Below are 144,179 nucleotides of genomic sequence, written 5' to 3'. Positions count from 1 at the left end.
GCTTTTTGCAAAGCACTCGCCGTGAACACAATTTGATATGGAGACAAGCGTTTGGTCTGAAATTTCCTACACGAGGCATTTGCTGCAATGTAGTTACGACCCGGTTAAAATAAAAGTGAGGTAAAGTTTCCTGGGACAATATACCTCATCAAGTTAAATGAAACCAATTTTCAGACATTTCAAGTATATTTAAATAATATTTATACTTTTTAAAATTATTAAGAAAATTGGGAAGTGTTTCCCGAATTGTTTTTTTTTTGGGGGGGGGGGTGAATTTATGAAGAATCTGGTGTCATCTCATAACTTTCGATTTATTTTTGTGATTATCAAGGCTGAGTTATTTATTTTCAAAATCCTCCTGTCCCGCCCCCCAGAATATCAAATGGTCGTCCCCTTAGCAATCCTATCACATTTTCTTATTTGTACATTTAAAGGATGCTACATGTCATCTATTTTGGCAATCCTAACATGATATCGGGGTTTGGACAAGATAGTGTCCTTATCCCTTATATAAGTATTTTTTTTACTATGCAGACTATGGTCCACGTTTTCAGTCATTCGGTTATTGAAATTATATCAGATGAATGAAAGACAAGCCACATCAGTCATTCAGCAAACCATGTTGAACTGTATATCAATATATTGACTCATTGGCAATCATACCACATCTTTTTTTATAATTAGTATACACGGAATTGGCATTTTATTCCGACACAGAGCGAGTTTTAAAAAAATCACAAAAATAAAAATGACCTTCAAAAGATAACAACCATGCAGTTTGCATGCCGAAAAGCTTTACAACACTACTAAGATTAGAATATGCATTTTGTAAATAATGTGAAATTGAATATAATTTAATATGTGGAGATGAATACACAATATATAGCCACTTTTTGGTAAAAAATCCTCATGAAATAACAATTACTCTCTTTAAAATGTTTTATAGATATAAGAAAATGCGGTATGAGTGCTAATGAGACAACTCTCCATCCAAGTCAAAATTTATAAAAGTAAACCATTTGTCTTACTGATATTTTTTTTAATTCATGTTTCTCTCAGTCTATTATAGTTTTCAAAATAATAGGCAAACATTAAAAAATTGCAAAAGAAGTAAGGGTAAGGACCGATTTTGTCATCAAACTCCAGGTTATCTGATGAAAGATTGTGGACACTTTTTTAAAAACACTGAAGTGTCTACCTCAGTCAATTCAAATAGTTTATGTAAAAGATTTGAACAGATTCAGTCATTAAAGAAACTCAAATTCAAGCTTAAATATTAAAAATCCAATCAAATATGCCATAATATGTCACTTTTCAGATGTTTTTGTCAAAAATGAAATTGGCCGCATCCGTGTTCACTCTCAACCTTTATATATGTTATGAATTATCATCAAACAAACTACTTCGATATCGCGGGCATTTATCGTTGCAGGATATGTTTTTGTACAAAAAAAATATAACTGGAGAACTTGTGGACAGGACAATTAATTTAGACCTTCGCCTTTTTTCTACAGACCGATATTTTTTGTGTTCTGTTTTTGTTTGTTTGTATAGACTGTGAACATACTGTGAACATACATATATACAGCTTTATCTCTCTATTATAAATATAAATATTATAAATAGCATAAACTAAGATCAACTAATGATGCTAATATCCGATACATCTGCATCGAATTGTCAAAAACAGCCCATATTTATGTAATAGAAATATTCTACTATCCAATAAATAGCTAACAGTTTACATTTTAACAATTTTGTAAAACTGCTATATTTGGGCGCCAAAATAGGGGCTTGCTCTTCTCTTTTGACATTTTTAAAGGGCAATAACTCAATAAAGAAGTCGTCTGAAAACGTTGACGTAAATAGACGAAAAAAGTAGATTTCAATAAACTGTACATTTTTTTACACGTGTCAGATTTTCTCTATTCACACCGGTTTCTAAGATAAAAGACCACGCTGGCATGCTACTTATATATATGTTCTATTTTAGTCATGTCTGCTATGTCGTTTAAGTCTCAAAAGTTGACCTATAGTTAGTTTATTTGTTATTTGGTCTCTTGTGTAGAGTTGTCTCATAGGCAATCATACCACTTCTTTTTTTTATATCATAAAATATTAAAAAAACACAAATACCAAACTCCTAAGAAAATGAAAATGATTTGTAAGTCCATAATGAAATGGCAAAACCAAAAGCTCAAACATCAGTAATTTGTTGAAAAACTTTAATAATAATTATCCTAAGTTTAAATTTTGAGAATGTTGCAATAAGTGGCATATTAGTTTTTTTTCAATATCTGGAGGAAAACACAGATTTGTTTAATGATCAACATCGCAAATGTCCCCGCAAACAGTCATTCCTCAAACTGACTACCAGTTTGTGTGTATAAAGAGAGACAACTACAACAAGACAAAACGTCTTCATATATTTTCTGTATCAACCAACGCATTTTTCGTTGCGGAAATATATAGCGGCCGGTGAAACATATTGACGGAAAAAAAGAACAAACATCTAAGCTTACTTGAACATTCTTTCATCTTTTACGATTTCTTTAATTTCAAAAACGTGAAAAGGTGTTCATTGTTATTGAACTACTGTATATGTTTTTATTGTCGGTTGAACGGCCGAGATTCTAAAACCGAACCATTTGTAGAAAGTTGCCTGACAAATTTCATAATAAGTCCAAGATATCGTATCTTTTTACTATTCTTTTTGTATTTCGATATGATTAATCATGTATGGTTTTGATGACCAATAAGAATACATCCGTGATATACAGGAGGGTTTGAATGGGGTTAAATGATTAAAGAATAATGCCCTTAAAAAATGAAGATTAGAGAAAAAAGGGGTTATTTTTTTTGAAGATTAGAGAAAAAGGGGTGAAAATTAAATGTTTACAGAATAACAGACCCCATCCAGACCCTCATACAGATTAGCAATTTCAGCTTCAACTGTTACATATATACATTAATAACAAAGAGAAACCAGTTTGATGTAGCCGGCAAAAAGCTAAAATGTAGAAGTGACAGATGACAAGAAATAGCATTATAAATAGCAGGACACTAGTAGATGTATTAAACCCCGAGAATACTAAGTTGTATTAAAGTTAGTTAACAAGCTATGAAAGGGGTCAAGTAGAAAACCAAAAAGAAGACTTTGCATAGGAATAAATTATCAACAGAATTTTGTCCTTCTTATTTGATAATCGACTGTCAACAAATAATGCAATATATTGGAGCGAACACAGGCACTTTATTATTAAGGCGAGTAACACAGATTTCAAACGCACAAGGGTTTGGGGACGAATTATTTTGTGGCGAAATAACTTCATATCTAATACTTCCGTTTCCGGTCTTATTTACAAACGTTTTATTTGCAATGCGTTTTTTTTTGTGTTCACTTGAAATAGTATGTCAGACGTTGGGTCATTAGCTGAGGCAGCTAGAAAAAGGAAAGAAAGACTAAAAAATCTGAAGGGCAAGCAAAATACAACAGAATCTGAAGTTGCTGATTCAGAATTATCGGAAAAGTTACCAAAGTACGATGTTTTTACAACCTGCATAATAAATTTTGCAAAAAATAACGAAAACATATTTAATAACATTATTATATAATCATTATACCCTCTCACTCGATTTTTTTTTACTTAATTTAACCAAGGATTTGTATAGTAAATAAATAGTTTATAAATAATATGAGGCAGGCATTACCTGTAAATGGGGACGAAGTCTGTATGAATTATTTTTTTGTAACTTAATTATTTGTCAAAAAAAAAAAGAAACGGAAATACCGTAACGTTTCCGAGTTTGGTTCTGTTGTTAGGGATTTTAGTTGTGACGTTATTTAAATTATGACGTCATATGCAATGTAAACAAAGAAACGCTATCATTAGGTAACGTTTTTTCATATCAAGGAATTATTAAAAATGAAATTGGTATTGCGCGTTTCTTCCTATTTTATACTAGACTGATAAATATATATTTTACTCAAAGTTTCATACAAACGAGACCGGAAAAAGGAAGTATATTGTACATTTCTGCGCAGGTCCGGGATTTCAAAACATGACATAAAAAAAATTGAACGATTTTGAGTTCATTAGTACAATGAAAAATTCGGGAAATTTTCCCGAATTTTTTTTTTTATTGAATTTTCTACTGTTATTGGGGACTTCGTCCCCATACTAATTGTTTTGAGCTGTAGTTTGCATAGTCCAAAAAAATAAAGGGTGGCAGGTACATGTAAATGAAGAGATAAATGAAAAATGAACAAATTGATACCAGATTTGATCCGATTTGGATCTCCTGTAGTTGGTGATCGCAATACCAGTATTGTACACAATACTGGTATAAAAATTTTGTACCAGTATTGTAACTTTAAAAAAAAAAAAAACAACAATACTGGTACATTACTGATATACCAGTATTGTAGTTGTATTGTTGACTGTACTTTAAGGTAAGATGTATAAAGAAAAATTTTAAACAAAATTAGATTATATATTTATCAAATTAACTAGTTTGTCTACATGAATTTTAAGGGTAGTTAAAGTAGTTGATTCATAACCATGGGCAATACAATTTGTAGCAGATATTATCTACTGGTACAAATACTAATACTAGACAAGCACACCAACAGTAAGGAACCATACAGGTGCTATCTGAAAACGCTTGTAATATAGTATTAGCGTAAGAGAAAGTCCACTGAGACTGAATACTAAATATCAATATACAATGTAGGGAGTGTGTGTGTACAATCAATAATGTCATCATCTGATTAACATACAATCATCCACTGTAAAATTGTCATGTCATAATGTTAATTTCATTATGCATATGTATACTTACTTACTTACTTACTGCCCGGTATGCCATCGGCATGTAGGGCAGCAACAAAGGTTCTCCATTTCTGTCTGTCTTTGGCCATATTTTCTACTGTTCCCCATGTTTTGTTCATGGTCTTCAGTTCTCCTTCTACAGTACGTCTCCATGTGTTTTTTGGTCTTCCTCGCTTACGCCTTCCTTCTGGAGTCCAATGTAATGCTGTTCTAGTGATGGAATTACTATCTCTTCTAATCACATGCCCAATCCATTTCCAACGCCTTCTCACTAATATTGTACCCATGCTATCTTAAGCTTGCTGACACTGGTTTAGAAGATCTTCATTGGATATTTTGTTTGGCCAGAAAATGCGCAGGATTCTCCTTAAGCTTTTGGTATGGAAAACTGACAGTTTGTTAAGATCGACTTCTGTCATCCTCCAGCATTCTGATCCGTATAACAGAGTAGATAGTACACAACTCTGGTACAGTTTTAGTTTGGTCTTCTTACTATACTGTGATGATTTCCATACATTGTTAAGTGTTCTAAATATATTCCTGGCTTTGTTCAATCTGTTCATTATGTCATTTCCTGCACCTCCATCGTTTCTTATTGTACTTCCTAGGTATGTAAATGTTTCTGTGATGGGGAGATCTTTTCCATCTACTAGGATAGGAGTTGGGTTATTGATGTTTAGCGTCATGACTTCAGTTTTGGTTTGGCTGATTTTAAGTCCAACTTGACTAGCAAAAGTATTAAGGCGGTTTGTCTTCTCTTGTAAATGGTGGTGGGTATGCGATAAAAGAGCAAGATCATCAGCAAAATCAAGATCCTCCAATGTTGCTGAAAGGTTCCATCTTATTCCTCTTGGAGCATCTTCCGTTGTTTTTCTCATTACCCAGTCAATGACGACATTGAAAAGAATAGCAGACATCACACAGCCTTGTCTAACTCCTGTTTTTACCTCAAACCAGATGTTGCTTTGCCCTACACTGCAAGTGAAATTGTTGTAGAAACTTTTTATGAGCTCAATTATTTCTTTTGGAATTCCATATGATCTGAGTATTCGCCACAAGGTCTTTCTGTTGATACTGTCAAAAGCCTTCTGAAAATCCACAAAGTTGATGTAGAGCTGTCTTTGCCATTCTGTACATTGTTCGATGATGTTACGTAAAGCAAAGATTTGATCGACGCACCCTCTACCTTTACGGAATCCTGCTTGCTCCTCTCTTAGTTGTTTATCAACTGCATCTATTATTCTTTGGATAATAATTTTGGCCATGATCTTACTTGGGATTGACAATAGAGTTATACCTCGCCAGTTGTTACAATCACTTAGAGCTCCTTTCTTGGCTAACTTTATTATTATGCCTTTTGTCCAATCCTCAGGTATAATTTTTCCTTTCCATATTGAAGTAAATAGAGATTGAAGAATTTCAGCTGCAAGTTCTGGGTCGACTTTGAAAAGTTCTGCATTTAGATTGTCCTGCCCTGGTGATTTTCCATTTTTTAATGCTTTTATTGCTGTTATTATTTCCATTCTTTCTGGTAAGTTGGTATTTATTTCCAAATCTTGAAGTGCCTCAATTATAATTGCTTCTTCATCTGGAGCTGGTCTGTTGAGTACTTCTTTAAAGTGTTCTGCCCATCTGGCTTTCTGCTCTTCTTCTGTTGTCAATAGCCTCCCATTTTTTTTCTTTTATATGGACATCATTATTGCTTTGAAATTTACCACAGATTTCTCTTGTTATCTTGTAAATTTTTCCTTGTTCACCCTTTTCAGCTGCTTCTTCTGCTTGTTTAGCAAGGTCTTCCAAGTAAGCTCTTTTGTCTGCTCTAGCCATTCGCTTAACATTTTTGTCTAAAACTCTATAGCTTGCTTTGTGTCTTTCTTGTAGCCTTTCTGATTTTGTGTCCAGTATTTTCTTATTCATATGGCGTCTTTCTTCTATAACCTTCCAAGTACCTGGTGTAATCCATTTCTTCATCTTTTTGTCCTGCTTAAAACCAAGACAGTCCTGGCTAGTTGTTTCGTATATTGTTCTTATTTGATCCCATTTTGTGTTGACTTCTGTTGTTTCTGATGAGACCATGTCAGGATTATCTGTCAAAGCTTGAAACTTATTCTTCAATTGAAGGATGAATGCATTCTTTACTTTATGATCTTGTAGTTTTTCAATATCATAACGTGTAGGAACAAGTGTTTTACGTCCTGTACTTCTCAATTTCATCTTAATATTTGCAGTAACAAGGTGATGGTCACTACCAACATCTGCTCCCCTCTTAACTTTAACATCTAGTAATGAACGTCTCCAAGTACCGTATAAATCGTTAAATAAGCCGCAGGTTTTTTTCTCTGTCTTTGTCCCTGCGTGTTATACTCGGGTGCGTGTTATGTAAGTATTATTTTCTGTTTTCAGGACGACGGTGAAAGAAAAAAAATATCTGGATTTGTTTTCTGGAGACAGTCAGATTGTCAAGTGCTTGCAGTGACTTGATAAATTGTTAATGTTGCATATTTTGTTATGAATAAATAAATATATTAACTAAATCGTTTGTTTTTATTTCATTCAATCATTGTTGGTTTACAGGAAGTCGATAACCATGTGTTTAGTGTTCATTTCGTAAACAAAGAAAGATAACTGTGTCCATACAGGATATTAATTGTGTATTTATCATAAATATGTAGTTGTTAGTTGATTTAATGTGTTTTAATATAAAATTTTCTAATGAAATAATAAAGAAAGTGATTGTGTGTCTTGCCAATATTACAAGTTTCTTTAAATGATGATGGTGATGCATGTGCTTAAATCGACACTTTAAAGTGCTTCATAAACAAAGAGAGATAATCGTGTTTGAGAAGAGGTACCAAACAGGATAAAATACTGAAGAGTAACTGTTTGTCGTTTTATTGTGTTTCAAAACGAAATATCTTTACGAAATATTATTGGATGTTTAACTAAAAAAAAAAGAATACTAATTTTTATAATTTAATCTGTTAAAACATTTATTTATTGCCGTCTTCTTTTAATCCCCCTTGTCATTGCTCATAACACTTTCATTTACAAATAGACAATGACTTGCAAAAAGTAAATTGTTTTGTTTGTTGTATTCATCCAAATTAAAATTGAAAAATGTTTGTTACGTTCAGAACTTCAACTTTTATTTTATAGACAACAATAAAATTCTTAAGATTGATTTAATTAAAAAAAAAAATCTTGACTTTTGGGTGAACAGTTTTCACACGTGGGTACAGGTAAGTAGGTCATAATCAAGGTAAACAATGGCAGTTTTATGGCTTGGGTGACCTTTCATGCATACATTTTTAAGATTAATTTAAATCCTTAATGCCAATTCAAACAATAAACAAGCAATCAATACCATACTAATTTTAATCAAAACAACAAGGTTCAATGGACACCCAAGCTGTCAACACATGGCCATTGTTGACAAAAAACATCAAACGAAACTGGCATAATTAAAACAATGAGAAAAGTATAATTATTTTATTACGATTTTTTATTTTAATATGACACAAATAAATATATTCAAAAATACTCTCAACTTTCTCACCAATCTGAAAATAGAAATGAAACAAATTACGGTGTGAGTTACAAAAGGAGAAAATATTCATGACACTATCAGGTCAGTAGAATAAATATACCTTTTCTTCAGTGTGCGCTTAATATTCAGGTGCGTTTTATGTAAGGACAAAAACAATCTTCCCCCCAAAAAACGGCCGTGCGGCTTATAAAACGATGCGCTTTAAATTCGAAAATATACGGTACCATTTATCATAAGGTGGTCGATCTGGTTCTTATCCCTTCCATTTGGAGAACACCATGTTATCTTATGGATATCTTGATGTGGAAAGAGTGTTCCTCCTACAACCAGGTTGTATGCTGCACACAATTCTACTAGTCTTTCTCCATTATCATTTATAGTACCACATCCATGTTTACCTATTATTCTGTCCATATCAGTGTTGTTGTTTCCCACTTTGGCATTCAAATCACCCATCACCACTAGAAGATCATGACGTGGTACCAATCTCACTTCTGCTTGAAGTTGCTCGTAAAAGGTGTCTTTTGCAGCTTCATCACTGTCATTCGTTGGTGCATAGCATTGTATAAGGGTCATGTTGGTGTGCACTCCTTTCAATTTTGCTGTTATCAATCTACTATTAACAGGTTTCCATTCAATAAGTACCTTCTCAGTGCCTTTCTTAAGGATGATGGCTACTCCTTCAAAATGATGGTTGTCTTCTCTGCCTGAGTAAAGAACTGTTTCACCTGTGTCAGTTTTCATTTTACCAGAGCCTGTCCATCTGCATTCACTAACTCCCAAAATGTGCAAGTTATATCGCCTCATTTCAGATGTGACCTGTGCGAGTTTTCCAGTTTCATACATAGTACGTACATTCCAGAATCCTATTCTGGTTTTTGCTTTAGCGCTCAGCACTTCATTCCTGCCAGTAGCTTCCTTTGCGGCTTTCACCACTGGCAATCATACTATTTACTTGAAGGCCTAATCGCACAGCGGTTGTGTTTGATTCCTTTGTTGCTGTTTCCGTAACTTAAATCTTTTTATAGGATAGGGTTGTTGGCCCTATGCCAAACCCCCTGCTTGGAGGGCCAGGGATTTTTTGTCGAGGTTTCCTTCCTTTAGATAAGTTGCCTACCAGGGCTGACGAACCATTATCTGCCCGTTTTTATATTGGAGTTTCTTTCTCCTAGATAAATTACCTTCCTGAGTTAACGATCTTCATCTAACCGGCTATTTACCCATAGTTGGGGCAAGGTTAATGAGAGTAAGGGCGTGTCCACACGTCGGTGGGCCTACACTCTGCATCTTTAGGGCCCTTGCTGCTCCAAGATCCTCTACAGTTAAGCCTGAGATGCTAGACCCCAGTTACCATGTGCTGTTGCGGGGAGGCACTGTAGAAGTCTTGACAGTGTAGAGGCTATGTACTGGCAGGAGAGGCTTACTCACTCGGCTCTCTCTTCGCTTACATATGTAGGCTAGCCAGCGGCAGCTGCTTTTATGCATATGTATGTGACACCTTTAATAAAAGATTAATATTAATTACCTATAGGTATAGGTATTGTTTATTTAAAAAAAAACACTATACTGGTACAAAATTTTTATACCAGTACCAGTTTTGCGATCACCAACTACAGGAGATCTCCAGATTTATATAATTCCAAGGCCGTTAGTTGGCACCAGAAGCGGCGAAGTAAGGCATCTATTTTGGACGGGCAAATATCCACTTTTTGATATGGGACGAGCTCTGATGTCCCACAGCCCCAGCTTTCCTGGCAAAAGAGCCTTTGGACGTCAGAGTAATCTATAGTTTGCAATGGTACAAGTTCGCAGTGGTATGAGTGTACATTGATACACGTTTTCAATGTTATATGATAACTTTAACTTGTATGACATATTCCCCTCTTGATTGGAAAATTTATAGTTTTATAGCATAAAATAGTCCAATCTTTTCAAAAGCTTCGCTACCCTCGCCCTCTGTAACATGAAATTCTATGAAGAACTACTTCCTGTCAGTGAACCGTTACCATCACTTACACTTATCATTGCATATTCAGTGAGAGGGGTGGTGCATACACTCCTTTTGATTGGAAAATTTATCATTCTTTAGCATAAGATAATCCAAATTGAAATGAAAAACTACAAAGAACGGCTCACCTGGCATCACTATGCCACATTGATTGTAAAATGTATCATTTTTAGCTTAAAACAGTCAATTTTTTTTTTTTAATAACTTTGCTTTAATGGAATCACGTCCCTCTTCTAAAAATTATCCTCACCTTCATGTCATTATAGTTTAATTCAATTTACAGAAGCGTTGTGCTAAAACAACAGACAGTTAATATCTTCAGACAAAAATTTTGACTTTATTTGTAAATGTACTACATGTTCTGATTTGTTAAGTCCTATTAAGATAGGGAAATGAAAATTTTATGTAAAATTACCAAATTGAAGTGCATTTTGATGTCCTCTGTTTTGGAATGTTTTAACTAGTTATTTGTTTATATGACATTGATTGATTGATTGTTGTTTGCCTAACATCCAGTGGCAAATATTTCATGCATATTCAGGATGAGAACAAGTTCACAATAAATACAATATGTAGGTTGTTGTAATAGAGGCCATCTAGTATGATGGTCGGGGTAATTTGGACTACCACTGAAAAATGAGGGTATATTGGATAGGGACAGAAATTTTGCCGTGCAACAGGCCACCTACGGACCCCTCAAAGAGTTGTTGCAAGGGTTCTTAATGTGCAAAGAGCTTGGCACTCTCTTTACACGAGGCATCAGATTTAACGTCCCCCTTCTGACCAGACATGACTGCGAACTTGATACATCCTGCACAGCCAAACGGACGCCCCACTTCAGCAAGCATTTTACTGACGGTCGGGAGAAGACCAAGTGACCATATTTCTATACCCCAGTCTCCCTTTATAAAACAAATTTTAGTCTGAGTCTATGGTGCTAGTGCCAAAAATATGACTTATCTCAGTCTGTCATGGTCCCTTGGTTGTTTATTTTTATTTATCTCAGTCTGTCATGGACCCTTGGTTGTTTATTTTTACACAATAAGTTTTTCAAGGCTAAAAATTACACTTAATAGCCAAAGAATACTTAAGATAATAACTATGGATATGGGAGATAATAATTTAAGGATTACTTCCCTTTGTACAGAATCTGATATACAATGTAATTTCCACATGAATTTCATGTTTTAAAAAGTAATCAATTTAAATAGAAACATGGAAAGATATTTTATGCAATTCTATAAACAGTAAAATAGTTAGTGTGTGTCTAAACAGAAAAACACATTTTCAGTTTTATTATGCTGTCATCATTTCAATTTAACCTAAACAAAAGCATTGAGAAAATGGAGTCACCAATGAACAATTTACTTATTTTTTTACGTTGATAGTCAATTTGTTCATTCTTATTCTCCATAAACTTTAGCCAGACACTTCAGTGTAAATACAATAAGAGCTTCAATTTGAAAATTCATATGGTCAGGGATGGAACATTGAATAATGAATATGCAAGTAATATTGAAAGTTAAAACAATTGCTGAAATATGGTATTCACATGCAATCTTCTCACGATAAATTTCTGTACTTTTATCACGAGTTAAAAACTGTTTTTAACTGATCTATGTTTTCTTTTTTTCAGACCAGTATTTAGAAGCTATAGACCACATGACGAAAACCTGCAGGAATCATTATTGCCAACAACAAAACCTGAAGATGGTAAGAAATTTGATCATTATTTAAAGCAAGGCTGAAATAAATTCAATTTTTATAACTTTATCAGAAGTAATAGCTATACTGTCAACATAGTTATGGTTTTTATTTTAAAAAGTCTTCCTTGGTCACTGGTAATATTTCCAAAAAAAAGTCCTACACAGATAAACATTTGAATTTACTTTTAACATTTATTGCAGTAACTCATTTAGCTCACAAAATCAAGTGACTGTTCTCAGCAAAAATACAGTACATGTATCTACAAATGCTCTCAGAATGCCTGCACTTGTCAACAACAACCCTTTATTTTTTTACAGTGACAGTGAAGGTCAAAGATCAGCTTGACGCTACAAAGATTAAAGATGTTGTTGAGGAAGTGGTATGTATTTATAAGAGAACACCAATCATGTTTTTTTATCTGCAGAAATACACTGAGAAGATAATTTCATTATTTTTTTTCACATTGTTTATTTAAATCTATACTTGAAATGGATTTGGATGATTCTTTTGAACAGGGTTTGAAAAAGATATCCATGCTGTATGATTGTAAAATTATTTTGTGAAGACCAATTGATTTAGATTTTCACTGAGTAAAAATTTCATTCTTTTTAATCCACACATAATTTCTCTTCTTTCTACAGCATAGTAGTTGTTAGATATAGGAAGATGTGGTGTGAGTGCCAATGAGACAACTCTCCATCCAAATAACAATTTAAACAAAGTAAACCATTATAGGTCAATGTACGGCCTTCAACACGGAGCCTTGGCTCACACTGAACAACAAGCTATAAAGGGCCCCAAAATTACTAGTGTAAAACCATTCAAACGGTCTAATCTATATAAAATAAAATTTAAAAAAACGAGAAACGAGAAACACGTATGAATTACATAAACAAACGACCACTACTGTACATCAAATTCCTGACTTAGGACAGGTGCAAACATTTGCAGCGGGATTAAACGTTTTAATGGATCCAAACCTTCTCCCTTTTTCTGAAACAATAGCATAACATCATAACATAGAAAAACACACAATAAAATATCAATTGGCAGGCTTAACTCAATCAAAAAACGTACATTAATACACTATAAACGAATAAATTTGATCTGCGATATGTGGCCATTTTCATTTAAATGTGAATACACAAATAAAATGGTGTGTTATTCATTAGGCTTGTGATAAATAATGTATTATATTCATAAATATATTTTACAGCTCACCCTTTAAAAGTTTGCACATTTAAATGAGAATGGTTAAAATTAAGTTTTGCCAAATACAGACAGTAATCTTTTCCTGGGGTTACAGGTAGAAAATTTTTAGTATTTTTTTTTTCAAAAATTTCTCTTTTAGTTAAAAATATAATTTATATATTATCTATGCAGGATTTGATGAATCTGGCACCTAGGAAACCAGACTGGGATTTGAAAAGAGACATTGCAAAGAAGTTAGAAAAATTGGAGAGAAGAACCCAAAGGGCTATTGCTGAATTGATAAGTAAGTTATTAAAAATGTAGGTTAATGAATTACACAAGATATAGGTATATGTCAATAATACATAAAACTGAAAGATATCTCGAGGTCAACATATGGTCTTCAACAATAGTGTCTATATGATATATCAAGCGACAAATGATTTCAAGTCTTCATCAAGATCCACGATCAACCATTAATACCCAAATGACAATGTTTTCTTGAACTATCCATTACTTCAGTTAAAACATCAAAAGCTTCAAAGTAAGTATCATATAATATTTGACTTTTGCCCTTAATAGATGTAAGAAGATATGATATGAGCATGTTTCAAAAGTACTTTTTTGATTTAAAAATATTCACCAAGTATTAATCAATATTCAAAAGAAACTCTAAAACTTGAAATTTAACAATTGAAAAATTAAATGTATAGATTTATTATCAGAAAACAAGATATTTTAAATCAAGGGCAGATAATTATATTAAATTTGGTAGGACTATTTGTATTTTTTTGGCTTTATAATAAGGCCTGTAACTTTTGCACTTGAGCATGTTGAAAAAATAGGTCTTGGTTTATAGATATTAACCAAGTATTATTCAATATACAAATGTACAAAAGAACCTCTTAAACTTAAAATTCAACAATAAAAGAATTAATGTGATAAAAAAAATTCAGATAATACGAATTAAAATCAAGGGCAGATAATAATATTGAATTTGATAGGACTATTTGTGTTTTTCGAAGACCAGCAATTGACCAGTAATGTAAATCTCTTTACAGGAGACAGATTACAGAACTCAGACCAGGATCTTGCTCTAGTCGTTAATGCAGGGGAAGCTATTGCTAGAACTGAAGAAGATGAAGATGATTGATGACTGATGTGGTGAACAGAAAATTGTGCTTGTTTCTGTACTTCATAAATGAAGAAAATAATAAGATTATTCCAATTTACTGAAAACCGACTGTATCTAAATCAGTTAATGTGTAAATACTGTAAAGATAGACATTTCTTGTGTATGGATGTCTTAAAGATTACTGGAATATAAAGAGGATGAATGACAGTAAATAAAATGTCAAAAAAGTCTTTAGTTTGTGAAGGTTTTTCAATCATACATGAAACGACATTATTTATGTATGTGTCTGTCCCAAGTCAGGAGCCTGTAATTCAGTGGTTGTCGTTTGTTTATGTGTTACATATTTGTTTTTCGTTCATTTTTTTTACATAAATAAGGCTGTTGGTTTTCTCATTTGAATTGTTTTACATTGTCTTATCGGACCTTTTATAGCTGACTATGCGGTATGGGCTTTGCTCATTGTTGAAGGCTGTACGGTGACCTTTAGCTGTTAACGTCTGTTTCATTTTGGTCTTTTGTGGATAGTTGTCTTATTGGCAATCATATCACATCTTCTTTTTTTATATGAAAGGCATATACATGTACTAAGGTGTCATGAATTTTCATTTTTTTATAATTACTTAATATAATAAAGGATTTTACACTGACATGGTATCTAAATCATGTGACCATATTTTCCAAAGGTTACCAAGTTAAATCTCATTCAGTTATCATTAAGTGAAAAGTCAAACACATGGTACCATATTGCTTTCTATAAAAGATATAATGTTCTTCAGCATTTTTAAATCACTTGTCTTATTTACATTTTATACCAAGTCATCTTCATTAAGTATCAGAAATCAATAAAATTGGTGTACATGTATGCTTTTCCTACCAATTTCTTCTCAGCATTTTTTCAGTTCAACCTTGAGTTATCATTTTATTAGCCTTTTCTATAAAGTTTGAGCAAGGGCATTCACATCCTTATGCATCTCACTCACTCATTATGAGTAATAGAATAACTTTATCTGGTATATGGGTCCTTGCTCTGGCAGGTAGGGTTTACCTGACTTCTACCTAATTTCGTTGATCAGTGGTCAAGGTTGAAATAATGTTGTCATCAAGTTCGTATCTCTGATACTATAAGTATTGTAAAGTATATCTCTTGTATTGAATAATTGTTAGGTGTGAATATCTAATAAATGTCAGGTTTTATTTCTACCTTGACCTCATTATCATGGTTTATTGGACACTGTTTAGTTTATGTGGTTTGGTCTAATTCGTAGATATTATAAGTAATAGGGTCCCTACATTTTTATGTATGGAATTATTGGAGGTGTACATGTCTGTCGGGTTTGGTTCAAATGAACTGCAAACAATGAACTGAAACTCATTTTCATAGTTCATTGGTCAATGAAAAGTTTTAGTAATTTTATCAGTTTATCAGATACTTTACGCAACAGGTCAACTTTATTTTGAGTATGGAATGATTGTAGTAAGATGTAAAAATCTATCTGGCAGGGTTTATATGACCTTGACCTCATTTTTATGGTTCATTGGTCAATGTGTAAGATTTTGTGGTTTGATCCGTTTCTCAAGTACATTAGCAATAGGACCACTAAATTTGATTTATGCAATGATTGTAATGTGTACATGTCTGTCTGTAGATAGATTGTAATGTGTACATGTCTGTCTGTAGATAGATTGTAATGTGTACATGTCTGTCTGTAGATAGATTGTAATGTGTACATGTCTGTCTGTAGATAGATTGTAATGTGTACATGTCTGTCTGTAGATAGATTGTAATGTGTACATGTCTGTCTGTAGATAGATTGTAATGTGTACAAGTCTGTCTGTAGATAGATAGAGGAAGATGGGGTGTGAGTGCCAATGACACAACGCTCCATCCAAATAACAATTAATAAAAGTAAACCACTATAGGTCAATATACGGCCTTCAACACAAGTCTTGGCTCACACCGAACATTAAGCTAATAAGGGCCCAAAAAATTACTAGTGTAAAACCATTATGGTTTAACTGGCCATAACCTCATTTTCATAGAACATTGATAAGTTTATGTTTTAATATATGATACTTGTAGTTAAACCTTCATGATCATCTGACAGACCTTTAGAATGAGTTCAATGATAAGTAGAACAGACGAGACATTTCAGTGTGTGCAATCATATTAACTTTTAGTTGAGCGAAACCCAAGACACTAAGGTTGTTATGGGGTGATGCATGGTTTTAAATATTTTATGTATAACTTCATTTTAACCACCATATTTCATTACTGATGATTTTTCAGTCCATACACAGTACTAACAAAATTCAGGTTAAAGACTGAGAGAAAAAGCATTAACCTATATAAGTAAAGAGGGATAGTTAAATCTATTCATTTATGGTTTTACCCCATTACATGCACATGGAGGTTATACATGTCTGGGTTTTTTTTTTCTTTGAAAAAAGGGCTTGGAAATAAGTCATCTTCTTTCTATTTAAAATTCATCAGGTGTAAATAAAGGCAAAGTCATTGTTTGGATCATTGTTGTAGTCAGAGGGGGGAGAGGTGCCCTTTCCCCTATTTATGGGGAAAATTTGGTTGATTATTTAGGGAATCACTGAAACATGACTGAAACAGACACCCATTTGAGACAGTCCGTGCCTCCTCCCCCTTTATGAAAAGAGGTAGGGCCAATTTCAAAAAGTGCAGACAGAATAAAATTTACTATAAAAACAAAAAATAAAAATGCTTTTTGATCAATATATCGATTTACATAAATCATGATATGTTTGATAAATATTTAATTTAACCCTCAAAAAGGATGAAAGTTCAATATACGGAATCTAGGTTGTTTTTAGGTAGTAAAAACGGAATCCCCCAAGAAGGACATTTCAAACCACAAAAAAAAGTTATGTTTTTTGTGACTGTGGCAATTGATACTACCTTTTTCCTCAAAAATGAAATTGGTTTAATGTGTCCTTATATAAAAAAAACAACTTTTTAATGAAAAAAATGTAACATCTCTAAATTGTACAGATATAGCTCCTTAATAAGACCTTGATGACCAAGCATCGCTCTGGCTCAATCAGTAGAGCATAGAACTACAATAAAGATAAAAAAAAAAAAAAAAAGCATAGAACTACAAAAGATTGTTTTTATCATATTTTTTTCGGATGTTTGCTTAATTCATCAAGTCATTCTGGTTCATTTTGACTATATAGTATAAATTATTTTACAAAATGTTTTATTAAAGAAAAAAATACTGTATCGCTTATTGTGTGCAATCCTATGACTGTCCATACTCTTGACTTACTTTCTTTTCATGTGTTTACATTTATAACATATATGCAAGGAACAACTGCCGTCAAACTGAAGTAGGTGCCTGTACATAACAAATAACACGATAATTGATTCTATAGAAATGAATCCCAAATGTTGCGTGTGTAATATACACATAACATAAAAAAGGGCCATTGTATACAAGTTTCAAAACAACACTGACAATTTTTCGAAACCTTTTTGTACGACCGTAGAATTTTTGCGGATTTTACGGTCGTATATTGGTATGACGTTGGCGCCGTCTGAAGACACATTGCTTTTATCGCACTATAACTTTAGTTTAAGTAAATGGAAATCTATGAAATTCAAACACAAGGTTTATGACCATAAAAGGAGGGTTGGGATTGATTTTAGGAGTTTTGGTCCCAACAGTTTAGGAATAATGGGCCCAAAGGGTCCAAAATTAAACTTTGTTTGATTTCATCAAAAATTGAATAATTGGGCTTCTTTGATATGCCAAATCTAACTGTGTATGTAGATTCTTAATTTTTGGTTCCGTTTTCAAATGGGTCTACATTAAGGTCCAAAGGGTCCAAAATTAAACTTAGCTTGATTTTAACAAAAATTGAATTCTTGGGGTTCTTTGATATGCTAAATCTAAACATGTATTTAGATTTTTAATTATAGGCCCAGTTTTTAAGTTGGTCCAAATTGGGGTCCAAAATTAAATTTTGTTTGATTTCAACAAAAATTGAATATATGGGGTTCTTTGGTATATGCTGAATCTAACCATGTAATTAGATTTTTGATATTTGAGCCCGGTTATCAAATTGGTCCACATTGAGGTCTTAAGGGTCCAAAATTGAACTTTATTTGATTTCATAAAAAATTGAATTCTTAGGGTTCTTTGATATGCTGAATCTAACCATGTATTTAGATTTTGGATATTGGACCATAATAGGTAAATGTCCAATTTAAAACTTTTAAGTTTTTAAGTTTAAGTTCTTAGACCACATTCATTTTGTGTCAGAAACCTATGTTGTGTCAACTATTTAATCACAATTCAAATTCAGAGCTGTATCAAGCTTTCGTGCTGTGTCCATACTTGCCCCGACTGTTCAGGGTTCGAACCCTGCGGTCGTATAAAGCTGCGCCCTGCGGAGCATCTGGTTTGAACATGATATCATATAACATGAAACAAATGCAGTCAACAGCACCCAGTTTTGTCGCCAATTCACTAACTGTGTTACTGTAGATACTAGTACTGAAATTTTTACCATCGTCCCTGCACCAGTACCTTAGTCATCAGAAAATAAGACAACACCACAGAACAAATCAATTACGATACAAATCGTGATTGTAACTAAAACATCAAGAAGCTGTTGCATCTGTATCACAACGAAGGGCCGATTTGTTAAAATGCCAGAAAAGGACTTATAACATGTGTTAGTAACACAAGGTGTTCTATGACCAACTGATGCAAGATGTTCTCCGGTTCAAATATATATTATCTCTTCTCTTTTCTAGACGCTAAAACCTTAAAAGACTAGGACAAATACAGATATACATATATTCAGAACGAGAAAAATAACATCCCATTTGAATTTGTTCGATATTATTTAGCTTCTTGACAAGTTACGTGGTATAGTACCTTATGCGCATAAAAGGTGTTAACAATTAAACAAAATCAATATAAGAAAAATCAATAGTCTTGGCCATGTTTTTTTTAGTAATACCTGTTCAGGGTATGAAAATAGATGATATGACGTATTTTCATGTACTATAATTAGCATTTATCGGGCTATTTAAAACGTGATTTGCCTACTTTATCGAATGAAAAGAATCCAGGGGAAAATGGCCATAGCTCTTTCTGCATCTGTCCCACTGGTATATAAGTTTATATATGTGTCCATGTGAAATAAAATAAGGGCCAACAAAAGTATAAAATTGAGAATGGAAATGGGGAATATGTCAAAGAGACAACAACCCGACCACAGTAGAGCACCAATGGGTCTTCAATGCAGCGCGAAACTCCCGCACCCAGAGGGGTCCTTTAGCTGGTCCCTAAAAAATATGTATACTAGTTCAGTGATAATGGACGTCTTACTAAACTCAGGATTATACACAAGAAAGTAAGATTAAAAACCATACAAGACTAACAAAGGCCAGAGGCTCCCGACTTGGAACAGGCACAAAAATGCGGCAGGGTTAAACATGTTTTTTGAGATCTCAACCCTCCCCTTATACCTTTAGCCAATGTAGAAAAAACAAACGCACAACAATACGCACAGTAAAACTTAGTTTAAGAGAAGTCTGAGTCCGATGTCAGAATAGGTAACACAAATGACAATAAAACATTAATATCAAAAGACTACTAACAGTTACTGACATGCCAGCTCCAGACCTGAACTAAACTGATTGAAAAATTATGTCTTCGTTATATGAATATCAAGCCCAATCCCTCCCGTTAGGGATTATAGCTTTTTTTTTCTTCAGAAACATTTATGCAAGATTTGAATATGATGTTATACCTGTTAGCTCCTGAGTTGTTATAAATAATTCTCGGATAAAGCTACACCTAGAACAGACAGAAGGCAATTAAGAAGAAATATATGACACAAAGATTTAACATTTTATTTTGATTTTGATATGGTAAAATACAATACAGTTCATAAAAATGTATATGTCACTTTAGACAACATCTGATTAAAAATTAAACTGAAAGTTGATATGTTTACATTAATTGAAACTGTTTTTTACATATTAAATGGTTTTTTTTTTAAATCAACTGATATATGAGTTACTTTAAAAATATATATATGCAAGTCCCTGTTAGCTTTGAAATATTCCGATATAAAGTAATAAAACGTGGCATATTGCTAATGCGTTCAGTTAATGTTTAACCTAACAGCAGCTTGGTTAAAGTTTTATCAAATTTATATGATTCATTGCCCTATATTACTGATAGCCTCATTCAATCGGCTTTGTTTCAGAAAATGATAACTATACCTGACTTTGATAGGTTTCTTTGGTTAAATATTGATCTGGAATATAGATGTCCTAATTGATTTTGTGTCATTGCATTTGTTTTAGTGTTCAGAAATCTTGACACAACTTAGAATGCCAAAGGGAATTATTTCTGAAATAGAGTCGTCATGAAAAGTCTAGATTCTTAGATGGAAAATCCAAAAGGATTTTTTTTTATATAAAAATTAGAATAATATTAAATGTCATTCCTATACAAAACGATGCTCATGGGGTTTAAACGTTACCAGTGTATACTTTTGATTATTTATGATTAACTAGTAAATATTTTCAAAACATAGTTTTGATTTAACTTGTGACCAGAATGAAAAAAACATCACAACCAACAAGGAGATAAAAACATTTAAACCTAACATTTAACAAACAAATTATATTTATGTAAACTGTTACAATACACATTTAATACCTGCAAGTACTGCATGCAGTGGTGAACATTATACAGAGTATGTTTCATTTCCCCGGGCCTTTCTATTACTATAAGAAACCGACAAATTAATTAATGGTGTACTTAGTGAGACAGCAACCAAACAATAATATAAAACTAAAATGACTAAGAGGTGCAGTTTTTCAACACACTTTTCTTTGTAGGCTTATTTCAAATTAATGTATGAAACAAACAAACAGTGACTATTTCAATCTTGAACCAGGAAAATACTGTAAAAAGATTTACATACTTTGAATTCACAACTAACATAAAAAAATGTAGTCAAAAGTTAAACACCAGAAAGTTTACAGTAGAAAAAATGGTAATACTAAATAAGTAAGGTCCACCACGGAATATACCATCTGCTGCCGTATTTGTAATATTGTAGGTAAGGTGAACAGGTAAGATGTCAGATGATAATGGTATGCTATTACATTTGTTGTTAGCATTACAGCAGATGTAACAATCTATGTCAGAAAAAGGATCGCAATGGTTGTCACAATACCCATGTTCTAATACACATCTCCTTATCACGCTTGAAAGGTAATGGTTGTCTGACTCAGTCCTGAACTTTACTTTTGTCTGTAAAAAACAAACATAATTGAGCTACAGAAACATAGCAAACCGCTAAAAGCACATTTTATGAAAACTAAAACAAATATGTCATGAAATCAGTCGAGCTAAAGCAATATTTTCCCACTAAATGACTTTTATTTGGTATATTGACATTCTATACATATTATCAAAACATTATTATTTTTAAGCTAGATATAAAAGTCATAATTTCTTGTGATAATTTAATATCATTTCTGATCGTTTGTAGAACCTGGCATATAAAAAAATGTATATCTGTTGTAAACCACAGATCTTTTGGTTGACAATACACATAATAAGTTGATATTAATATTAGCTTGTTAAGTTATTTGGGGGAGACAACTGCTGTATGTCATCATATTCATAAAATAAATCCTTCCAAAATTAATAGCAAGAGGGTAAATCTGAATACTAGTAACATTTTGTTTAGGGGAATCGATGAAAAGATAGACATTTATATTTTAATGTAATATTATGTGACCCAGTCGAGTAAACCCAAGTATTTGTACAAGTGCATTTTTGATTCGCTGCTTCTTTAAGCACACATATTCAATGGTCGTTTACGAAAAAGAGGCTGAGCAAAAACGGCTCGGAGTCAGAAATGTTATCATTTAGTGTGATATGTCTTCATGTGGATTGCCCATGTTTACGCCATGAACTAATCCGTCTTCCTGTGGATTGCCCACGTTTACGCCATGAACTAATCCGTCTTCCTGTGGATTGCCCACGTTTACGTCATGAACTAATCCTAAAACACATGACTTCGTGGGACATCATTCTCTGTTTGTTTTTTTGTTTGTTTTTTGTGTGATATTTTATTTATTTTAACATCCATTTGCTATTTTTCATTTTCTATTTGCTGAGTTTTACTTTGATTCAATACGTGCCACTAAAATATATTTGAAGAAGAATGCGAAATTCGATATGTTAAAGTATTACCTTGTGAATTTACACGTTAAAATTGGATTCAGTGTGTCGGTCTACAACAATTTCTAACGTCAAATGCTTATAAAAGGTTAATAAGTATAATCATATTATATAGAAAACACTGAACTATAGTCGACTAGTATATTTTCTGGGGCAACATTTACTAAAAGAATATAGAAAAAAGTATAACAAAAATACCGAACTACAAGATTGAGAAGTCCATAAATAATGCCAATAAAACCAAGGGAATGGATAAAAAACAGATCACATACTTTTGGTACATGCATTTTCGGACGAAAATAGTGTGTGAACCTGGTTATGAGCTAGCTTAACCTCCCACTTGTATGACAGTTATACATAGTGCCGTTATATTGACAAAAAATGGGTGAGTTACCCAAATAGATAATATGTTAATTTGACAGTAATTAGGATCCAGCGGCCAAAAACTTATTGACCCAATGTCAGACGTACAAAACAACTGACTTTTAAAAAAATTCAAACAAACATACAAAAAAATTAACAAAGATGCAAATAAAAAAGTTGTTGTAGTTGATAGAATATTTGAAAAAAAAGTGCTAATTTCGAAACCATCTCATAATCTTGAGAAGCATTGTGCCTTGTACAGACGAACATCATTGTATCATTTGTTCTGTTTTAATTAAGATATTGTAGGAAAATAACATTTTTAAGCAGTTGGTCCTTAATGAACACTTATATATGGTCTATCAGTGGCGGGTCCAGAACTTTTCCTAAGGGGGGCCGCTCCAGTCATGCTTCAATGATTCCCTATATAATCAACCAAATTTTTCCCACGAAAGGGGGGGGGGGCGGGCCCCCAGGCCCCCCTGGATCCGCCTATGTCTATATCAATGTAAATTGTTTATTTTACAGCTACTCTTGAGCATGCATACTCTAGATTTACGATTTTAAAACGGATTTGTTTACCTCACAAATGAAGTTTTCGTTACCATCTGTTTGTTCACATAGTGTAGTGTTTTCTCTGAATGGCGCAGATACACATCCAGCTTCTGTTGTCTCTCCTGCAGTCCATTCACAGGATATGCATTCTAGTCCTGATGACACTCCTGAAAGATGGATTGCAGATCAGCTTTTAATGTATCATTCTATTTTACTTTTGTAATAATAGTGCAGTACAAGTGCATGGTGGACACTCTTCTGTAAAAAATCCATTTTTCTTAACGATTGGATATGTCAGAGTGGGCATTCATATTTACCCATAGACAAACAATCTTCCATGTAGAGTTACCGGTCCTTGCCGGAAGTGTTGCAAAACATTCTTTGAGACATTCTTCCGCATGCTTTGACACTATATGCATAAATATTATCAATGATTTGTTTACTTACATATATATATATCTAACGACAAAACATTTTCATATTATTAATTAATGTTCTAAACAAAAATATTTGTATTTATTGAATAGATGTATTTATAACAACGATAAGGGATGCTACTTTGCACTCGTTGATATCCGCGTATTTAGTATGTATAAATAGATCGGTTACAAACCCAAAACGAATATCTAGGCGATAGTAATACACCAGAATGCCATCACGGTCATTCGCTGTAAAAAAAAACATGCATGGCCCTCTTTTAATATACATTGAACTATACTAAACCAAAGCTGTATTTATAAAGGATCGTATAGTTATAAAGGCTAAATTAATAATAAATTTATGAATTGATGTGCATACATTTGCAAGTCAAGTTAAGCGATGCTGAAGCGATGGTTTTCATGATTTACATGCAGACAGCTTACGTGGATGTCTGTCTGTATTATTTTTAAAGGCGTTTCAATGCAAATGAAATTAACAATATTTTACCGTTAGTGTGACATCCATTATTAATGAAAGCCTTATCGATTTTCTATCGCTCCTGGTTGACACCTAATACCGATACATGAGTATGCTTAGGCGGATACAGTCCAACAAAGGAGTGATATTGGGGGAAGCATAATGTTAACGGGGAACATATTCATTAATTTTAATGAAACCTTTATATACTTTTTTCGATACAAATAAAATAGCGCAAGCAGAAAACAAGCTCAGGACCAATTACGATTCCATTTCAGACAAACAATCGTTATATGAAAACCTCCAAGTAATGATTTGAAGCTTTTCTGTAATATTAACAATCGCATATCAATATATATCTATTCATTTGTTTGTTGTTTAAAAAAATATATATGTAGTGTTTTTGGTTTTCTTGCAGAAGTGACCTAAATGCAAACAGCTTTGAAAATCTTTATTCTCTCCGCCATTAGATAAAGGAATATTTTTTCTGAAGGATCGATAATGCACTAATGACCATGCAGAGAAGATAAATCACAAAAAAATATCCTTACCGAATAAAAATGTGACTATTGATAAAATTGTCCCTGAGTATAACAATAATAATTCCATTTCAGAATTCTACATATCAAAGGTCATATTGCATTTTAAAGCTCTGCTATGTTGCTGTTTTCGAAACCGTTTGCTACTGTTAAGGGAATACATCGATTACGACAAAAAGAAGCGTTCCGAAGTATTTTGCGGGAAAGGAAGAGGTAATCATGCCTGCAGATGGACTTTCTATACTTCATTTCACATTTCTTGTGGCCAAGCGCTTAACGTTAAATTTGGTTTGCAATGGTCGTGGTCGTTAACACTTTATATTTAAAAGTCTATTGAATGCACATTTCATGAAAAATATTTTTTTGTCAGATCTTTACATGAGGGTAGGCATAAGGTTTAGTGGATAAAAGAAACTGGAAAAATAGGGGAAGAAAAATTTGGGCAAAATATAAAAATATAAAATCGTAAAAAAAGTATGTCTAAAAGATTATCAATACTATTATCATTGTACTGTGCAGATGGTTACAGGTAATAATTACAGAAATAAATGATTAACAGAAAAACGAAATCATGCACGTAGAAAGATCATAAAGTGGATCAAAGTTCATGTTAAAGAAAGGCTCATGAGAATTTAGTAGTTTTGTTTAATGATTAGAGAGAAAAAACAGATAGAACAGTGAAATTATTTTTTAAAGCTTTCTAAATCCATACCCTGTAACATACACTTATTAAGCTAATATTGCATGGGGTTTCTGGTGATCTCATATGAGGTTTTTTTTCTAGTTAACATACCTTTGGTCTTATAACACATCAAGCCCTTTCAACTGATTTTTAACCGTTTTTTTAAGGCAAATGTCAGTTATTGATATGGTGATGTACGGTTGACGGCCGGGTGTCTGTCAAACACTATCTGTGCAATAACTTGAAAACGATTTTACAAACTCTTTTCAAATTAGGATATTTGTTATTTCCTGTGACTATTTCGATTTTCACTATTTTAGCTTTTATCGTTGTTGGGTTGTAGACCCTTTAGTAGCAAAAAGTGATACTTAATTTGATTTTGGCCTTTCTATTTCTGAACCCTATATTTTTTTTACTTGTTCGACATTTGCAAAAAATATTCTCATATGCAGGAAAATCCGGTCTACTGTCAATCTGACACCCTCTTGTTACAGTTTTTACATCTGATGTGCTGTTATACCGCTGTCCAAAGTAAGAAGAGGGTTGGGTGCCCGCAAACATGTTGAAACCCGCCACATTCTGTAAGTGCTCATCCCAAGTCAGAAGTTTACAATTCAGTAATTGTCGTTCGTTGTTGTATATTATATTTGTTTTGTACACGTAAACTCATGTCATTTGTTCCTCGTTGAATTGATTAATATCTTGTTGGAGTCTTTAAAGGTTGCTATTCTGTCACGTGGATTTTGGTAACTGTTGAAGGCCGTAAGTTGACCTATAGATGCTAACATCTACGTCATTTGAATATATCGGCGACTCTGTGGATAGTTAACTTGAAAATTCTAGAAAATAGCAAATATAGGTTATTTGTAGTACATGTTTGGTCGTATAATATAGAAATACGCGAAAATAATTAATAGGAAGAAAGGAAGGAGGACTTAAAAAATTTTCATTCCCCAAGTACCTGTATGTCATTTATTGATGATAATATGTTTTGTCGTTTTAGAAATCAGAATCGAGATTGTGCCAATGTTCAAATGCGCCTTCGCACTCTCAGTCTGCACGAGTCTGATCACGCATAGTATACTATGGTTGGTCACATAGAAATAAAGGCTCGACCATATAGCTTCATTTCTATCAGAAATTTAAAGAATACAAATTGATACCGTATTTATTATACACACATTTCGATCTTTACCAAAACGATCGTAATAAAGCTGTCTTACGGATTATTTATTTTGTTGTCTACTAATTGCATTGGATAAGTTACCGGGTTTATCATCAGCTCAGCAGGTACTGACATGGTTTATAACAAACCTATAGCTAGATATCTATATTTTTTTCCTCCCGAAGAGGTACTGTGGAATAGAAATATGGTTACCGTCTTCCGACCGACAGTAAAACCCTTGCCAAAGTGGGGGTCCGTTTGGCTGTATATATATGGGATTTTCAAGTACGGTCAGAAAGAGTCGTGTAGAGAGAGTGTCACGCTTACTGCACGTTAAGAACCCTTGCAACGGCTCTTTAAAAGGTCCGTAGGTTCCAGTTGCAATACAAAATATCTGTCCATATCTAATAAATATACAATGTGCAGTTGTACTCTCATTTTTAAAGGCATTCTATATACATATTTACTTCCCAACATCATCATCCCGAACGTCTTCAATTACAGGACGTGCCCATTGTAATCACGGTGGGTATGGTTGTCCTGCGAGAGAACGTTCTGTGCTGGTGATTTGGTCCTGTCAGGTGCTGGTGGGTCCTGATTCTGTGCTGGTGGGTTTGTTTACATTGTATCAGAACGGCAATAAAACGACTGTTTTGTTGCTTAATTTTTCTCTGATGCGTCATAAGTACCATGCAAAGTACATTACAACAATATTATATTGCAAAAGTCGTGCAAGTTCGTTAAACGGAATTGTCCTGACGCTGTGCTGGTGATAAGAAAAACGGTCCTGGTTCTGTGCTCCTATGTCCTGGTTCTGTGCCTTTATATTTTAGTTAAAAGTGGCATATATTCAAGATCATTGGTGCTGTACTGTTATTGGCTAATTAACTGTTGTCTGCTTTCTTGAAATTGACATTGTTGTGAATCTGTTTAATGTTATTATGAGAGAAAAAATACCCCTATATTTTTATTTTTTTTTAAATTAACTGTAATCTTATTTATTGGCCTGTTAATGGAACCCTTAAGCTTCTTGCACCCTTTTAAGATAAGAAAATATGTTTGCGATTTTCGGGAATACGATCATTTTGAAGATCACCAAAATACGTTGTAAATTATACAATACTTATATAAAGTAGATGATGTGGTATGTTTGTTGTCAATGGACAAATTTCCATAAGAAACCAAAGGAAGTATGTGTTAACAACCATACGTCATCGTACGACCTTCAACAATAACCCATAGAATAAAAATGTAAAAGGTTTTACATAAAAATGGAGAGCAAAAATATAGAACAAAGGACTTTCTGAGCGTTTGAATCATATGTCTTTATCAGCTTAAAACACATTTGTTTGTGAACAATTTAGTGCTGACTATAAGAATGACAATAGTATTGCGGGTTTGTTTGTTTGGTTGTTTTTTTTTTTGGGGGGATGGGGATAAGTTAGAGAGAGATCATAGTGAAAGTTTTAAGCTTGGCATAGTTTCTCGTAAGATTTAAAAGTTGTATTTTAAAAGAGAAAACAATGTATCTTATTAGCTATTAAGAATCACTTGCTGTATCTGTAAGATTTTTTCAACATAATTTTTTTGTCTGAACGGTTATCAGGTATATTTTTTCGAAAGTTCGATAGAACACTAAAAAAAATTCACTATTTTATGAAAGGGCAGACTAGAATATGTCGGAGAATGAAGACGAGATAACCTTTGTACAGAGATTTTTGTTACGTTTAGCATGGGATCAACACAAGGGTACATTATCCTTGAAGATCTATTTAAAAGTATTTGAAACTACCGTTTGCTTTGTTAATTGTGCCTTCAATTTCAATAATCTCCTAGCTTCATACTACCAATTGAGTATAAAACAAGTATACAAGTTTAAAAAAGAAATTCTTAGATTAAACACCTACATTTAACTTTAAAAGGTCATAACAGTTTAAAACAATACAAATCTACACACACAAAAAACTGGCTTAATTTCAACTGGTTATCAACTCGCTATAAGATCATATATAAGCTCACCTGTGTCGAGGGGTCGTGTGAGGTTCATGTATTGTCTTGGCGTCCGCAATTACAAAAAGATCTTTTCTGAAATTACTTGACCAAATGTTACCAAATGATTTTTCAAGAGTGAATCTAGGAAAAACAATATTCATCAACAAACATGACCACTGTCTGTTAAAATGTATTCGAGTTTTTAGTTACAGCCGATTCCATTGAGTATGTAGGCAAAGGTAATATCTTTGGTTAGCTTGCTTGTTAGCTAAACCGTGAAGTCATTGTTAGGTAAGGTATACTACCCTCCTTTCGAAGTAGCCTGGTCCTACAGACAGAAAGATGTGTCATTTGTCGGACTAGTCTACTCTTAAAGTAGGGTAGTTTACATAATCTAACAATGACTTTTCTGTTCAGCAAGCAAGATAACCACAGATATTCCCTTTGTCTACACACTCATTGAAATCGGCTTTATTATTGCAAAAGTTCAAGCAATTAGGGCAAAACTTACCGAGTAAAAAAAAATCAAAAGGCCAATGTCTATCTACCTTGCACATTTCAGAAAATTCAGATCAGATAACGAAACTCGGTCCAGCAACATTTATAAGCAATTTACGATTTTGACCCCCACAGTTTCCATTCACCACAAATATTCTCGTTACAACGAATCATTTTAAATACAAAAATACCAGTTGCAACCTTTTGTTTATCTATTAATATATGTATACGGATAAAGTTATGAAAGGCAGCAGGGTCACCAGGGTGAGGAGTCCATGTCATCTGAAATAAATGCTAAGCATAGATCTAGAAAGCTATAGATAATCATGACATTAAAAAAACTCTCTTCTTTTCGACTTTTTTCGAACAAATTGACACATAAAATGAATTATATAGTATTGTGGAATTTTTAACTTGTGTTCAATTCATTGGCTACACCTTTTACTAGGATAACAATCCTGTCAAGTATGAGCTGGGAAAAATATTTTAGAAAAGAAGATGGAAATGTGAAAGTTTCCGTGCGTCAGGTGCAACAGCATACGAACAGCTAACATGCCTGGTCAGGGTGGAAGCTAAAAAGTCCACGAAAATTTGATTTAACACCTTTATTCGTTCCAACAAAGTTATTGAGATTTTGTTGAGGATTTAACCATCTACGACAACAAGAATCTTTTTTTAGAATTTACAGCTCTTCTGTAAATATATGCAAAGCAAACCATTGATCAATTTGCTTGCTATGATTGTTTGGATGTTTGTAAACGACAGGTAAGTAGTCTGTTTACTATATACTAGAATTTGTTTGGACAATAAACATTAACTATAATTCCTGTCAGTTTGTATTTGTCCAATCAAATCCCAGAATGTATTGAAACTCCGCCTACCTCAAAACATCCAAGCAAACATAGCAAGCAAGTCAATCAAAGTTTTTTTTTATAGAAGAGCTGTACTATATAATGCAAAGAAGCGTTTAAGTCTTTCGCCAAAAATACTATCAATTTCTTTTTGTCCTATGTAAACTTCCGTACCATTTCCCTCCATTCATGATCATTAAATTGAACTGTAAAATATTTCTTGGTACCTTCTTAATTCCTTTATAAGTCTTATGTATACATAATTATGACAATAACTGTTGTGAGCACAAGATTTACTGCACACTTTTAAAGTTCTGCTTCTGAACTTAAGTTTTGAGACTTTTTTAATCGACACGATTGGAATTTTTGTATATGAGAACATGGTTTATCTATTAGTTGAAAATGCGGCTTTGAACTAGCTTTCAGTACCTGCGAGCATTCGTTGTTCAATAATGTGTGTCTTTGTGTTATTATTTTATGTGATAAATTGTTGTGTTGGTACACCACTGTAACAATGAAGGAGGAAATGAGGAGGGTTGGTTGGGTGGAACTGGGGAGGGGTATGCGGAGCGCTAACAAACATGTCTATGCGGCATGGGCTTTGATCATTGTTGAAACATCAATGTAAGGGGCATTTAATATCTTAATAAAACTATTCTTATTTTAGATACTATATATTGTTATCTGATATTGGACGAAAGATGTTGCCCTTTTATGTAATTATGTAATACAAGTTACGATCATTTGAAAACACATATTAAACAGCCAAATGGATGCACAAGAGCTAAAATAGGAGTCAAAGATCCTATTGACAACAATTATCTGCCCAATTTTATTGATTTTGTAACATTTGTTACAAATATGACCAACTTTTTATCCAAAATCACCAGCACCGTATCAGGACCCACCAGCACAATGACAGGACCCACCAGCACAGTATCAGGACATGAATAAATTGAGAAAATGCTAAATTTTAATAAATTGCAATGTTTTTTCACAAAATAGTTTTGCCGTGTGGATTGCGGTATGGAAAGCGGACTCTATGAACATTTTTGTTTTATTTTTTCAGTTCTAGATTTTCTGAAAATGAGCACTTTTGTGTAACGCTTACTGAAACAGTTTAGAGGGTCAACTTTTTAATGGTTTACATATGAACCCATAAGAAACAAAATTGAAAAATCTCAACTGTTTTCTTCCATTTTTTATGAGTGAAAACGTCAAAAATCATCATTTTCGTCTTTGTTTACATTTTTTCATTGATCACCAGCACCTGTCAGGACCGAATCACCAGCACAGAACGTTCTCTCGCAGGACAACCATACCCACCGTGGTAATTCTCGTCTTGAACATGTATAGCGTATTTGTGAAAGCATCTAACAATCACTGAATCATTTAACATTGTCCGTTCACCGTGGCATGGCTTCATAGACCAACTTTCATATTTTAAAATCAGAGAAGCTACTCAAGTTTCAGGTTTCAAAGAACAAGATGAACAGTCACAATTAAAAATACTATACAGGGGTACTTACAAAATAGCAATAAATCGATCTGATTGCAAATAATTTCAGTCGCAAAAAAAAAAGATATAAACCCGAAAACAGTAGTCCGTTATTCACTGGGGAAAAACACGATCATTACAACCGGACAACGTGTATCTACCGTGCACGTGGTAGTAATTAACAGAATACTTTTAAGACCATAGATGTATAAACAGTTCGTATAATTAATATCCATGTTTAGACTAATCACAATTTTGGAAAATTTGACAAGTAAGGGGAAATTAAAAAACAGTGAAATCCCGAGGTCCCGAATTTAAAGAAATTTAAATCCCGACATCCCGAAATTCGAAAAAAGAGTTTCCAGATCACGAAAAGATAAATCCCGAAATCACGAGCTTAATAAAAAAAACACCCGATCCCGACGTCCCGAAAAAGGTCCTGCCCCCTCACAAGTCACAATAAAGATCAATAAACAGTAAACGAAAGTAACCATGTGTCACCTGAGGGTAAGAGAATTTATACCCCCCTTTTTTTGCAATGCCTTTCGAAACTCCCATCTGCAAATAACGTATCTTAAAAGCAAATAAGTTTTTTTAATTGAATTTTACCTATTAAATGTTGGAGGTATCTATCTCATAATTCATAATTCATGGGCGGATCCAGCTATTTTAAAAAAGGGGGTTCCCAACCCAGGATAAAAAAAATCGTAAGGGTTCCGAGGAACCCAGTGTCTCGCCTACTTTTGCCGTACTTTCGCAGGCTCAACAAAAATGAGGGGAAAAAATCAATAAAAATATTTCTCTTGGTAATATCGTTGATTATAAAAAGCTTCTGTCAAAGTTTGATAAAAATCCAGGGTAGTTTATGAATCTAATAAATGTTTTAAAAAAAAGGCCAAGGAGGCTATTTTGCAGGAGCCGGTCAGTAAATAGCCCCTAAGAGGCTCCGGCAAAATAGCCACTGCCTTTCAGAAAAATAACTGCAGACTGTATGTAATGTTAACTGGAAGAAGTCCATTTATAGGTAAAATACAGATACACGGGTACCAAATTTTAACAAAATTTCCTTTTTATAGATACTAGCTTTTGGTCATAAACAAGTTCTGTCCATGCAAGTTTGGTACAAATTAAAAATATAAGAAAGTTATTAAAATTTTAAAAACTTTAACCACAGAGTGAATTTGTTGTTTCCTGGCAGAAAGACTAAGTCCAGTTAAAAGTAAAATACGGAAAAATTGGAATTTTATTTTTACAAAATTTACTTCTGGATACTATCTTATGATCATAAACAAGCTAATGTCCAAGTGTGGTAGAAGTATAGTTAAAGAAAGTTATTAAAATTTCAAAAACTTTAACCACAGATTGAATATTCAGTGTGGACGACGACGACGCCGACGGAATGTAGGATCGCTATGTCTCGCTTTTTCGACTGAAGGCTCGACAAAAAGGGGGGTTCCCAACCAAGGTAGTCCAAATAACTACAACCAAGGATAAAAAAGGGGGGTTCCAACCTTATGTCGGATTTTTCTCCATTCAAATGCATTGATGGTCGTTCCAAAATTATTAATTATAATTATTATTATTAACTTTACATATAAATTTTAAGACAATAATTGTTTAACAGCAGGAGAAAGTCAGAATTTCACACATTGAAATTTTGCTCACAAACCATGCAACCAATCAAAATGTGCTGTATGACCCGGAAGTACTTCTCCACATGACACGTCGTACCAAAATATGAACCAGAGTGTTGTACCGATAGATAATGAGGACCACGAGATAACAGAAAGTAAACAGGAAGAACACGTGGAACCCATGGCATCCAACAGAAACAAATTGATATTTTGTGCTCTTGGAACATTTGTCTGTTACTTTTACTACGGAATTTTGCAGGAATCAATGTAAGAAACTAAATTTACACGTAAGACACGGGACATGTCAAACTTGACATGTAATTATTCATAGCCACAGGTATACAAGACGACATTGTTCAGTTGTTAGTATGTATAATGTATACATACTGAATTTAATAACCTTGGTGTATTCAGTATGTATGTTAGCTGCGGAACCATAGCTCTTAGGTCCTTATGTTATTTTTTTGACTATTTGCGGACCATATAGATCCGCAAATAGTCAAAAAATAACATTAGGACCTAAGACCTACTTTTCCGCAGCTATACAGTGTGTATGTATGTATGAATTCGTACACATATTAAAAAATCTAATCGTGAACCTGTGTTTATGACGTTACATGTATGTTATCATTGCATACAATCATTTGTTTATAAAGAATAATAATTATAATTGGCACAATATTTACTACAATGTATGTTTCAAAAGAGGTTTCATCCTATCATGATTACAAAAAATTCCCCCATTTCCCCCATTATTGATGGTCTGTTGTACTATACAAGACAGTGGTAGATCCAGAACTTTTCATTAAAGCCTTAAAAAAGGGGGGGAGTCTGACTGACCTTAGGGGGCCTCTTCAGTCATGCTTCAGTGATTCCCTATATAATCTACCAAATTTTTTTCCTCGGAAAAGGGGGGGACGGGCATGCTGGATCTGTATGCAAGATCTGCTGGCAGTAGTATTAGATAATGGTTTCATGATTAAGCGTAAAATAAGTTAAATATGTCATTGATGTTTTGTTTCCTGAAACATATGGAGACATGGAGATCTATAGAAAATTCTGCACAAATGTATATGTTAAGTTTTAGATATAGTTTAAGGACTTTTTATAAATAAGGGGATGTTGGAAACATGCAAACGAGACAGTTAAGATACCAAACATAAAAAAAAAAACCAAAAGACATCTGGAGGTCAACATTTAATAGAAGACATACATGTAGTCTACAATATGTACATGTCAAGATTTTTAAAATTCTCCTCATTTAGCAGTTTGAAGAAGATATCATGAATAGATATTATTACTATTATCCAGTATCAATTTACATAGCCTGATGATGGTAAATTTAAAGGCTTCCCCAGCAGATTTGCCTGAGTGCATACTATGAATTTTTATTGTACCTAAAATTGAGATAAGAAAAGCTTCTTTTGGCCTATTTAAATGAGAATTATAAAAGAATATACATTTTAATTAATAAGATCCTTCAAAATGTTTGTTAGATATAAATCATTATAGTCATCATTTGCAAAACAAAACTTTGTTGAAAGAATTATAAAACGATCTACATTGTATTCTTCAATCTTTGTTCATGTTGTTTATTTTGAAAGGTTTCTACATATATGTATAAAACTATTATCAGTCAAGACTCAGCTTTTTACCTTGATCTAGTTTTCTTGTTTGAATTGTATTACATTTGTCATTTAGGGGCCTTTATAGACGGGGTGACTACATGTAATATGTAATACAGGCTTTGCTCATTGTTGTAACCTGTACTGTGGCGTATAGTTGTTAATAGACTATTTACAAATTACTGACTTTTGACCCGGGATTATATAATTTGACGACTGGTTACCTTGGACATCATGGTACTCTGTCAAGTAAGAGCAACCAAAATAAGTAAAATCAAACATATAATAGATGTAATTTGAGGGGAAAGTTTACTGTTTTCCGATGATTTTGTAGTGAAAAAAAATGGTATGCAGGTAATTTTGCCCCAAAATTGTACAGATTGAAAGCTTTGTTTTACTTCTTTAGCTTGCTCTTACCTGATAGGTACCATGATGTCCAATGTAACCATTTGACAAATTATATAATCCAGAGTCAAAAGTTGGTAATATGAAAAAAGTCTATTTCTATGTCATTTGGTCTCTTGTGATGAGTTTGGCAATCATACCACATTTTATGCCCCACCTACAATAGTAGAGGGGCAATTGTAGGGGGCATTATGTTTTCTGGTCTGTGGGTCGTTCGTTCATCCGTCAGTTCGTCCTTGTTTCAGGTTAAAGTTTTTGGTCAAGGTAGTTTTTGATGAAGTTGAAGTCCAATCAACTTGAAACTTAGTACATACATGTATGTTCCCTATTATATGATCTTTCTAATTTTTATGCCTAATTAGAGTTTTTACCCCAATTTCAGGGTCCATTGAACATAGAAAATGATAGTGCGAGTGGGGCATCCGTGTACTTGGGACACATTCTTGTTTTTAATTGGAATACACTTTTAAAAGATACAAACAGTTGATAATTATTTGCAATACACTTACTAATAAAAGGTTTTAATTATATGGTTTTAGAAAATGTTTGGATTCATACGTCTTTTTTACAACTTTTACATTTAAGATTGTTAATTAGAAGTGGAAACTTCACAATTATTTTTGGTGCATCTGTTTTAAATTCAGCTGATCATTTATTTTTTGTCAAAATCAAATTGTGTGACAAGTACAAGGTAAACATGGTTATAAAAAGCAGAAAGTTGTCATGACAATGACTGAGAACCCCAAAAGATAAACAAGATAGACAACCTCTAATCATTTGATACATATGATCTCTCACCATTTTTTTACGCAAATGATGAAGACCGCCAGCCCTCAAAATTTTGAATCCTAATAAAAAACTTTTTTTAGTGGTACATGTACAAGATATCAATGTAACATCTTTGTACCATGTACCTGGGAGGCTTTAGTTTTTGGAAAATGATGCATTCAGCCGCATGTTTCCGATACCATTGACCAGAATGGAAGTTGATTATGCCTCCGCCTATGGCACTTGGTTTCATATTTACTATTTTACATACAGTCATACTAACTGGAATCTGCTTGTATTATACTACACTAGAACAAAGTGTTGTAGTCGAGCAGGAACCAGTTTACATACTTTATTTTAAAAATCTTGACATGTCCATATTTTTTATTATCAATGGTATTTTGAGCTATCCCTTTGTTAGATTTTTTGTATTTATCGAGCTTTTACTTTAATGCACATGTCTTACAATTGTAAATAACTGGTATATATCAATAGATCCGTTTTGTTATGGTGTTGGACTTTTTAAACTTCAATGATCAGCAATCGCTAGACAAAATAGTTCTCCTAAATAATGTCAGCCTTTCTTACTATTTCAACTTAACAACCATTGAAAGGGTATTAATCGAAATCATCTTGATATCCATTGGATATATATATATATATATACTGGTCTTTATCCAGATTTACGAAGTTTTTAATATCGGAAATTAGTAATACGGTTATACCCACGCAGTGCGTAGGATTCGTCTGATGACACATGGTCCCCTGTCCTTCTTATTACCAAAGAGATTGCAGTGTACCAACACGATGTTGTTAAGATACTCGTAAATCTATTTTTATAACTTTATTGATTATGTGAAGTAAAACTAAAACATTGTAAGAACATTAAATATATATATTTAATCGGGGGAAAACCTGATAGTCTTTTCGTTTTACAAACAACTGCCTTCGTTATAAGAAAATATAATGTGTCTGTCCACTTTCTACTGGTTATAAGACAGATCGAAGTACCGGAAATTTTGCGACTGGTTTACGTTTCTGTTTCACTTTCTTAGGATAAATGTATAATTGTCGATCTCGATAGTTAAGACTTTGTACACATTAATTTGACGATCTTTTCTGCATTACTTGTCAATCTTAACTTCAAATATGTTCAAATTTCAAATAACATAGAAAGGATGTTATATTTCTTCAAGTCCGGTCAGGCTAGCGATAATTAAAATTTACTAGTCCGAGCTGATAATTACTAGTTTAGGGCATCGGGCTAGTGGTTAACATCGCAGACTGGGACTCAATATTTGTTTGCAAAGTTACAGCATCAGAATCTGTAACTGTATCTGTATGACATGTGAATAAATTGTCAATACGATACTGACTTAATACAAAGATTTTGAGAGAGCACTGCCGATTTATTGGCGTGGCGTGAGAACAGATTTGAAGCACTCTACGCTTGATGCGTGCACAACAGAGTCGTCTAGCTGATTCCAAGCGACCACTGTCTTACAAAGAATGAGTTTGAATATTGTATCGTTTTTTACTTGGTGGAATGTCTATACACTCACAGTTAGAATTATTCTTCACCATAAATACTAACTTTGGCTTCAACGCCTTGTTCGTCCTTGTCTTTAGATCTTGTTGTAGTTCAAGTTTGGCAAACATTTTGGAGACGTATCTTCGTCTTTTGACTTCCATGACTTCTAATCTCTGATGATATATTTTGCTGCTTGACTTGTATCCTTTCAAGCTTATTTTATTTTTGTTACCGGGCAGGGGTCCGATACTATGGCTCCATATTAACTTATAAGATCCATTCCTAAAGTTCTAGTTCATTGTTCTAATCTGACACAAATTTCAATAACTGATAAAAAAATAAAATTGTTAAAAATTCAATAAGAATGCAACTAATGGGGTATAAGAGCTTATTACAACAGGCTCTTCATAATAATTTTGTTTGAAAAGGATACTAGTAGTTAATATTCTTGATTTAGAAAAATGTAGTTGCAAGAAAAAAAAACATTACTTAGAATACTTTAGATTATTCAGGTAGTCTTTATATTATTTATATTACAAAAGAACAGCCAGTAGTATAGTCATTGGATATTGTAGATCATTTAAATCGTCTTGACTTATTTATTAATACAAAAGAACAGCTAGTAGTTATTGGATACTGCAGATCATTCAGGTAGTCTTGACCTATTCATTTGTTCTAAAAAAACAGTCAGCTGTCATCTTCATTTCACACACACACATATACAAATATCAATTATATGCTTACAAGACATGTTGCAATGTTAAACTGATTACAGTATGTGAAAATCAAGACTTGCAAAAAAGATATCCCAATATTAGATACAGTGGCATCATTTTTCCTCAGAGCTTTCAGCTCTTTGATTAAGCATTGTCAAAAAAATAGTATATAACTATATTTTCATACATTCCATTTCATTTTAGCACAAAAGGAAAATATGGTGAAGGAGAAAAGAATGAAAAGTTTACATACACTTTGGCTTTGGTTTTTGTACAGTGTGTAATAAATGCCATTGCTGCAAAGACTAGTAAGTAGATGCAGGTTTTATATAATTTGTCTTGTACGTTTATTAGATAAGAAACAATGTTACTGTGATAGTTCATCGACTGTACCACTAGTCTCTCAGCACTGAGGTTGTGAGTTTTAACCCAGAATGGGGAAGGTGTGATACACATTCAACTCAAATTGTAATTAACTAAGATTGACTGTTTTTCTGTCGGATTGCTGTGATTTTCTCAGAGGATTCAGGCTTCTTCTAACAAATCCTCTTCCAGTTTTTATTGTTGAAAGAAGCCTTATCATGAATCCTATGTGAGAATCATAACACTTCGACAGAAAAACAGACAATCCTAGCCAATTACAATTTTAGTTGAATTTGAACTGCACCTTCAGCCTTTTAAACCATCAGTGTTGAAAGTGGTGTTAAAACACTATAAGAAAAAATTCTATTCTAAGGAATGTTTATGATTATTGACCAAATCATCACTAAACAGATCAGGATGTTCGGGAAAAAAAAACATTGAGCATATTGAGTACATAAATATTTTCATGATAACAAGTACGTGTATAGAAGGGAGTAGAAATGACATATGGTATACATATATACATATATATATATATGAGTAACACTTAGTTTCTATCTTTAGACAAAACAGAATGTTTATCATGTTTTTATCTGAAGACAAAAAACATTTATTTATCTAAAGATTCTGTTATTAAACATTGAAATCTACATTGATAAGATGTCTGTCTGTTCTTTTTATAGTTTTATCAACATGGCACAAAGAAGAAGACCAGACACCAGTAAAAATGAATCTGTTTTGTTCCCTGTCCTACTTGGGAGCTATGTTGGCAAGTAACCAGGCTCTTCAACATGTCAGTTACCCAACACAGGTATGGTATTCAAATGAAGTTTACACAGCTGTCTTTTGTTACATGTGATTTTTAGGACCTCAATTTTGCAATGCAACCAAGCTCTGCAACATGTCAGTTACATAAAAAAAAGTTTTAATTATGTTATGTGTTTCTTGCTCGATTTTCATTGCTGTTTCCCTGTTAAAAAGTCTAAATTTGTTGATATTGGTCAGTACGGGTTGGAAATTAAAATTTCAAGTGGTAAAAAGAAATCATGAAAAAATAAATTTTTAAAAATTACTGATATGATGAAGTACAGTAAATGCCAATGATAAATTTATTTTCAACTACAACTAACAAAGACTATATATAGCATTTGCAAGCTTTATATATCATGGATCTCCATGGCCTGTTTAACGATGGCGCCCCGCCATCGTTCAAATGTCTTGCGCCATCGTCAAATGACTCGCGCCATCGTCAAATGACTCGCTCCATCGTTAAATTGTCTTGCGCCATCGTTAAATTGTCTTCCGCCATCGTTCAAAACTTTATCGTTTTTTGTAGCCCGACGCCATTTTTTTTATCAATTATAATCAAATGCATGTAATTGCATAACCCTTAGGCTTTTTATGTTATAATCCAATACAGTTCTAACGCCCGAGGATATCCGGATTAAGATCGCTAATCACTTGTACCTGAGCTTGTACAGGTAGATCAACAAACCTGACAGGAGAATACTATCTGAGGATAGACGATCCATTTGTCGAATTAATCAACTAAGTTTCAGCAAATGATTATGATAATTTAGATTAAATAAATAAATTAATATACCAGTTACAAAGAAAACAGTTTAACAAGTTGAACACGTGCTTTATTTTGACTTACGCAATCAGCATCCCCCTTTTTTAAGAAGTACAAAATAAGACGCAAAACAGTTAATATTATTTCATCGCAAATAACTCGAGTACTGCTGTAATGATAATTTAGAATTACTTTAAAAGTTTAAAAGTAAAAACTTAAATATTTCCTGTAAAGAAATATCGTATCGTAATTCCGAATTCATTTCGTATATTACAATCAAATTGATACATCCGCGTTTCCGGTTTCTTTTCAGACTCGAAAGATGCATGTTGCACAGCATCAATTTGCCAGATAAAATCATAAAAAAACTTTTCAGTTGTCAACGTTTGCTTTACAAATCTCTTTAACCTTTTACATAACCCGTACGCATCGTTTTGTTGTTGCTGCAAATCAGCCATACCAGTAATGGGTTCTGAATTTGACAGTGTCCATGAAAAATAAGCTCCACATCATATGATTTTTAACCCCCATAACAATTACCAAAAATACAAAAAATCTACATGGGGACCTTCATGACAGCTTTTGGTCATTCTCGACTAAGGGGGGACCATGAAGACTTGGCATTTGAATGATTAAAAACGTCAATAAATGAAAATATTGATAATTCTATAATGAAAATTCAAATAAATATAATTTAAATAAGCAATGAATTAGCATGTTCACCATTCCTTGTATGGAGGGATAAAATACTTCCGATCGCGCTACACTGTAAAGCATAGACACGGTTTGTAATGGTGAAAGTTCCTCCATCGTTCAATTTTCATCCATGGAGATCCCTGATATATTGCAAATGATTGTTTTTATCCACAAGAAGAAAGTTACGTATACATAAATTAGACAACAACCCAAAACACAAATAGCAAAAGGACTTTTAGAGGTCAATATATAGTCCATTTCCAACAGAGCTGCTTTTGCTGATTTGGAGAGGAATGTCATGTGACAAAGAACATATCTTTGAAAATACTTTTAACGTACATGTATCATCACTAACATACTGTTGACAATGATTGACATTTCCAGAATCGAAATGTTAGAATAGAATGACGGAGAGAAAAAAACAATGAATTGTACATGTATACTAAAGATTACTCCAAGTATATCAGTCAATCATTATGATTTTTTAACTCACAAAGGAATAGACATCTTTTTGGGTTTTAAATAAATTTAGAAGTCTTAATTAGAAGCATCACAGTAGTAAATATTCTTTTTTTGGATAGGGATAAATTGGGATTTTATGTTGGATGGATTATTACAAAAATTTCATGTCTATATAGATATTGAAAATTCGTTTTGTGTTTTGTGTTTTGTGTTTAAAAAGATTCATTTAATCTTTTAGGTACTTGGAAAATCAGCTAAACCTATACCAGTGTTAATTCTTGGTATATTGCTGGCCAGGAAGAGGTATCCAGCATTGAAATTTCTATATGTACTTCTCATAGTTATTGGTGTAGCAATGTTTTTATATAAAGATCAGAATGCATCTGGAAAGCCCGCTGTTTTATTTGGAATTGGCGAAATGCTTTTAGTAAGTACAAGTGAAGCAATAAAATCTATTGATTCCGGATTAGGAGGACAATTCCTTCTACTGATATGTCATAAACATTGATGAGTTAGCCACCCATCAACACAATCAAATTACACGTGTAGAAATGGCATTGAGAGGTATACTTTCAGGTGTTGTGCAGTTTCACTTTAAAAATTTACCTTGTTTCTAGCTTTGAAACCTTTTAAACTATGCATATAATTTTCTTTTACTCATGTAACTATTTACAGATTATTGAAAAAAGATTAAATGAAAACCAAACTTTTTAAGAATAAGAGCAAATTTAGCAATTTTACATGTAGAATTATAAAGGTGGTTCATCTTTACATTTTTAACCGGATTTTTGTGACAAAAATGTCAGTTATTGATTTTGGGATGTACGGCGGGTCACTGGGCGGGCGGCAGCCAAATGTTGTCCTTGCATTTACTCATAAACTGTTCAACCAAAGCTTTTTAAATTTAAATATGTTGTTACTGACAACAAAACAGATGTCAAGTTTAAGAATGACAATTTTGACTTTTATGGTTCTGGAGTTATGGTTCTTGAAAGATTGAAAAATGGCAATTCCAGTCCTGTCCATGTATTTACTCATATACTGTTCAACCAAAGCTTTTAAAATTTTAATATGTTGTTACTAAAGACAAAAGGGAGGTCAAGTTCAATAATGACAATTTTGACTTTTACCGTTCATGAGTTATGGTTCTTGAAAGATTTAAAAATGGTGTTTCTAGTTGTGTCCGTGTATTTACTCATGAACTGTTCAACCAAAGCTTTTAAATTTCAAATATGTTGTTACTGATGACAAAATTGAGGTCAAGTTCAATAATGGCGATTTTTTACTTTTTCTATTCAGGAGTTACAGTTCTTGAAAGATTGAAAAATTGTGTTACCAGTCATGTCGTTGCATTTACTCATGAACCATTCAACCAAAGCTTTTCATATTTTAATATGTTGTTACTGATGACAAAATGGAGGTCAAGTTTGATATTGATGATTTTCAATTTAACCGTGCATCAGTTATGGTCTTTGTGATATTGAAAAATGCCAGGACACAAATAAATATTAATAAATCCGGTTTGCTGTTGCTCTGACAGCCTCTTGTAAATTAATAAATTAAAAGCCCTGAAAATAGAGTAGATTGCATGATTTTTCTTAAGAAATGTATTTCAACATACTTGAAGATATATAACTATTCTAAAATGTATTAATTTTATATAAATGTTATGATGATATTTTATTAGAAGTCTGTTTGTTTTTGTTACAGCTTCTCTCTTTGACATTAGATGGAGTTACAGGAGCTTTACAAGAAAACATGAGGTCTAAACATAAAACTGGTCCATACACTATGATGTTCCAAATTAATTTGTGGTCAGTGGCATGGCTGTGTATAGGTGAGTTTTGTTTTTAATAAAATTCAATAATTCTCCCTGTACATTGAATTAAACCCAACAAACACGTTTGCTTTAAGAAATTGGGAAATTTAGAAGTATGTGCAAATAACCAATTGTACTGTGCCCTTCATCTGTTACTATACATAATAATTATATTTTTTGATATGGTCCAAAAGATTCATATGAGTTGATAGTTTAGTATGGTTAAAAAGTGATTATTAGATCATTGAATAATCAATTTATTGATCATGATATTTGATCAATAATTTGATAAAGATAAATATATTTGGAATATAAACTGATAATTTGCTATTGCTCTCTTTTTATTTAATTACTTGATTTTGGTTTTTTTAGGTTTGATATTTACAGGAGAAGGTCTGTCATTTCTAGGTTTTGTTGAAAGGCATCCAGGAGTAATTTTTAAGATGTTAACTTTTAGTTGTGCCAGTGCTTTAGGCCAGGTAAGTTGAATGACTTAGATGGTATGTTCCTATATCATATTTCCATGGTACTAAATAATATTTGTAGGGTTGTCTACGGTAGATTCAGCAATTCTTTGAATTATACCACTATCTATACTGGGAGTATATACTTGATAATCAATGTCTATTTGTCAGCCAATACTGTTGATCAATTTGCATATACAACTCTTGGTTGTGTCACATGACATTATTCAGATGCCATGACAAATTCAAATAATCATTTGTGTCATCTCTTGTGGAAATAAGAAGATGTGGTATGATTGCTAATGAGACAACTCTCCACAAGAGACCAAATGACACAGAAATAAACAACTATAAGTCACTTTACAGCCTTCAATAATGAACAAAACTCATATGGCATTGTCTACTATAAAAATTGACAGAATTCATCCAAATTTATATACATGTATATACAGTTGTGCACCTGCAAATTATTATTTGTGATAAGTAATGTTAGGAGTTCATTCTGAAACATGGACTTTGGCATTTCTGCCTTGTTGGCGACACACATCGTCCTTGAAAAGACTCACAATTTTTTTAAACCAACAGAGATTTCTTTATATTTGATATGATATGAAAAATTCTTTTCAGTTGTTATAAGGATCATGTCTGTCCATTTTTTCACTTACCCACGATGCTGGTATATTTATGCCCCACCTAAGATAGTAGAGGGGCATTATGTTTTCTGGTCTGTGCATCCCTTCGTTCATCAGTCCTTCCGTCTGTTCATTCGTTCGTCCGTCTGTACAAACTGTATTAGAGAGTGTATCTTTGATTTAAATATTTACTGTCCGAAGCTATACATATCTATTGACATCAGTCATGGAGATATATGATATATCATTTTTATGCCCCACCTATTATAGAAGAGGGGCATTATGTTTTCTGGTCTGTGTGTCCGTTTGTTTTTCTGTCTGTCCTGCTTTAGGTTAAAGTTTTTGGTCAAGGTAGTTTTTGATGAAGTTGAAGTTTAATCAACTTCAAACTTAGTACACATGTTCCCTATGATATTATCTTTCTAATTTTAATGCCAAATTAGATTTTTACCCCAATTTCACGGTCCACTGAACATAGTAATTGATAGTGCGAGTGGGGCATCCGTGTACTGTGGACACATTTTTGTTTTAAAATGTTTCTGTTATTATTTTTTTTTCAGATGTTCATCTTCATGACAGTGACATCATTTGGACCATTAACATGTTCTATCATAACTACAACACGTAAATTCTTTACAATTCTTGCATCAGTTATATTTTTCCAAAACCCTATGAACAATAGACAGTGGCTTGGAACTGCTATGGTGTTTACAGGACTTGGTTTAGACAGTGCCTATGGAAAGGAAAAGAAGGAAAAGAAAGACAAAAGATAATGATCGTTAATGTAGATTTTTATTTGTATATTATGTTTGCTGATGGTTACAATTTCTGTTAAATGTTTGCTGGTGTATTTTATTCATTTGCAGTTTTTAGAGGATTAGAATAGAAACTGAGTCCACCCGGAATTATTTTTTTTTACATTTAGCAAATGTGATTTATATAGAGATAATGAAGTAAATAGTTAAATGAAATGATATTTCAAATGCAGTAAATAATCACAAATTTTTGACAGATTTCACAGATTTCTTTAAAGAGGGACATTTCAGTATAATTGAATTAATAAGTTTAATGTTCAATTTAATACAAAAGTTTAAGCTGCATTGGTAGAAACATATGATGAATTGATGAACTTATTCTGGATAGAAAAAAAATAATTTTGTGTCCACTTTGAATCTTTAATATAAGTTTCTGTAAAAGGATCCGCAAAGTGGAAAGGGATTAATATAAGTTGTAATAACTTGTTTCAAAATCCATTATAAATGAAAAAGTTTAAACTAAACTGTAAAAGGATAGATAATAATCATTTTCAGTGTTCTTGTGAAATTTGTTTTTCTTGATTATTTTACAACAGCAGTTTTTACAACAAGCTAATTTGTACCACTTAGTAATAAAATTAAGGACCAATATTGAAGAAATGGCATTAAATGAACAAAACCAAGAGCTCAGACATCTTTACCATATGAAAATTTGATAGCAGGGATGGATAAGGTTTTCAGAATAGAAAATATTGTCCTAAAAATGAAAGACTACTGAAATATGGACTCCTGTTCAGATCCTCATTAAGTATTGAGCAATGTTAAAATGAAATATTATAACCTCAATACCATATAGTTTTGAAGACGTTGTTGACTATTTAATGTCATTTTGCTTTTCTGCATTGTTGGGAAGCTTTGAAGTTTCTCATTGATGTATACCTTACATCTTTCATATTTCTGTAATTGTCTGAAATATATTGATTGATGTAAGACTGTTATGTTATTGGGTTGACATTTAACATCCAAGATATACAAAAAAACCACCATAGCATGGCTTCATTAAAATCAATATTGTTTATTAAAAATTTAAATTTGCCTCAATTTTGCCAAAACAATGGTGCAACTACACAATTAACATTCAGTAAGTCATATTTTTTTTTATTACATTTATAATATTTTTCATTGATTATTATCATATTTGGTAAATGTTTCTAGTACAAGAAGTGCTTTACTATCTTTTTCATGATTTATCTCTTAATAAGCAAGTATATTTATCTTTGAAATAACCTCAGAAGTGTTTATAGTTTCTTTCTCATTCTCATTACAATTATAAAGTAATATAGGTCAAACTAGAAACACACATATCTAATTAAATTGTTTAAATTAAAGGAATTAATTAATTTTAACAGTAATTTGTGAAATGGTCAAAATTGAATTACTATAATTATTGTAATCAACCATACATGTATATAATGTTTTTGTGTAAACGCTGAATGCAGATAATATAAGTTTGAAACAATATGATTTTAAATTTTCTAAATCCTTTTGCAAATGAATCTGACAAGAAGAACTATACATTGATGTATTTCTTGCTGTGAAATAAACACTTTGTATGATATTTTTTTAATACTCCGGCTTAAGTTTTAGCCAATAAAATATTTATTAAAATCTGATTTAACATTAAAAATTACATTTTCAATAATGACTTTATTGATAGATAATTATAATACATATTCATATTTTGTAAAATTTGCAAAAGAATAACAGTGTTCATGGCTTTTCTTGCAAATGGTAGCTTGCTTACTTTAAGGTCTTTGTTAATTTTTAATTATTTAACTTTCTGTTAAAAGCATTGTGATTGATGTTCATTATACTATGTTGAATCAGTGAACACAACATTCTGAAAGATCCTCTAATGTACAATTGTATAACAAAATGATTGTAAGTATTTAGTCAGTATAATCTGTCCATTATAGAGAAAATAACCAACCATTTATCACATAATACATGATAGGAAAATGAAAAAAATCAAATGATTGGTTTAATAGATTAAATTAATACTTGTCATAAATGCTTTGCATGTCACATACGTTTCTATTATTCGGTCAGAAGACAGTGGTTAGAGATTAGTTTTATAGTTATTGTTATTTGAGTCATTCCAGTGGTTTAATATAGACAACTGTGTGAAATCATTGAAATATCTTTACATTTTATGAATTTGCAGCAGCATCATTTACTGCATAAAGGAATCAAATTAAATGATATAATGTGTGAAACTCCACATTGCAAGGCCCTCATTGGTAATCTAAGTCGTTAAAACCACTCTCAGTGATAAAAAATGGAATCCTATATCTAAATTAATTTATCTTTTTAATTAAACAAAGATATGAACAAATGAATATGGAGAAAAGAAATTAGGATACATTAAAAATAAATGTTAGGAATTAGCATTATTTTTCTTTGTTTATTTTAAGAATAACCGTTATTAATTGTAGTCCTTAAAATTGTGAGAAAGTTTTTGTTGTTTAAAATGGAAAAAAAACTAAACTTTATATAATGCTTGCTATTCATAACAAGAGTACAAATCTTGACTTTACTTTTTGTTTGTATAGGTTCTGATACAAACCTAGATTGAGGTATATAGGTTCTCATACAAACCTAGATTGAGGTATATTCAAAAATTCTGTATGATTTGTCTGTGATTAGATACCAAAGAATCAAAATCTCTCACAATCTTAAGTCAGCTTATGTTTTAGCCAAATATTAAATATTAGAATTCTTTTTGAGTTGACCATTTATATGAGGAAGAATCTCCCATCTAATCAATTTTATAGATACATTTACAAGGCATATTTTATATTATAGGGATTCATTAATTTTATCAGCCATTAATTTTCAGGCACATATCTTAGATTTGATGTCAGGAGTACGCTTAAGAATAAGAGGACCTTATTTTGACACCATTGGCTGTTTCTTTTTTGCAGATGTGGCCCTGTCTTAATCCACACCTGCTTGTTCTGCCAAATGCATTCATATAAACTACCAATTTTTTTCAAATGTGATATAATCTGCATTAATATACATGTAATTGTACATGGACATTATTTTGAATAGTAACATATCTATACTGACTGCCATTTGTTGTACATGTATAATTTCATTATGAATTTTTGTACAGTCTCCAAAAGTTACAAAATGTCTAACATAAAAGATTTTTTGAACTTATGTTTAGTAGTGTTAAAAGTAAAAAGAATGGTATCTTTGTGTAGGTAATATTGTACTGTTGATAAATATTTTTTAATCTTCTAATCACCTTTATTCCAATGAAATGGTATAACTAGTTTGAAGCAATCAAACTAGAATTGATTCATAGTATCTTGTAGTTATGTGATGTTTTATTTATTTTGCAACTGTTATGTTATGGAGATATGTCTTGACAAATTGAAAGGGAATAAATATTTTTTTGTAAGTTTTGTGTTTTTATTTTAACTTGTAAAAAAACCTGGTTTATATTGAAACTCCTGTCAGACACAATTGACAAGATCACTTGCGCACAATAATTGAAAAGCAGAAAATAAAGAATGAGTAAAATTTTATATGAACTCAATGGTGAAATTATCATTGTGCTGAGGTCTATGTCTGTTGAGTGAACATTTTTCTTATTGAGTCTCCTAGTCCCTATTTTCTTTTGAAGAATAGACAAGTGCTGCAGAATGCATCAACATTATTGGTTGTCCACCTTTAATGAAAATGCCTACCAAAATACATCTAGCACTTGGATTTTAACAGAACATGAATTTGTCTATGTTGTTCATAAGTGTTTCTTGTTTTTTTCCCCCTATTCCAATAGTACTACACTATGGTAGTCATTTTTGGGACCCTTTATAGCTTGCTGTGCGGTGCGAATCCAAGACTCCCTGTTGACCATACTTTGACCTATTATGGTTTACTTTTACAAATTTTGACTTGGATGGAGAGTTGTCTCATTGGCACTCATACCACATCTTCTTATGTCTAATTAATACAGAACACATCCTGACTTAGTCGCTGGAGTTAACATTTATGAAAAGGAGTAGGTTCAGTAAGACCCCTTTTTGGCCCCTAATTATAGCAGTTTTACAAAATTGTTAAAATGTAAACTTTTAGTTATTTATTGGAAAGTAGAATGCTTCTTCTAAATAAATATGGGCAGTTTTTGACAATACAGTGCACACATATTAGGTACTAGCATCATTAAGTCATGCTAAATTACTGAAATCTTCACAATTTTAGCATTTTAGTTAAATTTTAGACAGTTTCTGTCTTAAATGAAAGTGGCCACATTTGTGTTCATTCTTAATATTGAAATGTAAGTTGTATTTGATGATAATACATAACATATATAAAGGTTGAGGATGAATACGGATGCGGCCACTTTAATTTTTGACAAAAAACATCTGAAAAGTGACATTTTTTGGCATTTTTGATAGAATTTTCATATTTTAGCTAGAATCGGAGCGTTTTTAATGAGTAAATCAGTTAAAGTCTTTCACATAAACTAATTGAATCAACTGAAATAGACACTTAAGTGTTTAATAAGTGTCTAAAATCTTTCGTCAGATGAGTTTGAAATTTGAGGCCAAAATTGGCCCTTACCGGACCTACTATGTTTACTTTTACTTGAACAATGTGTGACTTGGATTGAGAGATATCTCATTAGCACTCATACCACATCTTCTTATATCTATTTAAATTGTGTATTAAATCAAGCATACTTTCAATAAGTTTCTGTGGTCACTTTTTCGTTTTAATTCTTTAGTCTTCTTGAAACCACAAATGCAGTGATCAGTTTCATTTTTGTTTCGCATGCAACAAAAGTCACAGAAAGGGAGACATGGTGATTACAATATGACAGCATCAATGATGTTAACTATGTCGTAAAAGCTTTAGATTGCTTTGTTCTTATTTTCATGGTTCAGCAGCTGCTTAAAAAAAGTTTGGGTCATGTAAATTTACCAGTTATAAGAGGAAAAGGATTACTATATTTGGTACTAGCATATGGGGTTCTTGCAAGGTTTTCATGTCTGTCAGATGCTTTGTAATCATCAGTCTCTTAGCGCACATTAACATTTGTCTTTAAACTTTGTTGCATTGTCTTTATTTTCAAGGTCAGCAACTGCTTGGAAATTTTTTTTTTGGTCATGTGAATTTATCTTTTATAAGAGTAAGAGGTCACTATATTTCGTAATAGTATATGGGTTCCTTGCAAGGTCTACATGTCTGTCAGACAGTATCCACCTGATGTTGACCTCATCTCAAGGATTAGTGATGAAGGCTAGGTTTACGTGGTCAAGTCCATACCTCAGATACTATATGCAGAATTTCAACAAAATGTGTTGTATGGAGTGATTGTAATATGTACAAGTCTGACACGGAACTCCTCTTCATGGTTCATAAGTCAATGAAGAATTTACCTGGTTATTGTTTTCGAGTTATTTGGTGTATCGAATGATTGGGTTTTTTCTAAAATTTAAACACCAGAAGCTACAATTTTCCAATGCAGCATCGTAAATCGACAGTGGTCCACTGAACTGTCCTTAGCAAACAAATTATCCTCCTTTACAAAAGGTGTATCTACATCGGTATTTTATTATCTCATTGTCAATCATAAGAAAGATTCCTATGTTTATCAAATAGGAGATTGAGGTTTTGGATACATCAAGTATACCATTCATTATGTGACATGCGAAGTGAAATTAAATGATTAAAATTCCAAAATTTAAAACCATATTGTAGCAAACGATCTCCAAATACTTAGGTTCAATTGTCCATGACAATTATGCTTTTCTGTTTTTCTATCCTTGTTCATCAAATGAAACGTGTCCAATATTTTTTACATTTACTTTGCACAATTAAGTTGTTGATGGACATTTTTTCGATTTATTTTGTCTCTAGAGAGCATACAAACTATAGAAACGTCACGCCTACAGCTATTTACTTCCTCTAGACAGAGAGATAAACCGCATTCTCTTAAACGAATTTCATACTTGTAACTGAAAATTTAAACTGAAACAAGTCAAGTCACATTTGATTTGATTTGAATTAGTTTATCGAAAACATTTTGGGATGCAAAGCATTGAATGTTTTATTGAAAAATATCTTAACAGAATGGAAATCAAGTCATCATAGATACCAGGATTAAAATTTTATATTTGCGCCAGACGCGCGTTTTGTTTACAGAGGACTCACGAGTGATGCTCGAAAATGTTAAAAGCCCAAAAAAGTACGAAGTTGAAGAGCTTTAAGGACCGAAATCTTTTTCAGATGTGAAATATTCAGGTGAACGGAAATATAATTTAGTGGATTATATAATTGTTACTTGGATTATAGATTTCAAATTAATTTAACCTCTGATCATTTAAACCACAATTGAAATTAAGGTGAGGGATTACGTGTATTATACTTAAATCCTGATTAATGTGAAATGAACAACAATGGATTCCAAATAAAGGTAATAATCATAAATATTTTGATTTTATTGTTTTCTTTAGGAAAATATAATATTGTATATACCTTATGGTACTAACTGAGACTGTTTCATGTTTGCTTATACTTTATTTGTCACGATATTTTACAATTGTCAGCAATGGAGCATATCGACATTGCTATTGTTTTCATCTAGAATACACTTATATAGATATGTTTCTTTAGAAACGGCGACTGTACGCTGTTAACTGTTATTCTGGGTACTGGCGTTGTTTGTCATCTTAATAACGTGTTATAGTACTCTTTCATTTGTCTTTATGAATAGTACTTTTTATGTTCTTTTGGTGGTACCCATTTGACGTGGCTCTTTACTTATACATCCCGTCATTCTTAATGATATTCGTTCATCATCCGTTTTATCCGTTATACGTCCGGTAGAAGTCCGTTTCTCATCCGTTCAACATCCGTTTTATCCGTTAAACGTCCGGTAGGAGTCCGTTGGTGAATTTATCTTCCAGACCTCCAACGGATGTATAACGGACACGTAACGGATACAAAACGGAAACGAAACGGAAGAGTACCGTACAAAACGTACGCCAAACGGACGTTCAACGGACATTTTATCCGTTGGACGTCCGTTCAAAGTTTTGAACATGCTCAAAATTTTCCACCGGACAGAACGGACGCCGACAGATAAAACGTACGCTTAACGGACATGCAACGGATATGGACGGACGTCTAACGGATAAGAACGGACGTCTAACGGACATGAACGGATTGAAAAAACGTTATCCGTTAGGCATCCGTTCGTGCTTTCCGGTAAGGTGTGACCGAGGCTTTAGATAATAACTCAACGTTGACTGCTGTACCTGTATTTTTGACTTGTTGACACTTTTGACATTTTTCAAGACTTTTTGTTTTGTTCACACATCGTTGTCAATATAATAGAATTTTATACGACTGGCATACAAGTGAAACGTTTAGCTGGTTATAAAACCTGGTTTAATTAACCATTTTCTACATAAGAAGATGCCTGTCACAAGTATATATGGAATATGACAGTTTTGTCCATTAGTTTGATGTGTTTGAGCTTTTGATTTTGACATTTGATTAAGGACTTTCCGTTTTGAGTTTTCCTCGGAGTATAATATTTTTGTAATTTTACTTTTTATGTCATGATAATATTGTATTATATTATAATCGACTTTGATTTAAGCGACTACAGGACAATGCAGACTTTTAACAATGACTGTATATCATAATAAAGGCCCCGAAATGTCAATATCTGAAGAAATTCAAGCAAAAAGCAAAACAACGGTCTGATTTGTTTCAAAACAATATACACATAACAAATATGACAGAATGCAACCATCTACAATCACTGAAATACAGGCTACTGAATTGGAAGAGCAACACGTGTTATGCGGTTGAGATTACATGTATGTGCGCTCTCAACGGACCCCTTCAACTGAGATAGTAGTATTACAGTAAAATATAGGAACAAACTATAAAAATCAGTTGATAATGGCTTTACTGATCGGATTGACATGAACAAACAATAAAAAGCATAAGAACAAAAGATAAACACTACCAATCTGAACGTATTCGCAGTTTAACTTACTGAAAGTTATGGTTCAACGCTAAAAATAACAGTGTTATTGTTTAACAGATGGACTCTAAACATGGGATGTACATCAACAAAAGAAATAGACGATTCTCAGATATGGATGAATATACACTCCCAATTACCATCACAAACTACAAGGAGCGGAGAAAATGCAGCAGATAGATTAAAACAGTCGAATATAGTTGGTGTAAAAGCTAAAAGGAGTAAAACCTATTTTGAACCATGTTTGTTATATGTAAATGAACCAGGCCATAAAAACTATCACTTGAATGACCTAGGTTTGTACGAACAGAATATCGAGTTTACCACACGAACAAAAACGTCTAAGCACCAAAAGCGCCCTAAATGTTCTGGATTATGGCTTGATGACTCTTTTGATGAAACAGAACTGTTTTTTAACGATGAAGTTAAGCTGCTCAGGCCAAAGGTAATTATTTACTTGATCATAATATCAATAATATGCCCTTTGTTCATTAATTAAGGTACAGCCACATTGAATTGTTAACTTACTGAAAACAAACTTATTTTCGCTAGTTTCGCTAGTAGAAACATAACGCGAATTTAAATCGTCGCAAATATGTAAAACTTTGATCTTTTCTTGTCACACTTCTTCAAATGAATTAGAAAAGCGCGAATTTAAATAACCGCGAAGTGGACTAGCAAGGATAAAACGAGAAATAAAGTATCCGCGAAAATAAATTGGTTAACAGTATCTCCATTACATATATCAAATCGTAATAATTTAAAATGCCTTTTCACGCATCTTTCACTACACTAAAAAGATTGGGAAACAACACCATTGACCCCCACCCGTAATAACAAGGATGAACTGGGGCTCTGCAGAGGAGTACACAGTTACTTATCAGTTTTTAAAAAGCGGAACAATATCAGTCTTCGTCGGTGAAACAGAAATTCATAACGGTCAATCAACTCGTGATGGCGTACATACAATTTTCGAAGGGATGACTTTAACTTTACTATTTGGAACCTTTGGTGTAAGATGCAACTCACGTGATACAAATTCTGGATGTGAACTCTTACGCTAAATGTATTTACAAACTTAAGCAAGTTAAGGTGTTTATTCGTTGGATCAGTATTTTCGTGTAATCGGGAAAATTATAGAGCATAGTATATTGTATGCTACTGACGTATCTAGAAGTCTTTCTTTTTTTTATATCATTGAGTTACGGTCTCATTGAGATATTCCCAACTGTTTTATTATTGTTAACAAACCCTCTGTTTGATTGATTGTTTTTGAAAGTGTAAATACAATTGCTTTTTATTCAAGAGTTAATCATTTTTTTTTTGTGCACCTTTCAAGGAAATAAATCATTTTTAAATCAATCAATTCTTGTGTTTCTTCCTCGTTTCAAGGTAAAACTATGCGAGGCAGATTATATTCTCATCCATTAAAATAAACTGCGTAAAGATTTCGAATTTGAAAATAATAGACAATTGATTGGTTGTTGATTGCCTAATAAGATTTATAGGTTTCATAACGAGTGAGAATTAGATATCAAGCGATATCTAATTCTCACAAGTTGTTAAACCTATTTCTCTTATGGCAAAAAGTTGTATGTGCGTGGCCTATTTGTTGCGAGTTGTATTGCTACGGCCGTTTTTCTTTGCAACGCGTACTTGTTTACTTATGACAGATATTTATAATTTTTTAAAGTAAAATTTACCAAAATCGTCTAGGGATCATCAAATTAACGTAATTTTGATATCACTTTTTCATATCACACTTCGTACGGTGTGATACGAAAAATATATATTCACGTGGGAGTTAGATAACAGGCCCCAACCATAAGAGAAAAATAGGTTTAACAACTTGTGAGAATGAGATATCGCTTGATATCAACTCTCGTTATTTAATTTCAATAATAATAAACTCGCCATAGGCTCGTTTATTATTATTGAAATTAAATAACTCCAGTTGATATCAATCGATATCTAATTCTCACTCGTTATGAAAACTATAACTATTTGCATACTAAGTCAAATATATGCCTCAAAAATGAAATATGATTATTCTTTTTTCAGGAAATTCACCCTCAAGCGTGTATTCTCGTTGATTTAACAGAAGAAAGAAATGGTGATACAATTGATACAGATTGCAATAATTTCATGGTCAATGTTTTATTATTAGCAACAGATTCCTATTTATTACAAAGGGTAAGTTAATGTAACATCTTCAACATCATCATCATGAAAATAAGTCTCCGTTTGTCGAAAAAAAGTTACCAAGTATATTACAGAATGTGTATTGCAATCGCATTCCAACGACGTATCAATTGTGAATTAACGATTTCTTATATACGTTCTGTTTCTTTTCCAACATTTCTTCAGAGCAATAAGAATCACACCAATTTTCTGAGAACATACACAAATAAACAGCAGTCTTTTCTACGATGACAACTATCGATATCAAAATTTGAATGTGTATGATTGTGTAACAAAACCAACCATGTCAATTTCAGCATGCATGTTAAGTCTGAAGCGTAGGACAACTCGTACACTCCTGTTTCAAATTGAACAATGTTTTGTTATATGTTTTTACTGTTGAAATTAGTTGTTATGTTAAAATAGATAGTTATTCACTTTGAGCGATGTATTATTGTTGACCATTCGAGATTCTTTTTTTCCGAACACATCTTCAGCTGATTACTGTACATCGTATTACTACTCTGGCCTCAAGGGATTTCAAATCAAAAATAAATGCGAAACATGTGTTTTTGTGTCTTTCAAAACACAAATAATATACAGAATTAATTGCAGGATAAAGACAATAACTGTTTAGTGTCTTTAAATATCAGCTGTATTTGTACTCGGCTCGAAACAGGTGTAATAACTCGCTAAAAGCTCGCATACACCTTGTTCCTAGCCTCGTACAAATACAGCTGATATTTAAAGACACTAAACAGTTATTGTATATAGATATGAACAACACAAATCCTACTACAACGAGTATGCGTAGAGTTGCGCCGGATGAATTATTTAAGAACTAGTTTTTTATGCACATCAACCCATATTATATTTAACCAAAATTTACCCACGGAAAATAAATATTAAAACTCTACAGCTTTGATTAATTGATTTGTTTTTGTTGTACTGCCATTTTTTTCTATGCAGGTACTCCCTGATGACTACTCGAACACAAAGCAATACGATGGTATATTCCACTGTCGATTTAGAAGATTTGGAATCTGGGAAGATGTGTACATTGATGACAGACTTCCTATTGGTGAGGACGGATTGATATATGGAAGTTCGTCGAAGGAATATAATGAAATGTGGATTCCATTGTTAGCAAAGGCATATGCAAAGTAATTATCTAATAATTCATTTCAATTTAATTTCAAAATCTTTATACAAAAAGGGAATGGTTAGAATGCCGAGAAGAAAAGGCTTTTAGAGTATAGGTTTATTTCTTCCTTTCATCGTAGTCCTCGTAAGAATTGAAAAAATGAAAGTCATAAAAAAGAAACAAACAACAGGAATTTTGGATCCTCAATGCTCTTCAACTTTGTACTTCTTTGGCTTCATAACTATTTTGATATGAGCGTCACTGATGAGTCTTATGTAGACGAAACGCGCATCTGGCGTACTAAATTATAATCCTGGTACCTTTGATAACTTTTCAATAAATTATGTTTTTTTCACACTTTGCTGTCAATATAATGAAATAATATGCGACTCTCATGCAAGTGAGAGGTTTAGTGAGGTATAAACCAGGTTTGATTTTCCATTTTGGACCAACCGAAATCCCTATATCAAGTCAGCAATATGACGGTTGCTTTTCATTAGTTTGATGTGTTTGTGCTTTTGATTTTTCCATTTGATAAGGGACTTTCTGTTTTTAAATGGAGTTCGGTATTTATGTTATTTCTCTATTCACAAAAAAAAAAATATTATACACAAAACTAAGGACAGTGAACTCCACCAATCCGAAAGGGAAGAGTGTGTTTGTTTCACGTTTTGCGAATAGAACAATAGGTGATATATCTTGAACAAAAACAGGTAGACAGAATTGTGAGTATCACAATAGAACATGATCACCTGTCTTACAGGCATGCACGATGGTTACATGTGTTCTTTCAAAGAGGTGACCTAAGCTATAACATTTACCGTTTGGTACAGAAGCTATGGTAAACTTTTAACAGTTGTAATGTAATTCTATCTCTTATAGATTCGAAGGGACTTATGAAGCAATAAGAAGACGGAGGTTTCTTGAAGTTTTTAGAACATTAACCGGTGGTACTGGAATAGATATAAAGTTATCCGATAGGAAGTTTGACCCGGTTCATATTGTTAGCAAGATCGACCTTGCTCTGCAACAAGGATCATGGGTAGTGTGCTCTATTTCAGTAAGTATCTGATCAGAACATTCATTTTATGATATTTACCTGTCCATGACACAAATGTAAACTTTTAATAACAATTAGTAAAGAACATATAATTTTTTACCTATTTCAATTTTAAAGATCTTGTTTTTTGTTTTGAGACGTGAAGTGTGAAAAACAGTACAACCATTATTTAAAATATCTTCGTATACATATTTCCCAATACTAAACAGACAAACTGAATGTCTGATAAAAAGTGAAAAAAATTAAAAATAAGGCAATATTTGCGAATTTTTTTTTCTCGTTAGTTCTTATCAGCGTAATATTTCTGCTTGTGGACAAAGTACCATCTTCAACACGGAGCCTTAGCTCAAACCAAACTGTTTCATTTTGATATAGGAACAAGAGAAACGCAATTGTAAACATCAATCGAGCGTAACGAATGACAATTGAAAAGCGATATAATACTGTTTATATGTAATCAATTAAAATCAAGCCTCTTGGTGATTTTAGTTTAAACAACTATATGTTTAAAAATATAAGATTTGACCCTTATTGAGATAGTTCCAAATGTTTTAATTGGACATTCTACATCCATTTAACGTGATGGTTTTTCAATTACTAGTATTACACTGATTTATATTTTTGAGGATCTACTTAGGTGATCTAAGGTAAAATTAAATAAATCAAGAATTCAAAATTGATACTTTATTAAGCTAGAAGAGCATTAGTTAAGGTTAAAAAAGGAGCTAAAATATAGATAGGTGATGGAGCTCCTTTTCGAGTTATTTGATTTATAAAATATGGCGGGAAAAGGCTGACTCGGACTTTGACCGGATATATGCATTGCTCTTTGCATTTGCTCATTAATGAAGGCCGTACGGTGACCCATAGTTGTTAATGTCTGTGTCATTTTGGTCTTTTGTGGATAGTTGTCTTATTGGCAATCATACCACATCTTCTTTTTTATATTGGTATTAATTGAGTCTCAAATCAAAAGAAAGAAAATCAAGAATCTGCTTAAATGTTGCTATTCAGTGTTATGTTAAAAGATACATAGGTGTTATTTGGTAAAATATTTTACCTTGTATTGTATGGAAAAACACAAAGGAGTCCGAACATTTGACACTTATTCCAAAACCTTACCTAGGTACATCCTTAAAATTAATACTCTTTTATAGTGTCGATGCTTTGTAAATTGATGACTATACTTTCTGATTTGCAGGAAAGTTCTAATGGCGAATTTGGCCTGATTTATGGCCAGGTTTTGATTATAAAAGCTATCTTAAAGGTAAGTTTGACTGCAAAATTCGTGGTTTTATATGAAGTCTCATACTCATGCTGATAAGTCATGTGCTCGTTATTCATCTGATTCTTTAAAAAGATATTTCTATTATGGTACTATAAGTTTAAAGACCCTCTAATACTCATTTAATACTAGTACTTGTAGGTACTAGTACTTGTAATAAGTGTTTATCAAAGCTTAATTTCACTTCACATAATTAATCAATGATTAAGACAACGCGTCGCAAATCATAATGTTTTACTTGTAGGTTGAAACAAAACGAGGAAAGGAAGTCATGTTGGTGAGAATGAGAAATCCAATTAGAGACAATGAATGGACAGGTCCATGGAGTGAACGGTAACATGCTTAACATGCTCAAGTTGATATTGTAAAACTTGATTAGAATACAAATGTCATGTACGGAAAAGGTTCACACTGCATGATCTCCTACCTACAAGATTTCAACTGGCTTAAAAATAACTTCAATGTTCCATCGCCAATTGCAAATGCATTGTAACCATGCGTGAAAGGTCAAATTAGTAGGTAAATTATAAATACTGCAAAAACTTCAGACTTCGAGAATACTGGAACAATATACGTAATAACGATAAACCAATAATAATGTGTTAACACGAACAATACGAACCGATCGACCATTGTAGGAGAAATATGCATAAGATGACACAACCAAACAAGTACATTATCTTTCCCGTTCGAAAGCAGTACGTTGCATTTTCAGGAATGGACTGTTTTATATATTAAAATGTGATTCGTCTTTTACTTTTAAGTGATAAGTGTCACTTTATTAATCGCATCTTTGCATTCATCTATCAGGGTTGTTTCGGTTTTGAATTTTTAGCGTAAAAAGTTTCTGATAAATCGTTTAAATAATCGACATATTGAACAATAGTTTATCTAAGTTGAGTCTACAAATGAACAATATATATTTACAGAAGCAGTGAATGGGGAACTGCTGTATGCAACCAGAACCCATTGTTGTCAGATCGTGAACTGTGTATGTCAGTCGATAGTCTGATAAAGTATATGAACTGTATAACTATATGTAATTTGATACCAGAGCAGGATAAACTTGGTACAGAAGAAAGGTCAAGTAATTATCATATCACAATTTGTTTATTTAGTACAAAGTAGTCAAACGTTGGATATAGTTATCAAACGTACCAGGCTTATAACTTTATACCCCAGACATACGTTTCTTCTACATAAGACTCATCAGTGACGCTCATATCAAAATAGTTATAAAGCCAAAGAAATACAAAGTTGAAGAGCATTGAGCACGCAAAATTCCAAAAAATTATGACAAATACGGCTAAGGTAATCTATGCCTGGGATAAAAAAATCCTTAGTATTTCGAAAAATTCATAATTTTGTAAACAGGAAATTTATAAAAATGACCATATATGAATCGTGTTCTTTATCATTCTTCTTGTGTTCTTGTACTAATGACTTATGATATAGACACACTGAGAAGGCAGCACGCGCACCCGCAAAGTGGAAAGGGATTAATATAAGTTGCAAAACTTGTTTCCCAATCCACTATAAATAAATATGTTTAAACTAACCTTGAGGTTCGTGTTGCTTAATTTTTAGTTTTCTTTGTTGTGTCAAATGTACTATTGTTTGTCTATTTGGCTTTTTAACTTTTAGCCATGGCGTTGTCAGTTTATTTTCGATTTATGAGTTTGACTGTACCTTTGGTATCTTTCGTCCCTCTTTTTGAATTCCAGCCTTCAATATCATAAAAAATATGCAACTCCATAAAAACTAATCAGAGATACCAGAGTTATGAGTGCGTTTTTCGCACTCGCGTTTCTCCTATATTAGACTCACCAGCGGAGCCAGGCGATAGGCAAAAAGATTGTAGAGATTTAAATACTGAAAATTGCACAAAATGACTAAAACAGTCTATACTTGGTGATAGGAAAACCTCAGTGTTTCGGATAAAAACATGTACATACAGTAAATATGACAGACGATCAACACTTAAATGATATGTCATGTCAATACAAATCCTTATACCACTAGTAGTAGTATCGACCAAATTGTTGAACAAAAACCAATCAAAGACACCAGGCTTATAATTTTAAACGCCAGACGGGAATTTTGTCTACATAACACTCATCAGTTGATACAACTTTCATTGACCAAAAAATTAAAGAATCATATCTGAGGTCGATAAATGAACTACACATGGAGAAGTAAATACATGTATATCAAATTTCATACTGGGTCTGACAGTGTTTAGATACTTTTTGGATTATAAAAAAACTTACCGAAACAGCTTTCCATAGGAATTTTAACTCGACAACACTGTTTTCACTAGTAATTTTAAATTATGTTTGCACAAAGTAAGATGTCATACATTTATGTTTTATATAATTTATAAAACAGATTACACAACAAAAATGTATAGCGAATGGAAAGGCAGCATGGCAGCTGGACTGGACTATCTAAAGAATCCAAAATATTTAATCAACATTTCTGACAAAGGTATACTAATTTAGTATTATTCTGACAGGGGTTATTAAGAAGGATTTTGATAAAAGTAAGTTAGTAACTTAATAAAGTTTGAATCAACTAATAAGGGCGCTACATCGACCAAAACCAATTATAGAAGTGGGAGATACGAAATCAATCTCTTAGTGAGGAAAATATCAAAAATTCATAAGTCACACCTTGCACTTCATTATGTAAAATATACTAAGGTATGAGGAAAACAACAAAAAAACAATGGACACCAGGCAATAATCTGGAATATTCTTTTATTTAAGACACAGTTTAGTGTGTTGCGATAATATATGTGAAACAAGAAATATATATGGCGTAATTTTAGGAATAGAAGACGATGGAAAAGTCCGAGTTGTGATAATTCTCGAACAAATAACACATCAAACATCAATGGAATTAGTTGCTATAAAGACAAAGTTGTACAAGGTACACACAGAGTGCAAACATGGAATGATTATAGAAGATATAACAGAAGAAGGCATATGTTCAAAAAGGATATCTGTGACATTGAGTATACGAGTGGTTCCTGGGGAGTACTTAATTGTGCCTCACACAGACAGGGAGGAATTTGAAAAAGATTTCATGATTGCTATGTATACACCAACACCGTTAAAAGGAGTAAGGTAAATATTTAACTTAGTCAGTCAAAAGTTTTGCTTGTTGATTGAAAGTAATTTTTTTTGTCAAATGTCCAAAATATCTCTTTTTGTCATTTTACAGGTTTGAAATGAAATTTCAAATTGTAGTTGTCTGTGAAAATTTTAACAATAGTGACATGAACGTCACTGATTTTTAAGTACCCACTTTTTGATTAATGCCTTTGTATGACAGACTTATTATTCGGTGGTACTATAAGTCGGGTATCAGTAGTTCATTACATACATGGCATTATGACACACATACTGAAAGCTGTATGCAATTTTTAAAGATGTTTATTCTATATACATATATATTTTAGAAAACTGAATTCTGTTTTGAGTATGTTTGTCTAAAGTAGATTAGTTTACAACTTCACATAAATTTATAATTCATGTTAATGTACAACCTAGTTAGAAGTTGGTGATCAATAACATTAACGGTACCAATTTTCCTGCACCAGATGCGCATTTCGACAATACATGTCTCCTCAGTGATGCTCGTGGCCAAAATATTTGAAATCCAAAGCTTATATAAAAGATGAAGAGCTATAAACCAAAAGGTCCAAAAAGTATAGCCAAATCCGTGAAAGGAATCAGAGCTTTGCATGAGGGAGATACATTCCTTAATTTATAATAATTTCTAACAAAACACGTCTATTTTCATTACAATATAGAAAAAAGAACTTCACAAACAGTCAATTTAAGCATAAAATAATGATTTCAGTGCTCAGTCCAGAAACAGATTAAGACGAATATGAGTTATTGCGAACTATAATCCACATGCTTTGTTTTTGAACAAATTGATACTAGTATTGCAAGTCTCTTCTGGTTATTTAGATGAATAAATAATAATAATAGAATAAGATGAGTTATAATATATACAGTGATAATTATACACCAAGCACAATTTAACATCCAGATATCTTAGCTAATTGAAGTAGCCATAGCATCTATACGAATAAATAAGTGTCGATCTCATGTATGCATACTTCTTTGCTCTGAATTTCGGATAGAACCATTCATGCTATGGCATACAGGAATTCGCATGAATTAACACATATTACTTTTATTTCAAAAGATTGGATTTTGATGTTGGCTTTTTCATTTCTTTAGATTCATTGATGAAAGAAACCCTATCTTAGTTTCAAGACAAGGTACTACAGTAAAATTAAAAGGCGCAACCGCAGAATGTAAACTTGGTACGGCTCTATACTCTAATGTAATGTTATATCTTTGTTTTCCGTTTACAAGTGTTGACTCGTATATAATAACTTGTGACATGTAACAATAAATGATTAGCTTTACAAAAATAATTTGAAATTTGAAAAAGGATAAGGGCATAACAAATGTTTCAACGTTTTGATTTTGAATACGAATAAACTCGTCATAGATACAAGGATTGAAATTTTATATATGCACCAGTCTACAAAAGACTCAACAGTAACGCGAAAATAAAAAAAACCGTTAAACAGGACAAAAAAAGTACGAAGTTGAAAAGCATTGAGGACCAAAATTTCCTAAAAGTTTTGCCAAATAAAGCTAAGGCAATCTATTCCTGAGATAGAAAAGCCTTAGTTTTTCTAAATTTTAAAGTTTTGTAAACAGTTAATTTATAATTATGATCATATCAATGATAATTCATGTTAACACAAAAAATGCTGACTACTGGGCTGGTGATACCCTCGGAAAATAAAAACTTCACCAGCAGTGGCATCGACCCAGCGATTGTAAATAAACTCATCATAGATACAAGGATGGAATTTTTATATTTGCGCCAGACGGATATCTCTGCAACTTTTTTTATTTTTCAGACAGTGTGAACTATTCTTGGGGCGAATGGGATTTACATCAAGGCTATCTACATGGCGAAGAGTTCGAGAAAAATCCACAGTTTGAAATAAAAGTTCCAAATGAAGGTTTTTGAATTTTGAAATGAAATATGAACCTATTTTGTTTTATTATAACCAATATATTTGAAATACTTTTTAGCCAACTGTATTTATGTCGCATTACATAACTTGTGATTCTGACTAGTTCTGAATCTATAATCTAAGAAACAGAAACAAACGACATAATAAAAAAATAATTATAAAATTAAATAAAGGCAACAGTAGTATAACGGTGTTCAACATCAATTAATCAATCAATTGAGAAAAAAACAAATCCGGGTCACAATCCAAAACCAAGAGAACACATCAACTATACAGAAAAACCAAGAAACAACATGAACAACGAAGTGCAACAAAAACGAACGCCAACACATAGAAACAAACTATACAAAAAAACTGCCATATTCCTGACTTTGTACATGACACTTTTATACAAAATGGTAAAATGAACCTGGTTTAATAGCATGCCAAACCTCCCGCTTTCAGGCAATGTTAAAACATATCGCTAAAACAATACGTGACAGAAATACAGCACAAGTTCATCACTTGGTACTGACATGAGTACAAAAATAGAAGTTATTCTTAAAGATATTACATATTGAGAAAACGTTATTTTTCAAATAAATAGTGCATTTAGTTAATTAATATATATGTTTTGTTGTGTTTCTTGAATAAAATTTAATTCATGTAAACTTGTTATATCTATCAGTATATATATATGTTATGAAAACATATAATACACAACATAAACATCTATTTTTTAAAGATAGTTATTGGTAGCATGGTGAAACATTGTTGTTCTGGTAACATGGTAGATGTATATGTGTATTACCAATAGTATCCTTTCCTACATGTCCGTGTGTTTCCTATAATTTTGACGGTTATTTTGACTAATTACAGCGCCTTCCTGCGTGGTCAGATTTCAGTTACTAAAAGATAGTTTCCAAGAAGATGCATGCATTGGCTTTAGGCTTTTTAAGGTATGTGACATAAAAGCTATTTTTTAGCTTTAAACTTTGAAATGTCTCCAAAGACTTATAATCTTTAGATCCTAATTGAAAATGATCAGATAGATAGTTAAGACAATGTCTGTCAATATTTTTATAACTGCAAAAATATATATTTCACAGATGACCAGTTACAGGAAAATGCCTCTTACCAAGTCTTGGATCGATGCAATATGGGATGACCCTGTCAAATGTCACGATGGGTCAATAGAAGGTTGGCATTGGGACTATATTGCACCAACTTATACATTGGCGCCAGGGACTTATATTGCTATAGCATGGGCTGACAAACCAAACTACAAGTGTTCGTTCTGCTTGGTTGTTAGGGTGTCATTTCCGATCGAAGTAACGTAAGTTATTCCTCATCATCAAAGTTGTAACTGGGTTAAGACATTTCATTTGCATTACAAAAATAACCAAAGCTCAAATATATCATTCCAAAGTTAATAGTACCTGCAAATTATTGTCGTTTACTAAATTATTTGTCATTCGTTGGGTTCTATGCTTGTCAGCTTCACTATTGTTTCCTGATTGTCCTCGGAGTATTTACTTTTTAAACTTAAGGTAGATGGAGTGTTTAAATTATAATCCATAGAATTTTTTAATAATTTGTCAAAATGTAGTTTATATTTCGGTGTTGACATGAATATCAATAATGTGGTCACTTTTTTTTTTTTATAAATTTTCTGTTTACAAAACTTTGAATTTTTCGAAAAACTAAGGATTTTTTTATCCCAGGCATAGATTACCTTAGCTGTGTTTGGCACAACTTTTTGGAATTTTGGATCCTCAATGCTCTTCAACTTTGTACTTGTTTGGTTATTAAATATTTTGATATGAGCTTCACTGATGAGTCTTATGTAGACGAAACGTGCGTCTGGCGTACTAAATTGTAATCCTGGTACCTTTGATAATTATTTACACCACTGGGTCGATGCCACTGCTGGTGGACGTTTCGTCCCCGAGGGTATCACCAGCCCAGTAGTCAACATTTCGGTGTTGACATGAATATCAATAATGTGGTCATTTTTTTTTTTTATAAATTTGCTGTTTACAAAACTTTGAATTTTTCGAAAAACTAAGGATTTTCTTATCCCAGGCATAGATTACCTTAGCTGTATTTGGCACAACTTTTTGGAATTTTGGATCCTCAATGCTCTTCAACTTTGTACTTGTTTGGCTTTATAAATGTTTTGATATGATCATCACTGATGAGTCTTATGTAGACGAAACGTGCGTCTGGCGTACTAAATTGTAATCCTTGTACCTTTGATAATTAATTATATCCTGCTTGTTTAAAAACATTAATAAAAAGAAGGGGTCACGGGACTTATTTTCACACGCAAAATTGTCAGATTGTGTATAGATTATGCATGAAAACCCTAACTTTCAGCCATAAAACGAAAACCACACCATAGAATTTTGAGATAAAATATGAGTAGATAGCTACAATATTATGCTTTTAGATAAGAAAAAGAAAAAAGGGGGTCACCGGACTCGTTTTCTTGCTACATAATAAAATGGGTAAATTCCTAACACATTCTATTGTAAAAGTAATACTATCTGAATTATCTACCCTTGCATTTGAGTTGCCTCCCCTTATTTGGCAAAGTTGGAAAAAGTTGACCCAAACAAAAGTATTCGTTTTTTTTTTTGTAAAATACAACCATAAATATGATAAAACATGGCATTTTCTATATAATAATGAAAATTCTTACACATGAATTACCTACTTATCTCAAAATTTGCACATTTCATCAAATATATAACCCTTGTTTTTTGGTATTTCAAAATCCAAGATGGAGGAAGACACCCTATCTACCTTAACAAGAACTTGTTCACATAAAATGAATGAGAAACATATCAAAAATTAGAAAGGGAATAAATACGATGAAAGTGTGTGTCGTTTTGAAATACGGTACTCAATTTTTTAATAGTTCATACGATATTTTCAAGCACTTACTCATACAGTTAAACAAGAGTGCACACGCTGAAATGTCTCGCCTTCTATACTAATCTTTGATATTATGTTGATAGTCCCAAGTATAAAGCTTTATTGCAACTGTCACATAAACTTAACATTAACCAAGATAACTAAACAAAGACCAATGAACCTTGAAAATGAGGTCAAGGTCAGATGAACCATGCCAGGCAGACATGTACAGCTTACAATGCTCCTATACAACATATATAGTTGACCTATTACTTATAGTTTCAGAAAATAGACCAAAACACAAAAACTTAACACTGTGCAATGAACCGTAAAAATGAGGTCAAGGTCAAATAAAACCTGCGCGACTGACATAAAGATCATAAAATATTTCCATACACCAAATATAGTTGACCTATGGCATATAGTATTAGATAAAAAGACCAAAACTCAAAAACTTAACCATAAAAATGAGGTCAAGGTCACATGACATATGCCCGCAAGACATGTACACCTTACAATCATTCCATACAACAAATATAGTAGACCTATTGCATATAGTATGAGAAAAACAGACCAAAACACAAAAATTTAACTAAAACCACTGAACCATGAAAATGAGGTCAAGGTCAGATGCCACCTGCCAGTTGGACATGTGCACCTTACAGTCCTTCCATACACCGAATATACTAGCCCTTATTGCTTATAGTATCTGAGATATGGACTTGACCACCAAAACTTAACCTTGTTCACTGATCCATGAAATGAGGTCGAGGTCAAGTGAAAACTGTCTGACAGACATGAGGACCTTGCAAGGTACGCACATATCAAATATAGTTATCCTATTACTTATAATAAGAGAGAATTCAACATCACAAAAAATCTGAACTTTTTTTTCAAGTGGTCACTGAACCATGAAAATGAGGTCAAGGACATTGGACATGTTACTGACGAAAACTTCGTAACATGAGGCATCTATATACAAAGTATGAAGCATCCAGGTCTTCTACCTTCTAAAATATAAAGTTTTTAAGAAGGAAGCTAACGCCGCCGCCGCCAGATCACTATCCCTATGTCGAGCTTTCTGCAACAAAAGTTGCAGGCTCGACAAAAACGATACTTTCTTACACTGTTATATTTATATTTTTGTAGATGTTATAATGGTGGTAATTCTACATGAACAAGTATTCAACATCGGAAGATCTATATCAAGAATTGAAAACGTTTTGGAAAAAGCCTGTGGTTGAAATCAGGAATATGTAAAAAAAAAAACAAAAAAAACACTACTCCAAATATTGACACTGCCTTTCACTCGTAGTATGATGCAAAGGTAGTATGATGCAAAGAAGTTTTAAATATGTAAGAACATCATCAAATGCCATGCATAGTGTGAAAGGTTTTGTTTTGACTTGAATGTTTAAACGCGTTGTCTGATCTCAACAGATCTAGTTTCCTCCTTGTTGTTATTTTTGCAAATATCTCTCAAATGATATCCCCTGGATTTCCATTTTTTGGAGCCAATGCTACTGATGGCAAAAAATAATAAAAATAATAGGTAGCTTATCCTCGCTGGACTTCCAAAATGTCGTATATGACTTTTTTTGGCTAAAAATACTTTTTGACACCAATGGTCTTGGCGGGAGAAAATCTTTGGTATTACAAAATAGCATAAAGTTAGACCAATCTAAACGTTTGAAATAAGACCTATTACAAAATTGCCAATGTCAGTTGTTTTTAAAGTTTGCTTCCAAAATGTTGTATGAAAACTTGAAAATCGTTGTATAATGGCTTTGGGAATACAATAATTGTACACTTCTTTATTTCTGTGAAAATAATTAAAGTTCTAGGATAAACCAGAAATGTCCAAGTTTTTATTTCACCGCTATTTACAAAAATGTCCAAGTTCACATACGACATTTTGGAAGCATGCATTTTGTCAAAACTTTCAAAGCCATACCAAAAAAAAAAAAAAAAAAATAGCAAATTAACCTTATTTTAAAGTCTCTTTTATATGATCAGAAATTTCAAGGTTTATATTAGGTTTATTTCCCTTTGAGACATTCAAAGGAACATCAAACCAAAAATAAAATGAAAGCAAGAGATTTACAATATATCTAGAATATTTGAACAGTAATTAAACAAATTTGATAATACTTTTCTTGAAAGTATAATCTATTCGGAATCGAAATCTTGTTGTTGATCTTGTATTAACCATTTTTTCGTGCAAAATGCATTGTATGCACGTTGTAATGTACAGACGACTTTTAAACGTAACGTACTTTCTTTATATGAAATAAAATGAGTTGTTATTGATTTTTCTGTGTTTATTGAATATCATAGCAACAATTTTGTACAAAATGTATAAATGAACATAATATGACATAAAACGACTGAAAAACATACAAAATATATCCCTGAAAACGATAAAGCTATATTTGACAAAACCTGTCGGAATTTTGGGTTTTAATGCTCTTTACTTCATTGCTTCATAACTTCATTTGGCCATAATTTTTAATTTTATCGTCCCTGATGCGTCTTTTGTATACGAAACGCGCGATTATACAATTATAAAACTGGTATCATTGATGATTTTTCTTTTTTTAAAACACTGAAAACAATTTACTAAACAGAAAAACAAAGATTAACTTGGGTACTGCGGAAAGGTATAGGCACCCGCCATGATGCCCATTCGTTTATCTCGCATTCAGTCATGTTTAATGTTGGAAAAAGATGATGAGACTGGTGTGACTTTTAAAAGATATAAGTGGTCATCAACAACACATGTATACAATGATCATTCAAATCATGAAGGCTTCCGAAAATGTTTGCAGGGATGACTTCAATTAAACAAACTTGGAACCATTGATGCAATAGCTGTCAGGTAGGCTGCTCAACTCTGTCAAGACAATGAAGATAGGAAAAAATAATAAATAAAAATTAAAATCACAAAAATACAGAACTCAGAGTAAAATCAAATCGGAAATTCCATAATCACACGGCAAAATCAAATGACAAAACACAACAAAAACGAATGGACAAGAACTGTCATATTCCTGACTTGGTACAGGCATTTTCAAATGTAGAAAATGGTGGATTAAACCTGGTTTTAAAGCGACAAATCTCTCACTTTGATGACAGCCTCATCAAATTCCGTTATATTTACAATGATGCGTGAAATAAAAACACACATAATAAATAAAATAGTCAAAATATGGGCACAGTCGTCATCATCGTGTAACAATTTTAAAAGGAACAATTTAACAGAACACAAACAAGATCTATCTACAAACACATTCATTGGTTCGCGTGTCTGACGTCAGAAAATTTTATACGTCACATAAATTTGTCATTCAATGTATATACAAACAATTTAAAAATTTCACATGGGCAATGTTAGCATACAGGGTTAAAAAACCAAAGCAGCCTTGAAATATCGCATCAAAGGTGACCAAGTCAGGGATATGCCAGTTGTTCTATTGTTTGGTTTATTTGAGCATTTCGTTTTGTCGGGTTTTTTTTACTCCCATCTTTTGAATTTACCTAGCTGGAAATGGAAGATCGAAAAGGGAAAATTGTAAACATCTCTTTTGTCAAATTTTGTTTTGTTCACACATCGTTGTCGATATAATGGAATTTTATGCAACTGTCATACAAGTCAGAGGTTTATCTAGCTATAAAACCAGATTTTATCCACCATTTTCTACATAGAAAAATGCCCTCACCAAGTTAAGAATATGACAATTGTTGTCCCTTTGTTTGGTGTGTTTGAACTTTTTAATTTGCCATTTGATTAGGGACTTTCCTTTTTTAATTTTCCTCGGAGTTCAATTTTTGTGATTTTACTTTTATCTCAAGCAACTCATATTGTCAATTTCTACATGCAAGTCTTAATTTGAGACATATTTAATTGCATCCATTGTATCATTTATGTCAAGTGCATTGGGGTAGATGCAGTCATAGACTAGTTTTGAACTATTCAGTGGAAGGACATCATCTTTAAAGCAGAAAATGAAGTTAGAGGATAATACCAGGTTCTGTTTATTCTTCTTGAGAGGCTAATGTATGAAGTTCACACGAATAAAGGACTACCAAGTCGGCAATCAGAGATGGTATTGCATTCGATTTGAAATAATATATGACAAATCTTCAAAGTTAAGAACTTCCGACTATAAATATCACCTAACAAATTCAACAGTAGAACCCACAAATTGGTTGATTGTAGCACTAAAATCTCTACTGACATTTGAATTGAGATACATTTTAACATGGATTACAAGTCAACCTGAAACCCTCTCTGTCATGTTGCAGTTGACACATAGTATTTGATTTGACAGATATGCTCATTCTAACATGCATACGATCTGTGCAGTTTCGGAGACTACCTGAAATGCTATGGGTTTCATTTACATTGCATATACCTGATAAAGGCTATCATAAGCTACATGACAGTCAAAAATGTAAAATATTTTCTTTTTGATTTAATTTTTTTTTAAACCGAAATATATTGAAATAATAATTAAAAATAATAATTAGCAATCATTTTAGTAAAATATGTTCAAAACAAGAATGTGTCCAAAGTACACGGATGCCCCACTCGCACTATCCTTTTCCATGTTCCATGGACCGTGAAATTGGGTAATTATCTAATTTGGCATTAAAATTAGAAAGATCATATCATAAGCAACAAGTGTACTAAGTTTCAAGTTGATTGGACTTCAGCTTCATCAAAAACTACCTTGACCAAAAACTTTAACCTGAAACTCCAACTTTCATTTTCTATGTTCAGTGGACCGTGAAATTGGGGTCAAAAGTCTAATTTGGCTTAAAAATTAGAAAGATCATCTCATAAGCAACAAGTGTACTAAGTTTCAAGTTGATTGGACTTCAGCTTCATCAAAAACTACCTTGACCAAAAACTTTAACCTGGACGGACGAACGGAACCACAGACGGACGGACGGACGAACGGAGCCACAGACCAGAAAACATAATGCCCCTCTACTATCGTAGGTGGGGCATAATAAGGTGGACCTTTTATAGCTTTGCTGACTGTTAAAGGCTTTACGGTGGCCTATAGTTGTTAATTTCAGTGTCATTTGGTCTCATGACATTTGCAATCATACCACATTTTCTTTTTATATAAAAAAAACCAAGAAAGCTCGTCGATGATGTATTATGGCTTGGAAGTCAATGTTTCAACATCATGTGATTCACATTACCCCTGATCTGGAGATGTGTTACACCGTGCATATGAATACTGAAACGAGGGCGTTTAGGGTAAATCTATGGTTAAAACATTGTTTAAAAAAATTGTGAAAAATCGTTATTATATGATTGCAAGTCTGTCTTTTTATTTTTTTTATCCCTATGTCTACACCTGGTGGTTATAATATTGGTAGTTTTAATTTTGTATCTCAAGATTAAATTTCTTTTGGATATTCGTTTTAGTATGGTATGACAGTTGATAACATGCAATCAAAACAAATACTCTTAGTGAAAAATAAAATTGCTTAATAAATATTTCACATATTTTATTAAAACAAAATGCATTTTATTGACATTCTTTCTTTATAAAAACTATGCAGTGCCAATATCACATATTCTGCAAGAAAATAAACATTGATAAGACACTCCTTTAAAAAGATATAATACTGCTCTCTGTTACAATAACTGCATAAAACAATCCGTAAATGGAAGCATATATTTATTTCATTAGAGGCAACCCCAAAATGTTTTTAAAAAAATAATGTATGCATTATATACTTTTAATATGCATTTGTATATCATGGCACTTTTGTTGATTTTATGAGATTCACAGAATTTTAACAAAAACATAATCAAATCATATGGCATTTCAAGATACTGGTAATCAGCAAATAGGTAAACTACATGTTTGAAGAGAAGAAACAAAACATGTCCATGGATTTCGTCTTGCACAGCTGTGTTGAAGATCATTTTCACTATGCAAAAACTTTGTCAGAGTAATTAGTGAGTTGTAAACATTTATAGTGTGTCTGGTCAGCTTACACACAACACATAGTAAATAGTGAGCAGTCACTAAAACAAGCATAATTATATATGGAAAAAAGTGTTGAATTTAAATAGAACACCGTTAATGATGCGATTGTTGTTCACCACACTAAATGTGAATCAGCTTGGTATGTTCTGTAGTCTTCCAATTTAAATCGGATATTTCTGTTTCATTTCCTGCAAAGATGTGAACACTATATAAGCTACAATCTCAAAAATAATTCAACTCTGCTTTAAAAAACATTATACATATTTTTATCTTTTATCATATGATGGGTAATTTATCTAGCTAAGCCTAGTTATGTGACATTGTTACCATGCCAAAAGCAGATTTAGGGCATAAAGGTGATTACTTCATGAGATGTTCATGTTTAAGATCACAGTACCCAAATTGTGCATGAGGGTAGGGGCACAGATTTAGCAAAATTAGTTTTCCTAGAGACTAAACAATTTGTATTTTTATGACTTGACACTATGGAAAAGAGGGACGAAAGATACCAGAGAGACAATCAAACTCATAAATCGAAAATAAACTGACAACGTCATGGCTAAATGAAAAGGACAAAGAGACAAACAATAGTACACATGACACAACATAGAAAACTAAAGAATAAACAACACTTTCTTTCATAAAAAGTAGTGAGCATGGACTATTTTATTATCAAATTGTTCTAAATATTTGGAGAAATAAAACAAAACATCAGTTATTTCATTTTTAGGGATGTGAATCTAAGTATGAATGCAATTTGAATATTCCTCATTACAGAGTCATGGATCATTTAGAGGTTGGTTCAAACCCATTTTTCTATCATTCAATATGGATTAAAAATAAAGTTGGTGGAACTGTAAAATTAAAAAGGATATATCCACAAAATAAACAAATAATTGAAACTTTTCACCAGATCATACATTAATGTAGGTGAACAGTCAACACTGGTGTAACTTGAGCACACTAACAGTAACTTAATACACAAAAAGGATGAAATAATCAGTTGCATAATTTTTTTTTTATTGTGCTTGACTTAATTACTATATTATATGGCACTTGTTTATATTAAATTTAAACTCCTTATATATTCTAATTACTTCAAATATATTTAAATCCTGTGGATTCATTTATTTTCATGGGTATTAATTTTCATGGTTTAAGGAAAATCTGCATATTATATTCTTGGATATTCAATTTCATGGTTTTTGGCAAAGTTGGCATTCCTTCAGTTAGAAAATTGGTAATTCGTTGAACATTTCAATTCATGGTTCTCCTGTACCCATGAAATCCCTGAAAATTGGTTTCCAACGAATATTAATGAATCCACAGTAATTTTTGTGACTTTCGCTAATGAAAAATATCATAAATATAAATCAATGCAAAAATTTAAAACTTGGATTTTTCTTTATCTAACTACGTAAAATGAATTTGAAAATCACGAAATTAAATCGCTGTGAATTAGGCTAAGTGAGCATATTTGTAAAAATAAGTTAATAACAGTATCAAATATTTCCTTGACAGATGTCAATAGAGTTTTTAAGCTTCTACAGTGTCAGTAAACATAACAAATAAAAACACAGTTTCTAATACATTTTGTAAAATACATTTAAAATTCTTTCTGTCTATGTAAAGTCAAAAACATATCCAAACCAAATAATATAAAAAAGAAGATGTGGTATGATTGCCAATGAGACAACTATCCACAAAAGACCAAAATGACACAGAAATTAACAACTATAGGTCACTGTACAGCCTTTAACAATGAGCAAAGCCCACACCGCATAGTCAGCTATAAAAGGCCCCAATAAGACAATGTAAAACAATTCAAACGAGAAAACTAACGGCCTTATTTATGTACAAAAAAATGAATGAAAAACAAATATGTACATTTGGAACATTAAACGACAACCACTGAATTACAGGCTCCTGACTTGGGACAGGCACATACATAAATAATGTGGCGGGGTTAAACATGTTAGCGGGATCCCAACCCTCCCCCTAACCTGGGACAGTGGTATAACAGTATAACATAAGAACGAACTATTTAAATCAGTTGAAAAAGGCTTAACTCATCAGAAGGACAAAAATGCAAGTGAAGACTGTAAACAATTCTTATCTCCTTATATTTCATAAACACAAAAACTGACCAGTTACTTAAACAAGCAAAGTACATGTACCAGCATATTTTGAATTTGTAAATTACACATTTCGTGTGGCCGTCTGTTGTTCACCACACTAAATGTGGATCAGCTTGGTACTTCCTGTAGTCTTCCATTTTGAAATAGGATATTTCTGTTTCATTTCCTGTAAATAAACGAAAACAATAAATAAAGAAGAATCTTCAATGATAAAAGATTGTCCACAGCCAATATTATGTGAAAGATACATTTACTGGAACTATTATCTTTAATTAATTATTACACAACAATATACATGTACAGTGAGAGCTATGAATCAAAGAGCTTGTGAGCACTGAAATGTTAATATAAAAAAGAAGATGTGGTATGATTGCCAATGAGACAACTGTCCACAAGAGACCAAAATGACACAGATATTAACAACTATAGGTCACCGTACAGCCTTCAACAATGAGCAAAGCCCATACTGCATAGTAGAAAAGGCCCCAATAAGACAATGTAAAACAATTCAAACGAGAAAACTAACGGCCTTATTTATATAAAAAAATGAACAAAAAAACAAATATGTAACACATAAACAAACGACAACCACTGAATTACAGGCTCCTGACTTGGGACAGGCACATACATAAATAATGTGGCGGGGTTAAACATGTTAGCGGGATCCCAACCCCCCACTAACCTGGGACAGTGGTATAACAGAACAACATAACAACGAACTATAAAAATTAGTTGAAAAAGGCTTAACTTGTCATGGACAAAAATACAAGTGGACGTGGCCGGGTACTTGTACATTCAGACAAAAAAAGACACTAGGAAAAGATCTGAGAGTACTCGCAGTTATCTGACTGCTAGTTCAAAGCCACTAACAACTAATTAAACAAATCATGCATCTAAGACTTAAGATTGTTTCAATTTTGCAATTTGCAAATTAAAATTAAAGATTGAATTGTATTTAGCAAGTAACCATATAATTAATGCAAATGATTTTCTAAAATAAAAGTAATGGCGAAATAACAATGATGAACACTAAGTATCAGTAAATGAAATGATAACTTAAAGATATACAATCAAGGAGATGCATGTAGATAGAATTAAACTACAATGATCTTACCAACACCAGCCTCCACCAATGTGACTCCATCTTCTAAAATCAACTGATCATTTGCTATGTCAATAACGGGATCATTACTCTGAAAATATTATCAAATAGAGAGTTAGAATTCTAAAATGCATCACCTAACCAATAAACATATAGTTGAATGCAATCTTTTACAACAAAAAAAGTCTTGTAAATATAATTTTAAAGGTTTCTGAAGAATGAAATAGAGATCAAATCTTATTGATAGCTATCAGACAAGCTTATTTATAATTCTTACAGAATATTAAATCCATATTACAAAGTTGCTGATCTAACATGTAGCATAATCATTGATTAAGAATGACTAAATCCCAAAATTGTGCATTTATATACGACTAATACATATAAAAAAATGGCCAAAACTACAAATCATAAATAATGTTAGATGGACATTGAAACATCTTGTCAAACATACGATGAGCGACGTACACAGGCAAGAAAAATATTGCTTACATTGATTCCAAACATCTAGTTGTTTAAAAATAGTCTTACAGAATTTTTTTAAGGATTCATCCAAAATTGGTAATCTGATGATTCTAATCTTTAGAGGTTAGAAAATAAGGTTGATGTCTTTATTTGGTTATACCTTGCTAACATAGAAAGGGGTGATAAGTAGAATATGATGTAAACATTTATTAATAAATAAAAAAGAAGCCTTATTTACACAATTTATGATCAGACAATAAAATAAATATTTTAAAGATAGCAACAAAAGACAACCTCTGAATTACAGGGTCCAGACTTGGGTAAAACATATTGAATGTAACATTTTCTGACACTTTTTTTATAACAATTAGTAAGCTTACCTTAGCTCCATGAGCCTTATGGCTGATCTTCAGTGTATCTGTAAATAAAACAAGTTTATAAGTACAACAAATAAATCAAGCTCATTAAACATAACAATGAAAATATAATGTTAATGACCATGTACTACACATTTCATGTCTTCATATTTACACATAAATATAGCATGTAGTATTTTATGAAAAAGTTTCAACATTGGATGAATGTTTTGCAAAGAAGAATTACACTTGTATGCATGAAATAGGGAAGGGGAGCCCTGAAATACATTGTGGTAAATGATGAATTTAATAAAGATATTTTATACCTTTACATATTATTATCATGATTACATGTATCACTTTCAGGTAAAAGAAGTTATAAATATACAAATAAGGAGATATGATATGATTCTGGGAATAAAGTTTTATCTTCTTTATATATGAATAAAGCAGCTGTACAATGTATGGTAGATGAAAACCAAACAGATGAAAATAATAAGCTAGAACAAATATGCATGTAGAAGGTGAAAATTCATTTCTTAACAATTGTACGAAATATTTTTTTACCTTCATAAGTTTAATATGAACCTGATATTCTTATCCTGTGTCATCAAATTTGTTTTGTAGAAGTATCAAAATGATAGAAGTTAGTATGAACTATTACTTAAATTTCAATAAAAAAAATTAATGCAAATATTCACACATGATACATTGTATCCCATTACCCATGTAACTGTCATACTGAAAAATACAGAAAGTTTACCTCATTATCCCAATGATTAAATAAAACATGTGGTCAGATATATACTGCAGTAGATACATGTATATGGCAAAACCATTTAACAAAACTGTCATACTATCAGTAAAAATGGGTGAATAACTCACACATTTATGAATTCTTCCAGGCACCTTGCAAATGAACAGGATGGGTTGATAAAGGATTTATAAATGAGTTAATACATATGTACATGTAGCTAATTTACTGTATGTTTGAATGGTGTATCTAAGTTTTTAGTGCAAAGCCTTTTATTGGGATATTAATTGTGGATGCCTTTTAAATTTTCGGAGAAACACAACAGGAAGAAAATAGGCAGTCAACGATTGTCACTTTGGTTGCTCTTAAACTGCAGGGAACCAAAGTAACAACAAAAAGAAGCATTAGTAAATTAGAGTGAAAGCTGTGCCCTGTGAACATTTTCTATATGGAATACTGCTTTTATCTATAGTGTATAATATCATACTAAAAAATATTATTTTGACATGAGTATAATTATATTTCCATAATTAATAGTGGGTTTCATGCTGCACAATCTTTTGTTTTCTTTGTAGTGTTATGGTTTGTGAACTTTTTCTTCTTTAGTAGTGTTTTGCATTTTGACATGGCAATGGTAGCATTGCTATTTTTACTTTGACTTTTACATGTATCTACCACTTCTTTTGTTTTTCTATGTTTGAAGCAGTATTGTCTATATTGTGAAAACAATAAACTAACCATAGCTATACTTCTTAAAAGGTGGTGGAATTCCTTGCATTGACACCAGATCTAAAAAAACACAAAGTAATAACATTTGAAATCAGTGCATTTAAGTCATATGATCCAACAAATAAAAGTACTGTAAATATGTTTTGAATGGCTAACTTTTTCTATCAAACATGTGTTCATGGACTTTCTTTAAAATGAAAACTCTGTGTCTATTTAAAATCTTCAGAAATGTACTGAATGTATTGAATTAATGTCTTTCCTTACTCTAATTCACCAATACAGCTGCACTGTATGCAATGTCAGACCTAAACCACAAGATTTCTATATATAGTTATCAAAGGTACAAGGATTGTAATTTAGTACGCCAGACACGCATTTCGTCTACATAAGACTCATCAGTGACGCTCATATCAAAATGTTTATAAAGCCAAACAAGTACAAAGTTGAAGAGCATTGAGGATCCAAAATTCCAAAAAGTTGTGCCAAATACGGCTGAGGTAATCTATGCCTGGGATAAGAAAATCCTTAGTTTTTCATAAAATTCAAACTTTTGTAACAGGAAATTTATTAAAATGACCACATTATTGATATTCATGTCAACACTGAAGTGTTGACTACTGGGCTGGTGATACCCTCAGGGACGAAACGTCCACCAGCAGTGGCATCGACATGTATTATATTTCCAAAATCATACAAAAACATATAAAAACATATAAACCTTTTATTGTTTGGTTCAGAAAAAAAGCTCATGGCCCTTAAACTTCTGTTCATTTAAAAAAAAAAAAAACTTAAATATTATTCATGGTCACAAAGCTTATAAATTCATAATGTACAGTACATATTCTTGGCCAAATAACATTAACTTATCAAATTTGGGCAAAACAAAAAAATTGTTATTTTACTTTTTGAAACATCCATCTTCAACATTGTGTGATTGAAGACGACTTGTCAGTGAGTGTGTATTCAGGTCTCTTTGCAAAAGATTTTATGTAAACTACATGTACATGTTGATTGGAATAGTACCAATATTTTTATTGGTTTTTAATTTAATATCACAGATCAAGATTGATTAACAGGTTAAATCTTCTGATCAGGAAAGAAATTAATACCATATATATGGTATTCTTTTATACAAAATTTTCAAACAAAATACTCACATTAGTTTTTTTACCATCTATTTAGTGAATGTTTTTTTTCTAGAAATTGTCTTTTATGCGATTTTCTTGCAACAGTAAAAGATCTTTTTTTTTTATATCATTTAATAAGATTCATTTAACTGCATGAATGTTATATTTCATATCCCTCTAACATGTATTTTCAAAGGAAACCAACAATTTGTTTTAAAAACGTCTTGAAAGGGGGTTGCAGATAAGATAATAATGGGCAAAAAAAGTAGCTGGACAGAATAAAGAGTTAATGAAATAAAAAATATTTCAGGTGTTTTAGGACAATTATGATGTAGATCAAATTTTCTGAAACTTGGTTGAACGATAATAACTCGTCAGACTCAGTTGAACTTTTGAATTACCAGAAACCATTCAGGAAAGATAGGGGTCCCATGAAAAGTGGGGGAGGGGTAATAGTATATGTTAAAGAAAATATTCTTTCGAAGAGACGTGATGATTTGGAAGTGCCCGGTGTTGAGGTTATATGGATTCAGCTAAAAATAAATAACAAAAATGTATTGTATGGAACCTTCTATGTGCCACCTAAAAGTAATAATGAAATATGGACAAAAATTGAAAGTTCAATTGAGTCTGCCGTAAATGATGTGAAATGTGACCGAATTATTGTAACGGGAGATTTTAACGATAATTTGCTAAATGGTGCTAATTCCAAAACACATAATATTTGTACAAATTACAGTTTAGAGCAACTTATTGAAGATTCAACTCATTTTACGGAACAGTCGTCGTCACTAATTGACTTAATTATAACTGATAATTCCGATTTTGTACCGTATTGTGGAGTCGGGCCACCACTTTTAGACCAAATAAGATATCATTGTCCAGTAATGGGATTTATTAATGCACAAAAACCTGCTTGTTTGTCTTTTAAAAGAAAAATATGGTTATATAAGCAAGGTGATTTTGATGAATATAGACGCATATTGACCAAAACCAACTGGGATAGAATATTTGCTCTAAATGATGTTGATAAGATTAATTCAGAAATTTCAAATGGTATCCTTGATGCAGCTGAAATTTCCATACCCAATAGAATTGTAACTATTCGGAAAACTGACCCTTCTTGGTTAAATAACGATTTAAGAAAACTCATAAAAGAAAGAAAAACCGTTTACACTCAAAAGCTAAGCGGTTTAACCGACCCGTCGATTGGAATAAATTTAGACAAAATAGAAATAAAGTGACCACTTCAATAAGACAAGCTCGTGAACAATATCAAAATAATCTTATACAAAAATTGTCAAATAGTAACTTATCAGCAAGAACTTGGTGGAAAACTTGTAACCAAATTTCTGGTATTAAACCTACTCACTCGGGTATTCCTCCCCTGCTTAAGGATGATAACTTAATATTTAATGATATTGAAAAAGCGAATGAATTTAATAACTTTTTTGCGTTGCAGACAAACATTGATGATACCGAGGCTGTTATTCCTGACTTAACCGTTCCAGACTATACACTAAGTGACATTACACTTAAAGATAGTGAGGTCGAAGATGTTCTAAAGATTTTAAACCCAAATAAGGCCTCGGGTCCAGACTTGATAAGTCCAATATTATTAAAAGAGGCTGTATCACAGCTAAAATTCCCTCTTTGTAAACTATTTAATTTATCTTTATCTAAAGCCATATTTCCGGCAGATTGGAAAAAAGCACATGTAACTCCTGTTTTTAAGAGTAACAATTGTAATGAGGTAAAAAATTACAGACCTATCTCGTTGTTAAGTATATTATCAAAGTGCATGGAGCGATGTGTCTATAAACATGTACACATATTTCTAATTGAAAATATGATAATCACCCCTAATCAATCGGGTTTTACAAAAGGCGACTCTGCCATAAATCAACTTATTGATATTTCTAACTACTTTGGTAAGGCTTTAGATAACGGAAAAGAGATTTTTTTGTGACATCAGCAAAGCTTTTGATCGGGTTTGGCATAAAGGGCTATTATCAAAACTTAAACAATATGGAATTTCTGGAAATTTACTAAATTGGTTTTGTGATTATCTATCTGAGAGAAGTCAACGGGTGGTCTTAAATGGAAGCAATTCAACATGGAGACAGATAAATGCAGGTGTCCCACAGGGCTCAATTTTTGGTCCGCTACTTTTTCTTATCTTTATTAATGATATAGTAACTGATATTAAAGCTACTATCAAATTATTTGCAGACGATACTAGTATTTATTTGACAGTAGACACCCCTGAAAATACTGCTGAAATTCTTAATGGAGATCTGAATAAAATCCATATGTGGTCCTCTAAGTGGCTTGTAAACTTTAATTCACAAAAAAAAGAAACCATGATTGTTTCAAGAAAATCAATAAAATCAAGTCATCCGATCTTAAAAATGAATGACACTGATCTTCAAGAAGTTTCTACTCATAAACATTTAGGATCATTTTTTCAAATAATGGATTATGGAATATTCATATTGAATATATAGTTAAGCGTGCATATAATAGGTTAAATATCCTTAGAAAGATGCGTTTTATACTGAATAGGTTCATTTTAGAAAAAATGTATTTTTCATATATTCGACCAATATTAGAGTACGGGGATACGAGGATAATGAAACACAATACTTGATTAATAAAGTGGAAAATGTTCAAATTGAAGCTATGAGAATTGTAACAGGTGGGAATAAATTAACTTCGATACAGAAGCTTTATGAGGAAACGGGTTGGGAAACACTTTCAGAAAGAAGGGAAAAACACAAGCTCACTATGTTTTATAAAATGGTAAATAAGGAAACTCCAGATTATTTACAAAACTTGGTACCAAATCAAACAGTTGATTTACATAACCATTTTACTTGTCAGACTCAAAATACTTCGGAAATTCGTACAAGAACTAATCTTTACTCCGATTATTTCCTTCCTTTGTCTATTAAATTGTGGAATAAGTTACCAGACCAAACCAGAAATTCTACGTCTTTAAGCATTTTTAAAAGTCGTATAAAAAACCCAAATAATAAATGCCCTAATTTTTACTACACTGGTACAAGAATGAGTCAAGTATTACATGCCAGGTTAAGGATGAATAGTAGTTCTCTAAATGAACATTTGTTCAAACGAAATCTAGTAGATTCTTCGAACTGCTCGTGTGGTTTGATTGAGTCTACAGCTCATTTGTTATTGCATTGTAAAAAAATATGATGAATTGCGTAATGACATTATTTTCTCAATTAATTATCCAGTCACACTAAATACAAATTTACTTTTATTTGGATCACAAGCCCTAAATTTAGACCAAAATAAAGATATTTTTGAAAAATTACAAAAATTCTTACTAAAGTGCAAGAGATTTACAAGAGAAATTGTTAATCACTATTTTCACTAAGTTGCATTTCATCTAATCATGTGTATATTATTTCAGTGTAGTTTTTCTTTTTTTTTTTTTTTTTAACTTTTTTTTTCTCTTCTTTTGTTGTATTTATTTTCATTATTTTAAAATTAAGTTTTTTTTGTCTGCTTTCTTTTTCAGTTATATAGTTATTTATTATTCTTGTTCCATATCATTGTAATATTGCATGCTATTTTTATGTAATAGTTAACTGGAGTTGGTATTTCACGGAAACGGATTAATATAAGTTAAATATAGCTTGTTTCCAAATCCTGTTATTATTGTGTATTTTGTATGATTATATATTTGTATTGATGATGAATAAATATGTTTAAACTAAGAATAAAAAACAGAGTGTAATGGTAAAAAAAATCAAAGCGCTGTAAGCGCTGAAGGCAGTTAACCAAAAACCAAGGCAAACGTAATTATGAAAACTGTGGCAATGTTGCTTCAACATTAAACATTCATATATTTTACATTTATGTTTATCTAATGAATTAATTATTAAGGCAAATAATTTATATGTTATCAAGGTTTAACCAGATGCTCCGCAGGGCGCAGCTTTAAACGACCGCAGAGGTTGAACCCTGAACGGTTGGGGCAAGTATGGACACAACTTTCAAGCTGGATTCAGCTCTAAATTTGGACTGTGATTAAAAAGTTGACACAGCATAGGTTTCTGACACAGAATGAATGTGGTCTAATGAACTTAAAATGTTTGTTTTGTCTTTGAGCAATTCACTATGCTGTTGAATATTAATCCTCTCAAAAAAATTGAAGAAATAGCAATAACTACTCATTTAAATACATCATAAAATATTAAAATGTAAAAAAAGTGCTTGTTATCACTGAATGGTAAAGATTGTTTTAATTTATCAGTTGGTAGTAAAAGTAAAAATATACATTGTATATTGTATAAAACAATGATTTAAGTTGATTCAACTACTATTCTGGACAAAGAAAGATAACTCCAATCAATTGAAAATTTCTTGCTATTGCACAATATTGTGCAATTAGATATTTCTTGCTATTGCGCAATACTGTGCAATTGAAAACATTTGCTATTGCACAATACTGTGCAATTGAAGATTTCTTGCTATTGCTCAATACTGTGTAATTGAAAATTTCTTGCTATTGCACAATACTGTGAAATTGAAGATTTCTTGCTATTGCTGAATACTCTGCAATTGAAAATTTCTTGCTATTGCACAATACTTAATATAATAATTTTGGATCCTGATTTGGACCAACTTGAAAACTGGGCCCATAATAAAAAATCTAAGTACATGTTTAGACTCAGCATATCAAAGAAGCCCAAGAATTCAATTTTTGTTAAAATCAAGCTAAGTTTAATTTTGGACCCTTTGGACCTTTATGTTGACCAATTTGAAAACGAGACCAAAAATTAAAAATCTAATACACAGTTAGAATCGGCATATCAAAGAAACCCAATTATTCAATTTTTGATGAAATCAAACAAAGTTTAATTTTGGACCCCGATTTGGACCAACTTGAAAACTGGGCCAATAATCAAAAATCTAAGTACATTTTTAGATTCAGCATATCAAAGAACCCCAAGGATTCAATTTTTGTCAAAATCAAACAAAGTTTAATTTTGGACCCTTTGGACCTTAATGTAGACCAATTTGTAAACGGGACCAAAAATTAAGAATCTACATACACAGTTAGATTCGGCATATCAAAGAACCCCAATTATTCAATTTTTGATGAAATCAAACAAAGTTTAATTTTGGACCCTTTGGGCCCCTTATTCCTAAACTGTTGGGACCAAAACTCCCAAAATCAATCCCAACCTTCCTTTTATGGTCATAAACCTTGTGTTTAAATTTCATAGATTTCTATTTACTTATACTAAAGTTATGGTGCAAAAACCAAAAAAAAAAGGCTTATTTGGGCCCCTTTTTGGCCCCTAATTTCTAAACTGTTCGGACCTCAACTCCCAAAATCAATCCTAACCTTCCTTTTGTGGTCATAAACCTTGTGTTTAAATTTCATTGATTTCTATTTACTAATACTAAAGTTATTGTGCGAAAACCAAGAATAATGCTTATTTGGGCCCTTTTTTGGCCCTTAATTCCTAAACTGTAGGAACCGAAACTCCCAAAATCAATCCCAACCTTCCTTTTGTGGTCATAAACCTTGTGTCAAAATTTCATAAATTTCCATTTACTTAAACTAAAGTTATAGTGCGAAAACCAAGAAAATGCTTATTTGGGCCCTTTTTGGCCCCTAATTCCTCAAATGTTGGGATCAAAACTCCCAAAACCAATCCCAACCTTCCTTTTGTGGTCATAAACCTTGTGTTAAAATTTCATAGATTTCTATTTACTTTTACTAAAGTTAGAGTGCGAAAACTAAAAGTATTCGGACGACGACGACGCAGGACGACGCCGGACGACGCCAACGTGATAGCAATATACGACGAAAAATTAAAATTTTTGCGGTCGTATAAAAAGCAATGCACATATCAATGTATATATTTTTATGGTGAGTCTGCAGTGGTACACAATGATTGCATTTGTTCTAGTTAGTAGTTAACGTTGGTTTTAGTTGACTGTTAGTTAGTACAAGTTGACTTAGTATGAACATGTAATAGTATGAATGGACTGGTTTCCCTGGAAAGAAAACTAAGTTTGTGTTTCATAGTACAAAAGTTATGAGACACAAATCAGACAAATGTTCACTACTACAGGGATCAAAGGTGAGGTCTGACTGACCTGCCCATAGTAAATGTAAATGATTTGTTATATATTGTCCTATACATGAATATATATGGTTTAGGGGTGGGGATCTCAACAGTTTTCAAGTTCTCAAACAGAAAGGGGTAGGGTGACCCCAGGGACTTCCCCTATATTTCATTTCAAAAATTCGTTATATTGTCCCATACATGAATATATATGGTTTAGGGTTGGTGATCTCATCAGTTTCCAAGTTCTCAAACAGGAGGGGGTAGGGTGACCCTAGGGACTCCCACTACATTTCATTTCATTAGTTATATTGACCCATATACATGAATATATATTGTTTAGGGATGGGGATCTCAAATGTTTCCAAGTTCTCCAACAGTAAGGGTGGGGTGACCAGAGGAACTCCCCCTATATTTCATTTGAATTGGTATATTGTCCCATACATAAATATATATTGTTTAGGGGTGGGGATCTCAATTGTTTCCAAGTTCTCCAACAGGAGGGGTGGGGTGACCACAGGGACTCCCCCTATATTTCATTTGATTTGGTATATTGTCCCATACATGAGTATATATGGTTTAGGGGTGAGGATCTTGACCATTTCCAAGTTCTCTAACAGGAGGGTGTACGGTGACCACAGGGACTCCCCTTTTATTTCATTTGAATTGTTATATTGTCCCATACATGAATATAAATTGTACATGTTTAAGGGGTGGGGATCTCAATGGTTTTCAAATTTTAACAGGAGGGGGTGGGGTGACCAAAAGGACTTCCCCTATATTTTAATTGATTTGTTATATTGTCCCATATACGAATATATGTGGCTTAGAGTTGGGGATCTCCACCGTTTTAGAATTCTCAAATAGGAGGGATGGAGTGACCCCCAGCAACTCCCCTATCATTGCCTATGTTTCATTTGATTTTTTATATTGTCACAAACATAAATGTATAAGGTTAAGGGGTGGGGATCTGGATTGTTTCCAAGTTCTCTAACAGGAGGGGTGGGGTGACCACAGGGACTCCCCTATATTTCATTTGATTTGGTATATTGTCCCATACATGAGTATATATGGTTTAGGGGTGAGGATCTTGACCATTTCCAAGTTCTCTAACAGGAGGGTGTACGGTGACCACAGGGACTCCCCTTTTATTTCATTTGAATTGTTATATTGTCCCATACATGAATATAAATTGTATATGTTTAAGGGGTGGGGATCTCAACGGTTTTCAAATTTTAACAGGAGGGGGTGGGGTGACCAAAAGGACTCCCCCTATATTTTAATTGATTTGTTATACATGTATTGTCCCATATACGAATATATCATGTATATGTGGATTAGAGGTGGGGATCTCCACCGTTTTAAAATTCTCAAATAGGAGGGATGGAGTGACCCCCAGCAACTTCCCTATCATTGCCTATGTTTCATTTTATTTTTTATATTGTCACAAACATAAATGTATAAGGTTAAGGGGTGGGGATCTGGACCGTTTCCAAGTTCTCAAACAGAATGTAGGGACTCCCCCTATATTTAATTTGATTTATTATATGGCCCCATACTTGAATATATGGTTAAGGGGTGGGGATCTCGACCGCTCAAAGTTCCCAAACAGGAGGGGTTGGGTTGACCCCAGGATCTCCCCCTATATTTCATTTGATTAGTTATATTGTCCCATACTTGAATATATATGGTTTATATTGTCCCATACTTGAATATACATGTATATGGTTTAGGGGTGGGGATCCCAACCATTTCAAAGTTCCCAAAGAGGAGGGGTTGGGGTGACCCCAGAAACCCCTATATTTCATTTGATTAGTTATATAGTCCCATACATGAACGTATATGGTTGAGGTGGGGATCTCATCAGTTTTAAAGTTATCAAACAGGAGGGGGTAGAGTGGCCCAAAGGACGCCACCTTTATATCAGATGATCGCTTACATTCAGGTATTATATAATATAGTTGTAGTATTTGTGAAAATAAAGTAAGAAACTTCCATCTACTTTAACTAACCCTTCAAAATTGAGAAAAAAATACCCTTTCAAAATTTCAGTAATATGTTTACACTTTAAAAGCATCTTACATGCATTATCAAAATTTATCACTGATAAAGAAAATTTATATTGTGACCAGGAACATATATATTGTTAGATATACTGTTCTGTCTGTTCCCAGTTGTCACATTGTATTGGATTTTGACATTAAAATTTGTCAAAAAAGTAATTTTGAGTTTCTGTATAAAATATTCTCTGCTTTTTCTTTCTTTTACATCTTTTGGTTTTCAATTCTAGTGTTTACATGTATATTCATTTACCATGCATAGATGTATTTTGTTACCTGCCTGGATTTTTTTTGTAGTTGATCCCCAAAACCTGGAATTACCCTTATCCGCTTCCGGAATCGGACGCGATATTGTAATTGATGGCATCCATTGTCCTTGTTTTCAATGTTGTTTTTGTCAGTCAGATACGGTTTTACTCGAATTTACACACTATCTGTCGGCGAATTTCTGTATAAAGCTAGCGATTGAACAAAATGAACATCACTGTCATGACTCATGAATAATAATGATGAAAATAAGTTTTGAGATCGTTTATTTGGAGACTTTGGTGAAAAGGTTTGCAAAGTTATTTTTCAGAATACAGAATTATTTTCTTTCCATAATAGAAGGTCTGTCGGGCGTAGCTAAGTCGAAAGAGGAAGGACGCAGACCTCGGACCACTGCTAATTTGAACCCCTGCCTGCAAATTGAAAAGATACAAAATTTTCGTCTTCTAATTTGAAATTGACGCCAACAGCATGAACAGTTGAACTTATATAATAGACTACTGATGTAGTTGTACTACGTATTGATGACAAACAATATTCCTACGACTTTTGCCATTTGGGAGATCTAAACTACTTGTCTTTATAGATTTTTGGTGATTAAATATTTCATACAATTATTCTTAGACATCTTAGCCAAAAGCACAGACATTAATAAACTACATAAGGATTCCTAATGAGCACTACTTCCTATGTGCAACTACAAAACTTTTGGGTGATTCGACGACCATTTAAGGTTTTTCTGGTCATTTTTTTTGTAATCCAGAATTAAAAGTATTAACATGATTAAAAAAGTGTTCAATTAGTTATAACATAGTAACCAGCTAGATAATAACAACAGCACATATTTCAGCATTTATTGGGAAAGACACAAATCTAGGGTGCTCGCATAATGCAGCTTAACTGCATAAAAATATAGAATTATAAAACCAATGATGACCCCACACCACAACTATTTTGTCCTTACAACTCGCCACACTTAACTTTTTTTTTGTTTTTTAATCTTACTGATTTACCTTTATCAGAGCTCCAGATAAGAATTCACAAATTGGGGTTTTTACCCACCATTTTTTTATGTAATTGGGTGATAAAGATTTTTAATTGCATTATCAATTTCAGTTCACCCTCAAGCAAATATCAAATTGGGTTTTTAACCACAATGCTCCTTTATGTATTGGGTTTTTTCATCAACACAATATTGAATATTCAGGCATGTTATATTCACATTATATCTTCCATCTTAAATATGTGCTAGCTGTTTTATTTAGTTTATTCACTGACGAGCAATTGTACATTTTATTTATGTCCCGTTTTAAACGTTCTTCCAGTTTTTTATTTTCTCACAACTTATATAAACTGCAGCTGGTGTCACTAGTTGGACAGTAACTAATTACCTTTCTAGATCCCATATGATCACCCTACAGTTTAGTTGGGGTAGGCGTGGGCCGGCTAAGTGTTTAGATTTTTATGTGAAATTTGGGTGCTGTGAGAAAGTTTTGCCAGTATTTTCACCTATATGCATGATATGCAAGTCCCACTTTATAAAAAAAAATAATAAGTAGTTCCCAGATTTGAGATATACCTTTCACTTTTTCCAACTGATTTTGTTTTTGACGTAACCCCGTGTTTATCTTTCTAGCAATATTTTCGTTAAGGTACGCAAACATGCACGTGCGTTTGATGGATGCTTCATAAAAACACTCGGCTACCTGAGTTTTGTTATTATCATAACTTTCCCTAAGCTACCAAAAAGAAGATGAAAACATGCGGACATTTACTTTCGTTATAAATCATTGTATGTTATGATAAGTCCGGAGCAATTCGAAAAAACATGACAACATGAAACACGCTAATTGGATAAATGCCGAGAAGATCGAAATGTTTTCATATTCAAGTGTACCTGTTGAGCAACGGAAAATTCCAACAGGGACCCATTTCAGCTACTTGATGCAGCCTAAGGGCTCTATTTTATGAACGATAGGACATTTCCAATTTTAAAATATTATAAAATAGATTTACGCTACGACTGTAATCAGATAGGGTAATAACGCAAACGATAGAGAATAAAAGCATTAAGAACTCATAGTTTTGGCATATAATTGGGTTTTCCTTTGAATTAATTGGGTTATTGAACCCTGCAATGGGCAATTGCATTGGGTTTTTAATCATTTTTATTGCGTGATCACGCAACTACGCAGCTTATCTGGAGCTCTGCCTTTATTCAATGGAATTAAACTCATTTTCATATGTGGGGCAAAAAGGAGAAAATTAAATGGATTTAACCTTTTTACATAAGTGGGGCCAGTTGGTTAACAAAAGTATGGCAAATTGGTAAAAATAGGGGTGGGTTGGTGGAAAAGTAGGACAATATTTGACAGTGGCACTATTTGTTTTGCTTCCCTTTATACAATGAGGGAGGCTTGTGGCACCTTAACTAAGACACATTTCAATCTACAATATTAGTAACCTTTTTTGATTGCTTCTTTGAATGAATTGACAGTTTGAGTAAAATCTACATCATGAAGAACAATATGTTTGATGTTCCTGTGTTCAAAAGATCTAACCAAGCGAACAGTTATTGTTCCTGATGACATTAGCAGTGAAATAAATCAGTTTGTGTCCAATGTAAACAAATCAACGCTAGTCGGAGTTTTCGTAAACATACACAAAAAACAACTGGTTGAAAACGTGCTTATATTCTAGATGTAATGTCAACTCTTAATCTTTTGTGTGTTTGTAAAGGGGAGTTTTTCCTTTGAAGTTGAAACATTTGAATAACGTTGATGCAACCTAAGAAAATATTGAGCAATACACGCAGACAAACAGCAATAACACTGGTAAAAGGTTATAAAAACAGCGAAAGAAGATATATAGTAAGAATTGGAATCAAAATATGACATATATCATTTAAAATTACTTCTTACACCAATCAAAGCTGAACAGGGACTTACAGTTACACAGTTTTAAAATGAAAATTATGCTTGAAAAAGGACTAAGGAGTTCAAACTAAGATTAAGAAAGTTGATATTAAATTAAAACTAAAATATGCATATGAATTTAGTACATAATGTGTTGTGTTTAGTCATTTAACTGGTAATTAGAGACGTTTGGCCACAACACACGGTCACAACACACAGTCACAACTCAGAATAATAATACTTAGGAGATGTGAGGCGAAAAAAACAACACCAGATGTGTTTTAGGCGTAATACCACCTAATCGTAGTAAGTCACATCCAGTACCATGAATGAACAAATGACGCTGTCAATATCTGATTTAAAACCTGGAATAACCGAATAACACTTTAATTGTAATTTTAGTGCATATTTGTGACTTTTAAACATTGAGTCAGGATACACTATTAAAAAAGGCAGGACCAAATACACAGCTACTTTTGCATAGGTACTATTTCTGTACTAAAAATATGTAGTACTGGAAATTTAATTTTAATATTTAGTACTATTTCTTTACTTTAAAATTATTGTAATATTTAAGTACTTGATTTGTACTAAATATTTTGGTACAAAAATAATACAATATTCTATGTTTGAAAATTATAATTTTAAGAGATTTGGAATAGAAAAACTTTCAAAATGCTGCAAATGTAACGGTAGTAACCAAAAATCTGTAGTGCCTAAATTTCAAGTACAAATTAAGTACTGTAAAATACAGGTACCTAAATATTTCAATAATTTTAAAGTAAAAAAATAGTACTGAATATTAAAAGTAAATTTCCAGTACTACAGATTTTAAGTACACAAATAGTACCTATGCAGAAGTAGCTGTGTAGAGGAAAACATAAACAGGCAGGACAGATTACGAATGAAAAAATGCAGGACACAAATTTAACCCCCCTCCCCCTAAATAACAAATGGTAGCTCCTTTAATGAAAAGTTTCATGTATCTTCACAAATGCCATATATATTTCCTGAAAAAAGATACAAAGTTAAAAATGAAAAATAACTTTAGTTTTGTTTCATTAGTTAACATTTGGAATTGAACATATTCATTATCTATCAAGGTGATCAAAGTTGGTGAAAAGCTGTAAAATTAATCATGCAGTGTTACAATCCATCAAATTGACAAAACTGTTAGAAAATATAACATGTGCAAATGTTTAATACACGATAATTTTTGAAGTTTGGATATAAAATAATTTATGACATATATATATGCATGGTTTCCAATAAAGCTGTTCTTTGATAATTTATTAAAGGAAAGAAAAAAGAAAGGAATAAATAAGATGAATGTTACCAGCATTTTAAACATTGGGAAACATATACAGTCATGACAGTATAATAGATATTCCAATAAATTCAATAAATCAGTTTCTTTAATTCTTTGTCAATATATCCATTTCTGCACCCATTGAATAAAAAAATTTAATCAACGTGTGGTTTGTTTGATCTCAGCTCTTCAATGGTTAAAATCCGATTATGACGTCGAATTTTCTTGTTTTCCTCTGAATTTCCTATTGTGACGGCATGAAAAAAGGCGACCATGTCTGATGACGTCACATAGAAAGAACACATCTTTTTGCAGATCAGTCGCAAAGAAGGAATAAGTTTGCATGCATATTGTTAGAAAATCATTAGAGAAACAGATTCCACCACCACATCTCGTGTAATACGATATTTATCCATTCTCGACAGTTAAATTTTAAATATTTAAAACGCTCAGCGAGCCTCGCGTTTTAAATTTGAAAATTTAACTGTCTCGAATGGATAAATATCGTATCGCACTCGAATCCAGTGGTAGAATCTATATATACCACCTAACTCACCATGCTCGTTTTAAATAATAAAGAAAACTTAAGGGGGTACCCTCTTGCCTTTTTTTCGTCATTTAGAAAACATGTTGTAAAAGGGCTATTGTCACAGATGATTTAAAATTTTATATGCAAGTGTATAAAATGTATAACTGAAAATCAGAAAATATAGGTGAACATAAAAAGTTATATTTCAATAGTATATTAATCACATAAAATTGATGAAAAACTTTACAGTACTTGATTTTATTTCATAAAATTGTTTGCAGTACATAATTTCTAAAATTTACTAGAAGTTTGTTTTAATATGAGATTAAGAATTAGGTTTAACTTCTTTTTTGAAGAGCATCTACAATTGTTTATTATTTTAGAACATAAGGGTTACTACATTGTATATATAACAATGATTAAATGCATTATCATGATTTATTGCAGATAGCTAAAATGGCAGACGGATACAAATCTTATGGAGAAGATTACTCTCAATATTTTTATTACAATCAACAGTATCCTCCACAATTCTTTTATCAATATGACCCTCAGAATTACAATCAAGGGGTAGATAATTCACAAAATTTTTACCAAGGGGGAAGTAATCCACAACCTTATTATTATCAAGAAAATCAGCAGAACTACTACAGTCAGGAACCTGAGGGAAGAGAAAATCCCCATACTCATGGTTTGAATGAAAGACCAGGTAATCCTCAGAATAGTAGAGGCAGGGGAGGCTCTAGAGGAAAGTTCCCAGGCTCAAGAGGAAGGGGTAAACAACAATCAAATGCAGATGAAAGACATCCACCAAGACCCCATTTTCAGGAACCAATATCAGGAAATAAAGAAAGAACTGATTTAAATGATTCTAAGGAAAATTTTCCTAATAGTTATAGAAATAAAAACTATTCAGAGAACACTAGAAGTAGGGGAAGGGGACGGGGACAGCAATATAATAGTCGGCAGTTTCATAGACATAATACAGATAGAGAGGGGAATACAGATAACTATGATAGAAATCAATATTACAAGGGGGATCGAAGGAGAGGGGACAGATATTTAATGGAAGATGATAGAGGTGGTTCAAATCAATCAAAACAATCTGAGGCTAGGAATGAATATGTAAGGGAAGGTTATACACAACAAAGAAATGAAGAAAGCTCAAAGAAAGACACAGGTATTGTTTATGATAAATCAAGAAACAGTAATGACAATTCAAATGGTCGACAAAGGACTAATGAGAGAAGAGAGGGTAACTGGAAGGATAAAAATAGACAGTATTCAGGAGGAGGGAGGTCCTCACCTCATCTTGTTGAAATGGATAAAAATAGACAGTATTCGGGAGGTGGGAAGTCCTCACCTCGTCTTGTTGAAATGAATAAAAATAGACAGTATTCGGGAGGTGGTAAGTCCTCACCTCGTCTTGTTGAAATGGATAGTAAAGCCAGTTTTTCACGGAGAAACAATCCACAACAAAGCCACCTTACTGATGATAGATATCAAGAGGACAGTGGCACAGAGAAAAAGTATAAGTTTCCACCAGCAGATAAAAAGTTCATTACTAAAAAACAGATGATAAAAAAGGTCTTAGCTGGAAAAGTGGACGAAACACAAAGAGGTACAAATGTTTTAAAATACGAATGTAATTGCCAGACACAAAAATAACAATGATAAATAACACATCAACCAAAAATTTACTTGATAAATGTGAAAAGTTGCTTCTCACAAACAAATTGACCTCATTCTCAACATGTTAGCACAAAAAACATTGAAAATATAGTTTATGTATAAATCCATCACACTTTGGCATCATATACATATGTAGCTATCAACAAGAGAGTGTCATAATGCATCATGCAACTTCAGAGGAATAAAAAAAAGCAATTCAGTGTCAAACCATCACACTTCAGCTTACCATCATGGTTCAGTCTTACATAAATATATTTATGCATCCACACCATAAAGAAATGTTGGTATTTAAAGAATACGGATATCTTGAAGTAATAAAAATTAATGCTACTTTATTATGATGTAAAATTTTGTAATTCAAGAATCTTCTACGGAGTTCAGTATTTTTGTGTTTTTACTTTCTACTTTCATTTTAGAATAAGTGATACTCTAATTATGATCCAAAAAGAAATAATTTTATACTTGGGTCTTTCAATTTTTATATCTGACTGATAAGAACTTTCAATCTTGTTTTCAGGTTTACTTATAGAGCAGTTAACATTAGGATCTTATGAGTGTATGGTTTGTTGTGAGACAGTAAAATGTCATCATGCAGTGTGGAATTGTCCTGGATGCTTTCATGCCTTTCATCTTATATGTATTAAAAAATGGGCCAGGTCTCCAGCAGCTCTAATGGAAGGTTTGTGATTACATTTGAATTGTTACTCTATTTCAAAGAAAGTTCGAAGATATCACAAATTGTCACAGGTCAGCAGTATATATCTTTTCTAAAGAATTGCTGAAATTATGAATTCCTCACTATAGATAAAAATGCTTAATTCTAATTTTAATAGTAACTTGAAGAATGGAAGAAGACATTTAACATTTTAATAGATATAAGAAGGTGTGGTATGAGAGCCAATGAGACAACTCTCCATCCAAGTCACAATTAAGTTTGCAAATATTCTATAATAGTTATTGGAGAAAAATTCATAACATTTGGTGTGATTATATAACTTTCAGAGATATATGATTTGTAGGTGAAGGATCAGGATGGCGATGTCCAGCTTGTCAGAAGGTTACAGATAAATTTCCAAACCAGTACATATGTTTCTGTGGTAAGGTGTATTTAGATTCTCTTTGTTTTCTTTTTAAACATTGTTTCCCCTTAAAATCTAAAATAATTGAAAATTTCCATGACTGTAAATACAGAAAGTTATTGCTTGCAACTTTAGTAGAAATGAATCTAGTTTGTTTCCCTCTGAATTCCTGTTGAATATTAATGAATTACAGTAGTTTATAAGTAATGGATGGAATATTTTCACTGATAATCTTCATGTTTGTTCAATTTCAAACTTTTTTTGGCCTTTTTAACTTTTTTGATTTGAGTGTCACTGATGAGTCTTGTAGACAAAACAAACTTTGCATATATATAATGGGATCTGTTATTAGTCTATTTTAAACCATGTTCATAACTTGTAAAACATAGAATTGTTTTTCAGGTAAAATAAGAGATCCTCAATGGGATCGCATGGAGACACCTCATAGTTGTGGACAAGTTTGTGGGAAGAGTAGGGGAGATAACTGCTCACATCAGTGTAACATGTAAATACTTTCAAATTGTCATCTCATAAAGTAATTTTCCAATCAACATGGTCAGGCTTAGTGAATGTATAATAATGAGAGTTTGTTTAAAGACCGATGTTACTTGTAGACTAGTGATGAATGTATATAGACGACACACATAATTTCTATAGATTTATGCTTATTTTTCAAGCATATTATAATGTTATAATATTTTGTTATCTTTTTATCTGGTAAGCATAATATAAAATATGATTGAACTGGCCATATTAAATTATTTGTGGGCTGTTTAATTGGGAATACGCTATGTATAAACATTTATACATGTATCTGTTGTAGTTTATGCCACCCAGGACCATGTCCACCATGTAATGCTGTGGTAAATAGAAATTGTGCATGTGGTAAAGAGAGGTTAGTTTTACAACATTAACTCCTACTGTTAAATGAAAATGCCTTTAATGAGAACCTTTATATTTTAAACATAGGTATTAGTAATTTTAATGTAATTATTTAATATCAATGGTTTCTGATGGGATGACAATAAGCGTAAAATTCACTTTCTGTCTGTCTGTTACTAAGAGCAGCCGACATTTTGAATTTCAGTGGAATAGAGTCATCTTATAACTAATATTTTTAGGTGGACTTCAAGAAAGATCCCTTGAAATTGAGTTTCAACTTCTTTGATGCTGTCCACATGAATATAAATTCTAATTTAAGCATAGTTCTATTTTTATTGAGCTTGCAATATTCATGTCGCAAAGCTAGACATAGCTATCCTATATTTCATTGTCGTCTGTGTCACCAAGAGGTTACGTCTGCTCAAGTATTTTTTAGACATCAATAACTTTGTCAAACCTTCTTGATCTGATGAAATTTTGACCAAGACTTTTTCTTGACCGGAAGAGCAAAATAATGCAAATATGCTTTTTTTTTGAATTTTTCTATATTTAACTGATAAAATAACTTAATTTATGTTTCAGTTATCATTGTTTTTACTAACTGTGCTATGATAATAAAATTTTTTGTTTTTTTTCAGTAAATCTGTGAAATGCAGTATAACTGATACGATGAAATGTGATACTATTTGTGGTAGAGTGTTAAACTGTGGAAAACATTTCTGTAAAGCTTCCTGTCATGGGGGGTCTTGTGAACCATGTGAAGAAATTATTGTAAAAGGTTATTATTGTTATGTTTCTGTCAACTCAGTGACATGTTTGATTTCTATTGTTTTCAATGAAAATAATTTTGTGCACATGTGTAAAGATTAGAAACTTAATTGATTTTTTTTTCATCTTGAGCAAGGACAGGTATATGTAATAACAAATCAAGTAAATATATACACTACATAGAGTAACACTAAACTTTAACGTTTAATGCCAAACTTGTTTTTTTTATATATAAACCCACTATTTCTTTAAACTTTAGAATAGTGCTACAGCTAATTATAAATTAAAGGTTGTGTCTTTTCAGATCTTTTGTAGATTTTCATTCTTATTTCAAACATTAAGATGTGAAAAGTATGATAGAAAATGCCCCTGCAGTAAAAAATCATTATTGTTTGGTGTAGTTTAGTACAAAACTTCAATAGTACCAGAAGTAAAAATTAATTATGTTTCATCTTCTGTCCTTCAGAATGTTATGGATCACATGAGAAGATGGAAGTTACATGTGGCTGTGTTGAATCATTCAGTAAATCTTATAGTTGTGGGAATCCTTGCAAAAAGTGAGTGACTATTGTATTAACCAAAAAATTATCAATATTTTTCTTTTTTTCTTTATAGTAAAGAAGCAGAAAAACATGATGTGATATCTTTTGATATGGTATAGTGTGTGATGTAGAATGGAAAAACATTTAGCTCCCATATGGTATATTAAATTGTGTATAAACATTATGGAGGAGGTGAAATTGGTAGTAAAGTCAATTGAAATCATGATTTAATCCACAAGTCTTTTTTTGTATGCTTTTACTTTTTCTACGTATCTACCATATCAAAATAAATTAATAGAGAACTTGTAACATGTATATAAAAAATTTCACAAGCTTGATGATCTATTTAAAACTAAAGAGGTTGTATCATTACAGGTTATTAGAATGTGGTCACCACGAATGTGATATGGTATGTCATGCTGGGGACTGTAAAACCTGTGAAACGTTACCTGAGGTGGTCACCAGTTGTCCTTGTGGTGCTACACCCCTCACTGACCTGTCTACAGAAATCAGGACATCATGTACTGATCCTATACCAACTTGTGGTCAGATCTGTAATAAACCCTTGGGTTGTGGATCACCAGGTAATGTTAACATTAATGGTACTATGTTTCCTTATTGTTAATGCGTTTTTTTAATTTATTTGATAACAAATACCAAATAGTGCACAATTCTTGAATCTTTTAAAAGAGAATTGTATTGAACGTCTGTATGAAAGAAGATCTGTCAATTTTAAAAATGTCTAATCTTTTTGCTGTGTGGCATTTTAACCCTAAAATTGTATACACTATGCAAACATTTCATTATCCATTTAAATACTTTGTGCAAGACCTATACTTTTTAGCTCACCTGGCCCGAAGGGCCAAGTGAGCTTTTCTCATCACTTGGCGTCCGGCGTCCGTCGTCGTCGTCGTCGTCCGTCGTCCGTCGTCGTCCGTCGTCGTCCGTCGTCGTTAACTTTTACAAAAATCTTCTCCTCTGAAACTACTGGGCCAAATCAAACCAAACTTGGCCACAATCATCATTGGGGTATCTAGTTTTAAAAATGTGTGGCGTGACCCGGTCAACCAACCAAGATGGCCGCCACGGCTAAAAATAGAACATAGGGGTAAAATGCAGTTTTTGGCTTATAACTCAAAAACCAAAGCATTTAGAGCAAATCTGACATGGGGTAAAAATGTTTATCAGGTCAAGATCTATCTGCCCTGAAATTTTCAGATGAATCAGTCAATCGGTTGTTGGGTTGCTGCCCCTGAATTGGTAATTTTGAGGAAATTTTGCTGTTTTTGGTTATTATCTTGAATATTATTATAGATAGAGATAAATTGTAAACAGCAATAATGTTCAGCAAAGTAAGATCTACAAATAAGTCAACATGACCAAAATGGTCAGTTGACCCGTTTAGGAGTTATTGCCCTTTATAGTCAATTTTTAACCATTTTTCGTTAATTAAAGTAATCTTTTACAAAAATCTTCTCCTCTGAAACTACTGGGCCAAATTAATCCAAACTTGGCCACAATCATCTTTGGGGTATCTAGTTTAAAAAATGTGTGGCGTGACCTGGTCAACCAACCAAGATGGCCGCCACGGCTAAAAATAGAACAAAGGGGTAAAATGCAGTTTTTGGCTTATAACTCAAAAACCAAAGCATTTTGAGGAAATCTGACATGGGATAAAATTGTTTATCAGGTCAAGATGTATCTGCCCTGAAATTTTCAGATGAATCTGTCAATCGGTTGTTGGGTTGCTGCCCCTGAATTGGTAATTTTGAGGAAATTTTGCTGTTTTTGGTTATTATCTTGAATATTATTATAGATAGAGATAAACTGTAAACAGCAATAATGTTCAACAAAGTAAGATCTACAAATAAGTCAACATGACCAAAATGGTCAGTTGACCCGTTTAGGAGTTATTGCCCTTTATAGTCAATTTTTAACCATTTTTCGTAAATTAAAATTATCTTTTACAAAAATCTTCTCCTCTGAAACTACTGGGCCAAATTAATCCAAACTTGGCCACAATCGTCTTTGGGGTATCTAGTTTAAAAAATGTGTGGCGTGACCTGGTCAACCAACCAAGATGGCCGCCACCGCTAAAAATAGAACATAGGGGTAAAATGCAGTTTTTGGCTTATAACTCAAAAACCAAAGCATTTTGAGGAAATCTGACATGGGATAAAAATGTTTATCAGGTCAAGATCTATCTGCCCTGAAATTTTCAGATGAATCGGTCAATCGGTTGTTGGGTTGCTGCCCCTGAATTGGTAATTTTGAGGAAATTTTGCTGTTTTTGGTTATTATCTTGAATATTATTATAGATAGAGATAAACTGTAAACAGCAATAATGTTCAGCAAAGTAAGATCTACAAATAAGTCAACATGACCAAAATGGTCAGTTGACCCCTTTAGGAGTTATTGCCCTTTATAGTCAATCTTTAACCATTTTTCATAAATCTAAGTAATCTTTTACAAAATCTCCACTGAAACTACTAGGCCACAATCATCTTTGGGGTATCTAGTTTGAAAAATGTGTCCGATGACCTGGCCATTCAACCAAGATGGCCGCCACGGCTAAAAATAGAACATAGGGGTAAAATGCAGTTTTTGGCTTATAACTATGAAACCAAAGCATCTAGAGCAAATCTGACAAGGAGTTAAATTGTTAATCAAGTCAATATCTATCTGCCCTGAATTATTCAGATGAATTGGACAACTGGTTGTTGGGTTGCTGCCCTCCAATTGGTAATTTTTAAAGAAATTTTGCCGTTTTTGGTTATCTTGAATACTATTATAGATAGCGATAAACTGTCAACAGCAATAATGTTCAGCAAAGTAAGATCTACAAATAAGTCAACATGACCTAAATGGTTGTATTGTAATAAACGACTAAAACTCAATACTTTGCGTTGTGTTACTTTTATGCTCAAAATCTATATCGAAGGCGCCCATACAAAGGTACAAAGTAACGTCATCAAAATAAGACGTAAATACGGGAAACATAACGTTAACGTTTGCATAATATTCTCAACATACTGGGGGGCTGCAAAAGTATATCTTTGCATAAAATTCAAATATTTCTTTAAATGTCCATATATGAAACGAAAAAATATGATGGGCAATTACTGTCTCTTGAAATCACTATGATAAAATTGAAAATTAACAGTCTCTATAACGATTTTCAAATCGAACACAAAATTAAATGAATTTGTATAAGTTTTAAGATGTTTTTCGCATTGGCACTGTTCTTCTGGTATCAACTTCATTCGTCTCATCTGCTGTATTTGGTAGGTCCTCTTTGTTGATCTCTAGCGGATAAAGTTTGACGATCTGGGAAAATTGCTTTTTTCCACCGAGTTCGTGGTTTTTCGTCATAAACTTGTACAATATCTCCGACACGGATGTTGATTCTGTTGTCCATTCTATTTTCATGAAACTCTATAACGTGATCAGTTCTCTGTTTTGTAATAACATTTATTGGTAAGGTCTCATGGTCATGTTTCCATGGCAACTTCGGTACGTATCTATTTTCATGAAATTCTACTGATGATTTTCGGTACATATTTTCATCTTCATGTTTTGTGTCGACTTCTCCTAGTGACCAGACAACAGGTAACCAAGTTTAGACTTAACAGCTGTCGGACCTATTCCTCTAATAACGGTATCCTCTACAAAATCCCAGTAAAAATCAGCTCCTATCAGTAAAGATATTCTAAAATTGTTGTCGTTTGTGATCGGGTGCGCTAATCTTAATCCTTTTAAATGTTTGCAATCTCGGGTTTTATTTGCACTATAATTTGTGATCGGATTTGCTATAGTTGGAACTACTAAAACTTCAATGGGTATTTTCTCTCCTTCTATTGGCTCAACGTATATAATTGCTTTCGGTAAGTGTTGGACTCTAGTGCTTGTATTTCCAAATGTAGAAAGATTGATCAATTCGGTACCTTCTGCCTTTATGTCTAGTTTTGAAGCTAATTCCTCGGTCACGAAAGAACGCTGTGCTCCTTCATCGAACAATATATTCGTGTTCATTCCTTGATGTTCACTCCAAACGGGTGCTACGGCGGTTTTCAATAATATGCTAGAACGGGATTGCATCGTGGACGAATGAAAACTTGTGGCAGTGGCAACACTTTCATTGTTGACTACGGCGTTAACTGACGTATCATATCTACTTACATTAGCGGTTTTATCAAAGTACGATCTGTCGGTATTTTGGGTACATATACTAGTATGGTGATTCTTGTTACAGAATCTGCAACGAAATTGAGATCTACATTCACATGCGCGGTGCGATCCCAAGCAATTAAAGCATAAGTGCTTGTGTTTAATAATTGTTATCCGGTGTTTATAATCTGGAACCTTCAAGCATTTTGCGGGGTCGTGCATATCGTTGCAATAAATACAAGGTTTCTGACGAATGTTTGTGCTTTGGCGGTAATCTAATCTATCTTGTGTTCGCGGGTAATCTCTCGTATCGGCGCTTGTCAATAATGACGCTATAGACGGTAAATTTGCATTTACTTCTTCGGTTTCAAATCTATCTTGTATTTGCGTGTAGTCTCTATTATTGGCGATAGTAAAAAATGACGCTGTAGACGGTAAGGTGTCAATAAATACATCGGTGCGTTTCTCTCCGGCTTCTAAAATTGTGATTTCTTTCAATATCCCATATCTTAATCCTTTTAATTCCCAATTATCGGTCCCGTTTTCTCTGGCTAAGTTTTGTCTTACAGCTGACGGTAGCTTATTCAAGATGATTGGGATGAGCAGTGCGCCATATGAATCTCCCGATCTGCCTAACGATTCTAGGCCTCTTATATATGCTTCTTGTTTGTCGTAATAATTACGGAGGCTAATAAGGTTGTATTGTGGTGCGGGAAGGTCTAACAGGGCTTGCATGTAGGCATTCGTGATTTTGTGTGGCTGACCAAAACGTTCTTTTAACAATTTTATAGCTTCCGTATAATTATTATTTGTGAGCGGTAGTCCATCAATACATCGAGCGGCTTCATTACCAAGTTGCGATTTCAAATATGTGAATTTCTGTATGTCGGTAAGTGTGGGATTATAGTGTACAGATGATTCGAACGAGTCCCAAAAAGTTTGCCACATGAGTGTTTCTCCTGTAAATGTAGGTAAGGTGAGTTTCGGAAGTTGGTGATTTTGCGTAACGTTGGGCGGAACATGGTACATTTGTTGTTGAACAGAGCTATACGTATTTTCTACTGAACTATGCTGATTTGTATTTTCCGTTGATTGATTACTCAGATTAGGTAAGGTGGTAATATTTGAAGTTGGTGAATTTGAGTATTTTTTACGTATGTGTCTAATTTTAGTATTCAGAAAGAATTTATACTCATCTGTCTGTAGTATTTCATCTTCAACATCCTCATCCTTTGTTAAATTAAGAATTTCTTCATCCAAAGCACTAATAATCTTCTGTTTTTGCGAAAGTGTTTCTAATAATTCTGTACTTTCTTCTATCTGCAAATCCTGCTCTTCTTCCGTTTTTCTCAAAAGTCTTGTTACAGCACTTTTATGGCCTGCTCTCACCGCTTTCAGTTTACTTTCCATGGCGTCACGGCACCAAAATGTATTGTAATAAACGACTAAAACTCAATACTTTGCGTTGTGTTACTTTTATGCTCAAAATCTATATAGAAGGCGCCCATACAAAGGTACAAAGTAACGTCATCAAAATAAGACGTAAATACGGGAAACATAACGTTAACGTTTGCATAATATTCTCAACAATGGTCAATTGACCCCTTAAGGAGTTATTGCCCTTTATAGTCAATTTTTAACAATTTTCATTAATTTGGTAAATTTATGTAAATTTTTACCAAATATAGTTCTCTGTTACTAATGGGCAAAGTTCATTATAGATATAATTGTAAGAAGCAAAATCGTTCAGTAAAGTAAGAACTTCAAACACATCACCATCACCAAAATACAATTTTGTCATGAATCCATTTGTGTCCTTTGTTTAATATGCACATAGACCAAGGTGAGCGACACAGGCTCTTTAGAGCCTCTAGTTATGGAGTATGAACACTGGCCAAGATTATATCAAAATATGATTTTATATCTTCTATGGCAAACTGCAAACAAAAAACAAGGCAAGATTAACCCAACATATTGTTTGAGATTTAATATTTTAAAGTAACACAACCATTGATAGCATTGCTGATATGATTGAAAATGTGAGATGAGTTTTCCTGCATTAAAAAAAAACCCTCCACAGCCTGAATGATTCTTTGTTTACATTATGTTTTTATGTTGTTGTTGTAGAGAATATACACAAATGTCAAGAAAAATGCCATGAAGGGCCCTGTGGTCCATGTGATGATGTAACCACTATCAGATGTCGTTGTGATTCTAAAGATAAAGACTTCCCATGTAAGGAGGTGCACCAATTTACAGAGGATAACCCATTTACTTGTGAAAGGCGCTGTAATAAGAAAAGATCATGTGGCAGACATAAATGTGGACAGTTATGTTGTGTAGTAAGATATCATTACTTTGTAAAATGTGTTAAGATGTCCAGAAAGTTATTATTCTTACAATTTAATTCTTATTTACGATTTACTGGTGGATTATGGTTAATATTTCTTTTATTAGTAGTAGTTACAGTTTCAGGGGAGATAATGAATGTTCAACATCCCATTGTTTCTAGTTTTGTTTATGATTTTGTTATAACATAATATTATCACTGGACTGCAAATCTTAAAAATAAATAATTGTGCTAAAATTACCAATGGAAATGTTCTTGTTTATGCCCTCCCCGTAGCAGAGGGGGCATTAAGTTTCAAAATTGGTTTCCGTTCTGTAACTTAAGTTTGCCTCAACCAAATGTTATGGAACTTATACACAATGCTTATTACCACAAAACACAGATCAACTTTGAATTTGGTGGCGTCACTTTGACCATTCTAGAGTAATGGCCCTTTATAAATGGAAAAATTACAAATTTTTTAGTTACTGCTCTCTACTTAAGTGTGCCTTAACCAAATGTTATAAAACTTATACACAGTGCTTTTTACCACAAAATACAGATAAGTTGAATGTTGGTGGTGTCACTTTAATCATTATCGAACTATGTCTCTTTATAAGTGAAAAAAATTGCAGAATTTTAGTTTCTCTTCTGTAACTTAAGTTTGTCACAACCAAACATTATGAGACTAATACGCAATACTTATTACTACAAAACTCAGATATCGTTCTTGAGTAATGTCCCTTTATTATGTTTTATCGGTAATTTGTACAATTTTCCTTTGATGTGTACTCGCTAATGTCAGTATCAGTGGACTGGTCGTGATATGAAAATTATTGGGTAAGTTCGCAAATGACATGCGCTAATGAAACGCGTAAGGATCTACTTTCCCCTTTCATTCCCAAAATTGTGCGTAATTTTTTTTGCAGAACGCAAGAGATTTTTGGCGAATGAAACACTTGACATTGTTTGAAATTTTCACAAAGTCCATTTAGCCTTTTTGAACAATTGTTGTGAAAATGTGAACAGAAAATGCATGAACAACCCCATAGACTTTTAAAACAAATGCGTTATATGAAGTACAACTACCATATCGTCCATGCTGAGTTTTTATTCATACAATACCAATACCAATACATAGCCTTGTGCTGTTCCAAGTAGTTTTCTTTTTCTGTTTTCTGAGAAGTATTTGTTTAACCTGTTCAGTCACTATAAAGTGTTACAATTCATATTTAAACGCAACACATAAATAGTGACCAAAAAGGTACCGCTATCACATGAGAGAAGCTAGAAAGAAAGAAAAAAAGAAATTTACGCAATTTCGACATTTTTGTGGGACCATCATATATAATTTTAAAAGATGTGGTCAATATGACTCATGGACTGATATTCATAGAACAAAAAAGTGAACCGTGATATTTATATGCAGATCTATGGATAAATTTTAAAAAGGGGGATAACTGGGGGCACCAAACTATAAAAGTCTGCTTTGACCAGAATTGTAGCCTTTATAAGGGGTGAACTGTGACCCGGTTCGCCTACCCCTAAATTCGCTTCTGAAATATTAAAGGCCTTCGCAGGGCCTTCAAACTCCAAGTTTCATATTTCTGGTCCGTGTTGAAAATAAATGAAAATGACTTTGAAAAAGCAAAATTATATAAAGCTAAAAGTTTAGTGACGTCTATTAAAATGTTTGAAATAATTATGAAGTCAACAGGAAATGAGCTAGTCCAAATAATTATGACGTCTGGCAAGGCTATTTTAATTTTTTCTGGGGCGCCTTCCTACGTCTGGCAAGGCTATTTCAATTTTTTTTGCTGGGACTCCTACCTACGTAGGAAGGCGTGATTAAAACCCGTTACACAATAAGTTGTTTTCCGTATTTGTCATCATTCCGTAAAATGCATCATCTCATAGAAAAATGGAAAATGGACTTGTCCAAACATGGAAGACGACAAGTTAAAGTACTAAATAAAAACAAATCATTCAGAATTTTCTTGTTTCATAGAAAATTTAAAAAACATCGTCCATTTGGATATGAAAAACGGGAATGCATGACAACTGATGAACCCGATATCCTTGTTTATCCAGTGGACAAGTCTATTACGTTTTTATACGACCGCAAAAATTGAAAATCTTTTGGTCGTATATTGGTATCACGTTGGCGTCGTCGTCGTCCGAAGACATAAATTGGTTTTCGCTCTCTTACTTTAGTAAACGTAACCAGAGGCTCCGCAGGGCGCAGCTTTATATGACCGCAGAGGTTGAACCCTGAACGGTTGGGGCAAGTATGGACACAACATTCAAGCTGGATTCAGCTCTAAATTTGGATTGTGATTAAATAGTTGACACAGCATAGGTTTCTGACACAGAATGAATGTGGTCTAATGAACTTAAAATACTTTTTTTTCCTTTAAGCAATTCACTATGCTGTTGAATATTAATCCTCTCAAAAAAATGTTTCTTTTTATTTATGAAATCTGAAATGAGAAAAATTTAACCCCCCCCCCCCCATTTTTTTTTCACATCCCCCTTTCCCTTTTTCCAAAACTGATCTCAATTCAAATTTCTAATGGAGTTTGCAACAATAACTATTCATTTAAATACATCAATTGAAAAATTCTTGCTATTGCACAATATTGTGCAATTAGATATTTCTTGCTATTGCGCAATACTGTGCAATTGAAAATATTTGCTATTGCACAATACTGTGCAATTGAAGATTTCTTGCTATTGCGCAATACTGTGCAATTGAAAATTTCTTGCTATTGCACAATACTGTGCAATTGAAGATTTCTTGCTATTGCTGAATACTGTGCAATTGAAAATTTCTTGCTATTGCACAATACTTAATATAATAATTTTGGATCCTGAATTGAACCAACTTGAAAACTGGGCCCATAATCAAAAATCTAAGTACATGTTAAGATTCAGCATATCAAAAAAGCTCAAGAATTCAATTTTTGTTAAAATCAAACTTAGTTTAATTTTGGACCCTTTGGACTTTAATGTAAACCAATTTGAAAACGGGACTAAAAATTAAGAATCTACATACACAGTAAGATTTGGCATATCAAAGAACCCCAATTATTCAATTTTTGATGAAATCAAACAAAGTTTAATTTGGACCCTATTTGGACCAACTTGAAAACTGGGCCGATAATCAAAAATCTAAGTACATTTTTAGATTCAGCATATCAAAGAACCCCAAGGATTCAATTTTTGTCAAAATCAAACTAAGTTTAATTTTGGACCCTTTGGACCTTAATGTAGACCAATTTGAAAACGGGACCAAAAATTAAGAATCTACATACACAGTTAGATTCGGCATATCAAAGAACCTCAATTATTCAATTTTTGACCCTTTGGGCCCCTTATTCCTATAAGCATTTTCTTGGTTTTTGCACAATAACTTAAGTAAATAGAAATCTATGAAATTTTGACACAAGGTTTATGACCACAAAAGGAAGGTTGGGGTTTTGGTTCTAACAGTTTAGGAATTAGGGGCCAAAAAATGGCCCAATTAAGCATTATTCTTGGTTTTCGCACAATAACTTTAGTTTAAGTAAATAGAAATCAATGAAATTTAAACACAAGGTTTATGACCACAAAAGGAAGGTTGGTATTGATTTTGGGAGTTGAGGTCTGAACAGTTTAGGAATTAGGGGCCAAAAAGGGGCCCAAGTAAGCATTATTCTTGGTTTTCGCACCATAACTTTAGTTTAAGTAAATAGAAATCTATGAAATTTTAACATAAGGTCTATGACCACAAAAGGAAGGTTGAAATTGATTTTGGGAGTTTTAGTCCCAACAGTTTAGGAATAAGGGGCCAAAACAGGTCCCAAATAGGCATTTTTTTTGGTTTTTGCACAAGAACTTTAGTATAAATTAATAGAAATCTATGAAATTTTAACACAAGGTTTATGACCACAAAAGGAAGGTATGGATTGATTTTGGGAGTTTTGGTCCCAATAAATTAGGGGCCAAAGGGTCCAAAATTAAAACTTTGTTTGATTTCATCAAAAATTGAATATATGGGGTTCTTCAATATGCTGAATCTAACCATGTATTTCGATTTTTAATTTTTGGGCCCAGTTATCAAATTGGTCCACATTGAGGTCAAAAGGGTCTAAAATTGAACATTATTTGATTTCATCAAAAATTGAATTCTTGGGGTTCTATGATATGCTGAATCTAACCATGTATTTAGATTTTTGATATTGGACCATAATAGGTAAATGTCCAAGTTAAAATTTTTAAGTTTTAAAGTTTAAGTTCTTAGACCACATTCATTCTGTGTCAGAAACCTATGTTGTGTCAACTTTTTAATCACAATCCAAATTCAGAGCTGTATCAAGCTTAAATGATGTGTCCACACATACACCAACTGTTCAGGGTTTGACCTCTGCGGTCGTATAAGGTTGCGCCCTGTGGAGCATCTAGTTGACTGGTGTGTTTAAACTTATTTTCGTACAACTTTTTTGCAATATTTTCTTTATCAGTTTTTGTGCTTGAGGATCATTATCCACAAAGTTTCCTGAAATTGATTAAGAGCTATGCGGATCTTTTTTTTTCCCCTCGTTTTTGAAATGACGATTTAATTTCATTGTTATCAGTTGACACAACCCCCCTTTTTCCATGGGAAATTATTAGACGATGTCATGAGATGTTTATGACAGTTGAGCAATACTATTTCATTGACCAAAATTTAAGAAATGATGACAAAATAGCATACCAAACATTTTGATTTTGGCACATTTTTCTTCCTGAAAAGTTTTTTTTTTTCTTTTTTTTTCCGACCGACCGACCCGATTTTTTCATAGGTAAAATCTGTAAACCAACAAATTAAAAAGCCCTGGCCTAATTAATTTATTCTAATCTTTTTTACAGAATGAAGAACATTTTTGTATTCTACAATGTGGCAGGAAATTGAGCTGTGAGCTTCATAAATGTGATGAGCCTTGTCATCGTGGGAACTGTCCTCCATGTCTAATGACAAGTAAGATGAAATAAGCCATTGCTCAGAGATCAACTAATGTTTAAACGCTCTAGTATTTTGCTGACTGCTTAAAAAGTTCAGGAATATAGGAATCACTTGAAATTGACAGATTATTTTGTTTGTTGTTTTGTACTTGGATTCAACAGTTCAAAATAATGACATGTTCAGGGATCTCCATGGATGAAAATTGAAAGATGGAGGAACTTTCACCATCACAAACCATGACTACGCCGTACAGTGTAGCGCGATCGAAAGTATTTCATCCCTCCATAAAAGGAATGGTGAACATGCTAATTCATTGCTTATTGAAATTATATTTATTTGAATTTTCATTGGGCCACTTTTTTTTTTTTGTTGGTTTACGGATCCGCCGACCCTGTTTTTCACGATTTTAAAATAAAAATAAAAACAATTTTGAAGATTTTTTTTAATTCCGCCGACCCTTTTCTGTTTGAAGAAGTACAAATAAAAATAAAAACATGATAAAAAGATCGGTCTTTCTTCTTCCAGTCGGTATACCCTCGGAGTGGATTCGAAAATCCCGTGCCGTTTCATTATGATCTAATGTGGTGAAAAGGAACCAGTTGAAAGGCGGTTCCCTGTTCAGTCAACGTTTCATCATGATCCAATGCGGTGAAATGGAACCAGTTGAAAATGGAGGACAAGATACGATTTTACAATACTTACTTAGATTTACACATTAATTGTTGGAGATTTTCGGTGAATCTAGCGGTTGAACAAAATGAACATCGCAGTCATGAATAATAAAAATGAAAATTATTTTTGAGATCGTTTGGGAATTTTGGTTTAAAAGGTCGGACCACCGCTAATTTGAACCCCTGTTTCAGACAGTCAGTGAGGTTGATGGCGGGTCAACTTTGGTTCAAGTGTTGATCAGAAAGTCTGAAACCCGTCGAAAGGGGCTGTTTTAGTTCCATTACACATATGAGGTACTAGTCCAAATAATTATGACGTCTGGCAAGGCTTCCTGGCATCCTAGATTTGTTTTTAAGTAGCCTTGCCAGACATCACTAAAGGGAAGGATCTTTTAACTTGCTGCCAGGGATGGGTGTCTGATTAATTGGCCTTATTATATAAATACCTAAGTACCATCCCACGGTACCCATTAAGATTTAATGGAACAGATATGGGATATGGTGAACAAGATCCCAACACAAAATCAGAACATGTATTACTGTCATAGAATGCCTGACAATTAAAATTACTTTGACATTTATAAAAAGGGACAATCACAGGACACTTTGAGATATAAGCTAATACTTACCAGTGTAAAATAGCATAAAAAGCCTAAAAAGGACATCCTTTCATGTACCACATATGAAGGCATATGACATGCAGAGCACATAAGGTATTTCCTCAATAAGATTGTATTGTGTTATGACGAATTTTGTCACTCCCTGATCTAAATTTAATAAATAAATACACAGAACAAAGAGAAATGCAATTGGGAAAAGACACTTCCCTTTCATCAGGGACATATATATATATCTGCTTTCATCAATCTACATTGACATTGGACTCCTTGTAACACATTTAATTTAAATTAAAACACTTTAACAGCAAGAATTAATACCAACAGTAAACAGTAAAAAACAAAAAAAACAAAGGAAAAGTTCTTTTATTGCTATTCTTTATTGCTAAGTCACAGTGAGGTTATCCACACAGAGCAAAAAATCTCACCTCACTGCAAGTTTAAGATGGTCCCTAGCACTGGTTTTGAGCAGAATTCTTTGCAAACTTGGATAGTGTTAAAAGGAAATAAGTATGACTGGTTAAGAAATCTATTTGAATGAAATGAATTTGCCTTAATGCTACAATTAATATATCCATAGACTCAACCAAATTTATGAACCAAAATATTTCTCTTGAAAAGTTTTGTTCAAGAGTAAGCAATGTTACAATAAATGTTCTGATATTTAAAACAAAATGTTTAATTATTTACAAAGTAGTTAATGGAAATGCCATGTATCATAATTTTAATAGATTTAGATTTTTGGTTTTATTTAAAGGCTATGATGAGTTGACCTGTCATTGTGGTTCTGAAGTGATGCTACCTCCTATACCTTGTGGAACCAAACCACCAGAATGTAGAAATCTGTGTTCACGACAACATGACTGTGATCATACAGGTATAATGTATTTTTACTTAACAAACATCAAAACAGAAGACTGTTATAGGTATAGTACTATTAGGCTGAATGCTACAAATTAAAGGTGTATCATTGACTTGGCTATATAGATATAGGAAGATGTGGTGTGAGTGCCAATGAGACAACTCTCCATCCAAATTACAATTTAAAAATAGTAAACCAATATAGGTCAATGTATGACCTTCAAGGCTCACACCGAACAACAAGTATAAAGGGTCCCAAAATTACTAATGTAAAACTATTCAAATGTGAAAACCAACGGTCTAATCTATATAAAATAAAAAAAAACGAGAAACGAGAAACATGTATAAATTACATAAACTAACGACAACTATTGTAAATCAGATTCCTGACTTAGGATACTGTGGATTCATTTATTTTCGTGGGTATCAATTTTCGTGGATAGAGAAAAAAAGACGTTTCGTGGTATACGTAAATTCGTGGATTGCTGATTACAACACCAAAAAATTAGATACGTAATTCGTGGATTTTCTTTTGATTTAGGAGATCAAATAACCTCCTTGGTTTGATCAATAATAAAACAAAACAAAAAAGAAGGAATTCATTGAATTGTCAAAATCCTCGCTTGGTCATTCTAGGTTAAAGTTCTCATTGATAACTCCGATTACAATAATGGACAGAGACAACTAATTAATTGTTTGTTTTACAATTTATAAATTCTTGTCTGAATTCTATAAGGCATTCAAAACTTTATGATTGAAAGCTCATTTCCCTAATCACGATATAATAAACAGTGATAAAAGTATAAGGTGTGAAAATAAATGTTCCTGTCATAAACAATATTACCTACGGGCAATATCTCCGTACTTAATCCTATTGATTTTTAATCACTGGTAAATCAAACTATGACACGGTAATTAACAACTTGCAGTTTTAATCAATTTTAAAAAGTAAATTATCACTGATATTCGATAGATTTATTATAGATTTAATCAAATACTTGTATCTTCTTTCAATAAAAAACATGTGTTATGTTACAATGTTTATCGCTAGTCAACACTATACTAGAACTGCCTAACATAACCGGAAATAAACATCCGACTCCATACACATTTCTCGGAATTATTCTTCGTTGAATTCTTAAATTCCTGGTTTGCTGTGACCCACGAAACCCACGAAAATTGGTATACCACGAATAAAAATGAATCCACAGTAGGTGCAAACATTTGCAGCGGGATTAAACATTTTAATGGATCCAAACCTTCTCCCTTTTTCTGAAACAATAGCATAACATCACAACATATATTATCTTTGATCTTTTATTGGTTTTTTTTTTTATTCACAGATTTTTCTTTAATGGATTTAGAGTTTACTATTGATAACATATCAAGTAAATGTACATGTGATTGTATTCAACTTTATTTAATTTTACAAGAATATATCTTCTGCAAAATATATGAAAATATATTCACTGAAAAGAGTACAGTTACACTATTAGGAGCTAGTTAAATTAATATCTTTAATCTCACTCTATATCGGCCCTGTGGAGAATTGATAGTCACATCATATTGGTATATTTTAATTAACCAATCTGATTTTGATCAAACTTGACATGTAGAATTTTGAACATTTTCTTTCTAGAATAATATGTATTATACAAAAATTATATTTCAACCAAACCTGATATCAGGAAAAGTTATGGTGAACTCTCTTTTGATATTTGTAAATTTCACTGTATTGTCAAGTTATTATTGAATGTCAATTGTCGCTTTCATATGGCTTTACATATTTATTTGTAAATGCTTTTAATTTTTCCCCACATGTGTGTTGTCATATATACGAAGGAAAAAAATATGAGTTTATTTAAAGAAGCAACAACTTGCAAAGACTCAATCCTTTGAATCGTGTTATTAACTTTCAGTATATCATTACTGTCACAGTGACGAGAACTGTCCACCATGTACTGTGTTAACTGAGAAGAGGTGTATGGGTAATCATGAGGTTAGTATAATTAGTAATCAGTACATACTGGGGATTCATTTTAATATGTTCAAGGGGTACACATTTTGGGTATGAGGTAAAATTGTATTTGATGGACATTTGTTTAAATTATTTTTTTTCCAAAATTCTGCATACAAATCTATAAAAAAAAAATTGCACTGTCCTATAACTTATAACAGTGATAACTTTTAACCATAAAAATTATAGAAATTGAAATTTTGTACCCCACAAAAAATAATGAAGCATCAGAATTATCATAAACTTCATGAATAATCTTTACCAGTTATACCACAGATAATGTAAATAAAGGCAACAGTAGTATACCGATGTTTGAAATTCATAAATCGATTGAGAAAAAAACAAATCCAGATTACAACTAAAACTGAGGGAAACACATCAAATATAAGATGGAGAACTACTACACAACAGAAACACAACATTAAAATGGTACACACACACAGAAACGAAGTAAAATATAACAATGGCCATATTCCTGACTTGGTACAGGACATTTTAAGAAAAAAATGGTGGGTTGAACCTGGTTTTGTGGCATTCCAAACCTCCCGCTTTTATGGCAATGTTAAATATAGCATTAAAATGACAACATTACATGACAGGACTACAATACAAATAGATGGGAGAACATATATGACAGAGAAACATACAAATAATAGCTAATAGAATGTACCAAATTTTAAATTAGATTAAATTAAGAAAGATGTTTTAAAAAACATATCACTTAACGTCCTAACATTGGCAGATCATGTATGCTGCAAGTGAAATAATATGATAGTCAGATCTTATTTTAATTCTCTCAATTAAATTACAATATATTTGTCATTTTCAGCTGAGAAAGAACATTCCTTGTCATCAAACTAATGTATCATGTGGTTTACCATGCAACAAGGTGTTACCATGCCAACAACACAAATGTATGAAAACTTGTCATGCTGTAAGTTATATTTAAATGATGGTAGTTGCAGCTTTGGTTGCATGCCTGGAATTTTTATACGACCGCAAATTTTGAAAAAATTTTCGTCGTATATTGCTATCACGTTGGCGTCGTCGTCGTCGTCGTCGTCGTCGTCGTCCGGCGTCCGAATACTTTTAGTTTTTGCACTCTAACTTTAGTAAAAGTGAATAGAAATCTATGAAATTTTAACACAAGGTTTATGACCATAAAAGGAAGGTTGGTATTGATTTTGGGAGTTTTGGTCCCAACATTTTAGGAATAAGGGGCCAAAAAGGGCCCAAATAAGCATTTTCTTGGTTTTCGCACCATAACTTTAGTTTAAGTTAATAGAAATCTATGAAATTTTGACACAAGGTTTATGACCACAAAAGAAAGATTGGGATTGATTTTGGGAGTTTTGGTTTCAATAGTTTAGGAATAAGGGGCCAATAAAGGGCCCAAATAAGCATTTTTCTTGGTTTTTGCACAATAACCTTAGGTTAAGTAAATAGAAATCTATGAAATTTAAACACAATGTTTATGACCACAAAAGGAAGGTTGGTATTGATTTTGGGAGTTTAGGACCCAACAGTTTAGGAATTAGGGGCCAAAAAGGGACCCAAATAAGCATTTTTCTTGGTTTTCGCACTATAATGTTAGTATAAGTAAATACAAATCTATGAAATTTAAACACAAGGCTTATGACCATAAAAGGAAGGTTGGTATTAATTTTGGGAGTTTTGGTCCCAACAATTTAGGAAAAAGGGGCCCAAAGGGTCCAAAATTAAACTTTCATCAAAATTGAATAATTGGGGTTCTTTGATATGCCGAATCTAACTGTATATGTAGATTCTCAACTTTTGGTCCCGTTTTCAAATTGGTGTACATTAAGGTCCAAAGGGTCCAAAATTAAACTTTGTTTGATTTCATCAAAAATTGAATCCTTGGGGTTCTTTGATATGCCAAATCTAACTGTGTATGTAGATTCTTCATTTTTGGTCCTGTTTTCAAATTTCAAATTCTACATTAAAGTCCAAAGGGTCCAAAATTAAACTAAGTTTGATTTTAACAAAAATTGAATTCTTGGGCCTCTTTGATATGCTGAATCTAAACATGTACTTGGATTTTTGATTATGGGCCCAGTTTTCAAGTTGGTCCAAATCAGGATCTAAAATTATTATATTAAGTATTGTGCAATAGCAAGTCTTTTCAATTGCACAGTATTGTGCAATGGCAAGAAATATCTAATTGCACAATATTGTGAAATAGCAATTTTTTTTTTAATTAGAGTTATCTTTCTTTGTCCAGAATAGTAAGCAAGAAATATCCTATTGCACAATATTGTGCAATAGCAAGAATTTTTTTTAATTGGAGTTATCTTTCTTTGTCCAGAATCAACTTAAATCTTTGTTATATACAAATACAATGTATATACACTTTTTACTACCAACTGATAAATTTAAATAATCTTTACCATTCAGTGATAACAAGCAGTTTTTTTACATCTTAATATTTTATGATGTATTTAAATGAGTAGTTATTGTTGCAAACTCCATTTGAAATTTGAATTGATATCAGTTTTGAAAAAGGGAAACGGGGATGTGAAAAAAAAGGGGGGGGGGGGGGGTTAAATTTTTCTCATTTCAGATTTCATAAATAAAAAGAAAATTTCTTCAAACATTTTTTTGAGAGGATTAATATTCAACAGCATAGTGATTTGCTCAAAGGCAAAAAAACCTTTTAAGTTCATTAGACCACATTCATTCTGTGTCAGAAACCTATGCTGTGTCAACTATTTAATTTTAGATTTAAAAAGTTTGAAGAAGAAATCTTTAATTGATTTGTAAAATCTTGGCATTTGTTTTGTGTAAAAAAAACCCATGTAATGTCAAAAATTTGATCACAATCCAAATTCAGAGCTGTATCATGCTTGAATGTTTTGTCCATACTTGCCCCAACTGTTCAGGGTTCGACCTCTGCGGTCGTATAAAGCTGCGCCCTGCGGAGCACCTGGTTTTTATATAAAAATATACAGACATATATAAAAATATTTCCCTATTGGTTCTTTTCAACATGAGATAACCATATTAACCATATCTCAGATTAGCATAGAGATGCAAATAAAGGTCTATTAATTTTGAGGAATTATAACTTTACTTGTGTATTTATCAGATTATTACTATGTATGGACTTAGTAGATATGTGACAATAACTGTGGGATGTGTTCAGTCTTATCATTATATGTCATTATTATTGTGACCCTGGACATATTACATGTACTTCAATAAGATATTGCCACTGAAAAAATTACATTAATCAAGCAGTACTCAATCAATTGAATATGTTTCATTACTATTATTTTACAATTTTATGGGCATATGATACAGTTAAAGGGGAGGTAATGAAGTTGCTAACGTAAAAGTTATTTTTGCTACGTCAAACTGTGACACATCAGGAAAAGATGCATTTTCCGACTGATTTTTATCAATCAAACTGATTTCACTTGAAAACAAGATCATGGACCCCTCTTTTTCAAAATGACATTCGGTTTGATTACGTATGAAGATTATTTGTACCAATTTTCATGAAAAAGTCAATAATGCATTTTTTTTCTTCAAATTTGATAAATAAACAGCAAAAAGTGACTTTTTTTTCTTCATTTATGAACATTTGATAAATTTGAGTCATTTCTAAACTAAACAATTCATAAATTTATTGGATAGTTATATAAAACAGAAATTACAAATACAGCTTGTGTTTATCTTTTAAAACAAAAAAGTTATGCATTTCTGTTTGAAAGAAAAAAACGTCCACATATCCAAATTTTGAGAAAATATCTGAAATTTCGACCTCATTTTACTTAAAAAGTAGCATATGAAGGTATAAAATTCATTACATATTTGATTTAATCGGGCAGAAAATAACTTATTTGCAAATTTTCATCAAAATTTCATTATGGGATCAAAACTATATTGTATGCCCTTAATTGACTTTATTGTCAGTTTTGCTACTGATAGTAATTTTGATTTATTTCTGGGTACTACAGCTTTCTCAACCAATGAATTCTTGCTGCCATGATTTGGCCAAGAGTTCTGAACGTTGTGTTAAACATAAACAATCAACAAATAAATCAGTATTTTCAACATTGTCATATAGTTTGATTGCCATTCATTTTTATAAGCAGGCTTCATGGTTTCAATCTGAAGCCTATTGAATAATGTATTGTTGTTTTGTTACTCTTCCATTGATGTTAACCCACATTTAAATTTATATAATTTGTTGACTTTTGTCCATAGGATGATTGTCAGAAGGAAGGAGATAGTTGTATCCAGCCCTGTAGGATAAAAAGGAAAGACTGTAACCATATTTGTGGAGTTCCCTGTCATTTTGGATCACCTTGTCCACAAACTGCTTGTAAAGCTGAAGTAAGTCATTATTATATTTAAGTAATATTAATTAAAATGATAGTTACTGCTGAAAGATTAAGAAAAATCACTGAATCATTTAAATTTTAATAGCCGCTGTGCAACACTTCAAATTATGCATTGACATATAATGACAATGTGCATATTCTATAAATTTAGAAATCTATGCGATTTTGTCATTTTAGACCAAAATATGATTATATTTTTTGTTATACTGAATAAAATCCTGCTTCATTTATTAAAAAAAAAATCCAAAATTCAATTTCAAATTATTGCGACTTCAATCCTATTACATTTTTGGCAATAATAAAAACATTGCAATAATTTACGACTTTACAGTATATCTTCTATGATTGTAGGTTTTACTGATGTGTAAATGTGGAAATAAAGAAGCTAAAGTGCCTTGTTTATCTGGAGCTGCTCATGATACAGCTGAATATCAAAAGTTTGTATTATTTCTTTGTCAAATTTATTGACATTTATTTATTTTATAAAAAAAACCAAATAGGACAGACAACAAGAAGGCTAATTTGTATTAAGTGATTGCTCATTAACAAGTACTGGGACAGGGTCATGGTTGAACTAGATATTCTGTTGCAAAGATATACAAACTATAACTTTGAACTGAATTTTACCCATTACAAATCCTAGATTTATTACATGTTTTTTTTTTACCTACCTTAACATTTATGTATTTTGCCAAAAGTAAGTTCATCAGAAGTATTTAACTTAGTTATTGTTTGTTGTATTATTACAAGTAGAGGGGTATAAAGTGTTACCCTTGTCTGTCTGTACATCCTAAAACTAATATACTATAACTTTAGTTTGCCCCAACCAAATGTTATGAAACTTATACACAATGCTTATAACCACAAAACATAGATCAAGTGCAAATTTGGGTGGCATCAACTTAAATGTTTTTGAGTTATGTCCCTTTTATAATGTTATCTGGAAGCAGGTGCATCACCTCTAAACTTATGTCTATAATTTTATAACATTAAGCTCTAATTATGAATGCAAATATGTGTAATTTTATGCTTTCGTTATAATTTCCAGATTAACTGTGCAGAGTTTAGCTGGTTCCCTGCATTCAGGACAACCAGTAGATATATCACAACTGGGAAAGAAAAAACTGAAACGACAGTAAGTAATAGGTGAAGATGAGGGAAAGCTAAATGTAAATGAAAGATGATGTAGCTGTAACATCTTCCAAGTTCTCTTAAGTCTTCCTCATATTGTAGAAATGACATTGTTTAAATGACATTGTTTAATCATTTAAATATTAAAGAGGGGCAAAAGATACCAGAGGGACATTCAAACTCATAGATAAAAAATAAACTGACAACGTCATGGCTACAGAAGAAAAAGACAAACAGACAAACAACAGTACAATATAATTATGGCGCTATTTTATGTAGGTTTTTATTCTTTAAAATTGGTCTGAGTGATTTTGTAATATTATAAGATAATCTGCATCACTAAGGCATGCACAATTTGTTAAAAAAAAATAAAATAATTAAGGCTATATACCTTATCTCCATTCAGCCTACTGTATTTCAAGAAATAAATCCTCTCAACATTTTTTTTATTACTAATACTTTTAATAAAAAATGTATTTACATATAAAGGTTTCCTAGTAATTGATTGTTGATATATAGATATAACTATATATATATATATATATATTTTAAGGTTAGAATGTGATGCTGAATGTGCAGTAATGGAGAGAAATCGTAGAATGGCGTTGGCTCTAGAAATCAGAAATCCTGACATCGCTGCCAAACTTGGTAATCCTACATATACAGACTTCTTAAAGGATTATGCAAAGTAAGAAATGTTATCTTTCTAAAATGAAGTCAATAAATCCATGACCTTAATTTAATTATATGGAAAACAAATAATAATCAGATAAGATATAGTATGTATCCATAAGGGTTTTACATCATTATTTGTATTCGGTACTTGTTTTGTGGAATTTGATATTGAGATAAAAAGATATTAACTATTAACACTTTGTTATTAGTAACCCCACAAATATGTTTCATTGAAAGATCAAACACTGTTCTGAATTTGTCTCTAGTTAAGAATTTGTTATCAGATTTGTTCGGTATAGACTTTAGTTATAACTCTATTTATATTTATTTTTATATTCCAGGCAAAATCCTCACTTTGTTTCTTCAATTGAAAAGGCATTAAGTGAATTAGTAAAAAGTGCTAAACAGGTAAATATTAAAATGGAAGTTAGATAAAATGTGTCCATTGCATTCCATCAACATTGTTCCATTTGCCATAATCACGTTCAAAGATTTATTAATATAGAGGGATAAAAATTCAGAATGGTGCCCAGAAACAGAAGTCAAATCATTAAAGTCACATTCTGATATCATTACATAAACTTGTATGCTGATTTTTCTGAATCGCACATTTTTGTCCACTTTCAAATTACAATATTTTCTTCTTCACAAGATTTGGACATGAACTTTAGTTTAAAGAATTGGTTTTTTTTTACAGTTTTGTTTTGAAGTTGTGATAATATTTTCTTTCCTAAAAAAAAATGCAAAAATAAAGTTGAATGACCAGGTTTGATACTTTTAAAAATGCAGAATTATAAATTTTTACCTCAAGGATAAAAGATTAAATAAAAACATTTTTTTTTTTGTTATGAATAATTATACAATTGAATTTTTACAGCATTAACCTATAACTTAAGGTACAAATGTCAAGATGTTGGAAACAATTCTCATGAAGAATTTAGTCTATAACATTTATAAATGAATTAATAAATATAAAAACAAAAAATGAAATTTATAATTTTTTTCTGAATATTTAAAACTGAAAAATGATTAGAAGATTATGGAAAGTGGATTACTATTTCATTATTTCATTATCTAAGCACAGGCTGTGTGGTTGGAAATTTAAAGATTATATATAATCTTGCTTTTTTTTAGTCGAAACATGCACATAGATCCAACTCCTTCTCACCTGGAAACCGTGATCAAAGACGAGCGATACATGAGCTTGCAGAATGCTATGGATGTGAGACACAGAGTTATGATTATGAACCAAAGAAAAATGTTGTGGCTACTGCTTATAGGTAAATAATATAAATTATATGATGTGGTTTTTAATGTGGAACAAGTATCACATTCTACTGCTTGATTTCCCATATTTTACCCCTACTCCTAAATTGGGGCTGTATTTTAAAACCTTGTCTGTTTGGCTGTCTGTTAGTCCAAGAAATATTTTTCTGACACTTTTCTCTGTAATTCTATTGATAAATTGTAAATTGGGAGCACTCTTTGGATCTTTCAGATAGCCACTTCCTGTTTGCAGAACATTCAATTTTTTAAATATATTTAATGAACTGTAAAAGTTTCTTCACATATTTTTCAAATCCTATGTAACAGAATGACTTCATATTTGGTCAGTAGCTAAACAATGATGATTTGAAAGGTGTGTGTGATTTTCAAATCTGTTAGACACCAAGTTTCTGTTATCTTAAACCATACATTGGTATTGGTGGGTATGCTTAGCATGACAATGCACGCAATATAGTTGTCTTACCATTGTGCAAACTCAAACATTTTTTTCAAGAATTTTCAAATAATCAATGTTAAGTTGTAGTCTTAGAATTTGTCTGGTGATCCAAAGAAAACTAATTTTTCTTTTCTTTTTTTTGTAGGGATAAATGTTGGCTTCCTTCAGTGACTTTAACATCTTATGTACAAAGAGAACTACATCCTAAGGCACCATTACCTATACCTCATGTACATTCAGAGGCTGCCCTAAAGTAAGTACATTTATGGAAGATAATAGGCTGATTTTGAATATTTAGAGAAGTGTGTTTAATATATGTCATTGAGAAAGCCCGATGAAATGACGATTTAATTAGTACTGATATCAAGAAGTCATCATATGATCTCATCTGTGGTCTACTGGTTTGGTACTTACCTCAAATGCAAGAGGTCATAGGTTCATATCAAAGATTTTAGAATTGGTATTTGCTCCTTCTGCTGCACACAACATCATTAGGAGTAAGAGCAAAAACTGGTCTGCTCAAAGTCAGAATAATGTGTCCATGTAAGGTGACAGAAAAGAAATTACAAGAGACTATCAAATAACAGACACAAAAACCAAAGTCATAATACATAAATAACTATTTTCACAGCCTCCCTAAATGTCCATTCATTTTTATATAAAATAGAATACTCCTGATTGCTTCATAAATTACATCACAATTTTACTTATTTAATTAAATTGAAGCCTACAGTACATTAAATTGCTTTTATTATGATATATTATACCCTTTTAAGATAACTGTAAATGATAAAAGTAAGCTCCCTGGTTTGTTTTTGATTGTTCTAAATACTGTTAAACTGGCTTGAGCCATTGTTGTGTATTGTCATATTAATATCTTATCAATTTTTACAGGCAAAGTGCGAAAGCAGCAAGACAAAGTACTGATGTTTTATCAGATATCAAACCACCATCAAGATGGGAGGCTAAAACAGATGTCAAAAAACACAAACCAGAAATAGACTATTTTGATTTTTCATCAAATTGATGAATTATGTATATCTATAACCAAGAAATATTTGTTGACGTATTTTGTTTCATTATGGAAATGATTTTATAATGATTACTTGTAGTATATAAAAAAAAATATTAAATCAAAAAATAAATTAAGGTATTGAAGTTATAGAACTGACTAACATTAACCAGAAAAATATAATTCCTTTTAGACTTTTAAACTCACTCAAAATTTGAAAACATTTGGTAAAACTTCTTTGAGAAAATTAGAGATACATACCAAATTAGAAGAGGTCATTGCCCAAAATAGTAGAGTAAGCATAAAATTATAGTAATGGATTGTTCTTGGTATATGCTTTCTATTTTTTCCAACAGATTTACTTTAATACTTGTATTATCTCTATGAACCTCAAAATATATCTGCAAAAGGAAACAAAAATGAATTGATGATTTTTAGAAAAGAATGCTGTTTAACAGTATATTTTAAGTTTCTGTCTAATATGATAATGTTTTGTGAATTACCTGAATTATTTGAAATAAGAAAATTAAATTGAAAGTAAGAAACAAAATATAATTCAACTTTTATACCCTTGTTGAAAGTGCTTGGTTTGGCGTATGCATTTTCACAACAATTTATTTCATTTTCACAAAATGTTATATGGTGACCATGCATTTGCTCAGTCAAATTCTACTGACTGTTTCAACATAATTTGTTTCAAAAGAATATATTTATATCGATGACATGAAGGAATGTAGGTTTTCATTTTTTGCTTTCATTTATTCATCAATTGCGGTATAAATGAATATTAACCATACATTGTCTGGAATATAAAATTTATTTGTCTTGGGACAAAGCAGGATAGAAGTGCTTGTCAAGCCTGCCATTCTTGTTTCTAAGCCTTGTAAAATTTTGTTTAACTTGAGAGAATGTATGGTTAACCCCTATGTATTCAGTGGCGGATCCAGAACTTTGCCTAAGGGGGGCCCGCTGACTGACCTAAAGGGGGGGCCCGCTCCAGTCATGCTTCAGTGATTCCCTATATAATCAACCAAATTTTTCCCACGAAAGGGGGGGGGCCTGGCCCCCCAGGGCCCCCCCCTGGATCCGCCCATGGTATTTTAAAGGAATAATTAGCACAATATTATTAGCTTTATACTTCTAATAAGATATGGATAATATTGGTATATGTTACAGTATCTTATGGTGTTACCATTTAAATCATCTATTTCAGTAATGAGTTAATTGATTTTTGTGAAATTGATATGTTTGATCAATAAGACTTGATATATAAATAGTATGCAAATTCTCTTCTATGATTCAAGACCATTCAAACGTGATGATGATATTATGGCTAAAATTATTAAAAGAAAATGTAATTATAACTAATGATTTAAGCATGCAATATGAATGTAGCTAAAATTATTTTATGAAATCAATTGCTTGCACGTATATATTTACAGATTTGTATAATTTTGTTCTGTTCAACAAAAGGGAATTATATGATTCAATGTGCTATGTTGAAAATTTTGTTGATCATATGTTGATTACTTTAAGTAATGTTATGTTATTTCAAAAGTTTGTTTGAAACAATAAAATTATATAATGCCATTCTTATTTTTTATACGACCGAAACAAAGAAATATCATATTGTGTTGGTTTGTAGTCTAGTGGTTAAAACCACTGGCTACAGTGATGAAGGTCCTGGCTTCTAGTCTAACAGGGGGCACAGGAAATTTCAGTACTTCACAAGAGTGATTTTCACCCTCCCAAACACTTCTATGGTACCCTGACCAGAGTTTAAACTAGAATAGGTGCTTTGTGGGCCTCGTTTGTCAAAGTTGTCTACTACTTTAACCTGGAGATCAACCTATAGATATCTCTTTGGTTTGTTAGTTCCTGCCAAGTGTCCAAGTGGTTCTCTCTGAGTATTTAGGCTTTCTCCACCATTTATCAAACTTCTCGGTCTCCTAGCACTTCCTTGGTGTTGGGGTGGAAATTGTTTTTGTAAATATTGTTGCAGATACTTATTAACCTCAATAGGGAGTGTACACTGATTCCAGTGTACCCTAGTAGCTATCTAGGGGTTCTCCAGATAAAAGAGGAATCTACCAGTACATGCATACTGGATGTCAGTCCAATCTTGTGAGCACTATTATCAGTTTGCTCCTTATGAGATTTTCATTACATTTATACTTAAGGGTTGCTATCAATGTATTAGATGATTTGAAAAATCAGGGCCATTCAAACATTTTTAAATGATTTATTCTCACATGGAAATGCAAATTATACTTAAAATAGCACTAAGAGAGCTCTTATACCTACATTTATTATTTTAATAATTGCATTTTAAAGGTTTTTAATAGCAATATAGAAGAAATATGAAAATCTTTGTGGATCCACTATTTTTGTCTCGCCTTGACAGAGTCATAGGTATGCTGTTTCCGGCGTCGTCAACGGCGGCCTCAACAATGTGATTAGGTCTAGTTTATGGTGAACCACAAGCGGTAGGTCAATCATATTTGGTATGCAGTTGTATAAGCATTGGCACATCTCATTTCCATGGAGATTATTTGGCCCTGCCCCCTCAGTCATGGTCTATTGACTTCAAAATTTTGCTTATTTTACATATATTAGTTTGTGATTAGGTCAGTTTATGAGAACTACAAGTGTTAGGTCAATGATATTTGGTATGTAGTTGTGTAAGCATTGGCATATCTCATTTCCATGAAGATAATTTGGCTCTGCCCCCTTAGTCATGGTCTATTGACTTTGATAATTTTTCTGAGTTATCATGTATTAGTTTGTGATTAGGTCAATTCAAGGGGAACCATTAGTGGTAGGCCAATGTTAATTGGTATTCAGTTGTATAAGCATTGGCACATCTCATTTCCATGAAGAATATTTGGCCTCACCCCTCAGTCACAGTCTAATGACTTTGAAACTTATCTTAGTTTACATGTATCAGTTTGTGATTAGATCAGTTTAAGATGAACTGCTAATGTTAAGTCAATGATATTTGGTATGCAAATTTATTGGCATTTGCAAGTATCGTTTCCATGGAGATTATATAGCCCCAACCCCTCTTATTGACTGAAACTTTTCTATAGTTTACCACTTAATGTTTGTATTTAGATTTGGGAACGACTTATTATAAGTCAATGGTCATGATGGTAAATGGTATGCAGTTGTAAGCATTGGCACATCTCATTTACATGGAGATTGTTTAGCCATGTAACTCAGTCATGGTTCATTGACTTTGAATATTTTCATAAATTGTGTAAGATGTTAAAGTATTGCTATTTTGATTTCAACATTTGCATAATCAAAATTACAAAAAGGCGAGACATATCTCTGTGATAACAGTTTATTACTTTAAAGTACACATGTTTTGTAACATCGCATTATCTTGGCTGTCACACCTGCTTTGCTTCTTGTAATTCATAGAGGAGGTATAAGAGCCATTATTCGCACCAGATATAGAAAAAAAACTAGACACTGTCCTATAGAGAAACTATAGAATTGACATTTTTGTCAAGATTTCATTGCAGAATGCTAGACAGGGATTACATTCTGACAACAGTGTAATATTTGTATAAAGCTTTATATTTTCAGAGGTTAGAAGATCAGGAGGCTTCACACCTTGTATACAGATACTTTATGTTACAAAGTTTCCTTCTTTTATATGTTCTTTATTCTTTACCTCATTTTCATAGTTCAGCGGCTGCTTGGAAAAAAAGATGTTTTTTTGTCATGTGAACTTTTCACTTGCATGATTATGAATAATAGGATGTCTATAGTGGTATATTAGTTCCTTGCAAGGTCTTAATGTGCATCAGACAGGGACTCTCGAACTTTGACCTCATTTCATGGATCAGTAATGAAAGGTTAAAGGTTTTTAATTAAGTCCTTTTATACTGTATGCAATAGGGCTACTTTATGATGCGAGGAATGATTTTAATGTGAACATGTCCAACTGGCTGGTCTCATCTGACCTTAAACCTATTTTCACAGTTAATTGGTCAATGTTAAGCTTTTTTTGTGTTTTGGTCTGTTTATCCAATACTATAAGCAATAGGTCAACTATATTTGATGTATGGAATGATTGCAATGTCAGTCTGGTAAGTAAGTATCAACTGTACATGACCTAATTTACATGGGTCAAGTTTTATTCTCAGTTGTAATCTCCTCCTGTTGAATACTTTAAGCAAAAGGTCATCTACTTGTATATTTGGTGAATGGAATTCTTAGGTTACATGTCTATATGTCTGTCAGGTTTCATCTGACTTTTACTTCATTTTAATGGTTAACTGATTGATGTAAAGTTTTCCTGATTATGTCCCTTTCTTTCAAAAAGAGACGTTATGAGCTATCTTATTGATATCTAAGATTTTATATCAGCAATTTCTATGACAAATTAAAACTTTTTTATGGGGGTTATGCCCCTCGAAAATCGAAATGTGTAACTGAACGAAAAACAAATATGTTAAACAGTAACAAACGACAGCCACAGAATTACAGGCTCCTGACTTGGGACAAGCACATTCATACAGAATGTGGCAGGGTTAAACATGTTAGCGGAATTCAAACCCTCTCCTAAACTGGGACAGTGGTGTAACGAACTTTAAAAATCACTTGAAAAAGGCTTATTAAGATAACTTCTAAGATGGATACAAATTACAAATAGAAATACATCTAACAAAAACAGAGTGGCCGTTGCCGGGTACCTTTACATCCCAATAACAAAAAGACTCTAAATACAGATCTGAGAGTACCCGCAGTTACTGACAGTTAGCTGAAAGCAAATAACAACTAATAAAAAATCATGATCAATACACATCCAACATCCAATGGATTTAATGTTAAGACGTCAAAAACAGTCAGAGAAAAAAAATGATCTTGTGCAATGCCAAGATACAGGTATCGACAGATTGCAATATGTTTTTACCTCCCCTCCCCCCAAATAAAAAAACCCCAGCAAATTTCAAAAAGTGTGATTTGACTCTTGATATGAAATAGCATAGCAAAGTATTCAGTGTTAGTCCGAGATTACTTTGACGTCAGCTGTATTTGGCAAAACCGTTAGGGTTATACATGCTTCGTACTATATTTGAGTGTTTTAAACTTTTTGATTCGAGCGTCACTGGTGAGTCTTTTGTAGATGTAACGTACGTCGGTGTACACATTTTGAATCCTGGTATCTATAATACGTTTATTATTCTAATGAGAACCTTAGTCATAATTTAAGTAAATGTATAATCTGACTACCATGCAGTTTTTTAATTGCGGTATTAAGTATGCTAAGATATATGAGTTAAATGTAGAGATTTTATAGTACCATTTATTGGCATAATTATTTTTCACAGATATAAAAGGACTCGATTTAACCTTACTTCATTTGTTAATCATTTAACTTCATTCAAATTCTTTGTTAATGGAATATTTGATAAGTTAGACATTTAAAGTTTAATTTACTTTCGGTTATTTTCTAGTTTATCTATTTGACTGTAAATCATAACTCAGTATTTTAGTCGACTCGAAATTGGAATACTATAAGCATTTACAGGTGATGATAGTTAGTTCAAAGAAAATTGCTGATGTATTGGAAATGATAACGATATGTACAACGATTTAGATCGACACTAGCGTAATAACTTACATGTTATCAAATACATCCTTACACGTTCAGTTAGTTATTATAGTAATTAATCAACATACTTCTTAAATCGATATCTGAGTTTCTAAAACATTTAAAAATTTGAAAAAATGGACTGGACATGTATGACAAGCTGCTGTTTCATAATGGTTAAGAAAATAAAGACATGTTGACAGTTTTTTGGATTCTTCAAAGTTTTCTGTTTATAGGTAAGTACAAGTTAATTGATTTCAGTGTTGACTTTTGATGTGCTAGAATTTAGATTGCTTAATATGAACCATTGTACAATTGGTGCTATACGATATTTCGGAATTAGTATCGAACATTTTAACAATTATTGTCAATGAGTTTGATATCAAAGGTATGAATTAATTCTATTGATTTCTGTTAATAAACTTTAACATTTTAACAGAGACATATATACACATATACATGTGTATATATGTCTCTGATTTTAAACTGGCAAAATAAACTGATTTTTTTTAGCATAAATTAGCAATTTAAATATAATGTTTATTGATTCTTAAACTATTATTTTTCCATGGGAAAATTCACGTATTCACAGTCGGAATTCTGCATACTATAAAAAGAAGATGTGGTATGATTGCCAATGAGACAACTGTCCACAAGAGACCAAAATGACACAGATATTAACAACTATAGGTCACTAGTATTTGTTTGACTAATCTATACGATCTGTTAAAATTATAGCCTCTTCAACAAAATGATTAAAGATGTAAATATGTAGCAGTTTCAGTTAAGGTTCTTGTTAAAAAAAAACAAGAATACAACACACAAAGTATATATATGAGCTCCAATCCCTCTTTTTTTATATATAAATGTACCAATTTTTAGTAATTTCTAAATTCATATCTAATCTACTAGGCATTATGTACCTTCCATGTTTGTAACTTATAAATTGTGACTGATATTGCATCTGTTGTTAAAGACGACATCTAAGTGAAGACGACAGACTATTTTATTGGAAGTAATGGGTGACATTTTCCTTAAATCATTTTCTGTACTTCCTCTGGGAATCTAAATAGCGACTTTTGTTCAATTCTAACAGTTGTCTGAAAAAGTTTATAAGTTAATCGTTTTCTGTCTCTTTTATTAATGATTTGCATAACGAGATTCTCGAGTAGACACGAACGCTTAACGAGATTACCAGGAATATATATATAGATAGGTTAAAGGATATTCGAGTTATTGCTATTGATCTTGTCAAAATCAAAACATACCAGAACAATATTTTCATACATCTGATCACTAACAAAATAAACACGACCGGAACAAACGAATGACAATTCGATCAAAACTGTCATATAGAATAGTAGGAATAAAGACGAGAAATCATATGTAAAAAGTAAAATCACAAAATCCTCAAAGGAAAATCCAAAATGGAAAGTCCCTTTTCAAATGGCAAACTCAAAAGCTCAAAAACGTCAAACGAATGGATAACAACTGTAATATTCCTGACTTGGTACAGTCATTTTCTTGTGTAGGAAATGGTGGACTAAACCTAGTTTTAAAGCTAGTTAAACCGCTCACTTATATGACAGTCGCATCAAATTCCATTATATTGACAACGACGTGTGAACAAAACAAACAGACATGATAGGTAGAAATGGATAAACTTATGTCTTGATGTTATAATGATTTCGAACCAAAGTAAATGAAAAGAACATTTTAAATAACGTGCGCTATCCAATCACTTGCATTTCGAAAATCTTCAATATTTTAGGCCTAAAGGCGTTTTTTTTAATGCCCCTTCTTATTGTTTATTTTGGATTTTTTTTTTGAAAATCTGAGGATCGAGTCACGGTAAAAGGTATAACTCATTGAATACATCAATTAAGTTATATAGAGCGAATTCGGCGTCTCCCAAGTGCTATAGAAGCTGTTGACCGTTGGAGTATTCTGTAATGCTTAATGTAAATTTTTAGATTTTTTGTATTCTTCGGTGCATAAAATGGCACGGTATACTTTCAATCTGATCAAAAGAATATGTCAATACAAATTAAATATGAATAAATTCCTCTTAAAGTAAAAATAGTACGGTGTTTTGTTTTATATATAGATTTAAACTTTCTTGTCAATGGGCTACCTTGCAATACAGTACGTTAAATTCATCTACTCATAATTCATATTTTTATGACAGAATAATTCAATAGAAAACCAGTAATTTATTTAAGGTGTAATTATCACTCTATTGAATATGAATACAATTTAATAAATCGTATCTAATTTTACATCGTATTTTTAACGTGTGTTAAATAAGTTATTTCAATAAAATAATCAAAGAAATTATTTTACTACCAAAAGTAGTCCACATAGTTTTTCGTGTTATTCGGTTTTCTTTTCAATATTTATGATTTTTTTTATGCTTGTATGCCTAATTTTTACCTCTCTTCTGTGGTTAAGTCATTTGCCAAAACGAATATTTCCTTTTTACGCGCATCGCGGAACCTCATCCAAACCATTTGAACAAACCGTGCATTGTAAAAGGACTTTATGAAAATTGTATCTCAGATAACTTATTGGTAAACCGAGTGCATAGTCACTTGCAACAGTACTTGTTGATCAAATACCATAATGATGCTTAATTCGACACATTTCTGCATATTTTTATTTTGCACTAATGCATTTTCAAACCGTTTAAAGGAAGATCAGTTGAACAAATATGACAAACTATTTAAATTCAGATATATTTGAGTTTCATTAATATTATGTTCTTTAACTTCTTATTGATAAAATCGGGCCTGATATTTTGTGACAAACTAACTAATAAATACCTTACACCACTAACTAAGGTTGAAATGAAAAAGATTTAGACACTAATCTGTAATTGTAACGCTGCAGGTCCAAAAGGAGGTCAATTTGAAATCTGACTTTCTTATTACAATATGAGACTAAATGAGATTATTTTGTATAAGTTGGTCAAAGTGATTAATTGTTTAGCTTTGCGACTACAGTACATGTTCATGAACTTGATAAATGAAGTGAGATTCTCTGTCTAGTATCTATATATAAGTTTTTATTGTAGAATCAGTGTTCAAAGCCGTCAGAAATGAGGGTACAATGTAAATACAAATAAAAGTATAGCTGTTTTTATAGTTTGCAACTATAAGACATCTACCAATGCCAAAATAATTCCATTGATTAATAGTCTGATATATAGAAAAGATAGTTTACTGCCGTTGTTCTGAGACTTACAAATGAAATTTATGATTGAGACAAACAAATTCTGAAAACTTTTATTATATTTGCTAATTGCTTAATGACAAACGTGTTATTATTGAAAGCAGTAAATCTGTTTAAAGGTTTATTGTTTTTTTTTTTTGTGTGTTCCTATATTTTTATGATCCCGGTCTTATCAAAGATAATGAGAAACGAGTTTTATATTCATTTTATTAAACGAACAGTTAGTATGCGGAACGCAGATAATTGAAAAAATAATTAGTTATGATATTTATAAATATTTTAGAGTATTTCTAATGATTTGATGCTAAGTCACACTTTTCGACAACAGACATGCGAATAGACTTGGATACATTAATAGGTTTAAGCAACTAAGACGGAAAAACGGGGGGAACCAAAGACAAAAACTAACTAGAGGCAACGATCGAATGTATTCTATAACGGAAAATCATTTGTTCAGTAGCTTTCGTATAGGCCGGAAGCAGTCTTCTATTACTGCAATCCTGAAAAATTAGAAGCTCTAGAATAAACTTAACTAAATATAAAAAAGAAAATGATACCAATATTTTGGTTTGATTCAGATATTAACTTCTAACGAAATTTGTGGGAATTAAATGCAATTGTCTGTGTTGGTCATGAATTTGTTACGTGCATTTTCGAATGAATGTTGTGGAATGGATTGAGATTACAAACGCGTCATACTCCAATTAATTATAAGTATGACGATAATTTTAATACCGCGCGGCCTTCAACAATGAGCAAAACCCATGCATGTAGTATATTATGCTATATAAAAGTCTCTGACAAGACAACTTGTGAAGCATTTTAAACGAAAAACACCCAACAGAACAATTTAGGAAAAAAACAACAAACGACAAACAAGTATGACAAACTGCATTCAAAGATAACCATTGAACTTACAAATTCTTGACAGATGCATATTGAATGTGTAGGGTCAATCAGGTTTTTGAACGCCCAACAATATCCATCTTAATTTGAATACGACGATTTATAGTTCTCCCTTCCATCCACGAAATCTTTTTTTGTCGAAATAAAGAACTATTTACTAGACCATTCCACAACAGAGCTTAAAAAACCCTCACATACATTCTAATGTCAAACAAAGTAAAACATACAATGTATATCTAACTAAATAGGATTATGCAACGACGGCATAACAAATGCACTTTTCTTTAAGTTTTGAAAACATCAATACTATTATATGCATACGAGTACAACCTTCCCTCTTGGGAACTATTGGAAATTGACTGTCAAAGTCCAAATTGCAACTGACACGTTATGGTGAACGTGTCAGTTTTCTGAGCTAGTAGAGTATATATATCCTTCTATAATGACAATAATTTCAGTTTCAATTATGTGTATTTTACCCAAATGTCCACAATAAAAAGGAATAGGCGAAACAATGAAGACATTAATTTTTTATAAATGAAAGGCAAATTTAATTTGACGCGACTTCCGTACAAGTGAGAGGTTTAGCGCTATAAAAGCCGGAGCAATCCACAATTTTCTACATTTGAAAATGCCTGTACCAAGTCAGGAATATGACAAATGTTGTCCATTCGTTTGATGTGTTTTATGATTTGATTTTGCCATTTGATTAGAGACTTTCCGTTTTGATTTTTCCTCAGAGTTCAGTATTTTTGTGATTTTACTTTTTAAAACAAGTAACATTACTACATTAAACCGAAATACATGTTTATCCGCCAATTAGTTATTAGATACATCTACAAATAAACTTGCTTCGAAAAGCTAACATATAAAGCATAACATAAACAGAAAAATAACTAGGAGATGGACGTATTACAAGATGTTGCCTTTGATTTTCAAACCGGGATATAATGAGTAACATTTCATGTCCCTACTTTAATAACTCAAATCTATTACATGTTTCAAATAACCCTGGCAAAGTTTATTTTATACACTTTTATTTGTTCTTTTGAAGCTTTTTAATTTTGACGATCCCAGACGTTAAATACTATTCTGACTTCCCTATCTTTAGGTCATTGCACTAGAGATCTGAAGTTATTTCACTTAGTATTGTGCTAATATAAATTAAATAATTTGGCATTTTTGTGTTACCATTGTATTGCAGATCTTTATATTATATGCAGCAGTGGAAAATTATGCTGATACATTTTATATGTTCTTCGGCCTATTAAAAGATGAATAGAAAAATATAATATAAAAACGACGAAAGAAAAGTCTGGTTTAAGTTATGACAATGATAATATTTGTGAATGCCTTCATTTTGATGAAGTCAATAAAAACACGTCACTCAGATATCAGATTTAATAAAAAAGGAAATTTAATTCTTAAAAGTTAATTACTTTGATAAGGTATTATATGATAATTTGTTCTGAATTAATATTTTTATAGACTATACAGAAATTGTAATTTTATATGATAAAATCTGGCAGATATTCGCAAAACATACTATGGTATATATTTTTTTTCATATAAAATACTTAATCTAGCGAAAGTGATCAATTCTAAAAGTGTATTGCAATATTTGAAATTATAATGTTTAAGTAAATTCCCAATAGATGTTGATACATTTATTACCATTGACAACAATATAGGAGAAAAGGCTGTTAACTGTTGATAATGTATTATATGCAGTCCTCTGGGATCGTCTGATAAATCTGTAAACGAAAATTGTGATCCTTTTAAGATAGAAAAAACTATTTAAAGACTCAAATTGTTGTACAGTTGTGATTTCGAGGCCTTTTATAGCTGACTATGCGATATGGGCCGTACAGTGACCTATAGTTGTTAATTTCTGAATCATTTGGTCTCTTGTAGAGAGTTGGCTCACTGACAATCATTCAACATCTTCTTTTTTTTTTTTATATCCAAATAGCACGTTAAATAGTAAAATCGTCTAAAAACTAGAAAAATGCAGCATAACTAGATACTTAAAATATTATTGCTTCTAACATTTTTGCAACCCTTTAATCTTAACTGATGAAGAAAACCAGATTATTATAATGGCGGTAGGTAAACTAGGCGGCAAACATTATGAAGAGTTCATTTAGAGTCATAAATATGTTAAAATAAATGTTAAAACATTAAACACAAATATAAACACTATAAAACAACGACACAAATATTGCACATACTTGTTTACTTATTCTGACATTGAAAAGTAATCAAATAAGAAATAAAGAACAAAAAATCATTCATATGTACCAAAATAGCCCACATATCTTCATTTGATTTTTACTATTGAAAAAGAAAAGCAACAACAAGATAACCCGATTCTTATTATGTTTGCTAATTGTATAAGCCTCTGACATAAACAGTCCTTAAATCGGCAACTATAAAATAAGGACATGTGGTATAATTGCACGAGACAACTATCAAACTTAACGTGGATGAACCACTAATGGGTTACCTTACGACTTTGAGCAATGAGTAAAACAAATATCGTATAGTCAGTTGTACATTTTCATACGGAAAATATAATGACCCGATTTATTAACGAGAAAAATATATAACAGACAGCAAACAACAACAGCCGTTTTCAGGTTCCTGATTTGGAACAGGCACATACAAAATGGCAGTATTAAAGATATCTATGAGTGCTCAACTCTTCCCTCTCCTATTCTTAGACAGTTATAGTGGGTTGTGCTAAATAAAGGCAACAGTAGTATACCGTTGTTCAAAACTCATAAATCTATAGACAAAAACAAAATTTGAGTAACAAACTAAAACTGAGGGAAACGCATTAAATATAAGAGGAGAACAACGACCCAACACTAAAATGTAACACACACATCAACGGACTAAGCATTAGACAAAATCCAATGGGAATAACAAATATAACATCAAAACCAAATACGTGAATTTGGGATAGAAAAGTACCGTGACACGTCTTATAGTAATGTGAATTTACACTCAAATAGAAGGGAAAACAAACGACACAACGAAAACACAACGTAAAAATGTTACACACACAGAAACAAACTATGATATAACAATGACCATATTCCTGACTTGGTACAGGACATTTTTAAAGAAAAAAAAAATGGTGGATTGAACCTGGTTTTGTGGCATGCCAAAACTCGCACTTTAATGGCTAAAAGCAGAAGAACAAGCTATAACAATCAGTTATTTCTTAACACTATGTTGAGATGCATGCTTTGTTAAGTGTATTTTCTATACACATAGAATGAATTTCAAAACAGTGTGGCTGTGGCCATTGATTGATACATCAAATTCATCCATTGACTGGGACAATTTAGGTGAACGTTTGTATGTAACGACCACTGCTCACTATGTACCTTTTAAAGACACTTAAACTATGGAGTCACCAAAGGTTCTCAACACCTTAATAAAGTAATTCGAAAAACTAATCAGAAATAACACGTTATTCCTGATTAATTTTTTGAATTATTTTATAATTAAAGGCGTTAAGAAACCTTTGGTGACCCCACAGTTTAAATGTCTATCGTAGGTACGTCGTGAACAGTGGTCGTTACAGACAAACGTTCATATAAATTGTCCCAGTCAATGGGTGAATTTAATGTGTCAATCAATGGCCACAGCCACACTGTTTTGAATTTCATTCTATGTTGATATGCTTGTTTTGTTAAGGTTATTTCTAGACATATATGTAGGTCGATGTCACTGCTGCTGGACGTTTCGTCCCCGAGGGTATCACCAGCACAGTAGTCAACATTTCGATGTTGACATGAATATCAAAAATGTGGTCATTTTTATAAATTTCCTGCTAACAAAAGTTTGAATTTTACGAAAAACTAAGGCTTTTATTATCCCAGGCATAGACTACCGTAGCCATATTTGGCACAACTTTTTGGAATTTTGGATCCTCAATGCTCTTCAACTTTGCACTCATCGTTTTTTCCCCAGACACATACGCTTGGTTTATGTCATTTATATACACATGTGTTGAGATTCACGCTTTGTTGAATTTGTTTCTGAAACACATATGTTAGGCTGACGTTTTGTTCGTATTTTTTTCTACACACATATGTTGAGACGCACAATTTGTTAAGTTTTTTTCAAAACACAAATGTTGAGATTCGAAATGATAAATAAGATATTCAATGATTACCGACATTACCTCAGTTATAGATAACTTATTGACCGGGCATTGGCTAGAATTCATAGCTTTATACAAGTTTCTAGGAAAGATGAAGATAGAAAAATACAAAGATCTTGCCGGTTAATTATCACTTAACATACGATATTGAAAGAATGTTTATATTAGATAAAAATAAACAAAGAAATGCTCACTTCGCAAGCAATATGATACGTATACAAGCATATAAATGTACTACAAATAATCGTATGATAAGACTGAAAGGAAATGAGGGGCGTTAATTCAATTTGTATACATGATCAAACGATATAAAATGCCACTGTTGATTTCACTTAATTCTGTTTATAGGTATATATATATGTGACGATGTGATTGTCTATTTTGACAGATATGGCATAGACGTATTTACACTTGTATGCAAATTTGTCCGTCATTAGGTAAAATCACACAGGTTCCCGTAAACTTTGACATCATAATTTAAATTATTTGACGTCACAATTTAAAACTGATTGTTGCTTGACGTCAAAAGGTGATTCGGAGTAGATCTAAGGTCATTCGAAGGCAAGATTCAGCTAAATACCAAAAGTGTAAATACGTGTATATAAGTGCTGGTTGTTCAATTTAAAAATCCTGCGGAATGGAACCCCATTCTTATACCAATCAAATTAAAAACTAATGCAGCACTTTCAGCAACAACTGCAAACATTTTATAGACCTCCCATTTCGTTTGTAAAATTCTATTCGCAGTACGTTTACGATTACTTTTCACAACTTTTCTATGTCTGTCCCGTGACAAATGTAATTCATTAATAAATTGACATTGACAGATATTAAGTTCAATTGAAGTCAATTTAACAGTTTTAAAGTTTTACCATTGGGATAGAACAGAGAACACTGCGAAATATGAATTTTTGTAACAGCGATATGAAATGATTAGAGATACCAATATGATTTTTGATATGCAGGCTAATTGTAAGTGATAGTTATCTTACATATCGATTATGTTTAGTTTACAGTCATCGATATCATAGAGTAGATGATATACATTCGTGAGATGGAAGTAAACTTAAGGAAATGCTAAGAGTTATTTCATTTGTGGAGATTTATTGCGTAATTGGTATGTATCGATAATTTGTATATTATAAGGTTTTTCAAACCTTTGTATAATGTGATATAAAAAACGCTACACTAATAGTTTTAAGTATTGAAAGGAAAATTGAAAGGGGATAAGTATCCAAATTGTTTTATATCGGTTATTCATGTTTTAATTAGAGTTGTTGATTTGAATGATATATATGAATCTTAATAGTACCTTGATAATCATGTAGTGACCTACTAATCAACTGTATGGTTAATACAATTTAAGGTTTTCTGTGTAGTCCAAGATCACATCCACTTGTTATGATGTTTTTTCTTCTTTTTCATTTTAATGTTTAATGTCAGAGAATGTAAATATGTATGACCTCTTTACCTGGTATGTGTTACATTTTTGCAACGGAAGTCAGTAAGATTTTGAAATAAGTGGAATTTTATTTATTATGATTTATTACCAATCTGATAGGTGAGCCCTTTCGACTGATTTTTTAAAGTTTGTTATATCGATATATTGTTATTCAACGTCCACGTGTGGGGATGTTGCGCGCTCAGATATGTTTAACCTCGCCATATTCATATGGTGACTATCCCAAGTAAAGCACATGTATTCGCGGTGTTATTGTGTGTTACTGTTTATCCTAATTGTTTGTACTCATATAAGTAGCTTAAATCGTTACTTTCCGTTGAAAAATATTTCAATTGTTTTTATCTCGGGAATTTACAGGTTAATATATGGTATAATGTTTGGTCATTAATGAAGGTCGTACGGGTAACATGTAGTAATTAACATGTATATACTATTCCGGCAGATAATTACAGTTACAACATTAAAACAACATCTTAAAATATTTTTATATTTTTTATCCATAAAGTGAAAGTAAGATTCAACCCTGCAAATTGTTGATAGGAACAATTATGTCAACAAAAAAAAACAACAAAAAAAAAAACAACACAACACATGGTTTTTAGGGGCCAGGTGAAGTCTGCCTTCGGGGAAAATATATTGTTATTGTGTTGAATACCCATTGGTACGTAGCCTTGGGATGTTGTTTTGTTCTTTGGTCTGGTTAGTGTCTCTTTGACACATTTCCCATTTAATTTTGTAATTATTGATATTAATTTTGAAATAAATGTTCGCAGAACGTCCTTTAAGAAAATTTATTCATGTTCAAGTGAAGATACTAAATATTCTCCACGGTAAATTATTAAAAAAAAATTAAAAGTCAGTCATTCAAAAGCATTTCAATTTAGATTAATTGTCCATAAATACAAAATGTTTGTGTCAAAACTTAAAAGGCACACCCAAAGCTGTAATTCTAGAATTGATCGTAGGGCATTTTTCATGAGACTGCTGTTATTTAAAAAGAAGACGAGGAAATTGGTTTGATCGTTTTAATCTCCACATTTCTATAAATATATTCTCATTTTTTATATAAATCTCTGAATTTACGATCATGTCCTGTAAGTAAAAAGCAAGTTCTCATTGTAAATGTTGTATCACTGATGTGTTTTTCCCTAATCAGATTAGAAATAGAAATATCAGATATCTAATAGTCAATATTTAGTTGCATTTCCTCTCTTTTTGTATCATATGTAAACATTCAATCTCGATAAATTCTGCATTCCACGTTTAATAAGGAAATAAAAGGATTGTATAATTCAATACTAAAACAGCTTTATTATTGTGTTAATGGCTGTGTGCAAACGGTATACATAACCTTGCTTCTCGAGGTAGTATATATATATTAGGTATACGTCAACGAAACAAACAACAAAAAGAAATGTTTTAAATATTTTAGTTCCATTTACCAGGAAGCGTTACGGAAATTGTTTAATATGATTAAATATGGCAGATATTTGTAAAACATACTCTGGCATTTTTTTCTTGTGAAATACTTAATCTAGCGAAAGTGATCAACTCTAAAAGTGTATTGTATTAGTTGAAATTATATTGTTCAAGTAAATTCCCAATAGATGTGGATATTCATTACCTTAGACAACAATATAGGAGAAAAGGCTGTTAACTGTTGATTATATATTAAATCCAGTCCTCTAGGGTCGTCAGATAAATCTGTAAACGAAAGTTGTGATCATTTTAAGATACACGTATTTTTCAAAGACTCCAATGGATTTACATTTATGATTTCGCGCCATCTATTATAGCAGACTATGCGGTATGGGCTTTGCTCATTTTTGAAAGCCGTACGTTGACATATAGTTGTTAATCTCTGTTGAATTTGGTCTCTTGTGGCAATCATACCACATCTTCGTTTTTTATATCCAAATATCACGTTGGATAGTTAAACTGTCCAGATACTCGAACAAATGCAAAATAACCAGTTACTGCATAGAATTGCTACATGTCCCTTCCTAATTATGTTTTTTCTTCTTTTTTTTTCAATTTTGCTCCTTTAATAAGTTTACTGTTATATCTAGGAGATAACAATTATACTGACATCTGCAGGAGGAACCTTTCTCCAAGGGCAATCAGTAGGCTGGCACTTATCAGTAAACATATAAATTAATAAGAGAGAAATAATAAAAAGGAATTGTAGCAAGTCTAGTTACTGCAGTATAATATTGCTTTAAAAAGATTAAACAAAAATATAAACACTATAAAACAATGAAACAAATATTGCACATGTGCTTAAGTTATAAAATAAGATCTCTAGATAAAAAAACAACCCCAAAACATTCATATGTTTACTGAAAAGAAAAGTAATAACAAAATAACCCGATTCTTATTATGTTTCATAATCATAAAAGCCTCTGACATAATAAGTCCATTAATCGAAAACCATATAAAATAAGGAGACTTGGTGTGATTGCACGAGACAACTATCCAACATAACGTGCATTTTCCATAGGACTTATAGCAATTGGTAACACTAATATTGTTAGTAAGTTGTACATATGCAAACGTGCTTTGTAAAGGTTATTTTTAAACACATTTGTTGAGACGCACGCCTTGTAAATGTAATTTTTAGACATACAATATGTTAAGAATAGATGCATGCTATTTTATCGGTATTTTTAGACGGATATGTTGTGAAACATATTTTTAGTCACATATTATGCATATGCTAAGATGTACGCTTTGTTGAGGTTAATTATAGACCAATATGTCGAGACGCTTGCTTTTTAAAGGTTTTTCTAGACACATCTGTTGAAACGCCTGGTAAATGTATAATATGTTGATATGCACGCTATGTTATGAGTATATTTAGACACCTATGTTGAGACGCACGCTTTGCGAAACATATGTTTAGTCCCATATATGTATCAGCTGAGATGCATGCTTTGTTAAGGTTGTTTCTAGACCAATATGTCGAGATGCTTGATTTTTAAAGGTTTTTCTAGACACTTTTGTTGAGATGCACATTTTGTTAAGGTTTTTGCTAGACATATACATATGGTGAGACGTAGGCGTTACTAGACACATTTGTTGAAATGCACATTTTGAAAAAAAAAAGTTTTTTTTTATACTCATATGTTGATATGCACGACATATTGTTAGGTTTTTCTAGACACAAATGTTAAGAAGCGAAATGATAACTAAGATATCCAATAGTTACCTCGGTAATAGATAACTACTTGACCGGGCATTGGCTAGAATTCAAAGCTTTATACAAGTTCCTAGGAAAGATGATAGCAAAATATAAAGATCTTGTCAGTTAATTATCACTTACCATACATTTACAGAATGTTTATATAGATAGAAATAAACAGAGATGCTTACTTACGCAAATAACATGATACATATTCAAGCATATATATGTATTACAAATAATCGTATGATTAAGACTGAAAGCACATGAGGTTCGTTTATTCAATTTGTATATTTGATATAAGTCAATAACAACTGGACATTGACAGATGATATTAAATTCAATTGAAGTCAATTTATTGCGTTTTTTTCCAAACAGTTTTAAAATATGACCATTGAACAGAAATCACTGCGAAATATTAATTTGGTAATAGCGATATGAAATTTTTAGAGATACCAAACATGCAATATGAGTTTGGATGTGAAGGCTAATTGTAGGTGATAGTTATCTTATATATCGATTAAGTTTAGTTTACAGTCATCGATATCATAGAGTAAAGGATACATTCGTGAGATGGAAGCAAACTTAGGGAAATGCTAAGAGTTATTTCATTTGTAGAGATTTATTTCGTAATTGGTATGTATCGATGATTTGTATATATTTTTTCAAAGCTATTGCAAAATGTGATAAATAAAGCGCTACACTTACAGTTTTAAATATTGAAAAGAAAATGGTGAAAGAGATAATTATCCAAATTTATTTAGATGGGTTATTCGTGTATTAATTAGAGCTGTTAATTAAGTTAGACGATATTGATGAATCTGCAATGATATGAATCTTTGCAGTCACTACATACCTTACTAACCACGTAAAACGTTGAGTGACCTACCCATCAAGTGCGTGGTTAATATTGAATTTACAAGATCACACCCACTATTGTTCATTGTTGAAGGCCGCACGGGTGACTCTTGAACTATTATACTAGTATATAATAGTCCCAGGTGACATTTAGTAATTGACATTGATTTATATTGCGGTAGATAGTTACAGTTACGACATTCAAATGCCATCTTTAAAGACTTTCGTTTTTTCTTCAACCAGAAAATATTAACCAACCCTACATATTGTTGATAGGAACAATTCTGCGGAAACCTACCTTTGGGTGCGGAATTTCTCTTCGTGTTCAAGACCCATTGATATCCTTGGGCTTTTACTCTCTTGACAGATTCTCAATTTCCATTCTCAATTTTATTTTTGAATTATTGATAATAATTTTCATATCTGCTCGTAGAACGTCCAGTAAGAACTTTTACTCATATTAAAACCGAAAACAACAAAAGTGAAGGTACTAAAAATTCTCCAAGGTAAATTATTCACAAATGTTAGATGTCAATCATTCAAAAGCTTTTAAACTTAGATGAAATGTTTATAAATTCAAGATAATTGTTTTAAGTTCAAATGCACACGCGAAGCTGTAATTCTAGAATGGATCGAAGGACATTTGTCAATGAGTCTGCTGTTGATATTAGACGGGGGAAATTACCTGGCTCATTCCTTTACCTTAGATTTTTTTAATATCCACATTTCTATTTCTATATTCTCACATTTGATATCAATCCGTGAATAACTATCATGTCTTGTTAGTTAAACCAAAGGTTTTCATTGTATCAATGATGTCTTTATCCCTAATCAGATTAGAAATAGACATATCAGATATCTAATAGTCAATATTTTGTTTCATTTCCTCTCTTTTTATATCACATATGTAAACATTCAATCTCGAAGTAATTCTACATTCCACGTTTAATTAGGAAATAAAAGGATTGTATAATTCAATACAAAAACAACTTTATTATTGTGTTAATGGCTGTGTGCAAACGGTATACATAACCTTGCTTCTCGAGGTAGTATATATATTAGGTATACGTCAACGAAAAAAAAAAAAAAAACCAAAAAAATATTTCTTTTTAATTTTAGCTCCATTTATATGTTTCAGAGAAAATTGGACGTCCATTTTCACTGCACTTGCGTGATTTTCTTGCTAACTGTGTTAAAGACTCATTATTGGCATTGAGCAATTTATGCTCTTTGATCGGGTTGTTGTCTCTTTGACACATTCCCCATTTCTATTCTCAATTTCATGTAGAGTTCAACATATAATCTTCAATAATAGATATGTCTAGTGCTATAGCTCTGCATCAATAGTATAGAATTACTGTCTATAGATTTAACAATAGCTATCAAAGGTCTGCATTAACACTTAATCCCCGAAAGGACAAACACTGTACGAACACCTATTAAGTAGATGAAGTTTTACACTTACATATATTTCGTTCTGTTGAAAATGGTAAAAATGAAAAAAAAAGAGGAATGTCATTGTGAAATTATTCCTCCAGGAAGAGTTGTTGTATATAAACAATTTAATGGATATATTTTTAACCCCTTTCATCATGGATTTTTTTAATTGCCAATATCAATTTTAATGTGTCGAATATCTATCATTTAAGTTAAACGAGGAAACACATGCCCCAATCCCCCGATAGTTCTTTATTAAGATTTGCTTATATATATACAAATGTGGACACAGATCAGTGCGGATAGTATGTTAGGATGTTTGACAGTGTTTTGTATGACAAAAGAAGTTCCATGTTTTACCCATAGGGTTCTATATTACTAACTGGGTTGCATAATATGACAACCAACCTGAGCATTAGGAGAGTTGTATATATTTAGTTTTTTTATGTTCAAGACGGGCATGGAAGAGCTCGAGACACTAATTGCATTAATTACCAAATGATTATGTCAGATAGAATATGTTCCACATCTTTAATTTTGGATACATTTTGAAGCTAGGAGAGGAACACATAACAGGTTAATTTTTTCATGATGTGAGTTTTTTTTATATAGGAGATCTAGATGGTATCTGAAAACATGTATTTGCTTACTATTTGTATGGTTTTATTTAAATTGCTTTGTGGAGAATCATCATTATCATAAGTAAAAGATTTCGTTTAAATGTCAAAATTGTTTCTCAGATTAGAAGACATTTAATTGTTTTAAGTCATTAATTTACTCAGATTAGAAGACATTAGTAATGACAATGCCTGACATGATGCTTGAGGCTATTTGAGCTAGAGAGTAAACTTCTGTGTTATTTTATTTTAATTAATTATTTGAAAATATTTATCAAAGCAAAAAAAAAATAAAAAAAAAGCAAGTATGAAAATTATATCATCAAAACAATCTTTGTGAGCATGCTTCAAAGACTAATAACTGCTATAGAAGTCATCTGATAAAATTGCAAGTGGATATGAACATCTACTTATAGGTGTATAAAAAATGAGATAT

The 144,179-nt window shown here is 32.2% G+C and overlaps 6 protein-coding genes across 7 annotated transcripts; 4 read left to right on the top strand and 2 right to left on the bottom strand.

The window, feature by feature from the left end:
• The first annotated feature begins 3,362 nt into the window (after positions 1–3,362).
• Positions 3,363–14,650, top strand: LOC139510626 (coiled-coil domain-containing protein 12-like). The gene is made up of 5 exons (XM_071297175.1): positions 3,363–3,539; positions 12,024–12,100; positions 12,412–12,473; positions 13,478–13,589; positions 14,347–14,650. Exons 1-5 carry the CDS (start codon positions 3,412–3,414, stop codon positions 14,436–14,438), a joined length of 471 nt encoding a protein of 156 aa, XP_071153276.1. The 5' UTR covers positions 3,363–3,411; the 3' UTR covers positions 14,439–14,650.
• Positions 14,651–20,430: 5,780 nt separating this feature from the next.
• LOC139510625 (uncharacterized) lies at positions 20,431–25,154 on the bottom strand. The gene is made up of 3 exons (XM_071297174.1): positions 25,039–25,154; positions 23,618–23,757; positions 20,431–21,733 (listed from the first exon to the last, which is right to left on the bottom strand). The coding sequence occupies exons 1-3, from the start codon at positions 25,094–25,096 to the stop codon at positions 21,434–21,436; spliced, it is 498 nt and encodes a 165-aa protein (XP_071153275.1). The 5' UTR covers positions 25,097–25,154; the 3' UTR covers positions 20,431–21,433.
• Positions 25,155–33,416: 8,262 nt separating this feature from the next.
• On the top strand, positions 33,417–48,624 carry LOC139512572 (solute carrier family 35 member B1-like). The gene is made up of 7 exons (XM_071300291.1): positions 33,417–33,613; positions 38,596–38,699; positions 39,438–39,565; positions 41,724–41,912; positions 43,196–43,322; positions 43,677–43,783; positions 44,961–48,624. The coding sequence occupies exons 1-7, from the start codon at positions 33,450–33,452 to the stop codon at positions 45,171–45,173; spliced, it is 1,032 nt and encodes a 343-aa protein (XP_071156392.1). The 5' UTR covers positions 33,417–33,449; the 3' UTR covers positions 45,174–48,624.
• A 4,678-nt stretch (positions 48,625–53,302) lies between these two features.
• LOC139510939 (calpain-9-like) lies at positions 53,303–68,199 on the top strand. The gene is made up of 14 exons (XM_071297493.1): positions 53,303–53,674; positions 55,291–55,422; positions 56,380–56,573; positions 57,437–57,614; positions 58,816–58,881; positions 59,144–59,232; positions 59,829–59,986; positions 61,288–61,386; positions 61,730–62,027; positions 63,156–63,241; positions 63,854–63,958; positions 64,832–64,911; positions 65,062–65,288; positions 68,021–68,199. The coding sequence occupies exons 1-14, from the start codon at positions 53,303–53,305 to the stop codon at positions 68,046–68,048; spliced, it is 2,112 nt and encodes a 703-aa protein (XP_071153594.1). The 3' UTR covers positions 68,049–68,199.
• A 4,405-nt stretch (positions 68,200–72,604) lies between these two features.
• Positions 72,605–90,697, bottom strand: LOC139512591 (UPF0538 protein C2orf76 homolog). Of its 2 annotated transcripts, XR_011662310.1 has the most exons (6): positions 90,461–90,697; positions 78,439–78,489; positions 76,971–77,008; positions 76,138–76,216; positions 75,063–75,189; positions 72,605–73,073 (listed from the first exon to the last, which is right to left on the bottom strand). XR_011662310.1 is itself a non-coding variant. In XM_071300315.1 (5 exons), the coding sequence occupies exons 1-5, from the start codon at positions 90,585–90,587 to the stop codon at positions 75,113–75,115; spliced, it is 372 nt and encodes a 123-aa protein (XP_071156416.1). In that variant the 5' UTR covers positions 90,588–90,660; the 3' UTR covers positions 74,976–75,112. The 2 variants fall into 2 exon arrangements, 1 of the variants encoding a protein (XP_071156416.1); XM_071300315.1 differs by lacking the exon at positions 72,605–73,073 and having other exon boundaries at positions 74,976–75,189; positions 90,461–90,660.
• Positions 90,698–90,773: 76 nt separating this feature from the next.
• LOC139512589 (transcriptional repressor NF-X1-like) lies at positions 90,774–122,878 on the top strand. The gene is made up of 22 exons (XM_071300312.1): positions 90,774–90,866; positions 93,197–94,370; positions 94,959–95,120; positions 95,461–95,538; positions 95,923–96,025; positions 96,344–96,415; positions 97,041–97,180; positions 97,637–97,727; positions 98,088–98,296; positions 104,007–104,221; positions 109,099–109,207; positions 111,238–111,357; positions 113,261–113,340; positions 114,188–114,292; positions 117,589–117,717; positions 118,077–118,162; positions 118,774–118,860; positions 119,410–119,544; positions 119,873–119,939; positions 120,666–120,811; positions 121,400–121,507; positions 122,149–122,878. Exons 1-22 carry the CDS (start codon positions 90,777–90,779, stop codon positions 122,279–122,281), a joined length of 3,639 nt encoding a protein of 1,212 aa, XP_071156413.1. The 5' UTR covers positions 90,774–90,776; the 3' UTR covers positions 122,282–122,878.
• Positions 122,879–144,179: the final 21,301 nt, after the last annotated feature.

The sequence above is a fragment of the Mytilus edulis genome, chromosome 2 (assembly GCF_963676685.1).
Source record: "Mytilus edulis chromosome 2, xbMytEdul2.2, whole genome shotgun sequence".
NCBI classification, from domain to species: Eukaryota; Metazoa; Mollusca; class Bivalvia; order Mytilida; family Mytilidae; genus Mytilus; species Mytilus edulis.
Note: the sequence above shows the minus strand (reverse complement) of the source record. Positions and strands in the feature narration are given on the sequence as shown.

Bases quoted from the DNA above. Each gene is read 5' to 3' on its own strand.
- LOC139510626 (XM_071297175.1), top strand. From the start codon at position 3,412: ATGTCAGACGTTGGGTCATTAGCTGAGGCAGCTAGAAAAAGGAAAGAA. The intron at 3,540-12,023 runs GTACGATGTTTT...TCTTTTTTTCAG, and splicing joins TTATCGGAAAAGTTACCAAA to ACCAGTATTTAGAAGCTATA. The intron at 12,474-13,477 runs GTATGTATTTAT...TTATCTATGCAG, and splicing joins AAGATGTTGTTGAGGAAGTG to GATTTGATGAATCTGGCACC.
- LOC139510625 (XM_071297174.1), bottom strand. From the start codon at position 25,096: ATGGAATTATTATTGTTATACTCAGGGACAATTTTATCAATAGTCACA. The intron at 23,758-25,038 runs GTAAGGATATTT...TCCATCTTTCAG, and splicing joins AATAGTCACATTTTTATTCG to GAGTGTCATCAGGACTAGAA. The intron at 21,734-23,617 runs GTAAACAAATCC...TGTTTTTTACAG, and splicing joins ACGAAAACTTCATTTGTGAG to ACAAAAGTAAAGTTCAGGAC.
- LOC139512572 (XM_071300291.1), top strand. From the start codon at position 33,450: ATGAACCAGAGTGTTGTACCGATAGATAATGAGGACCACGAGATAACA. The intron at 41,913-43,195 runs GTAAGTACAAGT...TTTTTGTTACAG, and splicing joins GAATTGGCGAAATGCTTTTA to CTTCTCTCTTTGACATTAGA. The intron at 43,784-44,960 runs GTAAGTTGAATG...TTTTTTTTTCAG, and splicing joins GTGCCAGTGCTTTAGGCCAG to ATGTTCATCTTCATGACAGT.
- LOC139510939 (XM_071297493.1), top strand. From the start codon at position 53,303: ATGGGATGTACATCAACAAAAGAAATAGACGATTCTCAGATATGGATG. The intron at 55,423-56,379 runs GTAAGTTAATGT...TTTTCTATGCAG, and splicing joins ATTCCTATTTATTACAAAGG to GTACTCCCTGATGACTACTC. The intron at 63,242-63,853 runs GTACGGCTCTAT...TTTATTTTTCAG, and splicing joins AACCGCAGAATGTAAACTTG to ACAGTGTGAACTATTCTTGG.
- LOC139512591 (XM_071300315.1), bottom strand. From the start codon at position 90,587: ATGTCATCAGGAACAATAACTGTTCGCTTGGTTAGATCTTTTGAACAC. The intron at 77,009-78,438 runs GTTAGTTTATTG...TTTTATTTACAG, and splicing joins TTTTAAGAAGTATAGCTATG to ATACACTGAAGATCAGCCAT. The intron at 76,217-76,970 runs GTAAGCTTACTA...TAATATTTTCAG, and splicing joins ATAAGGCTCATGGAGCTAAG to AGTAATGATCCCGTTATTGA.
- LOC139512589 (XM_071300312.1), top strand. From the start codon at position 90,777: ATGCAACCTAAGAAAATATTGAGCAATACACGCAGACAAACAGCAATA. The intron at 90,867-93,196 runs GTAAGAATTGGA...GATTTATTGCAG, and splicing joins ACAGCGAAAGAAGATATATA to ATAGCTAAAATGGCAGACGG. The intron at 98,297-104,006 runs GTAATGTTAACA...TTGTTGTTGTAG, and splicing joins CTTGGGTTGTGGATCACCAG to AGAATATACACAAATGTCAA.